Raw genomic sequence first — 133,127 nt, forward strand, 5'->3', positions numbered from 1 at the left:
CATCCAGCTGCTCCAAAGATTATGGCTTAATGTATTACCAAATTATGTCTGTCAGTCTCAGAGCACAGACAGATCTTCCTCAATAATTGGCTAACAAATCCAGAAGAATTCAAGGACAGCTGGAATCACAGTGCCTTTACTGCAGGGAAGTCAAAGCCTATTTTTCTCATCCTTTTTCATCTTCAAAAATCATCCTTTGTGGTTTTAGAAGATGACTGGATAACATAGCCTATTGCAACACTTTTCTTTGTTGTTAACTACAGTTATTATTACACAAGAACATAAATTTCTAAAAGAGTTATAAATTTGAATATAAAGAGTAATGTATGCTGAAAGGGAACATGTACGTGAGAAATAAGAAAATAAAGAGAAGTGCACTTCAGATAAACATGGCATCCAGTGCCTGAGTTTAAATGTAGTCAAATGATTCTGTGTGTTTGATAGGAGATCCTGTTGCTACAGAAATAATTTGCATTCTATCATTATGTACTGCACAGAGACTGAAACAATTTTTCATACTTATAATGGAGAACAGAATATAAATAATACATTTAAAATGCAAGAAAAAAATTATTTAACCACAGTAACATAATAAGCTTTAGCATACTCAACAATTTTGTTAACATTCATTTTGAATATTTGTTATATATCTGTGAACCACTACAGCCTAAATAATCAAAATAAAAAAGGGAAGGTAATCTTTTGTATGTTTATCTCATTACTGTGCATAACTACATTATTCTTCTGGATAGCAAATATATTCCTGTAGAATAATACTGATGTGACTCCATTTCCAGCTCTATGAGGAGCCATCCAAACTTAACAAAAAAATCCCCTAACTCTATTGCATTTTAGTTTAAAATTTAAAAGCTATTTCCAGTAGGTTTTAATTGAAATATCAGGAAAACAGTGATTTTTCTTGCAGCAAAAAGCTAAGACCTGATTCTGCTACAATGACACAGAAGAGAAATCTGTTCTTGGCTTCATGGTGAGAAAAATGGGCTTTGTAATCTGAGATTTGGGACATTTTTAGACCATTCTTCTGAGATCTAGCTAGATTTCTATTAAAGCTAATGCAGAGACCCCTGCGGCATTCAGCAGGAATTGGATCAGGCTCTCAGTGGTACAGTCTGTTCTATTTATAACTTGCTCACTGCCGCTGGTGTTCGTGGCAGACAGGCTCCCCACCCCAAGGAGCTGGGAGAGCTGATGGATCTTTGCAGATGGAAGGCAACTTGAAATAATTGCCAGTGCAAAATGTGTGTGTGGAATTGTGTGAAACAACCTGCAGCTTTGTGCTGCTTTTGAAGGGCCGCTCTGTAGCTCTGACAGAGTGCTGGAATTGCACATCTCTAGATGTTTATCATTTTCTGTAATAATTACATGAGAAGTTACATGCATTGGGGTGTCCTGCCATGGAGATGCTCCTTACTGCATTTCTCTGAAGGACCTACGTCCTTCACTGCAGGGCTAAAATACATAGATTTAGAAAAAGATGTGATGGACAATTGAGTCAAGCTCAATGTCAAACACTAATTAAGTGTAGTTGGATGATTTTAGTTGTAGTTCAGTCTGCTTTTAAGTTTCTCCCAACACCATTTTGTGTAGATGTCATCAATTTGATTTCTACAATTTTTTCTCTGTTGCATCCTACATCCTTCTGTCACTCACTATGGACCATCCATGTTATTTAAACCCTTTACATTATTTACAGGAACATTATTTCTCTACTTGCCTACATATAAGTGTTCTATCCAGTATTTCATTCAGACGGAAAATTTGTGTTGGTTTTAAAAAGAGTTGAATAGAATCCTATTGGAATTCTACTAGAAGGAAATTAATTTCTTCTCATGTGGGATATCAGTGTCTTGACTTCTGTGCATTTACTTGCTATTGAGACTCTTTGCTTCCTTATGCTAACAGCGCTGTGAGGATGGCTTAGAAACTGGTATTTCTTGTGTTTTCAGTATTTCTACATTAGTAGTAGGTCCAGCACGTAGAAATACCAGTGGAATTCAGTGACCTTTCATCAATAATCCCTCTGGAAAAAGACAATATAATATGATTGAGTCTTCTTAGAGTTGAAGGCATTATGAATATCTTCCTAGTAATTAAAATATTTTATTTTAATTTCTTAGGTTTTGTAACTTCTGGTCACTTTAAAGTTGAACTTGTCTTGCATAGCAACAAAATAAATTCTGGCCTTTATTTTTGTTGGTTTGTTTTTCAGCTTGAACTCTGCTTCTTTCGTGGTATCTAAGCATTTGCAAATGAGTCATATTTTCCTATATCTTCAGTACATAAACATGTGAATGAACACAGTAATGAACGTGGATGAGCACAGCAATGATTTAATGCAGAGACTCTTGCCTTGCATTTATTCCTCGCTTACATGACCATGAAGCTACATTCTCTTATAAGAAACCAGTGGATTTGATGATAGTGAGTGAATGAAGGGATAGTCTTGGGCTGAGCCACTGAGGAAGAAGAGCAGTGGGTTTATCAGAAATCTGAATGCTGTGGCAAAAATTGTGGAGGAAAATTAGCATTTGGGGGGCAGCTGATACTTCATGGGTTAATGATTTATCCACAGTAACTCATGAAGGCATTAATGGAGAGGACTGGACAGCAATCATGTGAGTCTTGGTGATAAGAAATGGCCAGATGTTGTCCTGGTCCACCTGATGAAAAAGATTTGCAGGAAAGAAACTTGGATCAAAAGAAAATTCCTTATGCCCCCCTGCATCCATAGGAGATGGTTCTGTTTCTGGAGTTCTTCCACTGTGTCCAGCCTGGTCATGGGGAAAAGCAGAGCCCACATGGCATGAAGGGGACTGTATATATCATTTCCTTGAAAAAGTAAGCAGCATCTGCCTCAAGCTGTGATGGCCTATAAATATTGATTAACACATCTGTGTAACTGATACCAATATTCCTTTACACTGCAGTAAATGTGTCAGTTCTAGACAGGATTTGCTGTAATGAACTCTGCTTATAATGGACATTTTTTAGTAATTAAATTCACATTGACAGTACATGTATCATTATTCACATACTTAGAAATTCCTGCAGTGCAGTGCAGTTATGTGGTACTGAAACATAAGTGCCCATCTACTATGCATTTAAATTTAGAGTTAGGAAATATTACAAATGTTACACAAAAAACCCTATTAACAAACTTCTGTGGTTAAATATTATGGTTAAGATACCACTCACGAAATCTCAAGTTGAACTTATCCTGTTGGTGATAGGATCGGATTCTTCAATGAAGTTCAGTGGGGTTTAGCCAAGGCTGCTTTTTCTGGTGCTTTTTCTGGTGCTTTTTCTGGTGTTTTCTTTCCCTGCCTATCCAAACTTTCTGTGGGTTGAGGAGCCTTTTCTGCTACTCCTGCCTTTCCAGCAGTCTTCTTTGCTGCTTTTTGGTTGCTTTTTGTATCCTTTCCTGTTTCCACAGCGGGCACTTCATTTGGATCAGGTGTCTCTTCTGTAGCAGTAATTTCTTCTGTGTGTGGCTTAATAAAATCTGATTTAGGAGAAGTAATAAAATTTCTGAGTGATCCTAAGTAACAATATTTACTGTGCTCAGCAACATTTCTTTCACATTGGTTACGACCTTATCATGTTCTTTTCCTCTTTCCCTACCCATATAAAGAGGTTCAGTATCACACACAATATTACTACTTATTATGGAACCAAAACCAGGCCCAAGTCTTTATGTCTCTAATTAGAACTATTTAGAGGTAGATACTGGAAAACATTTCCAGGTACAGAAATAATTGTTTCCTGCTTAAGTCACCTAATTTACAGGACTGCTCAGAAAAGCCTACCATACCAGTAAGGCAAGAGAGGAAGGAAATGCTGTAAAATATTTGTTCTTTCCTTGGGAACAAAAAAGTGAGGGGAAATAAAAGTATAAAAATGTTCTGTCAGAAATTATATAACATGTATACATCCTGTATACAAAGAAAAAATACTTAGGCAAAAATATGTAAAACAAATGTTCTGATATTGTCAGAACTGAAGACTGATTTGGAGCTAAAATGGTGTATATGGGAGAGATGAAATTGTGAAGAATAAATCCCTGTCCAAATAGCAATTCTACAGGTAGATTCTAAAAGAACAGTAAAATACTATACAAATAATACATGAGAATGCTGAATCACCAGAGAGTTTTTAATTTTCTACCCTTCCAATAAATAAGACAAAAATCGGTCACTTATAACTCCAACTTTACCATTCAATATGGACAAAAAATGGGGAGAGAATAATTGACTAATCCCAAGTAGTGGCTAAACAGTCAGGGTTTTCTAAAAGACTTAGGCATTTAGGGTCCCTGAATCAGCAAGGCCTTATTTTTGGTGAAATATTAAACATCTAGCTGCTGAATTGAGTCTCACTTTGGAAAATAACACCATCTGTGTATGTATACATGCTTACAAAGTCTTTCCTCTGCATCCAGAAATTTAGAAGTATTCATTATGACTTTTAAATCTTCCATCAGCCAGGTTAGTCAAGGTGACAACTTGCAGTGGAAGTAGAAAAGGTGGTTTGAAAATATTGATTTAAATCTCTTTCACTTAGGCCTAACCTGGTAATTCATACTTTGCATCTGTTGTTGATTAAGAGCATCTGTACTGTAAACTTGATTGATTGTGACCTATGAAATATTGATTGGCATAGACAATTAACTCTGTAACAATTTAACAATTTTTTCATTAAAACAGAAGACTCCAACAGTGAAGGCACTCTTACCTTTCTTTCCCCCTTCCTTCTGTTTGCTTGCTGACATTGCTTTTTTCTTTTTAGATACAGTTTTATTATTTTGATTGTGTCCTTGGGCTGTGTCAGTCTGTCCTGACACAGGCATCACAATCACCTGAAGCAAAGCAAGAACAAAACGTGCACGAGCGAGACATGTGGATGCATCACAGATTCAGCCTGAAATCCCCATAACTGAATCCCTGGAAGTGATCCCTTTTGAAGCAACTAATTACTCTAACTTTCAGGGACACATACATCTGCCAAAGAAAAGTAGAATCCAGCCTGTTACCTGACCCATTTGTATTCCCTGGCTGTTCTGACAAAAGGAGGGAGGCAGGAAAACAGAATTTTGAAAATAAAGTAGTAGAAATAAACTCTTGTCAAAATGCAATTGTTATTAAAAATATTTCTGAGTAATAAACATCAGTTATTGCAAAGAGCAGGTAATATTCTTGTTTGCACTCTGGAGGATGGAAGAACTGTGACTCTGTTGTTTGTATGTTGTATGTCATGGGACAAAGATGGAGTGACCTGCATATCATCCTTGAATTGGCTTCATGTCCTACTAAGCAAAATTGTAACATTATTTTGCATTAGCCCTTCAAACTCAGGAAGCTTACTCTATCTCAAATTACAGATCTTATTGTGATTATATCTTGAAATTTAAAAATTAGTCCTTGTTGCTGTTTTGCTGGTTTACTCAGCTGCTGTGACTAGATAATCTGAATTTTTTTTGGTAACAGATATTGATTTTTCTATCTTACAAAATACTTACATCTCACCCTTAAATCACAATTCATGCCCAGGTGCATTGAAAAGCATTGGACTACTCCTGTGAGAGGATTTGCAAAAATACCTTGTTGACTTAAGGTGTGAAGCAGTGAAGGTCTGGACAGAGAGGTGTGAAGAGATGCCATTGTGGTTTTGTTGCAAACAGCGAAGTGAAGATTAACAGGGATCTAAAGGGAAGCTGGAGGTAATTACAGTGGTGCAAGCATTAAGACACTATCATACTGTGCACAACTACATGAGCTGTGGCTAATAAAACAAGACACAGTGAAACAAGCTTGTGATTGAAGGAAAGAAGTGAAATCAGTTTATTTGTGAACATAGAGCAGAGTTCATACACTTTTACAGACACACACACACGTATTATTATCCTGGCCTCCTAAGCCTTATTTTCATTTATGTTACAGTACTGTTACCCTGTTTGGGCAGATTAAACAATATTTAGGGCTGTAAATGACACCCATATTAAGGCCTCACTAAATTAACACAGCAATACAAAGGGGCCTTAACACAGACAAAAGCCAGCACTCATTTCTCTGTGATCTAACACGTTCCATTTATGCTGCTTTACCAAAGCTGGAACAAATCCTAACTCTGCTGCTCAAGTTCGCTCCGATCTTTTTGATCTTTCCATCTACCTCATTAGTTGCTTCCACTGAAACAATTCTTGACCCTTTCCTTCCAGATGCTCCAGGAAAAGGATGAAATGGCGAGCATGTGTTTACAGACAGCATGCACTTGGCCTTGCTTAAAATGCTACAATTAGTTTCTGTGAAGTTAGCATTAAGAAAACATTCAGGAAAGGCCCTGATTTCCCTGGCATAAGTAAGTGTATTAGAAGCAAATGTGAAGTGAATGGAAAAATCCAAGGCTGCCTGCTAAAGCAGAAAGCCATTTACACACATGGATTATATCAGCCTAACATCCAAAATCTCCTCTGTACTTCTCTCTTCTAGACTTAAATTCACGCTTTCATTTTGTCCTACTGCTTTTTCTCTTGCTCAGACTCTCTCTCCTCCTCAGGGATGTACACACTTACAGTGACGTCGCTCGTCTCTGTGCCGTACTTGTTCTTCACCACAATGCTGTATTTCCCAGAGTCTTGTGTGGACACAGTAGAAATGGAAAAGCTGACATTTTTTCCAGATTCAAACCTCAGGATGCAATTGGCATCTGATACAAATGACTTTTCATTCTTCAGCCATGAGACCTCTGGGGTGGGGTCTCCCCAGACAGTGCAAGAAAGATTGAGTGCCTACAGAAAAAGTACAAAGGAATTGAGTCAGTAAATATTTGCTGTGTTTTTTGATGCCCGACTCTCCAAATATTCCAGCTTCCCATTTAGCTTCCTGCTTTTAGTAAAGGGATTCACACTATCATCAGTAATCAATAATTTATGTCACTCTTCTCTATCATAAAGAAGGAACTCAGTTAATTCAAGAATGCCATTAAAACCTTTCAATATTTTATGGACCTTCTTCTCGACTCTCATAATCATTAGTAAGGGTTCCTCCATGCATATTTTTTAATATAAAATTGGATATTATCTGCATTTGTGTGTTAGACATGAAATGAGATTTTAATGAACTGTCAGATGATTTGTTCACATTAAACTCACCACATATATATATATATCTCCCATAGGTAAAGAAAGTGTGGCTGCCTTTATAGATAACTAAGAACAAAGTGGGTCTGGAATATTTTGTTTAATTTGGGATCCTTTTAAACTGTGCCCTGACAGCTCTTCTAACAGACTTGAAGTGTTTTATGCACTTCTGTTAAACTATTTTTAACTGAAATCAAGACAGGCTTTACTCATTCTTTAGTGTTCATGTAAGTATTTCCCTTGGATGTTAATATTGTTCCTAAGGACTGAATTCAGTCCCATCAGCCTGTAGGAAGTATCTTCACTGTTGGAGAATCATCTTGTTGGAGAGGTCACTGGCAGCTTCTTGTACCTTCAGCAGGCTGCTGAGTCTCTTGGGCACACTCTGTACAGGCCTCCCTTTTTTCTTGTCAGCTAATTCAATTTTGGGAGATATTGATACATGTAAATGAGCCCCTCCTCCAGTCACAGTGCTATGGCAGTCTTCTCAAAAATATTTGCAAAAGTGAGTATAATGTAGAGACTCAAATGTGAAAAAAGTTCACGTGGCAATTCAATGGTACATAGGCCTTTCTCTGGAGCTTTATTTAGGAAGGAATTTATTTCTATATATGCCATTTAAAAGGGAATCTAACTGGACTGGAAATTGAAGAACTTTTACTGCAAAGAAAAGTCTTCAGTGCTTCATTAGGAATGGACCAAGTGATAATTAAGGAGTAGACAAGATTTCACTTGACTGGAATCAAGTATCTCTTCCAACCTTCCCTCCAACTCAGTGCTTCTTATCAAGTAGTGTGGTAGTGGAAGATGGGACAGAAGAGAAATGACTAGAAGGCTGTTGAAATGAATGGATAGAAAAATTGACACCTCTATAAAAGTGAGAAGTGTTGATATCTCTGAGAACAAAATAAAAATACCCACATGCCCAACCTGAGGACCAAAATGAGAGAGAAAGGGAAGGGGAAATCTTTCCTATATCAGCAACATGCAATTCTTGGTACTGAAGGAGGGCAGGTTGCAAGTGAGAGGTGGTTATGGCATGGTGGAAATGGCCTCTATCTGATTTCCTGCAGCACCTACAGCTGGTGACCACGTGGGGCTGTTGACTCCCTTCTCTCGTAGCCCACTGGTGTGAATGTGGTTTTGGTTGCCATATCAGTCCATCTTTTTAAAAAACAAGTGGGAAATGAGGTTTTATGTTTCCCTCTCTTCCATATCACTCTGGATACAAACATGCCCTCAGCCTGGCAATGCATATGGACCCCTTCAGGTGCTCAATATTTCATTATTGTCTTCTGATTCTCAGGCAAGCAAGAGCTCAGCACCAAGTGGCTCCAGCTGCCACTCCACCACAGTGCTAATGAGCTGATGTCCATGTCCACACAGCTCCATTAGTGGCATCATTCAAAGCTGGGGTGTTTGAAGTGCTGTCATACTCCATAATTCAAAGAGATTCAAGCAGCAGTGATGATTCTTTTCTTCTTCTAAATCATTCCTTAAAACAGCTACATTTTCCTTAACCTCACATCACTAGCTCCTGTTTGATATGAGTGATTCTCTTAATGTTCCCAACTCCTTCTGTTTATTTTCCAGCTACTAATGTGCAGAGATGTGTCTTATAATATAGATGGTGAGATCTTGATTTTCTGGAAGGTAATTCCATACCCAAGGAGAAACAATTGCTCACTGTGACTGCACCTATCTGTTTCAGATTTCTGCTCTTTGGGCAAGAGATTGTCTTTGCTTGTGTATATATTTATTACTCACTGAACCCCTTGATTTTAATACTGTGTTCAACCTGATATAATTTTGTTTTAAAAAGTGTCTTTCATACTCCTGGGCCCAGGGCACTGAGGCATGTCCACTTGAAGCAACCAGCAGCTGCAAGTCCAGAGCCTTTGTACCCCTCACTACCTCTTCTGCCTTTTCCTGCAGGTTAGCATGGGTAGGGTAGTAGAGGTGGCAGAGAGAAGTGTGTGTGTGTTTCTTTGTAATTGAATCTTCTTTCACATTAGCACAGCATCACAGTTGTGGATGGTTTGGGGAGTGGATTGAAGCAGCTCAGTTAAGGAAATCTGCTCCCTACCTCCAGCCTGTCTGTGAGGATCTACACCCCTGGCAGAAGGGTAGAAAGAAGAGTGAGTTGGTGGGAAGAAGGATGTTACATGTTGCTTCTATGTCTGAAAGTGCCTCTCAGAATCCTAAGCCTCTTCACTCATTTGCAGGCCTTCATTAAAACAGCCACTTAGGTTAAGTTGCATAGCTGGACACAAAACTTAGGCTAGCATTCTCTGTCAGGTCAGATTCCTCCCTAATGTGAGCTGACACTTAGCCTTTTCCAATTATACCACACTGCTGAGGAGCATTTATGTCTATCAGTGGAAGCCTCTTAGGCCATCTGGAATGCTATTTGATTAACACTTGGTAAACACTGGTTCATTCCCTCTCACCCATACCCTTCAGCTCACATGTAAAAAGCTAATAAATGGCATCACAGTCACAATGTTAAGTTTAAATTTGAGGTATGCATGTGCTTGGAAGTTCAGTCTCGTGATACTAATCTGTTCATATAAGTCTGTGGTTGTGGTGGCACTAGACTTCACAATCAAAGCTTGCCAGACTTCTGCTACCTCATTTGCTGTTGTACAAAATCCTCAATGATTGTGCAATTTGTATGAGTTACACAACAGAGAATTGCATTCTTCTCTCTCCAGCATATATGCAAACAACAGCCAGATGAGTCAACACCACCCAAACCAGCTCTGTTTTCCCTGATCACTCTCTGTCCTTCTCAAAACCGTCCTCTACTGAATCAAGAAACGTAAGGTCAAGGATATTTGTCTCCGTTTCTGGGAGTATTTCAGCCATGTATTCAAACGTTACAAATGTCCTTGCTGTCAAGGACAACATGTGTCTGGGTAAGATTTTGCAACTCATTTTTACAAACTCCTTTTATAAACACTGCACATTTTGTGTCAATGAACTCATACACAATTTCATATCAACACTCTTTTGTCTGAAAGGTTAAAACTGGTAAAGGTTTACACCCATGTTTACACCCTGCCAAAGCATCATGAGAATCTCTCCTCCAAGCGCTGATTAGCTGAGAATCTGCTAATTCATTCTGTTCCTTTGTGTCTTCTGTCTACAGTTACAATGTTCACATGAGTGCTTCTTACTTTACAGCGCTTCTCAAACTGCTATATCTGTTAAAGAATTTTATTTTGTAATGTCAACATACTTGATTTTCCCAGAACTGCTGCAGTGTACTATCTTGTTGGCTATATCTCACGTTGTTAAGCTGTTCAGAATAAGATTTTAGATTCTTAACACTTCTGCTGAGCTTGTAATCAAATTCTTTTAACCCAGCTGACCTACTGACAGATAAAGCCAGAAATACCAGGGAGCTGCCTTACTGTCATTGTCACATTACAGGTTTTCAGTGACATTCACATGCCCTCTTTCACTGTTTGAACACACTGTGAAGAGGAACTGGCTGGTGACAGAGCAGCAGGAAGTGAAGAGCAGGCACTTCTTGGTCTCAGTACTATTAAACAGCAAGCTGTAGAAGCAGTGTGCTGGGAAAAAGTTGTGAGACTGAGAATTCAGTTTCTGGGTCATCTGTTCTTTGCTCAAGCATCAATGTTCCTCTGGGAGTGCCTTACCATAATCTTTCAGCTAAACTCTCCTAATATAATCCCGTATAACACCAGTGACTTATTTTGACTTCCCTCTCCTTTACCCTGAGGAAATAGACAATTTTTTCACCTATTGGCTGGATGAGAATTGAGTTATTTTGGTTTACTACTTTTACACCATTTAAAACCCAGCTTCTACAGGTGGCCAGCCTCTACTGGCCACATTGCAAAGAACTTAATGGTAGAAGGCATAGAATGACTGGCTTCCATGTGAAAAAAGAGTTAAACTTTCCTGATACAGGGGAAAAAAATCTAACTGTGAAACCTGTGCGTGAATTTTTAAAGAGCTGGTTATATAAGGAGTTTTAGTCCCAATTCACATTGTCATCTCACTTTTATCTATTTCTTAAGAAAAGACACTGCCCTGAATACATAAACCCATCTGTGCAAGTCCATTGAATTATGTACAGAAGGCAGGGGATGAATAAATAATGTAGCAGATTTTAAAGATGGCATCTCAAAAAGAAAAGGTGAATGTATTGCCATCATTGAAAGGTGTTCAAGCTGTTGGGATGTTGTGTAAAGCTTCAGTTAATTTACTGTACCTTGCCCTCCTGGATGGTGACAACATCGGGCAAACCTCCAAGTACCCGTGCACGATCTGGAAATAAAGAAGATTAATTTTCTTTAGTGTCTCAAAATCAAGTGTGTGCCGAATCCTATTTCTCTTCTAGTTCTTTCCTTTTGTCTTATTTATGTACAACTTGTCTCTGATATCTGTGCTAGCAGAGAACTATCCAGCATTTTTAGCACACCATTTGGACTTTAAAATATGTTGAATTCACAGCAAAAGATGTGTTAATAGTTGGTGTCAATCACTTTCACAGACGAATTAAAGTGCACGTGCAGTGTCCTGCCGACTTTGAGATCAGTTGAGTTTTAATTCTGAGTGCACAAAAATGATTTACACTCTTGAGATCTGGTGCTCAAAATTTTTACTGCAGTAAACTAAAAACGTTGGGTATCCAAAGGGAAATTAATGATGCCTGGTAAAGTGCTTGGAGATTGGCTTTTAATCTAGATACAAAGACAGACTTCAGTCTCAGTGTCAAAAATGAAGTTCCACCACTTGTGTGTAGCTGTGTGTAAATGAGACTGGTAACTGATTGATCTAGCTTTAAACTCAAGAGCCCCACAGTAGTGTTAGACAAATACAAATAAGCCAATCGCATGCAGGCTTCAGTGCACTTCTCCTGGAATACGGATTTTGTTCGTTGCATGTCTGGGTGGAGCCTGGCGGAGGAAGGAAATGACTGTACAGAATGTTCCCCTCTGGTGTGCTCTGTAAAAGATGTGCTCTGGAGCCCAGAGATAACAGCCTTGGGGGAGCAGGAAAGGCACTGTGCTGTGACAGTTAACAGTGCCTTGTGGGCAGCCCAGGGGCAGGAATGAAAGGCAGGGCAATCTCTGACCCCTTTGGGGGGGGGTCACTGTTCCTATCCAAGCCCCGCTCTATCTCTCTATGCATTTTTCTCAAATAATTTTTCAAATTCTAGTTCTGCCCTCATTTTTATGCAGGTCTGAAAGTAATTTGAAATTAATTTGAACAGTTCATTTTTTCATGGCTTCTTCTGTAAGTAGGGAGGGTAATGAGTTAAATAATTCAAGTTGAAGGCTAATAACTTACTCCTTAAGTAGTTAATACATACTTCTGTTTTAGTTGCTCTGGTGGAATGGACACACAGGCAAAAGTGTGAGGAGATTCTAAGCAATTCAAAAGCTACTGTTGCTTTCTTACCCATTTCTGTAAGTAATGCTGAGCCATTTGACATTTTAGAGCATTCAAAACTAGCCAAATTATTTTCTCAATCTTTGAAAACAAAGAGACTTTTGTGCAGAGAACATGCATGAGAGATCCTAGCAATAAAGTTTATTTTTAGAGAAGGCTAACTGATACTGAGAACAGGAGCTTGGATGAGAAAAATCAACCTAACCCATAAGAATAATATGATTAGCTGCAAAGTGCACCAATGTTAAATCAACAAAGGGTCATTTACTTCTCCTTGGTGTAAGGACAAACTCGTTTTAGGATGAGCACATGCATATAAACATGCCTACATGCCCTCTCTTTCCCAACACACAACCTTCCTGGAGAGGAAGACAAGCTTCATAAACCTTTTCTTGCAATCATTGTCAAAGAAGGCCTACTTACTTTTCTCTGCAATCGCAGCTTGCCTGGAGTTGAAAGAAACAAAGGGAGAGTCCAATTTCAGTTAGGGTTTACTTAGAGTGATTGAAAAATAGATTATCTTTTTAACTGCTTTTAATCCATTAAGGAAAATCTCTCTCATAGCTTGGCAATAGAGCTTTTTCTTTGCTACCTGACTGTTATATAAGAGTTGCATCAAAGAAGTCACATGCCAAACTCCTACGGGCTTCTGTATGACTAGAACTTGTTTCATAAGATAAAGTTATCTCCAGCACAAAACAAACAAATACTGTTATTATTTTATGGCTGCCATTACTGTATTTAGATGGCATAATACTTACTTTAATCTCTGGAACTCAGCAAAGGCTTCATCGAAGGCTTTGTAAAGAGGAAAAAAGTACATTTAGAGAGAAATAATCTCACAGGTTGAAACTTAAAATTAATAAATAAAATTAAAATGTAGATGTAATAAATTTAAAATGTAAAATTTAAAATGCATGCATGTGTACTGTACAAACACTAAAATGCTGAATGGTTTGACTGATAAAGGCCATCTGGTATATGGCAGGTATTATATGTACATATGAATGCATAAACACACTTTTTTCTTCTAGAAGTCAAGCTTTAAGACAGAGGGCAAGAAAGTAGTAGCTGAAGTAATTTCTCAGAAGAGAGAAAGAAATGCACAATGCATCACCTAAATGAGGGGTTATGGCAGCGACCCTCCAAACTCTTTATATTGTACATCCCTATATAAAATTATTTTGAGCATGCACTCCCTATATATAAATTTATTTATAGATTATGTAGATGTATACAAGTGAAGTACACTGGGTCATCTTGCACACCCACTTCAGTGACCACTGGGTTATGGAATACAAGAGAGATGATTTTCCAAGGATTTTTCCCATCTGCTTGAAGCTTGATGGGTACGAGCAAAGAGAACAACAAATTGCTGTCTCCTTTGAAAATTCAGGCTAAGCTGCCATCATGGGGGAGGTCAATCTCTCCTGCTTTGAAAGGGAAGAAGAAATGTCTTTTCCTAGAAAGTGGAGTAGAGTACAGAAGGAGCAGCATGGAGATGATTAAAATGTTATCACCCTTACACAGAACTTGCAAACAAAAAGTGAAGCTTTAGGGATGGGAACAGCTGGGAATGGAAAGAGCAGTTTGGAAGGAGTTAATCTGTTCTCTAGGATCTGAGAGGTCTCTCAGAGTAAAAGCTTCCAACAGTCAATCCAAATTTTTCCCCTAACAGTCCTTCCTCATGCTGATGAGAGGTCTTGGCATCTCGGAAGAATAAGGAGTTTTATTACACCCATCAAAGAAATAGAGTAGGAAAGTATCAGAACAAACTCGTCCCTCACTTCCTCCTGGAAATATTCCTTGGAAGAGAGACACACAGAAGGCATTCAGTGCTACAATTCATATTTAAAACTGCCAATTAATGCCAGCAACACAAGGGATTTTGTAAAATAGCTCTGCAACTGGGCTGGCATCTCAGTAGGCAGACTGTAAGTGGGTATTTGGATTAGGAAAAAGCGGTTTTTATTTTATTACTTGAGAGCAGAGGTTGGGGAAAACAAATGGTGTGGTCTGGGGAGAACAAATCACATAATCACTGAATAAGCTGAGTTGGAAGGAACCCACAAGGATCATCAAGTCCAGCTCCCAGTCCCACACAGCACCATCCCCTAGAGCTACATTGTGTGCCTGAGAGTATTGTCCAAAAACATTTCTTGACTCTGTCAGGCTTGTTGACACAGTCCCTACAAAAAATGCCAGACTGGTGGGTGCCCACACAGACCCCAAAGGGTGACAGGTCTGTGGCAAGATGCTGCTGTAGATGCTGCCACACTGCCACAGCACACTGCCCACACGGGGATGATGTTAGCAGAGGGGATGGCCTACCTTGTCCAGAAAGATCCACTGTCTTTTTGTGCGTTGTGTTGCCATCAAAGAGTTCCATTATGTATCTGCCTTTGTCCTGGGGAGTCGGCTCATTGATCTGCAACCAGATCTGCTCCCCGGTGACACCAGTCCTCATCCGGTCCGTGAACTTAATCTGGGTATCACTGAAAGCACAAAACAATGTTACCTTTTGGTTTTACTGCAGGATAAAAAGGGTTTGCTCATGCTGAGCCACTGAGCATGCCTGGAGTTACTAAATGATTTCCAAGACACCATGGTATGCCACCGTATTCTGAAACCTTTGAAGTCAAACCCTTGCTACAGTTGTGAGCTAGAATTGGTGTGACAGCCTTTCCCTGTTCAATGTCCAGCTGTCCTCAGAGCTTGCAGAAGAATTATGCATCTCAGTCTGCAACCTGAGCCATAGAAAAGCTGTACCAGTCTAAAAACCAGATCTCTGAAGGGTAGCCCAGGCATCCAGAAATGTTGCTGTTCTCTTATTAGCATTTATTTCTGCTTGGGCAAAACAAAAGTATACAGGGCTGTATCAACAAAAAACCCTCCAGTTTTGTCAGAAATGGTGTTTGCCCAGTTTGAATGATTTCTGATGCTGTACTATGTTTGGAATTTAAACACACTTTGACATAAGCATATATTCTTCCATTAAAAGAACAGAAAACAAAAGAAAAAACAAACCAAACACCCCCCTCCCTCACCCCCCAAAATAAATTTCTTAGCTTTCTAGCCAAGCAGTTAATTTCCCTGGATGAGTCAAAAGATATTTGCCAAATAAGCTACTCATTTCCTTGTTATCTTTAAATTGATAACTTTGAATGCACTGGAGGGGAAAAAAAAATTTCTAGATTAATTTGACATGCTTCAAGATGAAACAAGTTTCTAAAAATGAAATGGAGAAAAGAGAGAAAGAGAGAGGGGGGAAAACCCCACAATACTTCATATTCTCTTGCCCTTAGTTGAAATACTTGGGACTTTGGATGATACCAGGTCAGAATGAGTGCCAAGAAACAAGAAGGCCTCCAATAGTTTTCATTTCTCTGACAGGGTGCTGGTTAACATCAGTGTCAATAATTACAGCAAGCCTGGTACAGCATATCCTGGGTGTTCTGTGCCTCATTTACATGAGTTTTATTGAGAGATCAGTAATTCAGATTCCATCACACAGAGTAACAACTACCATGTCCACAGGAAGTGAAACAGCAAGAATAGTAATAATAGATTTGAAGTGATCTAAGTTGTTTACTTCTCTTATTTACTCCTCTGGGTTTTCCATAGCAAGCTGTTTGTGCAGGCTGAGAACTCAAAGCTGTATCATAGATTTGGATGTGCAACTCCCATTAATGTTATGGGAAGCTGGGCATTCAAATTCTTTTTTGAAATCTCAGTTCTTCTGTCTGTCTTGGTTACGTTTGTAGTGCTTGCAGGAGGGGTTGTCTGGATTTTACCGCCCCAGGCACATGCTGGAATTTGCTTTGCCTCCTAAAAACGAAGCCATGCATTAAGAGGATATGCCTGCTTGTCCCAGTTCCACTGAATTGTGGCTTCTAGACAAGCAGACCTCCAGGGCAGGTATCTCTGAACCCGTGGTGCTGGCCTCTTTTGAAGCCTGATGGTTTTTTGGGCTATATTTGCATCACTCCATAAAACTGAGTCAGGGAAAGATGCAGCTCCCACTGGGGAGGTGGGAAGTGCTCTGAAGCAGCACCATCCTGCTGGCATCCTGTGGCATGGGACTGTCTTTCATGAGAGAAACAACAGAAGGGCCTGGAACCAGCACACCTGACTCTCACACTGATTACATTCACAGGAATATGAATACATTCATATTCCTGTGAATGTAATTGACTGAAACAAACTCATATGAGAGAAGGACTCATGAGAGAGGAGGGTAAAACCTGGGCCTCATCTCTCTTGCAAATCCAGGTTCTTTCTGGATCTATGAAATCAAAATTGCACTGGGTTTTGCAAAGTCCTTGTGTACTTACTTGTGCACCCAGCCTACTCTCAAATCTTCTACATAATAAGTAACATAGGAGTACAGTCGGATACCCTCAGCTGTGCTCTGGATTTTCAGGTCTGTTGCAGATAAAGCTGAAAGAAGAGCACATGGTTTTATGCAGCCATACAGCCATTCATTGAGTGCCACAATGAGTCATTCATTTGAAAAAAGAATTAAGTGCTTACCAATCCTTCTGCATACTTCATTCATCAGATCTGCAAAAGCTGTGGAAATAAAATCCAGAGACTAAGACTCTGTGTCTGCAGTTCAAGCACAGTCAACAGTAAGGACAAGTACTGGCTCTGATATATTCTCCCAGAAGGTTTGAAAAACCAGTCTTTGAAAAAGCTACCTTTTCAAGCACATTAGAAATCTGAGTAATGCAGAAATGTAGCCTGTTATTTTACAGTTTCCAGGCTTTATTTAAGTGCAGTCTTGATGAATACTGCTGCAGCTGAACAAGATGATATTTTTTTTTTTTTTTTTTTTTTTGTAAATGATGCTGTTCAGCTGGAATGCTAACCCATTTATATACATTCTAATGGATAGGAGTGGAATGTTAAGAACATAGTAATCACAGTAAGTGGAAAGGCCTTTTTGCATGTATGCAATTGACAAAATATAATAAAAATATTTTTAAATTATCTAGTTATGTAACTTTTTCTATTCTTGTAGGTTTATTGATAGCCCCCTGAGGAAATCTGTTGTAATTTTGCTTAGTGGTAATCACTGTATGCTCCCAAAATTATACAGAATCCAGATGCAATAAGCTGTATTCAAATGTTATTTGAACTGAAAAATCTCAGTTTTTCTAATCAGATGGTGTTGTATGCATGAGAAACAAAGCCACAGGAAGGCAACACATGCAGATGCCTGTATTACCCTGAACCCACTTCAGCCCTGGTATCTGCTGGTGTGGCTGAGCACAGCCAGACTCTGACCTGTGTCCTTGAGCGTCAGCTCACTGGAGTCCTTTCCTCTGTCGTCCTTCAGAATGACTTCATATGTGCCAGCATCTTTCTTAGAAAACTGCAATATTGTAATGATAAAACCAGTTTTCAGAACAGGTACTGTAGAAAAATACAGATTTTACTTGTGAACGCAGCAGATATCCTGTCCCTGTCCCCAGCAGGTACCCGGTGCCTGAGGTTGTCCCCGTGCCTCCCAGCTGCCCTCCTCCTGCCTGGGGTGCTGGGATGGGCTTTGGCAGGAGGTCCTGGTGTGCAGGACTTTGTCCTGCCCCAGATCTGCTGCAAGGCTGGGTATGAACCAGACCCCTCTGGTGACTCTGAAAGCCTGAGTGACAAGCACTTTCCAAATGCTATTCAGAATGGAAATGTGGTCTCAATCTGTTGCTAAATTGACATGCAAAGGAAGTGACAAGCTTATTATCTCTTCTGTCATCATTTCCTGAAAATCTGAACAAGCAGTTACAGACAGACATTTGCTTTAGTGAAAACACAGACACCTTGTGAGCTTTTCCATTTTTAAAACCCACTTCCTTTTTCAATTGTTCTGCTGGAGTACCAGATTAGATCATATAACTCATGTGAACTCAGCTGAAGGCTAGTGAAGACAGTCACTCACCTCTGATATCAGCAGAGTACACACACCATCCTTGAAGTCATGTTCTTCATCTACCATTATCTCCCTGTCATCTTTGTACCACACAATGTGTGTTTCCTTCTTAATATTAGCCACCTAAAATGGATGAAAACCACACTGCAATTATTCACTTCACCTGAGCAGGGGAGCTCAGTGTTGTAATTTGGGTTAGCTTGTTCCATGGGTTAGTGTGTTCAGGTCTCTCACAGAAGAACAGCAAGATTTACAACCTGATAGCAGTGAGTTACTGCAGGCCTCCATTTTAAAATGAGGGAGGCAAGAGGGAAAACAATAGGGATGCAAACAGAGAAAAAGGAGACTAGGGAATGAGTTGATCCTGCCCAGGGAATTTCAACATGCATAAACAGGCCAAAAATGAATTAGTCCCTGGATTTACAAAGACTTGTCATTCTTTTTCAGCTGCCTGTCTCTGAGTGGGTGGCTGATGGACCTGAAGAAAGAAATTCAAGCTATTTTCCAACATATTTTGTTACATGCAATTAGCTGTTGCCTCGGCAGGGTTTACCTTCAGAGGCTCTGTCACTGCCCAACATGCAGCTGGGAGTAAAAAAGGAAAGGGCATCTCTTTAGTCCCTTCCCAACATCTAGGTAGTGGTAGGCCAGTGTGGTGTACTCTGAATATTGTACTCAGGGTTTTCCTTTCCCCTTACCTTACATTTCAACATCACATTACACTCATCAGTAACTTCCCATCCCAGTTTATCCACGAAATGAGGACCTGTTTGAAATTACAGGAATGTTTTTAAAGGTCTCATCAATGGTATTCATAATGCAAAATGAAAGACAGATGTGTTTTACTTGACAAGAATTCCGTTATATTTTAATGTGGTTTTATTTTTCCTATTTCTGCTTCAGAAGTACCCACTTAGCACAACAAAACCCATGTATTTCAAATGAACATATATAACTATAAACAAATTCTTAACAGACTAACACATATGTGATACTTATAAGTATTTGTATTATCACCTTGTTTCCTGTGCCACTCTTTTCTCTGGAAATCTGCTTCATCCTGTAGCTTCTTGAATACTAGGAATTAAAACCAGTAAGAAATACAAGGTTAAACTTCATGTGCCATTTGTACAATGCTGAATGTCACTGCAACAGTTCAGTCTAACTCTGTCCCTTGGATGTCAGTGAGAATCTGGCCATAGGATCAGGTTTTTACTGGACATTCCAGGATGTCAGAAGCTGATTATGGCTAACTCAACTTCCCCAGCTGCTTGCAGTCATCAGGAGTTTTATGTGTCCTGCCTGATGATGTGCAATCGTGCAGCTCCTGGTAGGAAGGCAAATGAGAGGCAGCAGAGTCAGCAGCTGCTTGAGCTCTAACAGGTGCAGCTGCTTGTTCCCAGCTGAATGGACTTTTTATATGGGAAATGTTCATTCCACCCATAGGAGAGCAAACCACAACATGCTGCAGTATTTTACATTTCTGTAACAATTCCCGTTTCTCCCATCACTTTAAAAATTTCAGTTCACATACATGCCCTGTCCTGTAGGAGGCAGGCAAAATTGTGACATAAAAAAACTGGAAGATCTGTTGGTGTTGAAAACAGTGAAAAGCCAGCCCACTGCATAATACAGATCAGCCTACCATCACCAATGAGGACCAGACTAGATTGATTGGTTGCTTTTCCATCCTGCAGCTGGAACGTGTAAGTGCCTTCATCCTTCTCCTCAAGCTTGTCCATAATCATTTCAACAAGGCCAGTATTCTTGTCCACCTTCATTTTGTATTTCTGCAGGAGTGGAAAGTAAAGCAACAATTAATATATGTCAGAGACAGAAAATATTTGTGAAGTGTTATAATGGTCTCTTTAGGAGAAACTTTGTTTTCATTTGGATTCCTACTTCTTCAGGTTCCCATTTGTACAGATCACCATCCTATTGTAGACTCACTGTCTCTAGCTCCAGCTCCAAATGTACAACCAAATAAATAAATCTGTTTATTTACTGATGCTGTACAAGCACATGTCATGCCTGTTGCACAGTGAGTACTATAATCTTTTTCATTAGAAAGGTTTAGATTTGCATCTCTTCAGAATAATGCTTTCTTTGAGGGTGATTATACTGTACAAGGTTGTGTCTGGAATGCTCCATCTCTGCCTTCTATCTGATATCAGTGTTGCAACAAAATCATGCCATGTCCCATCTTTGGGTGTAACAAGTTCTGCAGCTGGAAACAAACACTTGGGAATTTTTCTGTGATGTAATAAATTCCTTCAAACCACAAAGACAGGTGAGAATAAGAGCATTCTAGGGCTATAGATGAAGGAGGTAGGAGGAGTCTGGGCAATTGCAGTGACTCCCTGAAATCACAGTTAATAGAACAGGTGGTATTCACAAAAGTGGCAGGAAGGCAAATAACTTCCCTTTACAAAATGCACCCAGTAGAATTCATCTGGACCTCAGAACTATGGATAAAATCTTTCTAATCATGTTTTCCATGACATATGCTATTTCTCATGAAAATTCATCAGAGTGGAACATAGTTGGAAGTATACTGAAGACAAGAAACACTAATCCTCATTGATACTCATGAAAATGCAAACACATGTAAGCAGTGAAAAGCCTTACCTCTCCATTGAAAATCTCCTTATCATTAAACACAAAATTGGCCTTTGCATTGCCAGACAGTTTTTCAGCTTGCAGCCAGAATCTCACTTCTCCTTTTTCCAAGATTTCCACTGCCAACTCAGAGATAAGTGGGACAGCTACAATGAAGAAAGAAAGGAATGATGCCTATTTTGCCTATAACAACTATTGTCTGCAACAACCAGAAAGCCACTTAGTCCTCCCATACTCAAATACTGTATGCAAGGTAACTAGCTCATAACAGCTCTTCACATAGACAGAATGCCTCTGCACCCACATATACCTAGAATGACAGATGAGATATAGTCTTTTGATCCTTCAATCACAAGGTCTGACCAAACTAAAAGTGTTCAAGATTTGATTGATGCTCCATTCTAAAACAAGGCTATTTCAAATGCAAACTGCAAGTATCTGTGCAGCATTATGTGAGTCTGTATGCTGCAGACCCATGTTTAATAAGTTGTCTTATAATATTACTGTAAGACAGTGAACTGACTCAGACGGAAAAAAAATAAAACAAAACACAAAAAATCTCCAAGCACAAAGCCGGATCAGAAAGTCAGCTGCTGAGCTGTAGGTTGGGAGATTTTTGAAAACACTCTGATCCTCTGCTGAGTGGAACCTCTATCTCCAGAATTCACCAAATATCCCAACACATCTTCAGTCTCCCCAGTACATTTTGTTTTCTTATGAGTAACTGAAACCCCCACATATAAACCAAGTGTGTCAACAGAGAAAGAAAAAATGTAAAAATCATGTACTATACCACTCTTTTTTGGTTAGTTAGTTCCTGTTAGTAACAGTCCTCAGCTTGCTTTCACTTTAACTTTTCTTTAAGACACCATAATCAGCAACATTAAGCATGAGGAGTTAGACTCTGCAATTGGGGCATTTTGCTCATCTCACTGACTTCTGTCATGTTATCTGTCTTGGTGGATGTGCAGATTCTCAGTAAAAATCATACTCTCAGCATTATGTGTGCTGCTGTGTGTGAACTCTCCCCCAGGCTCCACTTTCTCAGCAGTGTAAAGTCTGTGTTGCTAGGGTGTAGCAGCTGAGGACAGTGCACAAACACGTTGCAAAACACATGATGATACAGTCATCATGTGTGTGAAGGCACTCCTCCCAGGGCAGGCTGGTTTCTTTAGCTCAGTGTGTGCAGAGCCTCAGCTGCAGCAGGACAGGACTGGGACCAAAGCAAGCCTGGTTTCTCTCATCCTGCTATTTGCTCCGTTCTAAATGACTGGGGTGCCTTCTGGAGCACAGCTGCCACCCCACCCCACTGCCAAACAGACTTAGGGGGTGAGGACCCCTCAGCTCTTCCTTTGTCACACTCACTCCTTCTCCCTCCTACACCCACACCCGCGTGTGTGCTCTCAGTGCCTGAGTGGCACAGGGTCTGCCTCTGATAAAAACAAAGCTCCTGGGCGGTGAGGCAACAATCACCAGGAAACAGAGAATTATGGAAAAGGCACATGCTTAACCAGAGAGGGAAAAGCCTGGAGCCTGAAAGGGCAGCATTGCCATGAGGGAGTGGGGCAAAGACAACCCCATGGAAGTGTGTCCCTGCTGTGCGAATGGTCCATGTGAGCCTTCCTCACCCAGCACATCACTGTGTGTGTAAGAAACAGAAGGAATCTCAGGGCTTGCATAATTTCTTAAAACAAAGCAACTGAAATGCTGAAGGAAGCAAGTGGGAGTGTGAATAGACTTCAGGCTGCACTGCTTTTGTCTCACTGTCAGCTCTACAGAAATTTTAAACCCCCACTTGGCTTGCCTGTTATTAACTAAGAATATCTTAGTCTAACATGGAAGAGAGAGAAGTATCTCGGCAGCTATTAAATAAATGGCTGAAAGGATGCAAAAGGATTCTTTTTTGGAGAAAAGTCTGATCACTTCTCAGCCTAAAGGAACTGGGCAAATTTGCCTTAAAGTCTGCCATGAGCAGAAGTCTTATTTAAAATATTTCCATAAGCACTGATGGCTATTTTAGGCATTTTCCAGTGGTTTTACATCCTATTTGTACAGCATTACAAATTACTGGCAGCACTTGACAGGCAGCCCTTGGGCAGTTGCTGAATGGAGGAGTTGGAAGAGTTTCTTTTTGCCTTGTACCAACACACTGCCGTACTCATACGTGGCTGTGCTCTGTAAGGCTCTTATTCAAGCAATCCATTTTCCCATGGAGTTACTGGCTGCATGTGTTTCTAAGCAGAAGTTCCATTAATTGCTGCTCAGAAGCACAAACAGCTGAATCTCAAGCCCTGGTTGTAATATATATTTTCCTTGAAGTGTACACAAGGGCCCAGAGTGGCCAAAGCATATGAGACAAGTTTCCTCCTTAAGGATACTTTCTGCAGTGATCTCCCTTTTCTGCCTGTGCCTTCTGGGAGCTCATGCACAGCTATATCTGTGCTGTTACCTGACACAGTGCAAAAAAAATTGATCTGATCTATGTCCTGAGGCAATATTTTGTGACACTGGTAGTGAACACAAAGCATGGAAGTGGCCTTAAGAAGGGAAGAGTCAGGGCAAGTAAGGTCATGAGACAGCAGCAAGGTTTTGTGATGACCGACTTTTAGTGTGAAAATATAATTAGGAGAAGATGATTGGGAGGAGCAGGAGTAAACAAGGGTTTGGTTGGGCTGTCATTAAGCTATCAAAAGGTGATACAGTATGTTGAGAAGAGTAGAGCCAATGAGAAAAAGACGAAGAAGGAAATGAGAGAGATGATGTAGGCAAAAAGGCCATTTCTGTAGCCAAGGATTGGCTGGGCTGAGAGATGCAATGTGGGCTGAGTTGGAAGAAGTGCCAGCAGTGCATGCACTAAGCTGAAGATTTTAAAATGCAGGCAAGAGTTTTAGTGCCTGGAATGAATAAGAAGAGAATATAGTGGGAGATGAGACCAGGTTTAGGTCTCATCTTGTTGTGTGCTTTAAGATTCATTATGTAATCCAGTATTATTTCTCCCCCCTTTATTCAAGTAATATTCCAATAAAAATAACCAAATCGTGCTATTACCAGGGTATCATAAATGTCTGTGGAAATGACAAAAATATCATCCCAAGTGTAGAAAGCATGTTCAAATTTTGTCAAATGTTCCAGGAAAGAGGGAGAGAATGAATTTCAGCAGGAAAATTCTGTATATATAGATCGTTACAGCTGAATTTACTACACTTGCCAAATTTGTTAACCTTAAATTTAATGTATGTTAACTTCGGTTGGAGTAAAATTAGAGAATCTTTCAAATTCTGGTTTTCAAATCAGGTCAAGCATGCTGAATAAGTATTAAAGCCTGTTCTGCAGAAGAAGCAAAGCCAGTATGATAGTTATTTTCCAGCTGTTGTACAGACTTATTTTATAGACCAATAACCTGCAATAGTTTGGGAAGAACATCAATAATATACAAATGTACTGAAAGAGGGAGAGAAAAAAAAGAATTTTAATTTTTTCAATGCCAATCCACTTTCACTTGAAATTACTGTAGCAACCTCCTTACCTGATGGTGGCAGGAGGTTTGTAACCATAGACTCACAGAATGGTTTGGGCTGGAAGGGAGCTCCAAAGGTCAGCTAGTCCAAGCCCCCTGCTATGAGCAGGGACATCCTGAACTAGATCAGGCTTGTGATACGCCACTGCATGCAAAGCTCTCCCCTACAGACACGACTGATTCACTTACTTGGGAACTGCCGTTCATGGCTCAGAGCAAGCAGGCGTTTCATTTCTGCAAAGGACATAAAAAAGAAGTAATATGAGGTGTGTGAATGCCTTTTGGATCTGAGAGACACAGCAGCAGGGAATAACAGATGTGAAAGCAAACTAGGAATGCTAAGTAGGCATTGTGTCTACCTTCCTCATCAATTGTGTAGCTTGATGAAACTCCATCAGTGTCTGTGACAATGCAAGAGTAAATTCCCAAATCATCTTCTCCAAGATTCTTAAAGGAAAGTTTAGACCTATAAGGGGGGAAAAAACCCATTATCATGAAAAGATAGAATACATCTGAACCAAACCCCTCCTTTCTGTCTATATTACCAGATATGAATAGCCTTGTGTTAGCTTTTGCTTTGACTGAACAGACAAATGTTTGGCTCTGTCAGCTATAAATCAAAGCCCTACCATGTGTGGTACAAATGGTGATGGCACCAAAACAAAAAAAGCATGTTGTCAAGGCTTTGATGATCCTGGAAGGATACTGTAGATGCAGTATTGTGACTGTGGTGGGCCACTGTTTCTTTCAATATGGCTTCTAGGAGAGCACACAGGCCCTCCATGGGCTGAACCTGTGCATCCTCCTTGTCTTCCTCTGGGAAAAGCCTGAAGAGACAGAGTATGCTTGGAGATGTTATATAAGTTACCAAATCAGGCCATGGTGATGCTGACATAAGAAAGCCTTGTTTACTGCAGCAGTTCCAAAGATTACAGCTGCGTTACAGGGCAAAAGCATTTTAAAGAAGCCAGATAATTTTATTATTTGGAGATTTAAAATAATAGGAATAATAATAATCATTGTCATCATCATCTGTCTTGACTGAGAGGTTATAAGGTGACAGGGCTCAGATTTTCTCTCCCCATGCCTAAAAATCACTAAAGTGCCTACAGAGGAGGTCTGACTCATTCAATGCAAGCTACAGTTTTCAAATGGTCTGGGTATGAATTTACTGAAGAACAGCATTCTCAGGAAGTAACCATCAAGTAACAGAGGCAGTTTTAACTCTTCCTGAGGTCATACATTAAAAGGATGGATTTCTGTGACAGTCTAGATCTCAAATACAAGACTATTGCTACCCCTGAGGGTCTTACTTTCCGCCTTTGGTATCGATGTTCAGTCGAGGATCATCCTCAATTGGTTCATAATTCTTGGACCAAATGAACTTAGAGTCTGGAGACATCTGATCACATTCAAAGTTCAAGGAAATGACTCCATTGTCATCTACATCCACCACCACTTCCTTGGTTCCTTAAAGAGCAGAACAAGGCAATTCCAGTTTCTCAGAGAATTCAGCAAATAAATTTCTATAGATATCATTCAGAGAGTGGATTAAGCAGATCTTTGCCATTTTCTCAGCTGGAACATAAATTGCTGCACTCACTGATATTCCTTGATTTACAAGAATAGTTCTTTTGATAGTCTTTGATTTACAAGAATAGTTCTTTTTCTAATCCACAGGTTAAAACACATCATAAATAATCTGATTTACTTGCGTGAATCTAATCATACACATGAGTTGCAGTATTTGCCATAAAAAAGCCTGAAAGGGGTAAAGAAATCAAGACTCTAAATCCACTAAATGTCTGAGCTATTAAATAGCAATATTTTCCATGGTAAGCAGTGATTAGAATTTTCATTATGCAGCATGGATTTCCTATTCTCTAATAGGGTAAGTGCTATACAGGGAATAACATGCAAATGTGAGCATTTGAAGAGGTGAAGAAGAGGAAGCAGTCAAGTTGTCCCAGCAGCACACATTTGTGACTGAGGCCCATTTTTGGTGACACTGGCTTCGCTCAGGGAGGTTGGTTTAATTGCTGTGCTTGGCACCCAGCCCTGCTGCCGTCTGCACCATTAATCCTGGGCCCACAAAGGGAGTGAATATTTGCAATTAGCTGCTTAAGTCACCCACCCAGTCTTGCCAGAGCCTTCAGTCATTGAGCTGGATAGGGTGACCCAGTTTGTACTTTGAAAGGCCTTGGGGGTGAATCCTGGGTCAGCAACCTGAAGGCATCTCAATTCTGCTCCCTCACACCCCAGGGGAGCTGAGGGTATTTCGTCTGGGATTTGGGCAACCCAGTGAACTTGTCATCTGTGGCATTAATGTTCATTTCAACAACTTGTCTGAGAATGTCAGGGAGAGCATGTGCACTGAGAGGGGCTGGAGGACATCCAGCCTTCTTTTCTGAATAGCTCTGAGCTGGATCTCGCATCTGAATAGGGCACTCATGTCCTGTTACTCGGGCTAAGACAATTCTGGGCTGCCCAGAATACTAATGACACACTTTCTTCACAAAGTATTGTACTTCAAAGACAAGAGCCTTATTCCTGACACTGAGATTGAATGCTTTATTTTCAGCATAATTCTTAGTGACCCTCAAGCATAGTAGGAGATTTCTGTGTTTCATCGTCCCAAAACTATACGTCTTTTCCAGCACTGCAAGCAGCTCCTGTCATGACAATCTGATTACAGATAGCTTTCTTAGTCTTCACACTTTGCCATAAGCATTTAATGAAAGACGAGATTAATATTCCCATTTTGGTACTGTTATGTACCAACCCTTGCAGCAGTGAAGCACATTAAGTACCATTATATGATAAATGAAGTCTGAGACCTACAAATATTTTACTAGGCAAGAATATATTTGCAATTTTTTGTTATAATTCAATTTATTACATGCAAAATTCATCACTAGAAATTTCATTAGTGTTTAGCTTCTTCTAGGTCATTAGCCCATTAATCTTTTGATGGCACTTTATGCGACATGGAAAGAATTACAGCCATAAGGATAATTTGAACAATAGAATCTTTTACATTCATTTCAAAGCATTTTCATTGTGGTAACAATGTATAGCATTTATTTTCAGAAGTGATGATGGAATTTACCTCTAATATTTCTATGAGTAAAAAAATGTCTAAATTACAGACCACATTTGAAGAACTCACTCCACCTATCCTGCAAAGTGGAGCCAAAGAAGCTGCCACAGTACTAACAGTCCTAATTTCCCTCCTCTAGAGAGCTTGGTGGTTTCAACATATCATCCAGAGCTTCTGTTAGAGTCACAGTAAGAAATAAAATACTTACATGCCATATCACATCTCCATAACAGAACATAAAGCTGACATCTTCCAGACACGAGAGGTAATGGCATCATTTTGAATACAGCCAGAGAAGTTGAATGGGACAGTTTCCTCATTTTCTGAGGTTCAGGCCCTTCTCAAGTGGCTGATGGAAGCTCATAATCTAATTTTGCTTTGTATCAACATAAACAAGGACTAAGGGCAGCAATACAAGAGTTGCAGTCTGCTCTTAGATTTTTCTTGTTTCCTGTGAGATCCACATATGCTGAAGTGCTTTTGTCAAAACCCGAAATTACAGATCAAAAGTAGTCTGGATTGGTGGCATTAGTTGTATTAGTATTAGTATTAGTTTACATGGTTGGGATTCCTAATTTAATTTTAGAAGATAACTGTACAGATTAAACATGGTTTTCAATTAAAAGGAAGTGGATGCAAAGTATTGAATAATTATATTTACACATTTCTTTGGATAAAGACAGCTGGCACCTTTTGTATGAAAGTAGGTATTTTCATTCAGGATATTATTTGCTTGCATTATTTGATTAGAAATCTCAGCTGTCTTGTAATTTTATACATTCACCAAAAGTAGCATTCCAGCAGGAACTTTCTAGAGAGACCTGACAATATTATATGTCTCCATCCAAGATGGTAATAGAGGCATGATTAATAGTGCAGCACCAAAATATTTGTGGTCATTTTAAAAAAAATTGTGTGATTTTTCTCGACAGTTTTGTGGTTAGAGTGAGAAAAGGTGTAAGCCTGCTAAGGAGGCTGTTTTATGAAATAATTGTTTTAAATAAGTTTTTGTCTTTTCTTAATACCTCTAAGAAGCTTAGTTTGGTGGATTCTGTATCAGCAGATCTCAGCTCAAAATATGGGTCAAGTAGATTTGTACACGTAACTACTTTTCAGTTTCCCTGAGTGTTCACTGGGCTAAATCCTCATTTTCTGGTGATCCCTCAGATGTCATACCTATGAACTCTCCTTCTCTAATGGTGAGGTCTGTAAACCAAATGTTCTGCTCAAGTTCACATCTTTTGAGTGAACACTGTACAATTTTTTTGGCCTTTTTGGTCATCTTCACAAGAGTCTGTTTGTATTTTTTCTCAGTTGTAGTAACATGGTCAATCCTTTATTTAGGACACTTGAAGAGTGTTAACACCACAATGTTTTATCAGAAGTATGATGCACAGATATTAACCCTCAATGAAAATGGATTAGCAAAGCCAAAAGTTTAGTCTTAATAGTGGCTTAATTCTCTTATTAGAAGTGGCTGCTGTTTATAGCTGTTTTCAGGAATAAATTTTTAAGGTTTGCCTTACTCCCCTTGCAGGTGATAGAAAGAGCCCTGGTGCTTCAGCAGCTTATAGATCTGAAATTATGTTTCCTATATTTTTCAAAGATCCTGTTTCAAACCCTTCTTATTCATACAATTACTTACCTTCTTTTTGTCCTTGTATCCCAATCTTACATGCTTTCAACTGACCATCTACTCCTTCCAGTCTCTTTTTCCCATCCCAGCTCCCTAGTCTGAGCTTTCCAGTTCTTTTACACCCCCAGCTTCAGACCTCCTTTTACAGGCTTTTTTGACTTACAGCCTCATGGAGGTCTAACTCAATACTTGTTAGAATTTTTGCTGTCCTGGTCATAAGGATTGGGCATGTATGAGAGCTGAGCAAAAGGATGTAAAAATTAACCTAGGGGTCAGAAACTGGGAAAGGATCCCAGGGAAATGCAGTCTGCAAGTGTAGTAAGGGAATTGTCAGAGGAGAAGAGGGTGTATGATGAATCAAGGTTGAGTTGTACCCCTGTACCTTCTTACCTCATACTAACCTCATACTAGATTTGTTTAAAATGACTGGGATTTCATTTTTGCACTTTGTAGGACCCTGCACTTCTACAATAGTCTATAGATGAGGAAGCCACAAGTCCATGCTTGGGTTTTCTGCTGGGGGCTTGGTGACAAAAAAGTGTTGTCTCTGACCAGTCACCTCTGTTACTTGTACAGCTAAATAAAGCCCAGAGGGTTCCTGAAGTTCCAGGTGCCTTTGGAGATGCTGCCTTTGCACTGGTTCCTGTGTTTCTTGCTGATCTTACAGGCACAGTGGAGCCTGCCTTCACTGGATTCCTCCAACAAAGAACTGCACTACTGAAAGTGATCTTCAAAATTACTTCACTGTGCTTTTAAAGCCTTTATTTTAAAGACCAAGAGGAAAAAAAAACATGTTTTCTTTTATCCTTTCCACATTACATAAGAAAAGGAGAATGATAAAGCATAAAAAACTGGTTTAACACAGGAAAGGCAAAATTTACATCTGTAATATTGTTTTGTTGAGCTGGTCTTACTTGGTCCTCTACTTATGCACCTATCTGTAGAGACTTGCAAATCTTACAACTTTACTGCATCTTTATATTCCTGAACCTGTAGTTACGATAAGAAAATCTGTTCTGACCTTAAAACATACCAGACAATGAACTCAAGATATGGCCCTCAACTCATATCTTACTTCATAAAAAAGCTTGACCTGAGAAGGATCAGATTCCTGGCATGTAGCCTGCAGGTAAACACATTGCACAAACAGGAACCTGTGTAAATATGATGACAAGGAGGAAGTCTTTCTAACGAACCTGGTCGTGTTTCTGCTATGACAGCATCTGTGACATCTGATGGCTTCCCAACGCCAGCCTGGTTTGCTGCCCGCACACGGAACACGTAGCTCACACCTTGTGTCAGGCCACCAATCTGGAGGAACCAAATACATACAGTGGTGTGTTGCAAAACACTGATTTTAATTTCACACTTATTAAGATCAGTCTGGGTATTTGACAATTCTATTTCCTTTCTTGTTTTGTTTCTTTTCCAGTTTTTTTTTTTTAAATATTCAGCTCCAGAGTGACATGACTAATCTGTGTGACTTGCTCCTTCCTTGTGTGCATAGTTAATGTTCAGGCAGCGTCATTGCTGTCATTGATTTCTTAGCAAAAGGAGGACTGGTTTTGGAACAGGATGTTTTTAACTCATGTACATTGACCTCTGAAACATCATCGTCTTTTACTGCACATAAATGCTGGCTTTGAAAAATTAAATTATCAGGGTAATAAGTGCCAGCCACACCTATTTAGAAACAAGAAGGAATTTAATAGTACAGAGTTAATTGCAGTGACTGGAGGAATTATACTGAAATTATGTCACCTGGGGATACTCCTATAAAACATATATGAAAGGATCACACTTTAAAATTACTTGTCTTTCAAATATTCTGAAAAGTATAAAAATAGCAAACCTACTTCAGGCTTATCTCTAGAACTGTGATACTGCTGATCACTTATTTCAAAGTCATTCCACAAAATTATGTATCATGTGTCCTACTGAGTAAGTGGAGCCATGATCAGCGCAGGATGATGCAGTCAAAACTGACTTCCCCAAGGTTATGCTGCTATGCCAGTATTTGAATCTTCAGCAATTTACCTTCAAGTATTTCTTTTGAAGGGGCTTCTCATTGACACTTCTCCAGCGTTCCTCCTTTGCGTCAGTTTCCTTCATATCAACATAATAACCAACTACGGGAGTACGACCAGAATAAACTGGTTCCTTCCACAGTAACACCAGAGAGTCTTTCCTAACTTCTGTGCATTTGACATCATGGGGTGGCCCTGAAATGTAAAAGTTGGAGTGTGGTGTCAAAATAAATCCCAAAGGGACCAGTGCATAAGACTCCAGAACCAAAACCAGACAGAACCCAGAACAGTACACAGAACTTATATAACATTTAGCTCCTCTGTATCATACCTAGACCCAATGTACAAAATACAGCCCATGCCAATTAAAAAGACTAACCCAAAACACAATCTAATTGGTTGAGATTGGTATCTTGATCAAATATTCATGAGCTTACAAAATGGACAAATAATCCCCAAACTCTGGGAAATAAGTTAATGATTCAGCTAATGCTGCTTCAAGGACTGGTCTAAAGTCCACTGAAGTCAGCGGAGGTTGTTTTCATTAATTTCAGTGAATGCTAAAAGGTCAGGGATCTGGCCTTGTAGTGATTTACATTTAGACAAGGGTTACAAGGTCCCATTCTTCTTTGCCTTGTACCTTAGACAGGTATTTATGTCTAGTACTTAAACTAGAAAGCAAAGTGCCAGGCACAGTAGAGGAACAAAGAAGGAAAGATAAAGAAAACTAAAGAAGCTGCTTGTAAAATGCTACTAATTAAATAGGGATTATCACTGTAATGGTATGAAATCAAACTGTTGGCAATTCAAGCCTGGCCATGAACTTCAGTGTCCCACAGACTCCCCTGCAAAATGCCTGCATTACATAATGAGACCCAGAGCACCCCGGGCTGTGTCCCACTCGGGATCCTACCAGGCACAGCAATGGTCCACTCTTCACACTTGAAGGACTTGCTTGGTTTGGAGGGTGCCCCAACCCCCGCCAGGTTAGCAGCAGCCACCTGGAACTGGTACACCATGTTTTCCTTCAGGTTTTCGATCTGCAGGATCAATGAGATGGTACTTATTAACTTTGGATTAGGACTTCAAAAGAAAGTCACAATAATAATTGTTGAAAACATGAGCATGCTTTGAAGTGTGCCTGAAGATGGAAGCATTATTGACATCTTAACATGATAATTATCTTGGCTTTTCCTCTTATCAGTGATGGAGCACACATGAGTGATCTTAGCATACTCAAATTGCAACCCTCTTTTCCTATTGATAGGCACTTTGGTAGGCAGGGAGGAAACGAGGCATTGTTCAACAATCATCTTAGTCTGTCTCGTGGTATGGACCAAGTTCACTTAAGGCAAGAGTTGGCCTCACAGTGGGGTGAAACTCAGTCCTGGCATTGCTTTTCATTTCTAAAGCAGCTCAACGAGGTTGTCTCTAAATTGGGTCAAGAACTGATCACAAAAACCAGCTGGCACAGAGCTGGTTTTAGCACTAGCAAGCACTGGGATATGTCCACCAAACCAGTAGGAATTCCATTTATTGTGAGGGCCTACTTACAAAATATCAGACTATGTCAGTGAATTTACAGATGACAAATGGTTCCAGACTAACAAATAAGTGTACAAACAATTTTGTAGAGAAGTTTAATAAGACTAAATAAATTTACCATCCTGGAATTCAAACCCTCTGAACAGTTATTTGTACACTGAATCATAATTCATCCCAACCCATCTTTGACATTTGATTTGAAAGCACTGCCTGCTCCCCCAGCAACAACTGGACTTAACCTCTTACCCTGTATGCCCTGTCAGCAACAGCCTTAATGTTGGCCTCCTTCCATTTCCCAGGAACTCCATCCACCACTTCCCTATAGTTCAGGTAGTAGCCGGTGATCTCAGTTCCACCAATGGCTTCGGGTTGTTTCCATCCCAGCACCATCGAGTCACGGACGCTCTCGAGCACCACGATGTCGTAGGGTGGGGATGGAGCAGCTGTTGTGGTGTCAATAACACGTGAGTAGGAGGCAGAATCTCAGGCTTGCTTTCACTTACCGTGTTCAGGCGGCTCGTGCCTTGCATTTCCTAATTAGGACAATATTTATGTGCTCAAGGGAAGCTTCTGGAGCTGGAATAAGAAATGCAGGATGAAAGCTTCCACAAACCAAATGCAGAGTCCAAACTGCATAGGAATTAGTTTTTAGGATCTCCTGTTTTTGAAAGGCAGGCTAATACACAGCAAAAGAATGTGTTGCGATTGCAGCTCTGATGCAAGTGATCAGGACTCACTTTACTCTGTGAAAAATGAGGAACTAAAACTAGCATTGCAGGAAAAGAAAAAAAATTGGAGATGCAATGATTTGTTTTGTTTTGTGGAAAGCAAACCCCTTTTCACAACACAATATTCATTGTAGTTTCCTTAAAAAAAAAATAGTCTCACATTCCTTCCTCTCAAGAATTGCCTTTATGTGTTTCTTTTTTTCTTTTAAATTTATATACTGCGCAAATTTTATCATTGCACCCATCATGTGGTCTTACCTTAATGGGAGGCAGAGTGATCATAGGCACTGCAGTATGACCAGAAAAGGAACATGTCTGTTACTGGAACTTACATTAAAAAATATGTGGCATAGTCCTTCTTCTTAGATTTTTCTTAAACAATACAGAAATAATTCACTTCATTCCAAACCGCTTTCTTATATTTCTCCTGTATCTAGAAGGAAAATGCTTGCCCACATCCATTATGTAACATATCAGTGAAAAGCCTTACTTGTGCCCCTGAAGTCATACTTTGGATGGAAAACCCACATCATGTATGTTTCCTTTTGTGTGTAATGTTTTGCATTGGTGTCAGCTAGGCCCAGGTGTCTCACTTCAGAGGCCTAGGGAGGAGTTTTGTTCCCTAGCCAGGTATCAGGAGTCAAACGATATTTAAGCCCCGCATATCTTGGGCAAAATGGGTGTTTAGGCACTGAAATTTAAAACATGATTTTGTGCACATGTCTATACATTCCTCCTTATGTATCACTATTAGTCAGAGATAGAACACAACATTCATTAGCACAATGTGTCAGCAGGTAAGATGTAGCTTAGGCTAAAATCCACAAAGAATCTTCATATTTCCTAACAGAAGACAGAATTTCATGCTTACCATCATAAACAGATTTTGTTTCCTTCCTACATATACAACCCAGAGAACCAGATAACCAGATTCCTAACAAATTACTGAAATGATTTACAAATAATATATCACCTTGGATACATTAATATGCAGTCAAACAAGCCATTAAGTTACTAACCAAATTGATTTGTTTCACTTTCATTAACCACTAAGTTTGTAAAGTGATCTCCAATACCATTACATGAATAATGATCTTAATGGAGAGTTGAGGACAGAATTAATAGGTCTGATAGAAGATGCATCACTGTAGATCACGTCCACTTGTGGCACAGTTGAACAGAAGTTACATCAGTCTGAAGTGGACCAACCAAAGCAGCAAAATTGATTTATTTCATTAATTCTCACCTGTATCTTTCTTCTTTGTAAATTTTTCCACTGTCAAAAGATCCCCTGGTCGAGACTTACTTGCCTGCTTAGCAGCAACTTTTTGTGGCACAGATGTGACAGCGTCCTTAACCACTCCTCTCGTGTTACTGTCTCCTGTACTCCCCAGTTTGCCACAGCTACTGGGCAGTGTCTCTCTATTAAATTTAGCATTGCATTTTAGCAAAGCATCTGTGTCAAAGATAGGCTGGGAGGCCTCATGCATGCCTTCTCAGCTGGTAGTGCGGTCTGTTAGTCCAGCAGCTTTACCACTCAGTTCAGGACACACACCATGAAGCAATCCTCCCCCTATAATTGCCAGAAAACAGCAAAGATATTTGGATTTAGAACACATTCCTTTTTCTTCATTTAGGCAACAGACTTAAGAAATGCATGCAATGAACAATACAGCTGAAGTATGACAAGTCATTGTGTTTATGCACAAAATGTTAAGCTTGAATTTGAGAAAATTTGAAATGCATAGAATACCTCTCAGCCTGTTCATAAATAATGCATTTTTAAATAATATCTGGTATTCAGAGCAGAAAAAAAATTGTAAAGTTAATAGTATTACTTTACTTCAGTTATTTTAGTTTTAGATCTTCCAGGTCACGTTTCTGTTCCTATGAGGATGATCTCACAAAATTGCCCTAGGCCACATGTCTCTGCTCTAAGGTTGAGAGGTATGCAGCTTCAATACAAATGAGAGTGAGGGTGCTGCAGACATACAATTCATTCTAGTCCAGTGATCTCATTAATCTTTATGGATTAGTTCAGGCAGTGGCAAACAGAAACAATCCATCAGCAAAGGGAGAACACACAGGGTTATAGGTTTACAGACAACACATTGCACTATTAGGTTTAGTCATGGAAACAAATTTCTTAGGAACTGACTGTATGGTGTGGATTAGAGGTGATATACCAGATTACAGAATCAGTGACATTCCCATTTTCCAGGATACCTATTAAGTGAACTTGGCAGCGCTCTCATACAGTGATTCAAAAGAAACACCTGAAGAAAACTGGATGGTGAAGGTGAACAGTCTACAAGAGGGCAGTGAGTGTGAAACCATGTCTGTGAGACTATAGGATCTATGGGTAAATTATTATTTGTGGACAACTTTGTGAAACAAAGCAATTAATTAGTCACTAATAATTGCTGAGAACATATTTACTTAATTAATAACCATTGAAAGGGGTAATGGAAAATAACTTACCAATGGCTGCTTTCACCTCTATAGGCTCTGATTCCTGTGAAAATTCACTGAGTCCTGCTGCATTAACAGCTCTGACTCTGAAAATGTACTTCTCACCAGTGCTGAGCCCATGGCAAATGAATCTGAAACAAACCAGTCAAGGAATACTTAGAAAATATTATAGAGAAAAGTTTTAAGGGGGAAAAGAAAGCATTTCTTCCATGATATTTATTCTGGTTTCTAAAAACCAAGGACAAACCATGACCCCAGTTACTAATATGAAGGTCAGAGGATGCAGAATCTGAGCACCTCATTCACAAAACAAAGTCTAAACTCATCTCTTTTAAGATAAGCTATTTCAACACTCTTTCCTTCTTTGAGACTACACCAGTTTCTGTGCTACCACAAGGTCTATCTTACTTCTACCTGTGTATTAAATCTATACTTCCTAGTAGAAAAAATGTCAAAAGCTGCACAGGTAAGGTCTATATTTGCTTCTTGTGGAATATTTTCATGACACAAGTAAAAGACACATGTAGCACAGGTTCCCATAAATTCCTCCAATCATAAATGAAAAATTGCAGAGTTCAAAAAAATTACAGGGCATTGTATAGGAGATAAATTATTTTTGTTCTTCACTTTCTTGCTTCAATACATCACAATAATCCAAGTCAGAGAAATTCTTTTATTTGAAGACATTTACTTGATCATCTAACTCTCACATAAACAAAACACTCATAAATTTTCTCTGGCATCTCTGAAACCACAAAATTTCTGAAGACAGGAATCATTTATTTAGGAATAGACTGTGGTATGGAAATTAATTTTTTTTGTTTAAAACCCCATTTATTTTTCACAGGTATTTTAAGTGTATTTTATTCCATGTTCCTTTGATTTTGTTCTACTTTATAATGTAGTAATAATTGCACTACCAATGCTGATCTCATGAAATGGCATATGAAGCAACTACAATGTGGACAACAAAATCAAAGTTTTACTTTGGAGTAAGGAAAAAAAAAACCTGAATCAAAATTTTCAAAGTGGAATTTTCCCTACCCATTCTATCAGACTTTTCCAAATAATTTGCTTTCACCAGGATGTGTGCAGAATTTCAAAAGATCAAAATATACTGCATGAGGCAGGCTATGAACTACAGAGAATGCTTTAAGATTGGCCTAACCAGAAAAACCAAGAGTTGACAGACAGCCTGTGCCTGCATCATATATCACACTGATTAAAAATGCAGTGATAGAAACCTATGCAGTGTACTTGTATCACAGTATATAGTAACTCAAAGCAATATTTTTATTTCTACAGTGGTGAAAGGTCACATATATTTTAAAACAAGCAGAGAGGACGAAACTTCACCCACTTTCAATATAACTGTGATATAACTCATAGAAATAGATATGAAAGGGTGTAATAATGGCACACATAAATATAAATACAATATAAATGCGCTAAAGAATATAAAGGACATTGTTGTGTCTGTGTTCAATCAAGTGAAGTTTTAGGTACTTTTGATATGCTAAGCATTTACAATGCCCTTCTAAACAGCAAAGCTGGTCCAGGAGTATTTAGCTGAGTTTGACTTACTGTAATAAGGGTTGTCATGGATAGCAAGTACAAAGAAGCAGAATCAGTCATAACAAGCAGGCACTACTTCTGTATTGGCATCAATCCCCTTGAGGAAAAAGTTCTGCACTTACTGTTTCAGACTCTGAAGATTACATACTTATTCAAACAAAACCAAACCTGATTTATCTCAGGAACTAACTCAACTCAGGAAGTTTTAAGTCTTGATTTTTTTTTTCTGACTGGAGACCAAGCTTCATATTGGTAAGAAATGTGGGTTTGTACCCAATATTTAAGAGTGTTAATTAATTTCTTGATGATTACAAGTAAAAGAGCAGTCAGAAAGTAATATTTTTACTGGGATGTTTAGTCCACATGTCCTCCTGACAGTCCAGATACACAGCCCAGAAATGTTTAGAGCAGTCTTCCAAAATAAACCACTTTGCTTCCAAACATTATGCAGCTTAGCTCTCCACATTTGTAACTTCAGACATTCCTCAATGTCCTGCTTTTCATCAAGCTGCTAGGCTACAATAGCTAGAAGTAGCAAGCTGTTTCTCTTTTCTTCATTAGCAATGTCCATATTTCTTCTCTCTTGACTAATTGTTTCTAATATAAGGTTGATTATAATTTCTCTTTGGATAAAACTCACTATACTTTTACAACTTAGGAGCTTCACATGCAAGAGGGATTCCAGCCTGCTGCCTACCACAGAGAGATTAGCTCTACTATTACTAATGGCTGGAAAGCACACATATCCAGTAAATCAGACATTGGTGGCCATAACTTCCATGGTTTGAGGTTAATTACCTTGTGCCTTTCACTGGATTGTTGTTACATGGTTCCCAACGACCAGATCCTTCCACACTTGACTCAATGTAGTACCCAACCAGCTCCTTGGCATCTGGAGGCTCTGTCCAAGTGACAACAACTGAAGTATCTGTATTCCTAGTTGGCATAATTCGGCCAGGAGCTTTGGGAATATCTGTGGGAGAGAAGCAGAAATAAATTAGTGGCCTGCCAGTTAAAACTCATAAATAAAATAAGCATGAAATTCTATTCTTGATTATACTAGCATGACCAGTACAGATTTAATCTTCAAAAAACTGCTCTGATTTAAATTCAGTAATCTGTCAGGACAGGACAAGACAGGATCAGAAGGCTCAAGTCTTTGGTGGTGGGGTTCCTCACTTCTGTATTGCCTAGGATTCAGTGTATTTCCTTAAAATCATGTCTAGTTTATCCCCTTGTGATGAATATCTACACCAGACATGTGATTTGGAGCTTTCTAAAAGAGAAAATGTGCTAGGTGCACATTGAAGATCTTGTGCAGCCCACAGGATAAGCCAGAAACCAAGGCTTCTGTTAAGCAGCAAAGGGTATCTATAGTGTTTTTTAAGAAGACACGTCTTGCTCTCCTTAAAAAATGTATTCCATGGGCATCCTAATGCTCTGAGAAGTCAATATGAAGTGAAAAGAGATCATTTGGAACTGGATTGAAATCCTCATTGCTGTTTGGAAACAAATTGATGATGTAGGTGCAGCTACTGATGACTTTCTGTATTGAACATCTTGGCTTCTCTTCCAGAGAAAATAGTCTCTGCTTTCAATGTAAGTATTAAATTTTTCACTTTTGTTTAATTTGGCAAACAAGGAAGGTTAGACTCTGCTGATGTCTGGGCTTATTTTCAAAAGAGACTCTAAGTAAAACAAAACATTTTTGTACTTCCTTGAGTTTTCATTTTCTTTTGCTATTTGCAGTCTTTGCAGTTCTTGGCATCGTTGTTCGCAGCTTAATTTCCTTGCCTTGCATCTGTCATTTGACTACAGTAAAGGTTGAACAACCCAAACAAAAATTATTTTAGCTAAAGGGAATAAATCACTGACTGCTTTTCATACACTTGAATTATTTTCTGGGCAGCTACCTGCTTGCAGACAAAACAATTACATCACAAACTGGAAAGCTACCATGGAGGTAATTTAATACACTCAACCACAGCTTACCGAGTTTGTCATCCACTACAGTGGCTTCAGTTGCTTCTGAGGGTTCACCAATCCCAGCTGAATTGCAGCAGCGAACTCGGAAGCAGTAGGATTTGCCTTCAGACAAATCAAAAACTGCAAAGCGAGGGGACTTCACAGGGATCTCAGTGTTCACCCTCTGCCAGTCCTCTGTGCCAGCAACACACTGCAGTCAAACCCAGAAACCACGTTTAGAACAGAAGCATCTGAAGGCTGGGCATCTCACACAACAACGCTTTCTCCCTGGACCACCAAATTCATGTCTGCTATGGAGAACAGGGAGACACATCCCTTCTTTGGGGCTTTCCACAGAATGAGCATATTTCAAAGCTGATTAATCTGCCAGATGTTCACTTTCTCCAGAAAACATACACGAAAGTTTACTGGTTTTAATATACCAGAGCTAAACCCTGTCCACTGCAAAGAAGTGATGTTATTAACTGCACCCAGTCTGGATCACTCTCAAAATGAGTTCTGCAGATATTAAGCATCATGCTAAGAGCAAAACCCTAACATTACCTCTTTGCTTCTAGATGCTCTTGTGGCACTCTTGGTGGTTTTGGGGTGTCTTTCAGAATTAATAATGATTTGACCCTCATTTTCCAGAAAAAAAATAATTTTTGCAAATTATTTGTGAATTATTTTTACTTCCGTGGCTAGATCATGATCACTTATACCACTAATATTAGTGATTAATTTTTTGCTTTGATTTACATTAAGTATAATTTCAAGTAAATGGTTCTGGTTTCTGAGGGATTCAAATTCTCATCTGACTATGTGACATTAGTGCTGAGTACTCAGCATGCAATTGATTATTAAAAAGCTTTCTTACAAAATTCATATATTCACCCTCTCCAAGGCTGTTGCTAAGTGAAACTCGTTTATTTAGACCAGATTTTGTATGAGAGATGGAAAACACATAATGGGAAGATATTTATGTCTCCCTTGATGACACCTCTAGACTGATAGGAAAAAACATTGATAAAAAAGTTTATGAGCCAAGAGATGCTAGAAGGAACGGTGATGGTGTGAAGAATTTTCTAGGCTAGCAGCCATGTGAAAACACCTCAGGAAAGCAGGTGAAATTAAAACTGATTCTGAAAAATTAATTAAAAATTAAAACTGAAATTGAAACTGATTTTGTTCAAGTAGATCAGAACAGAAATTTTGTGGTCTTTGCTGAGTTGGTGGAGCAAATGTAACGCTAATGGAGAGGATAAACATGAAAAGGCAGCTGGAATAGAAAGTGCTGATTACAAGAAACTCTTGCAAAATGCTTCCATCCAAAATGTTAACAATCTGTCCTGCCAGACAAGCTTCATTTATACAAATTTTATTTATTTATATATATATAATATATATACACTATCATATGTGTATATAATATATATTTATGATATATATACATAAAAATAAATATGCATTATATATATATAGGCATGTGACTTTGCTCTGTGTTTTCACATTATAGAAGGAGTTTTTTTCTCTCTGCTCCAGGTAGGTCAATGACACAATTCAAGAAGAATATTACTGGGTGTGACACATTCTTAATCTATGTTCCTATTTCCCATTTTTCTTTTATTCCTAGTCTATCTTAATCTATAGTCGACAGTTATCTTGATGAACTTCTTATCCTTGCCCTAATTTGCAAATCTCAGAAATGAGAGTTAACCAAAGGTGCAGAAGAGATGACAAAACAAATGTAAACTACTGTAAACAAATGTAAACATCATAACAGCATGATCCTGATTTTGCCCAATTTTACCTTTTCCACAAAGTACATGATACCCTCATGGCCCCGCTGTCCAGGAGGTTTCCAGCTAAGCACCACATAGTTCTTGGTGGCCTCAATAACTTGGAGGTCTGTGGGGGGACCAGGAACAACACCCTCTGAAGGACAGGGAAGAATAGGAAAGGGAAGTTGGATTTAGTTCTTCTGGTTTTGTCTCAGAATTAGCATCATAACTAAAAATCGGACTATCAATATACCTTAGCACTTAATTTTTTTTAAATGTAAAAATCTTTTAAATATTAAATAAATTTAAAGTCTCTAAAAGTCTTTTAAATATTGTGTTTAAATTTCCTTTTTTTAATTCTAGGCATGATTTTGTTAGGTCCTGAAGAATGAAACTTCACCTCAAAAACAAAGTTGTTGAGTTATTCAAGGTCAAGTGACTCTCAGAACAACAAACTTTGGGTGTGTGCCAAAGTCCACTGAACTCACTCAGAGCTTTCCTAATTACTGAACCAGCTTCACATTAGACATTTGTAGGCAAAAGGGCTGTGTTTACCTGCAGGTTCTTCCTCAGTCACAATAATCTGTCCTGTCCAAGGAGCAGAGGGATGACCTAAAACAAATGCCAGAGATAACACAATGAGAACAATGAGAAAACCGACTCTTTCTTGGTTCAAAACTAACAATTGCAAGATCCCCATGAGCTCCATTTTTGGTTAATGCCGTGGCTGTTGCTCATGTACCAAGCTAGTTACCCAAGCTAGCTTACCAGCTTGAATATTGAGAGCAGCTCAGCATTTAGCATAGCTAGAAAATCCACTGAAACATCTATTCCTTCCTGAAATGTCACTGAAGTCTCCTAGGTGACAAGCAGAGGTATTTGGTTCACTCAGCTCATAATTTTCAGAGAATTAGTTTCAGCTTTATTTTCCATCCTCTATTCCTTTGGTTTAACAGTTCACTTATTAAAGGAACAGCCAGATTCCTGCAGGCTGCATCTTGTCTCTTTTTTAACCACTTTCTCTCATATTACCAGCTTGTAAATCATGGATCACAGTCACAAACAGTAACAGCTCAGCCTGACTCAGCATGTCCACTTGATAAATTTGGGTGTCTCTCTGAGCAGCCAATATGTTATCACACTATTGCAGTTATGCAGCTCTCAACCAGGTCAGTGCACTTTCAGAGATAATTTTTGCAGACACTGTTCTCTGCCTCCACGTTGTTCACCTTACATTGGCTGATCTGATTTGGAGATGAAAGAAGAGAAGAAGCAGGTGGGGAGAAAAATTATGAGGGATGAGAGGAGAAGATACAGCAGGAATAGGCCACCAAACCCAGACTTCATCTGCTGTGACAGCTTCCATGCTGCCCATTGAGAAGAAGAGCCCCCTCTGCCCTCCCCAGGCAGGGTTTCACATGTCTGCCTGAGTGCAATGTTTCCTGGCAGTGCCAAGTCTCTTTCCTCTGGCCTTTTGTTTTATCTTGGATGGAAACCTAGATCATCTGGCTGCAGCACTACACAGAGTAGCTCATACAAGCTATGGGAGCACTCTAGCTTTGTGTACAATGCTACCTTCACATTGGACCATTTTAAATTGCAAAACTTCAGAAACATGTAGAAATAGATTTTGAATAGAAGTAGAAATTCATTTTAGGCATATGATTGTGCCATATGCATAGATGGCTGTGTTTGGAAGGAAAATGTCTGAGACATTGTGAGGCCACAGGAGAAATATCCTTGACTTGTAAAGCTAACCTTGAAGCAGAGAGCCTGGAATCTGTTGGGCTTTCCTGGTGTCATTCTGATGTTATTGCAAGACTTGGATTGTCACACAAGAACAGCACTGGCCACCCTTGTCTGGGGCTCAGAGAGAGACTATTCACAGGATCTGTTCAGCTGTTTTGTTGGCTAAACAAAAGCAAGTCTTTAGGCAATTAAACTCTCCTGTGCCTTTCCCCGCCCCTTCCTGCAAGTTTGGAGCATAGCACTGCAGTCAGCCAAAGTCATTTCAGCAGATAGAACACTTAGTGCAAAAAGCACTGAGATGATTTCTTCTTGGCAAAGCTGGCTCCAAAGGATATTTTGGCTTTGCATTGCTCCCTCTGGTGGGACTTTGAAGGCTTATGAGTTGATAGTCTTAATTTATTTTTTTTAATGAGTTGAGACTTCTTAAACCTCTCATGCAACCTGTAAAAAGCACATCTTACTTCTAAGCCTGGCTCTGTCAGCAGGATCCAGAGCAGCCACAGGCTCTGACACCCGGGACGGCAGGCTGACTCCAGCCTTGTTCACAGCTCGGACTCGGAAAATATAGGAACGGCCTTCGATCAGACCAGTGACAGGAAAACGAGCAAACTTCACGGGATTCTCATTGCACTGGGTCCAGTGGGAGGTGCCAACCTCACACCTGAAAAACACAGACAACAAGAGCACTGCTGGGAAGGGAAGGACATGAACTCAGGGCTCCCCCATGACTTTGCAGCTTCACCATCTGTTCTTGCTCATTGCCTGGTCCGTACCAGCTCCTCAGCAGAATTATTTACTGGTGACATCAAAGCAGCTGCACCAGGGCATCAGGCTGAAACACCAGCTGGGCATGCACTAAATCCCTCACAGCTGCACCCCTTCTTTCCTGAACTGAAAAAGGGATAAGAGCAGACTCACTTCTCTGTTTAAACCCTCCAAAGTATGCTTAGGGAGTGTCAGCTTTGGCTCACATGCAGGGACAGGAAATGTGCATCCCTTGCAGCTGCCAGAAGGACACTGCTTCATCCTCCCTGCACAATGCTGCACTGTACATCCCACAAGATGCTGGGCTTCATGGGGTGCAGAGACCCCCACTGTGAGTTCTGGGACCAGCCCAGCACTGAGATAGCTGTGAATGGGGTTAAAGTGGGGCACTCAGTCAGGCCCTGCTGCAGAGACCAGACCACTGGGGCTGCCAAGGGAGTGTGCTGGCTACAGACCCTACAGTGACAGGACCCAGTGTCGTGCTGCTGGTCCCACACCTGTGAAGCCTCACACACATCAGGAAGATGGTTTATGGCAGAAGGAAGATATGAGAGTAGCCACTTCACTGAGGGGGGCAGGAGAAGCCTGTGGTGATGGCTTCCCTGTATCCAGCAACATGGTCAACAGAAACATGACCTTTCAGCTTGGAAGAGACTATCTGGTAAGATATCTGCCAAAGAGAAGGGTACAGCTCCTACCCAGATTTCTTGGTACATACAAGAATCTCTCCTGAGAATTGTTACCATCCCACTCAGGGTAGTTTTGTGGTTCTTATGTCTGCTTGGAGTGAGGGATGCCCAAGCTTTGCTTCTACCATCAGCAGACCAGTCCTGCTGGCTCATCCACAAGGCAGTTAGGGGCTACCCTGCCTGAATATCTGGGTCCTTAAATACCTTTAGTGGGATCCAACACTGGACAGAAGTAACACAACTTTGGATTTGGGAGCAAATGCAGAATAAACAAGGTGAGCACAACAGAAAAAGCAAAATGCCATTTCTCTTGCACTTACTCTCAGTGCTAACATCCCTCAATAGCCTAGTTTTAAAATGAGATATTATTGTTCAGAATCTAGTCCTGGTTTTTGTTTAGAATTTTTCAAAGAATGTTTAAGAGCCATAGCTTAGATCTAGCACAACATTTTTACAGCAGTGACGGGCACTCAAAAATTATCAAAACAGTAAAGTTATATGTGAATGTTAAATGCATTTCACAGAGCAATTCCCTCTTTTTACTGAGATATACTTTATGTATATATATATATAAAAATGTTTGAGTGTTTTTTATATGCATTTGAATAAGCCCAGAGGAACCTCATATGAGGGACTCTATTACTGAAATTCAAACAAATATTACCAGCACTGAAATTCACTGCAGGTCTCAAAATACTGACCTAATTTCTAAAATCACAGGCTTCTAGGATCCTGCCACCTCCATGTGTAACATGTGGGGGCTTCATATTTTTAAAAATAATTTCCATGAAGCTTGTGAATCTAAGAGCTGGAATAACAACAGCATTTGGGAAAGAAATCCAAGTCCCTTTGAGATAATATTTTGCTTTCTGGTGCATAGTAACTATTAGGAGAAAGGCAAGAGAGCCCTGGTACTGCAGGATCCACAGCTGCCTGATGCAGAAGAACTACCCAACACTACAAAATCCTGAAGCCTCTCATTCCTCAGAGGAAGAAGTGAAGGCTGAGCTGTGCAGATCTGGCAAAATCCTTTCTATGCAATTAAATGAAGCAAGATGTGATTATTTCCAAGAAAGTTAGATCAGGGCCAGCCAATGAAAACAAAAAAAAATCAGTTTTTTTCTGGCCAGCAATAAGAATGAAAATAATAAACTACTTGTTTTAACTCATGTTTTTCAATGTGCATTTAGTTTTTTGAGTTGGAATGAGCAGCAATATGAATTCTCCAGTCCAGCACAGCCACTGACCTGTCAATGAAATATCCAAGGATGGGGTTTCCTCCATCGACAGCAGGTTGCTTCCAGGAGACAATGACATAATCTTTGTTGGCATCTAGGCACTGCACATCTAGTGGTGCACCAGGGGCTCCAGGGATTTCAGCATCAGCATCTATGATGATGGAGAAATATGTTTGCAAATGTGAACCACAGTTCTTTCACAATTATTAATCTTTAAGGATTAAATTGTGTTCCCAATGACTTTTAAAAAATATTTTCTTTTATATTGCAAGTGTTTTTCTAGGTTTTGGCTTCCCTTTGTAACATTTACAAATGTTACAGCATACTACAAATGTAATTCACCTAGACATTTTAAATCAAATTAGTACCATGTATTCTGATTAGGGAGCTGCAAGAGACACTGTTGAACTAAAAACTTGGCAGCCAGGTAATAGCTGAATTAAAAGTATTCATGCATTGGATATAACAATACTGAATTAAATATCTCCACTAATAGTCCTTCATTGTTTGATTTTGGTTGGCTGTGAAGAGCAAAGGTACCAAAACCTTTTGAAGTTTAATTATATTGCACATACGTTATCACTGTGGAATAGAATCTTCATAAGGATAAGTGTATTGTTCCTTTCAAGTGTTTACCACAAATCTGGGACTGCTGGTGTCACAGGGCCTTGACTCCTGCATCAGCTTCTGAACATGTCTTATCTGAAGCTTTGAAAAATAGAGCACAATGCTGGGCACTGGGGAATTTTTACTGTTTACAAAGAGTCTGATTTGTGAGACGGTGCAATCTTCATGTAGAGAAAAATAACCTTTGCAGCAAGATTCTGAGAAAGACTTTCAAATAAGAGATGTTGTTTCTCTGCAGAATAACATCAGTTTGTACATTTGAGAGCTACTTCAAAAGAAGACCTAAGAGTTATATACCTGAATAAAAAATTTTGCTAATAAATACTATTCATACAATCCATATAAATCTGAGTTCTCAAAAAGGTTTAATGTTTCAAGGCATTACAGGTCTTTGGTTTACAGTATACAGTAATCCAGATTTTTTATGATTTTGACTTTTATGAAAAAATGCCTTATTAGAGAATTTAATATTATTCATTAAGTAAAACACCAGTCTTCCTAAAAAAAAGAAAATCTCAGAAACATTTTGCAAAGTCTTCTCTTATAGGCAGAGTAAAATCACATGGAGCTTTTGAAGCTGTGCCAAAGTTGCTGTGTCCAGGTTCTAATTACAGATAACTTGATGCATTTTTTAAAATGGTGACATACAGACTAAACCATCCAGTTAACATCACAGAATACTAAGAACATTAATAGCAATAGCAAAATGTCTTCAGTGACCTCTTTATGACATGTTTTAATTGCCTGTATTTACCGCTGGACAGAATGTGAGACAACAGTTTCTTTCCAAGACAGACTGGGAAGCAGCTGGGAGAACCAGCACTGCTGATCAGCCTCTAGGAGGCTAGGATTTCATCCCTCATGGCTTGCTGACAAATGATGACCTGCAGCCATGGCAGAGGAGCCACACATGCTCTGGAAGCCCATCTGAACGTGTAACATTATGAGCCTCCCTTCCATTGATACGCTGATTTCTCTGTGTGACACAAAAAGACAACTGCTCCAGCTTAAATACCAGAGCTGCCATTTAAATGAAAGTTGGCAATGAGGAATGCAGTAGCCAACCAAGATTGTGGGGACCATCTAAACAGGAATGCAGAATATAATGAATGTAGATAGAATTTGGTAAACACACCCATTGGCTAGGAAGATAGTCTGCTGAAAGGGGTAGTGGGTTCAGTCAGGTCACACCTGTGTTACCAGAAGATATAATAGGATTGAGGGTGATCATTTATTTATATGGCAGCACAATGTAAAACAAATAAAGAAGGACAAGTCCTATTTCTTGTCACAGAAGCTCATTTCAATAGGCTCTTCCTTCAGGTGATCAAATTGTCTGCTTCAGTTGTATTTTCTGGGCAGGTTGTCATCTCACACAGTTCTGCTGGACTTGGCAACAAGGAGCCATTCTGGGCATGGTCTCAGAGCCAAGAATTTCCAGAGCCTTTTGAATTAGCATTACACACTTCAGCTGCTTTTAGCAGCTGGGACAGATATAGAATCAGCACACAACATGATAGTCATGGCTCCTTTTAAAGAAATTATTCTCAATGGATACTCAATGAAGTTTTTGATTGGTGCAAGCAAACAACATTCACAAAAATTACATTTTAATTCTACTCTTCACTGCATTACTTCAGAGAATCACACAGTGGTTGAGATTGGCAGACAGGTCCAGGTACTGTCTAATTGAGCCCCTGGCTCAAAGCAGTGTCAGCCAGAGCTGGTTGCCTAGGGCCATGTCAAATCAGGTTTTGGGTGTCTTCAAGGATCAGGACTGCACAGCTTGTCTGGGTAACCTGTTCCAGTGTCTTTACTCCCCTCCATCAGGTACACATGGATAAACTCCTCTCATGATCCCTCTTTTCCAGGCTGAACAGTCACAGCTTTCTCAGCCTTTCCTCATAGGAAAGATGCTCCAAGCCATAAATCACCTTCACATCCCTTCAGTGGCCTCACTTCAGGGAGCCCATGTCTCTTTTGTATGGGGGATCTCAGAACTGCATCTAGCATCCTAGATGAGCCCCACCAGTGCTGAGCAGATGGCAAGGATCCCCTCCTCAGCCTGCTGGCAATGCTTTTCCTAATGCAACCCAGGATGCCACTGTCTTTGTGACAAGGGCACATGTTCACCCTGGTCCACCAGGATCCTTCCTGAAAAGCACCTCTGCAGACAGACACCAGCCTATTCTGCTGCATGAGATTGTGCTTCTGCAGCTGCAGATCTTTGCATGTCCATTCCACTGTATTTTTTCCTGCAGTATGCATTAGAGAGAACCCCTCCAACTGAGCAGAAAATCTTGATAAAAATAGTGCAGTTTAGCTGGCAGTGGGGGATGGTTACAAAAAATCATTTGTAAATTATTATGTGCATTTTTCCTCCTTATGACTGATGTTCAGCACTCTGAACATAGCACCCTAAATTTCCTCCTCAGAATGTCAATGGAGTTTAGAAGTCTTCAGGCAGATGACACCAAAGCCTGACACATGCATGGATTTTTTTCCAGAGATAACGACTGGAATGTAAATTGCTAGAATCTATCAATAGGAAATAATTATTCTATTGTGATGAGGGGTGAGAAGGGGCAGAGGGGAAAGTACCTCAAATATCTGATTTTGCCAACATGTTTTCCTCAGCTCTGTAGTGGGTTCTGTGCACAAGAGAGTGTCTTACCTCGAACAAAGACATAACCACTGTACTCTTCATAGTACTCTCCCATCGCCACTCGGAGCGTGTACAGACCCTCATCTTCCTTGTTTGCATGAGTCAGCGTCAGAGAAGCTCGCTCCCCACTCCACTGCATCTGGACCCATTTGGATGGTGTAATAAGAACACCTAGGAATCAGAGAACTTCATAATGAGCACCAGCAGGATCTACTGAGCAACAGATTCTGAATACAGAGAACATATTGGGATAGATTGGAAATACGAAGGAGACCACTCCTATTACACAACATTCTGTCCTTGAAAACAGTCATAAATAACATCTAATTCTGCCCTTATGACAACTTTGTCTTTGATTTCAAAGCATTACTTCAGAAAGCAATAGTTTTTTATATTTTATCTGCTGTTACAGAACACTGTGCAGCTACATAAAAAAAATATCTTGGCTTATAAACAAATAAATAGTAAAAGCTATATGAGCTCTAAAAATAGGCCACATAGATGTTGGCTCTGATAAAAATGCTTCCAATTTAGATTTTTTTAAGAAATAAAAAATCCCTAGAAGACATTTTCACAGTGATTTGTTAGTTTTCTGTGGTTTCACATCAAAATGCTAAATTATGAAACAATTCTAGTTGAAAAAGAGAAAATATTATCATTGGAAAACCTGAGAAAGTGATGACCAAATCATAACATTGACACAAGACGAAATAAGTAAAGATTTACATGAAAGAAGTTTCTATTTCTTCTTGTCAAACATTCTCACCATTTCTGTACCACTCAATGTCTGGTTTGAAGCGCTTGATATCAGGATTGATGACAACTGTGCAGCCCAGACTCATTGTTTCGCCTTCTCTCCCAAAGGCTACATCAAACTTGTCGACAAAGCTGATTTCAAACCTGGAAGCATAGCCATGAGGGGTAACAGCAACTGTACAAGAGAAAAAAAAGTATCTGGTTTTCTTTCCTTCTGTGACAAGAGTAGGAAGAAAAATTACTCAGTGATTATGAATACAGTCACAGGAAAAGTTCAAGGTATAAATAGGAACAATATGTATATTAAGTCATCATCTTCAGAGGCAATTGCAGCATTGGATAATCCAAGTTCTTTCTATCACAGAGAATCGACTATTTCTTCATTTGTACAGTTCTAGTTCACACAGCTATTTCATTTTAGCAGGGAGAGGCTTCTGTAGAATTTAATTTCAGAATTTTCAAAATTTCTAATCCGGTGTTTAATGGTAAGGTTTGTTTTATAACTTAAAAATATTTCTATTTGTGATCAATTATTTGTTCAGGTCAAATTGATCTTTAGCTTTATGGTTCTTCTCTTTCCCCATTTTAACTCCTTGCATTCACGTGTTCACTCAGCTTTTGTTTTTGTAAGCTAATAAGCTTTTGTGGGGGCTACTGCAAACATAAAAGGGCAGCCCTTCTTTCTTGTTTCTATTCTTGTTCCTGAATTTATCTTTTTGGATGCTGTGTGTCCTGAGTGGTGCAGTTTTTCAGACAGAACATCCTAAGAGCCTTTCACTTGTACTGTACATACACGACAGAGGTGCTTCCATGTTTGTTTTGAAAACAGCTCAGCTGATAAAAAATAAGGTCACACTTTACTTTTACTCAACTAGCCTACACTGATAACTTTCCCTCTTCCTGTGATCAGTGAATATATGCAAATTGTGATCTTTCTTTCCCATAAAGAAGTGAGAGATCCCAAATTTTATTTGAAATATGTGGAAGTCTCATCTGTCAAACATTTCATGGGATTCCTAGGGCACCTTACCCATATGGCATATGTGGGTGGATTGTCTTATCATCATGAAATCATGGATGCCATATTGTTAAAATGTGAGGTTCTCAGGTAAAACAAACTACAGTTTTTACCTTGATACATCCCAAAATAGTCTAATTGGGTTCTGGATATTTAATCTTTTCTATGCATTTTCTGTTAATTTTCATAGCTTATGAAACCACATAAGCAGCAGATAATTAAGCCTACCTACTCTGTGTAGGCACATGCTTCCTCATGCCATGTTTTACATATTGCAAAAGAAGAAGTGGTTCTCTTTTTGATAGATTCTACTTCATGGTGAAGTGCAATTTCAACAGGATATTTCTTATATAATCCAACAGACCTAGAAGGCAATGCCATTTCCCCCCACTTATGAGGCTAACACCATCCCAAATTGTAGAGCTCCTTGTAAATCAGACCTGCTTCTTTTTAAAATAATATTACTAAGTATTCTGCTTAGTCATGATGTCACAACTATAAATGGAAGTGTCAAAGAAACATATTGTGACTTACATGGAGAGAGGGAAAGATTTCTACCATGCAAAAGACTTGCATCAATTTCTCCTTTGTACCCTACACAGAAAAAGACAAAATGGTCACTACCACCAAGAGGTAAAGGCTCTGTGAGCCACAAAACCAAAACTGGCAATGTGCATCTTAATAAAAAAAAAACCTTAAAGGAAATATTTTGCAACCTACTCTTTACCACGAGGGAAGCATAAACTGAAACTTCTCCTTTAACATTCATAGCAGAGGCATGATATTGGGCAGTGTCATCAAATTCACATCTGAAAAGATAAAAATGATTAGGCAGAGCATGCAATCGCTCCTTGGCATAGCCTCTCTGGAGTTTTAGATTAAGAAAACCCTCAGAAATCTGGGTAAAATCTATAAAATAAAAGCTTGGGAGACAGACACACTAGACACTGGATTGATTGTAGCCAATAGGTTTTTCTCAATGTTGAACCCCAGTGTTTGAAATAAATGTCTCTTTTCTTTATTCTCAATTTGAAATTGAGAATACAGCATAAGTAGGAAAAATTATCTGATAATATTCATTGTTAATTTACTGTCCTCTATTAAGAGATGCCTAATATGGAACTTGTAGGAATTGTAGGTTTCATAAAATATTTTCAAAGGGCACCTTCCATTAAAAAAATTGTCAAATCCAGGTTGTTGTTGATTAGGACTTATGTTTTCAATATTCTTAATGCAAAGTGAATGCAAAAATTTCCCACTTGGAAGATGAGTACTGTTAAAGATCTTTCTTGTATAAAAGTGAGGACATCTCAGTTCTGTTCCTCATTTCAGTAAGAATTGTGAACTTTGCTATATTTGAAAAATAGTTAATTCACATATTTTTACATGTTTAATTGTACTCATCAAGCAGACAGATGGAAAAAGTAATCATAGATGTCCCACTTTTCTGACTCTGCCATAAACAGAATATCCAGATAAATAATCTATATAAATAACTCAGGTAAATTGCATGTCCTCTACTGAGGTAAACCACAACTGCTTCAACATTTAGAAGACAGCATTCACCACAGTAGATATCTCTGATATTACCTGACTTGATATCTCTTACATCCCCAAGAGGTATGTTCACATTTTGCAGCTCTCATTCTATAGCAACATTTCAGGTAAAGTTGTTTGTTAAATTATTTAATATTTCCTTACTCTGTAATCTCCAGGGAGTGCAGCCCATACCGACTTTGAATGATATACTTGCCAGGGTGAGCCTGTACATCAATGGGCACATTATTCTTGTACCTATGGAAAAGCAAAGAAGCACTATGTCACAGAGACAAGTCATTTTATACTTTAAAAGGTCAACTGCTTGGTATTTAAAGTAGAACATCAGTAGAGCATCATCATTTCTCCTTGATAAACTGTAGTCTAATTCCCTGGGAAGACATGACATATCTTTGGAAGTGTAACCTTTCTCTCTTTTTCTTTGACCTGCCCAAGGTAGATTTTATTCTCAAGTTAAAAGAAGAAAATAGTCTTGAGTGGGATGAAAATCAGCTCATATTACCATGAACTTCATGTTGCCACTTGTAAAAGAAAGGAGGAGTTACATGAGCAACATCTTAGAGTTTTGTAAATGGCAAATAATTTTGTAGCCTCCTTACTTACTTCCTCTCATAAATATTTTGTTTGGTTTGCATGTTTGACCTACTTTTAAAACCTCTATATACACAAAAAATGTCAGGTAGAAAGTTAACTTTTTTGTTTACTTCCAACTCAACAGGGTTAGACTGGAATAAACTAGGAGTGTTTTCTGGCACAGGTCTTTCTTTGGGTAGGAAAGGTTTACTGTTCAAAATTCCCAGTTGTCCCAGTTTGAAGGAATGAATGAACCAGTGCTTATCATTGGTGAGCTGGTACTGCTAATTTCAGAATTTATGCAAACACCTTGAGACTCATAGTGGAAGAACAGTGGTGCATGATAAATTCTTTCTCTTCAATTGCTGCATACAATGTCACTCATTCTGGATAATACACAGTCTAACCAAGTAAATGTTTGTCTGAATCCTCTCTAAAGCAGGCACTGGAAATATGGAAAAAGCTGGCAATATAAGTCTAATAAATAAATTGCACTCTGAATTGTATTCAGTACATTTGGCACTGATTTGAGGTCCATAAAGAAAATATGCTTCCCAAGAGAGTGTCATACTTTGCATAGCTTTCTCTCTTCTTCATAAGGTGTATTATATAAACAAAATGAAATTATAAAGGATGATAGATAAAAGCATCTTTTACTCTGATGTAGCTTAAATAAATCTTTATTCTCACAACAGATAGCCAGACAAAAATGTTTGCTTTTTCATTTCAGATTTTATATTTTAAACCTTTCATGATTTTTAGTCAGGAAAGGGAACTGGTCTGGTGTCAGTGGCTTGCCCCACTTCACCAAACAAATCAGTAATTAACAATTATATTTTCACCAAGAATATTATCAGTTGAATATGTCTCAAGATGAAGCTATATCCACAATAAGTCTGAAAACTGTCTTTCAGCACCATCAGTGTTGTACAATAAAGAATATTTCCCTGACTACAAATATTTGGGCATAGTAATACACTGAGAGTTTTCCAAGTGCTTAAGTGAGTAAGGACCATAAACCCTAATGCTTTTTATCCTCATCTTCCTCTCAACAAAATGTCTATGGAAAGGGACACAGTGCAGGGCAGTACTCTCTATTCTGCACATCAATCATTTGCAGAGATGTCTGACCTCATTACTCTATTATCCTGGCTTAGGCAATGAATAATACATGAACCCAGCAAGAGTAATACATTCCCCACCACTCTTCACCTCATCTGTGAGCTGGTGCCCCCCAGACTGAACTGCCTGGGAACATCAGGGCATCTTTATATTACTTCTAGTGTGTAAAATATTTTAGAAAATAGAATAATGCCATCAGTTCTTAATATTTTCCAGGGCATATGAAACTGTGTAAAGAGGACTTAGCTCCACAGTATCCTTATATTTTCTCCAAAGGGCTGGGCAACTCTTGGATCCTGTGGCAGCCAAATTGTTTGGGGTAGCATGGGGTGCTGTGCAGAAACAACCTTTAACTGGGTCATGCCAAGAAGACTTTCACTTCTTTTGTCTTCATTATCAGGTTAGTAAAAAGTAATTGATTCAATTTTTGTTTATTTATATTCAACTACAGAAAGAATAGGACTCCTGTTAGAAGGACCACTTGTTATTTCTGGAAATGCAAATTCCAGAGCAGCCAAGTCATTAGCTAATGTGGGACTGCAACCTCTCACTGTCATTAGGCACTGATAATTTATGCTTTCTGCTACTGGTTTCAAATGTCCTGGGTTTTCCATATGCTTTTTTTTCCAGGGGAGTCAGAGCAGCTGCATCAGGCAGGTTTTCTTTAGAGTAAGTCCATAAAGCTTTAAAGTTTTCCAGGCACAGCATGAAAAGGTCTTCATTGCTTATAGAAAGAATGACTGTTTGCAGTATTCTACTGACATTTTGTTAGAAAGGCTGAATGAAAGCTGACAGATCCAGGTCAGCACTGTTCTATATCTTACAGCAAAGACACCAGCTGAAAAGGATGTGATCTCTTTTTCTTTTTTTTATTTTCCATGAGTAGCCTGTGGCAAAATGAAATCCCTTTGGAATTCAGATGTACAGTAAAATGATGTATCAACTTCCACCATCCACATTTAGCACTTAGATGAAAGGCTGGTTCACAGCCAGAGCAAAGACAGACAGCTGAAGGCTCAGTTTAACCATGTCAGGTTTTGGGGATAAGGTGAATCTCAACCAAAGTGAAAATGACCCAGCTCTTGAATTCTTGGGTAGGATTCAGGTTACAGAGCTGGGTTACAGCCATGAGCATAGCTGACCATTGCTTATATCCAGCTGAGACCAGAGCTGAAGGGCTTGTCTGGAATCCTCTCCAGGTGGAATGTGAACACAGGGCACTTGTAACTATCACAGGATGGGAAAAGTGTGCCTGTGCAGAGCCTGGCTGTCAGAGTCCCAGGAGAGAGATCAGTGACTTTGTGGACTCAGCTCTGGCCTATTAACATACCTCTTAATAGCAATTTTTAAAAAGCCCTGAGATTAAGGGTTTTAAGACCTAAATAAATGTAGAGTCCCTTACACAATTCAAGTAGCAAGTTGCAAGATATGATTATTACATAACATTATTATATAGTAGATGTTTCCCTTCCAACTCAGCATATCCTGTGATTCTGTACAATCTTCCAATACTTCCAAAGTTTTCATTTTATTTGGATGGTTCCAGATCTACCTGAAGTCACTGACTCCAAACACTGACAATGTGTCTGCTATGAACACATCATCATTACTGATATTTCACAGCATCATCAGGGGATTTCTATTTCATGGAGATTCAGCACTATAACTGCTCAGCTGCCAAAAAGTTTGCCCTTAACCAAAGCCAGCTTTAATGCTTCAGGGACGTTAGTGTCATTTGTAGAACTAAACTCAAGTATTTGGAAAACATTATCAAAGATATTATGATAAACTAAACTGCTATTTTTCCCTAATCATCAACAGAAGGAATATATTTGATGTCTTTACCAAATAAAAAAAAAGTCTATTTATTCCTTGTGCTGTTACACAAATATTTTAAATATTATCCTATTAGTTAATTTACTATAATAATTATGTAATTATTTGTGTTGTTATTATTATTACTTCATTTTAATATTTTGCTCTTTTTCTGTACAATGTGACTTGAAAGGTGTTTGACAAGCCTGTCATCAGTACCTGATTTTTTTTTAAATTTAACTTATATCTTTTCAGAAAAATGACTACATTTACTGAGATAACTTCAGATTCTGGTTAAGTGGTGACTTTCAGTGCCAGGTACAAAATCTTACCATGTAACACGAGGTTCTGGCCAGCCAGCCACAGAACAATTAAATCTCACATTTTCCTTTTCCCAGATGGTGTGGGAACGGGGCTCAATGATAAACTCAGGAGCATGTAAGAGTTTATCTTGATTCAACTTTCTATGGAATGCCTGAGTCTCTTCTAGCTGGAAAAGAAACATTTTATTATACACTTGATTAGAGCAGCAGTTAGAAGTGCAAATTATTAATACCAAACCAAACAAAAAAAAAAACCCAAAAAAACAAAACAAAACAAAAAAAAAAAAAAAAACCAAAAAAAAAGAAAAAAAAAAGAAAAAAAAGAAAAAAAGGCAAAAAAAACCCCTGCAATTTTTATTTAAGCATTCAAACACACTTAATGTGTTTATCTCACCTGGACACAGAAAATAAAGTTTTCATTTTCCAGAAGTTCTCCTTTCAAAATAACTAGATTTGATTTTAAAGGGTTTTTCCTCTCAAAACTATTCTAACTAAAATAATATTCCACATTTAATTACTTATTATTTTAAATAGACTGGAAGGTGAAATAGGCCTGAAACTCAGATGTCTTCTGTACTTGTGCTGTAATGCACAAGATCTAGGCTCTAAAGGCTAGATCAAGGACCCTAGGCTCTAGACGTAAAGATCTAGGCTCTCTATGCCTAGATCATCTCTGACAGAACTACTTCCAAACCTTTCCTCCTGACAGGATCTTTCATCCTGCTAAGCTAACTGGTTCAACTGCTTGACTATCCACAGAGCTGGAAAAAACTCCTAATATGGTATAAATCTTGCTTTCTGCAAAAATAATTATTTCTTTTCTGCCCTAACTTTCAAATATATGGAGAATTCCAGGTCCCTGTATTCAGATTATTAAAAGAGGACTTTTATAAACAGGGCAATACCAATTTTCCTTACAATGGTTTCTCAGTACTGTACAGGTTCAAGAGATTTCCATTGAAAATACTTGGGTTAATTACTACCATTATTGTGATTGCCCATGGATTAAATCAGAGCACTGGTGTGCTAGGCACTTTACAAACACCGAACAAAAAATGGACTAATTTTCTTTTCCAGCTTAAGTATTAATTTCTAATCTTTTACCGTTTTCTTCATGGCCACACGTTCAGCAGACTCCCGGATCGCCACTTTCCTTGACTTTTTTTCATGATGTTCCTCTTCAGAAGTTGTCTTGGCCACCTTGCTGACACTAACTCCTTCCCCTGTGGCAAAAAGGTTCCTCTTGGCAACATATGCAGCACTTTCTTTAATTCTCTCTTCTTCAGTGTCTGTAATACCACTGATATTCACTTGTCTGAAAGAATTTTTAGAAAGCAGAGTCCCATTGGAAAATGCTGAGACCATGTTCCATTTCTACTTGCTACCAAATCAGCCACTACGGTGGCCTTCTGCTACAACACTCTCATATGTATTCAAAGCAGAAACATGGAAGGGATTCTGCAGAAAGACTGAATATTTTACTGTCCAAAGTCATGGCCATGTTCAGGGCCTCTCCCTCTAAATATGCCATACACATTTTCAGTTTAAACATTATCCTGCTGTGGCTTTTTATCTCCATCACTATAAAGAAGAGTGTAAGGCATAACCACAGATATTCAAGGTATTAACTTACAGGTGCAGTGTTTGTAACAGCACTGCCTAAGGGGAAAGAGATAATTGTAGCTGTATAACAATCAATATCCTCATTCATGAATTGTTAAAAACCCCCCATCCCACCCTATATAACTGTGAACGAAAAGGTTCTCTTTGTTCACAGAAAATTCCATCCTATATTGATATATATGCTGTATAATTTATATATGCTGTATAAATTCCATTCTATATTATCTTTCAGGAAGATAACCATGGATTTTCTTGCAGCCTCCTCTTCAGGCTCTGTACAGAGGTGAAACACAAAGAGCTCCCAGTGGGTGCAATCCTGTTTCCACACTCACATGTGGATGTACTTTTGAAACCATATTGGTCTGGCACTGCCAGGACATTACAGCTGCTGTAGTGGTGCATGCACAATGAGAGTTCCTTGACTTAAGAAGAAGCATCAATATCCTCCTGCTAAATTTAGTTACTTTAAGGGAACATTAGATAGCACACTGAAAACAAACTCTGTTTAAGTTCTCATTAAGTGTCATCTTGCAAGCACTATAGAAACATCACCTATCACCTCTGTTTCTAGAGTGCACTCAAGCATAGCCTCTCTTTTATCATGAAACACTACTACAAAGCAAAAAAGAGAAGGAAGAATTTTTTAAGATAGCCAATATTATGCATCTGACAGCACATCTCAATACTAAAAAAAAAATTGAATTTAAGCTCAGAATTAAGTGTCCAGCCCCTTACATATGAAGTCAATTGCATGAGATGCAAGACAGTCAAGCAGTGGAATGCTGTCAACTTAATTACATTAAACAACTGCTGAAAGGACGAAAAATCTTACTTAACAGCATAGAGCTTTGACCACCCTCAAACTCAGCTTGCTCTGTTTTAGTTGCTTTAAGAGGGTGATCCATAAGAAATCAGTGGAATGACAGATGCCCTCCACTTAGACCATCAGTTGTCCCCACAAATATGACCTGAAGCTGCAGATATATGGAAGAGATTTTTTAAAACAATTTTGAAAAAATCAGTATAATGAATATGAATATAGCTTCCTACATTCATTTTAAATTAATACATGGCACTTTTCTTCAAAGGCAAACTGATACTATTCCCTCTTTAATTACATTAGTTAAGATCTCAGCAACTTCACAGTGTGGACTGGTTCCTCAAGACATTAAGCATCTTTTGGGAGCTGATGAATATCCTCTGACTAAAATAGAACTCATCCTAGTCATCTGCAGTTGTAATCCCCAGATGCTTTTGATCAACAGTATTAAATATTTAGCTTTTCTAATAATTTCTCCATGTTATAATCTTCCCAGATCAAAGAGAAACATGACAAATGACAAATGCACGAAACCAGCGAACTGTACCATTTAAGAGCAGATTTTACAGTCAAGTCTTAAGGGTTTCAGTCGAAAATAATTTTCAAACAGATCCAACCAAATGGCACAGGCAAAATATAATTTTAAGGGCATCTGCCATCTACATTCCTTTGGCATAGGCTTATTAGTGATTGCAAATAGTTCATGAGCCACATTGAGCAACTTCAGCACTTCTGGCATTACATCAAGCTCTGGGTATTTTACTGTCTAAAATACTGTCTGCCTGTCCACAATTTTCTCTTGCAAGGATTAGCCCAGGTGTTTAAAAGGTGTTTGAAAGGATCAGTCGCTAAGAATCAGTTGAATCTGAGCAAATTATTTTTTTCTACAGCAGAACCTGAGGGTTCTGAAGTAGAACCAAATAATGGAAATGGTGACACATTGCTGAAGGTCACCCAGCTCCAACAAACCCCAGAGATGACCTTTATAAAGAACTATTCCTTTTAACAGCTCTCTGCCCATGGGAAACAACACATCAATTTCACTGGGGAATTTGGGAATGACATATAGCATGCACATGCTTCAATCGGCTTCAGCTGTTATCTTTCAAACAAAAATAAATATCTGAGAGGAATGTGGCATGCAACTTCCACAGTCGTGGCATGTGGTCATGAGCAGGATGCCAACAGTGAAAAGCCTAAACCAGATACCATTTCTCAACAGTCATCATATGCTCTTTTTAACTAATTTTTAAATTTGTTTTTTCAAAAGTCCCAAAACAAAATTTAAAATTTTTGGGTCATTACAGTGGCAGAAAAGCACACACAGCTTTCTGAATTGCCATAAGCAAAAAGTAAGATTGACATCAAGAAAAAAAAAATAATGATGTAAGAATTTGACGGTACCTTTTAATGAAGGAGCCCAAACAGGATCCCAAAATATTTTACAGACACAAATAAATGAAGCTACATACTGTCACATTGAGTTAGATATTACTGTATGCATTACAAAATAAAATAAATGAAATTATTTCTTAATATTTGTTAAGGTGTTAACATATTGTGCTAAGATCACAGAGGCCTATAAAAAAGCTAAGTACTAATCAACAGTTGTGGTTTTTGATTATTGCCCAATACTATAAATTTTACTTGTGTAGACTCAACATACAATAAAAAGGAAAGATATTTGTGCTTGAGGGCATGGGAGACAGATGATGGTGAGCTGCAAATCTACTACATAAGTATAAACACTGGCTGAGAGGCAAAAGTAGTGAGAAGCCTTGAGAATATGTTATCTCAAGTTTTGCGTGAGACTGTCACATTTTTATGTGTTTCTATCACAAAAGATACAGATGAAACTCCAAAGCAATTTTTAAAAAAGGCAGCAGTGTGTTTTTTAATGTTGGTTGGATCAAAGAGCAGTGAAACCAACACAGGAATGTACAAAGGGTGAGAAAAAATTACTCTGAGACAGTGGGAGGGAGTTAATAAAAAACAAAGCTACTGTTCTCATCACAAAAGCATCACAAATGCTCAAAAGGCCAGAGCAATAACATCCTCCATGGACAAGCTGGAACTCAGTTCACGTGAAACCACAAGTTTGGATATAAAGCAGAACTGCCTTTGGGTGGTGGTGAAGCAGTAGACAGAGTAGCACTGGCTCCCAGGACAACCTGGATGTGTCCCCTGAAAAATACTGTGCTGCAGAGGAAAGACAGGTTGAAGGGAGGTTTCTCTTCAACCGCAGGTGGGCAAGAAAATTTTTTCCTGGCCTCTAACCAGGAGCAAGTTTTCCACACTACACCCCAGTATGTATTAATCTGAACAAGTGACTATGCTGGAACTGCTGGAGACTCCTACTAAAATCACTATGCCATACCCCAAAAAGGGCAGGGGAGCCTCTTTGCTGCTGTTGGTTCTGGCTTCCACATAAAGTTCACATTCAGCTTTACTGAGAACACTGCTGCAGTAAGATGTATTACATCAGTAGTAACCATGCAATAAATACCACCAACACGTGAGATCAGGATGAATCATTACAATGGATTTGAGAAAGCATTTGGTTTTATTCCAGGTTTTCCCTGTGCCAGGACAAGATATTAGCACGTTGTTTCATTGTTTCTATGTTTAATGCTTGGTAAGAGAGATTTGATTACAGAACAAATCTTCAAACCAAAAGAATAAGCTGAATAATGTGGACAACATGCTTGCCAGGTTCCCAATAGGCAGAGTTCTAATTATATTTTCATTTCATAGAAAGTGGTCCTGACAATGTGTCCAAAACAAAGTCCAGACACGTAGGTTCATTTGTCCTGGCTCTGGATGGACAATGTCCAATTTTCTGCCAGTCAGTTGACTTCTCTTTTTCTTTTTATCACTCATACGAAGTGCAAATTATCACCATAAGATCCATGAGTGTAAAGACAGATTAATGGATTTGGTATTTTATAATTTGTCAATAAAACATCAGAAATAGGATACCAAACAAAATGAAAATGAACATACCTTCCTGTGAATATGGGCACTGAGTAGTCTAAGGCTTCGTTCTCTTTGTTCTCTGATATCAAACTCTGTTTTGCCCTCTTTGCTTTGGGACTCATCTTATAGGATTGATCTTCTATCATTGAGTTGGAATTTTTCAGTCTGAAATAAAAATTATATTGTTAAAATCAGGAAAAGAGCTGCTAAGAAGCACTCAAAAATACAATTGAGTGTACTGTTTTGTAATCAAGCATTTATAATTTGAATAGCCATAGTTTCAGAGTTATTAAACACATAAGTGTACTTTTGACAATCCCACCATTACAAACACACCACTTATGCCCCTTGATATTAAATCTGAATAGATGGAGTAAGCAATACACCTAGTAGCAATGTACTTTTAATAGCTTTAGGGTTGGGACTTGGGAAGATTGCTCAAGTCTCTCTACAGAAATTGTAGGGCACTGCACTGCTCAGAAAGCAGTGTTGCCATTCCCACTGCTCTCCCACACCACTCCAATGGGAAGAGAAGAGTTGAGTGAAGTAGCACCATTTAACATAGCACAGATAAATGGAGGATGACTGAAAAGGAGGAAGAGCTTCCCCCCCTGCCCCATCCTCACCAGCCTGGGAGGGATTCTGAAAAGCATGAAGCATATTTGGGGCAATCACTTTGGGTTAATTTTGAACATAGTTACAAATTGTGTAAACAAAGCTTGAAACACCAGGTCCTCCTTTGCCAAAGCACCACATATCTAACTGCCATATCTATGGAATATGCTAATTATTTGTCAGCCTTTAATAAATCCCCAAAGTGTCTATTCACCTGTCTTGCAACATCACCACAGAAAATCACATGTGGGTCCCCTTCTGGTCAGGGGGTTTTCTACACAGTCTGAGCTCCCTGCTTACATGTGCAGATACAGGAGCAGAATGATGGTTTCTCAGCAAGGCTCGTTAGCCCTGCCATGTGCCTCTGTCAGGGATAACCTGCTTCCCACACCCTGGATACCTTACACTGGTGTCTCCACACAGCATGCTGGACACATATATCAAAACCCATGCTAACACTGGGCCCCTGGGAATGTTTCACATGCATAATGTAATATGATATTATGTCCTTGGGCTAATGTTTTCCTTAGGCTGTATCCCTGCAAAAGTATCACCACCAACACAAGAAGAGTGCTTAGTTTCCAAAATACGTGCTAGTAATCTATCCACTGAGACTGTGTGTGCGATGACAAGGATCACTTTCATTCTCCCATCTTTCCTTCCTTCATTTCTTTGTGTCCATCCCTTTGCCCAGACTGAGTTCTCTCCCTACCCAGCTCCTGTCAAATCAGTCTCCCATTCTCTTGCTCTCTGTCTTAATGTTAATTCCTCTGTGCTGCCCAGGTGACACCATCACCAAGCCTGCAGCACTTCTGCTGAGAGACACTCAGTACAGGGGGTAGAAGCAACCATGCACTTCTCCTTCCTTCCTCCTCTCCCTGTAACCTGGTTTCCACACAAAAGGAGGCACAGCTCATGAGGGACTGTGGCACACACCACAGGACTGGGGCCAAGGGTTTTCCATGTCAGGCACCACTGGCTCTGCTCAGGCACAGACCACACCTACAGGAGAGAGATGCTATGGGCTCTGAGTTTTGACACCAGGCACTGCCCAGGACAGCCAGAGATGGAGAACAAGAGAGCAGATCCGGCTTTAGGGACAGAAATCCAAGCAGAAAACACTCGGGAACAGTCCAGGCAGAGTAAAATAAAAAACTAAGAGAGAGACATATTGAAAGGGGGTGTGCAATGGCCTTACTCCTGGGCTGGACAATGATGTGGTGCAATCACTACAGCAAACCACAAATGCACTGGGAGAACTCATCAAATAAGGGATAAGAAACATCAAAGGCAAACTATTTTCATTACTTTTCTTAATTGAACTAGAGTCTGCAAGGAGCTACAGATCTTTACTTAGCAGGTGACTTTTATTCCTGTCCTATTTAAAAATGGGTCAAACCTGGAATTTTGACTCTGACAGCCATTAGATTTCCTCAGAGCTTTAGGCTGAAGCTGTTAGGAGGCCACTTCATTCCTAGCTGTTTCTAGATCATGAAGGATCACACTACCAATTGAACTTCAATTAAAATATCTAGAAGTTTTTATTTTCATAAATGTAGTTGAAATGTGGTGAAAATTTCAGCTCAGGCATTTACAGCACTGTTAAATCCAGACAAACACATTATTCCTAAAGGAGAGTTTGGCCTTGCAGTCAGTTTATTTTTCATTTAAGGTCCAAATTACACATTCATTCAGGGAATTAATGGGAAGCATATATAGCAGTTCCCATCACTCCCTGCTAGGCATTTTGTTGATATCTTTCCTGCGTAGCAGTGGGGGTTTCCTATCTTTCATTTATATATCTCTAAAACTATTTGAAAAAGCAAGAATAAATTGCTACAGGTTTTGTTTATTTGGAGGCTATTTTTCACTCAAATCTTCCAAGTGTTTGAAGTTGAATATCTCACTTTCATGACCATACCAGAGCACCCAGCTGATGTTTTCAGAGGGATACCTAGAGTCACTCCAAAATGTTCTTTAGAATCACACTGCATAAACCAAGAGATTAGAAGAATAAATTTGAAGCAGCAGAAAATGTTTCTCCTTTCTAAATTCTGGCAGAGCTAGATGGAGGCTAGGAGAAACATATTCAAATGGAGCTCTTTGCTTGAGAGAATAGGTTAAACACTATTCTGTTATGAGGCTTATTCCTTGTTTTCCTGTGTTCTTAGTACTTCTTCCTGCATAACACAAAACCAAAATCCTGCCTAAAACCATTATTTAGGTGGCCCAAAGGAGGACTCTGTTTCTTGAACTAGATTCTAAAATCTTGCCCTTTATTTTAAAACGTTCCAACCTTTTACCTGATATGTGGAACAGAATCTCCCGAGAGGAGCAAGAGCAGGGTATCAGTGCTCTCTAGTTTCATAGGGAGGAACAGTACCATGACCTTTTAACATCTTTCAGCCTCATCTGATATGCCCAGCTAGCATATGTATATTTTTTCCCCAGGTCAGATATTATCTGTACAGGTTTATCAAGGTTGGTGACCTAAGCCTACTGTCCTTACTTCAGGGTGGATTCCAGCATGTTAAAATGTCAATAATTTTCCTGGTTTTTCATTAGAGTTGTAAAAAACACAGGCATTGTTCTGTAGAGATGTAAGAAACAGACGCTATTAACTTTTCCCTCTAGCCTAAAGAGGAGCTAAAGAAAACATTGTGCAGGGCATCTGCAAGTCCCAAACATATTTTTTGCTCTGTCTTGATGTCTTATCCTCAGACAGAGAATATGTTGGCACTGCCTTTGTTTCTGTGCCTGAAGGGACAGAAACACACTGCCCAAAGAAAGTCTGCACCCAGTGGATGTAGAAATGCATTCTGGAAGAAGACCACAACACCCTATTCTTTAGTCATGTCATTCATGCATGAAAAGGCACATATAAGCTCTTTCACACCTCTAAAAAACCATGTATCTTGTCCTAAGCAGAAAGTGGTATACACAATGGTTGCACCAGCTGTACCTGCTGGAAAAGCTCCATTAGCTACAAAGCCTTGTCCAGTCTCTCTTTTTAGCAGCTGTTTTTTTCCTAATATGCAGTATTTTAAGTTACTGTAAATAGGAGATAGAGGATTGGCAAACCCAGTTATAGGAAAGGAAAAAGAAATTATTTTCAGCAAAGAACTCTTTAAATTCAGCCTCTAAAAATGAGAAATATGCTCTGGTGACTTTTAAGTTGCTGACAGGTTTGTCACAAGCCCAGGCAATATTGCTGGCAATATTCCCTGACACAGCTTCCACAACAATTTCATTTGAAGGGGAATTGTTTCCACATAGCAGGTCTCATTAAAACAATTTCCATGCTTGAGTATGACATCTGGAATCCAGCTTCTTAACCCTCACCTATAATAAACCAAAGGATGAGCAATGCCAGGATCATGGTCTTCTAATGTTTCTGGAAGTGTACTATTTACTCAGCCTTTCCAGATCCTGGTTACAGTGTTGTTCAGGAGAGCATTAGCTCGCACTGGCAGCCCAATTAAAGGCAAGTTGGAAAGGCATTTTTCCTCTCTTTGCTTGGTACACCTGAATTACACCATGTCCTCTTTGCTGTTTTGCCTGACCTGCAAAATACATGCAAATGCCTGAGCCACACCAGGAACTTGTGTTTTCCCTCTAAGCAGGTGTCTGGCCCTTGTGGTGGCAGATAATCTGTCTGTGACACAATGGGATTATTGATGCTGCTAGACAGGAGACAATGCTGCCAGACACATGGAAAAGCAGTGAAAGTTTGAGCAAAGGCAAATCACTGAGCTTCCACAAAAAAGAGTTAAACGAGTTTAATCCAGCAGCCCTGTTTGACAGCCCTGTAGTTCTATAAGCAGCTTTGGCAGATCTGACTCAAATCTTCCCAGGAGCACACAGAGGATGGAGCACTGCTGTGGAAGAAGGAGCCAGGTTTCCCACAGGAGCCAACCTGCCCATGCTGGCAGCCCCCAAGGGCTGGATGGGGAAGAGGATGGGTGGCCACAACGTCAGCTTGTGGGAGACATACACCCCTCACCTGAACAGAGCCTCAAGGGAAGCAGTTCTGTCACTTTTCCTGCCTCTGCTGAAGTGCTTGGCTGGAGACAGCCCCACGAGCTGGTGGGGAGGGCTGGGTGTGAAGAGGCAAGCTCTCCATGGTGAGATGCCCTTTCTTCTGGGAGCCCAGAGGTTTGCTCCTTTGGCCAACTGCAACCAGCAGAGCTGCAAGCTTCCATACTTGCTCTTGATTTTCCCAGTTTTCATTTTGCTCCCTGTACACCCTAAAGCTGTTGTGGTGTGAAGAGGACTTGAAATGTGGGGGACAGGCCACTTGCACAGGGAAAATTTTTCATCATCCTGAAAAATCAAGCTGTGGCTCCTTCAAACTGCCTGTGTTCACCCCCTGGGAATGTTTTCCACTCAAGTGAGGCTTCAATGTCACAGAACTGGGTCCAGGTCAAGGTCTTGCAGGTTACCTAGTTCCTAGTCCTTCTCCACTGTTTTCCCCATGATAAATTCCTCACATAGCACTAACTGCATGTCAACACCAATGCTTCATGAAATCTTTCCTGTACTGTGACTACAAAAAAGGATGAGACCTAAATTTTGCAATAACTATAAGTTTACCAAAAGCTACTTCAGATTAAAAAAAATAAGTAACCTCAATAAAAACTTAATATTTGAGTTTTCCTGTTGGGATTAATGGTGTTTATCTGCAAAACTATATCCATTACGCATAAATCTATATTTGATGCTAACATTCACTGATATGCAATCAACAATTCTTGGCTGAAAAATTTTGTCTGCATTTGGATTTGTGTGTCCATTCTGGTTTCAAGCAAACACTCTACTGTTCAGGTCATTTAGATACAGCATTTCAATTCAACGTTTTCTACTTCTAGAGAATTGAAAGAATTTGAAGTCTCTTTTTTTTTTTTTTCCTACACCATTCTTTTCATATGGATGAAAACAGAAAGTCTTTGATTTTCCTAATTTATTTAACACTTGTTGTCTCCACATTACCCCTTGAAGTATTTTGGCATATTGGGAAAGACAGTACCAATTTGGCAAGAATTTCTTCAAATTTGAACTACATTTAATTGTAGAACTGCAGTATTTTTTCCACTTTGCCTCTTGCAAATTGCAGAAATAGGGGCTGCAAAAAAGAAATATCAACATAGAGGCTATATTAACCATAAACCCAAGTTAAATACTGGGATTTTCATTCAGAAACATTGTCTCCTGTGTTAATTAAGTTTTGTGTAAGACAGCTTGGAATCTCATGTATCTAATCTCCAGAGTCCTTATTTTAGGCAGCAGCAATGAATTTTCTCCAATACAATAACAGGATCACAGAAATAAAGAAGTTGCAGCTGAGACATTCTTATCTGTGAACTATCTATTGGCAAGTCTTGTAATACAGAGTATTATATAGGCAAATATGCTACTTTAAACCAAAAACTTTTATCTCAAGCAAAACCTCAGCAAATGTTTTAAATTCTCTCTCAACTAAGCAATTTCATTTCCTTCAATATTATACTGTTGACATTAGAGTTATTCTTAATGACAACACAGAGGTTTCAGAAGAAACTTGTGTGACAGCTGAAGTGTTTGCAAGCAGGACTCAGAAACAGGTTTTTTTAACAATCATTTTTTATAACTTGAAGTTCTTTTTTTATGGGAACCTTTTCTTCAAGAAGAAGGAAGCTTTGGGTTAGCGTCAGCAACAGAGTGCAGGCACAGCTGCATTGCTGCAGAAATTTGGGACATCTTCCCTTACCCAGCACCCTTTGGAAGCATAACCCTCAGTCCCAGCACCTCCAGTTTTCTTCCCTTCACCAGCAGACTATAAGTGAGATTCTCACTGCTTTCTCAGTGGTAAATTATCTGAACAAGTAAAAGTGTTTCAACAGCAAGCCTGGATATGACCCACTCTAAGACAGTCAGCTGCAGAATCATAAAATCATTACAACCTCTAAGATCATCAGGTTCAACCAGTAACCCAGCATGGCCAAGCACACCCTTAAACCATGTCCTTAAAGTGTGTGTATCCACGCATTTTTTGAACACTTCCAAGAATGATGATTCCACCATTTGCCTGGTCAGCCTATTCCAATACCTGACTACCCTTTCAGTGAAGACATATTTCCTAATATCCAATCTAAACCTCCTCTAGTGCAACTTGCAGCCATTTCCTCTCATCCTGTCTCGTTACCTGGCAGATGAGACCAAGCCCTGCGTGGTTACCTTCTCAGACAGCTGTAGGGAGTGATAAGGCCTCCCCTGAGTGTCCCTTTCTCCCAGCAAAATAACTGTATTTCCCTCAGCTGCTCCTCATAAGACTTCTGCTCCAGAACCTTCATCAGCTTTGTTGCCCCTCTTTGGACAGGTCCCAGCAGCTCAATGTCTTTCTTGCAGTAAGGAGTTAAGTTCAGTCATTCACCTTGACTGTAACAGCCTGAGGATCAAATTCCTGAACAAACTCTGGCAAATGGAGATTGGACCCTGAGTTTCCTGAAAGCCAAGATTTCAGTGAAGGCTGAAATCACAAGGTGCTGTTTACTGTGGTACATGTAGTCCTTCTTTCATTGGTTTTGGCCAAGATTTCACCATCATCCACAACCCTGGGAGCATATTCAGTTTTCAAAATTTAAATTTTCTGCTGGACAAGTTTTGATCAGCTCTGCTAATGATACTCTTAATTTTATATTAATATAACAGCAAGCAGATGTTTTGAGCTGTAATTTGTTGATTGTTTCCTCTATTGCTCTATTGCTAACAGCTGCTCTAATCTTACTTTAATACTTCTCTAATTTCTGTAAATCTCTGAGATATATGCATACAAATAATATGAGGCTATTATAGCAAAAATATTATGCTAATGTAATTGCTTGAGCAATATTTATTACCTTAAATTTTAAAAAAAGCTATACAAGCTGAGCATAACTACTCTTCTCTTGTAAGATGGGACACTTCAGGTTTGGAAACAGTATGCCTCAACCAATATACTGTGTGAAAATTACAGTTTCTTGAATCACTCAGCACAAAAGGAAAACTATTAGGCCAAAGAAGAATTAATCATACATGGTCACATCAACTCAAACTTGCATGAAGAGCTTTGAGTTCTTGTACTACTCCAACCTCCAGCCAGATAAGAGACAGCCTCAATCCAAAGCTATCACAACTCTTCACATTAAGTTCAGCTGTATTAATGTGGCTAAACAACTTGGAAGGAGAAGTAGCTCCTAAGCAATTTAGAGTCAGCACTCAGCTACATCAGCATTGCCAGTGCTATTCTTATGACAGTCCAAGCATCACACATAGATTAGTTCAACAAGCTAAGCTGACCACGGTCCTTCCCATTGCCTAAGCCAAGGGGAAACACTGGATCAGGAAAATACATTAATATCAAGTTATAGAGAAACTTTATGTGGAGGAGGAGGAGAGTTTTGCCATTGTTTTCAATGGGAAGCGGTTGGACATTTTTCTACCAGGATGCTGTTTCGAAGGCAGATTATCTTACCCAAAGCTGTAGGCTTCAGATCCCAGCCTGTAGGCTGCAGCCAGCTTGTTGATGGACTCAGATGCATGGCTGTAGGCAGCTGAGCTGGTGCTGAGGGACTCCGAGTCAAGGCTGTAGGCAGCAGACCTCTTGCTTTGCGCGGCAGAGCTGTCGTAGGCTGTGGACCCGTGGCTGTAGGCTGCCGACTCGAGGTCGTAGGCCAAAGAGCCATGGCTGTAGGCTGCTGAGGAGTCAAGGCTGAAGCCAGCTGCAGATGAGTGGCGATAGGCCGCGGAGCCCCTGGCGTAAGCTGCGGATCCTTGAGCATACACAGCAGATTTGCTCTTTGTCTCCTTTTGGTACTGGCTCACAGTGGACGACAGCGCTTTGTGGCGGTACGCACGGTCATAGTGCTCGTGGTGTCTTTGGTAGAACGGTAAAGACATCATGGGTGCCTTCGGATTTTGGGTTCCACTGCACTTTTCTGAGTGTAAATAAACAGGATAATGTCTGAAAAAGAACAGGTCAAACATAAGGACTACCGTCAAGGAAACTCCTGAGTTATCATACAAATAATACCCAACTTCACACAAATTAACGCTGAACTTGAAAAATCAACTGCAAGGATTTTAGACTTATATTTTTATGATGTGATTTAGACTTTCAGACAGGTTCATATTCAGGTTTCAAGATGCTCACATGTCACCCAGAAACCTTTGCAGTCTTGCGTCTGTTCATTTGTAGTTGGTTCCCTGCTACTGCAAACTGCTCAAGTTTTATGTGCTCACTTATTACTGCAAACTAATGAAACTCTGTGTGCCTGGCTTCTTCAGAGACAGTATAAATAATTTTGTTCAATTACAATAGAGATAATAAAGTAATAAATTACTTTTAAAGGCATGAGCAAATGCCTTTATAAAAACAAAGCTATAAAAGCTGAAACAAAAATATATGAACATTTCATTTATTTTTGTAATCCAATTTTCAGATTGAATTTAATCTTCCATTTATTATTACAACAGTGAATAAAAACACTAAGATTGAGAAAGAAGTCAGTTTTTTCTCTAAATGTGCACTGCAGTGATTGTTTTGTACGTGATACCAGGGTTCAATTTAAAAGGGCTTATTGTGCATTATACTTTTACAGTTGAATCAGGGATCCAGTCTGCATGCAATGGGTAAAATAATATCATGCTCCACAGTGCAAATCCTTTTCTTTTAACCTAAAACATCATGTTCAAGATTGCCAAGACCCTTCCTCCAGATAATAGGTCCATTTAACTTTAGTTTGCATATCATCAGTTGATTATCTTGTAGTCACTTGTAGTGCAAATTTTGATCAGGTGACAAGCAGTTCCCCTCTCAAAATGGGATGAAAGTTGAGTGCAGAAAGTATTTCCCTTGTTTGTTTGTTTGTTTTAAAACCAGCAGTTCCGTCATTATTTTGCTTTTTAATTTTGCTGTCGTTAGAACTGACTTTTTCTACTTTAACATGCAAGCTCGCCTCAAATAATCCATATGATAACCTTTCTTTCTCTTTCTTTTAGGCTCACATGGCTACTAGAATTGTCTCTGAAAAGGTCCCTGATTAGTAAGGCGACCTTTTGTAGCTCATAGAAATGAGCTACAATGAAGAAATGTTAGCAAGGATTTAAATAGGATCCAAAAACAAGAGTGAGAGGCGTTTGTTATTCTTTTGGGGTTTTTTTTAGTATCGATCACAAGAGTAGGAAAATTGTTCTTCTTCATGATTTCTTCATATTAATGAAAAACTATTTAATGTTTGGACTAACAGAACTGGAAGACAATCATGACTTCATGAAAGTCTAGATATCCAATTTGGGTTGTCCTGCGCAGGGTCAGGAGTTTGTCTTTGATGATCCTTGTGGGTCCCTTCCAACTCAGAATATTCTGTGATTTTGTGATTTTTTCCCCTGGTCTTTATGCCCCCTAGACTTTAGTCCTTGGTTTTTTCTTTAGTATTTGGTTCTGACAGCAAGTCAACAAATTTCAAACTATTCTCTTTGACAACTGCAGAGGTATTTGCCCTAACCAAGGCAACTTATGAAAAAGAAACCCAGAAACAACCAGAAACCAAACCCAAACCCAACAAAAACCAGAAACAAAGAGGAAAATTTTCTTCTATTTCAGGGATCTCACAAGGGAAATGCTCCTTGTATGATAACTTGATTATTTAGTTGCAGGAAGTCAACAAGGAAGAAATTTATTCAGAAACTTTTTATGTAAAAGAAGTTGCTGATATCCTGACCACAGCATAACTGTGACTGCAAGAAGACCAGATTATACATTTATTTATTTTTACCTGAGGAAGAAGGATAAATGGGAAAGAGTGTTAGGCCATTGTTCTCTTTGTCAAAAATTTATGTTCCTTTTTAACCCTCTTATTCCTAATGCTGGCTATTTTTTCATGTCAGTCTAAAATAATGCAATTATTGCAGTCTAAAATAATGCAATTATTAGAAAAAAGAATGTCTAGCATTATTTTTTCTAATACCTGTCAGTATTTTGTGTTGTTACTTATTTAATTTTGTTAGCCACCAGTAGTGTGTAGTTCCTCTGTATTTCCCTAGTTTCAGAAGACTTTTTTCTTAATTTTCCTCATTGTCTCCCTCTTCTACCTCTGCAGAGCTGGGTTTGGACTTGCAAATCATTGTGATCATTGCCTAGGAAGGTTAAGGCATACAGAAGAATATTGTCTTGCATACTGAAAGGGAAGGAACATGAGAACATCCTGTTTTCCTTCTGCAGAGTACTATGGTTTGTCTTCACCAGCTTTATTTGAAGTGTTGGCTGGCTTCACCATTCATACAAGAGCCACAATGCCAGCAGGCATTCAGCTCAGGCATTCTCACAGCCTTCCAGGCTTCAAAGTATGGAAGGCGATCCACAAGTATGAAGCACACTGCATGTGTTGCCCATTAAGAAGTTAAACGAAGCATTTCATTTACAGTTTATCAAACCAGAAGAACAAATTAAAATGTACAAAGGAAACATTTTTCTTCCAAACATGACAGGTCTGGATCTTGCTGTTCTCAGGAGTAAAAGTCTGTGATAGGAGTAAGGACTGTGATAGCAAGGCAGGCACTGAGCACTAAGTCAGCTCTCCTGGTTCAAATCAAAGACCAGCACTGACTCACATCATGTAAAGGGAAACTCCTTTTTAGGTATTTTATCACACCATGAGTTATGTTTTATATTTCCTCTGAAACATCACGGATTGCTCACAGGCCAGGATAAGCTGGTTACATTAGTCTAATCAGATACAGTAGGGCAGTGCTATGGGAGATGACAAGTAACTCAGAAACTTCCAAGGACTTTGCTCCTATCTGGAGCACTGCCTGATTATCAGATTGATTCCCGTCTCTTAAGTTTTATCTATGCTGCCTGCACCCACTTAGTCTGTGTGCACCAACCAGCCCCCTTCAGTGTGAGGGCAACACTCCTCAAGATCAGTGTAGCACTTCAGAGCTTGGCCTAAAAATATTAGTGGCCATAGTTAGATGAATTCACAGTTTTTGGAGCTATATTTTAGCAGCTGTTGAACTGAGTATTTAAAATTACTACTGAGCAGACAGACAGTTGTGTACTTGTCCATAGTTCATAGCTACACGTTAAAGGAGATGATTCTGCTGCCATTACCTCTTGTGCTGTGTATCAGTCTGTGTAGTTCTTTAAATATCTGCTCCATCAATCAATGAAAATAGTGAAATAGATTTTAAAAAAGAAACTGTTGTAAGCAGAGAAAAGATAACATCCTATGCAACAAGAAAATATTTATGTTATTTAAGCATTCTCTAAGCCCACAGGAGAGTACATGACAAACTCCTCCTATATCTCAGTAACCCAGGCTTCATTTGAGAGTACTGTGACAATATGCAAAGATAGCTGAGTGAAAATAAAAGAGCCCCTGCACTACTTTCTTTTGTTTCACAGCTGAACATTCAGATGTCTCCAATTCACATCCACAAATCCCTCAACTGCTGAGCTATGAAGAATAAAGGGAGCTACAATCGGCTTGGCATTACAGATTCAGATTAAAAATAATTGAACACATAAAACCTTCCGGCATTAAAAAAACCACTTACCAGGATCCAAATGAATGGCAGCAAATGGAAGAGCTCCCAAGTGGATGAATAGCACAAAAACACAGCAACAATGAAGCCAGCAAAGAAAGAGGTAGTTAGGACGAGGGGTAAGGACTGGACTTCAAGGTCCAGAACAAAAATAATGCCTGCAGTCAGTGGAATGTCAGAGCCCCAGTCCAGACCTTTTATGGCCAGGGGGATGCTATAAATATAGCATGGAAGAGGGAGAGAGACAGAGACAGATACCGATACCCTGTACTATCTCTGTGCAAAGACATGATGACGGCAGCCTCAAACTAAAGGAGATACGGAGTTCTCCCTTTAAAATATCCTCACTAAAATCTACATAAAATCAGCATTCCAATTAAAAATTATTTCTAGGATTTTTTTCCCCTAGTTAAATCAGATTTAGGAAGAGAGAAAAAAAAATTGCATCATGAACCAGAAACTAGGAAAGACCAATCCCTATGTTGACCTTTGCTATGGTACAAGAATTTGAACATTTTATTGATTCCTTTTTTTAATGACAAGCCACAGCACATGTAAAATAAATATTTCAGCTTAATGACAGACAATCTATCAAGGCTCTCTAAAGCCATATGGGTTACATATCAACAGAAGTGTATTTTCTTTGTTCTGTTGACACAGTTACTTTTTTATCTTCTTCTTTAAGATAAAATGCTAAATTAAGAACATGACCTCATGAGGCATTTAAGTAGATATAAACAATGCAGCTGTAAAATCCAACTTTTTGTTTCTAAATTCAACAGTATTACCTCTAGGAATAATTAAATGGGCTTGTCTTCTTTCATTTTGGTCCCAGCATTCTGGCATAAAAATGAGTAATCAGTGTGGCTGAATATTGCATCAGAACAAGCTCTGTTGTAATCTAGATCTCATCTGAGATCTAATAGGTGGAATGCAGTATGATCTCATTGTAAATACAATGTACCTCTGCACTGTAAATTTAGCTTTCAATAAAAGCGATTAGTGCATTTTATTTTGTTAATTTGCATCGACAGAAATATTAACCTTCACAGTTCTGCTATAGCTTCTTTTCACACTTGACATGCAACACAACCAAGAACTTTCCAGATTCTCCTGCTCTGCTAGCACTATACCCCTTATGGGTGTAACTACCAGAAAAAGGTCTGGACAAGGCTAGAGGATCCCAGGCTTTTCTCTGCAATAGTTCATCAACATCTTCACCTCACCACCTTGATTCTACACTAAATCCCTTCATTGTCCCCACTAGTCACTTGTTCCCTGGGGAGCCACTGCCTCCTTTCTGGTGCTCCACCATGCAGTAAGTTCAGAAGCCTCCTCACCTCCCACACCAGGAGCTGCTCAGGCGCACCACACGTTTGGGCTTTTGGTTTTTGCTCATGAGGACAGAAACTATGGCCAACAAAAAGTTGTGCAGTCATAGAAACTGTATTGTGGCTCAGGAAACTGGCCAAATCTGGAACAGGCAGAATGAAAAACAGGCACCTTAATACAAGCTTTTCTTCCCCCAGAATGCAGTCCACTGTTCTATAGGTTCTGGGCTATAATGTATATTTTTAGTTATAGTAGATGGAGTCTCAGTGGACTGACTCCTGGATTGCATTACAAACTCCTGATCCACTCCTTCGCCATGGGTCATTTGCACTGACGTCGTAAAAGTCTTAATGACAGGCAAATTGCTTTTTAAGAAGACAGGAAGATGTAGAGAAATGAAAACAATTAAACATCACATTTCTCTGCTTTAATTGCAAGACAATCTGTGTAGCTCACACATGGGGGATAAAAATCTGAACAACATTTTCAGTGTTTTTGTAAAGCATAATGGCACCATGAAGTTCAATACAGTTTTCAATATCTGTACTGCCTCCGTTCATTCTGTAAATAGAATGGCAAATACAAAGTGTAACAGCAAAATATTATTTTGCCCCTTAAATTTACACAATTTCAGGTCTAGCTTTATTATGACATAATATCCACAGCTAATTTCAAATCACTGAACTCCTATTTGAATATCAAAGTACATATTTTAAATCACTTGGAGCTGGACAAGCCTCAGAATCCCTGCAACACTCTGTATCCACATGTATTTAGTCACATTGGGCTTGGGAGAGACACCCTTAGGGAATATTAGTTATGTCTTCTCCTAATTAGAGCTACATAGTGTTGAAGATCAGTTTGTTTTTCTGGATGGGAAAGCTAGAATATTAATTTAGAACCTGACATGACAGAACAAAAAGCTTTCCAGACTGTCCACTGAAGATTTGAGAGCTACAGCATCCTGTAGCTGGGGCCATAAGTCAAATGACACAGCATCATGGTACATCTCTTTCATTTGAGTATAATCTCAAATAAATCTACCAAAACAATTTTTGGAGAACAGAGGCTTTGAGCATGTGTGTTGTCTTCTGGAGTTTGCTTTCAAGCTTGGGTCCAGTTTTCTGAATTGATTTTTATCAAGAAAAAAGAACACTTCAGGAATATGTGCTATTGTCCATTATACTCCAACTAGCCATCTTCATAACCCACTCCAGGGGAGGGAGGTCTGTGTTCCCTGCCTTCACCCATAAGAAGGTATTAATATATAAAAGGTTTCTGTTGATTCTCTGCATCACCCAGATCATATATTTAACAAGGAGTCAACCTTTTAACAGAAGGGTCTGGGTGCAGCCTACAACAGCTTTAGTGTCTGGCCTCACATCTGAAGAACCAAAGACCACTGTCTCCTTGATACAGACAGAAATTTTTCCAAAAGCCTCAAGCTATTGACTGTTGGTGCCTAGATCAATTTTTCATCATACAGAAATATTTGCCTTACCATTATTATCAACATTTATTCTACAGTGTCTCTCTGGAACTGGAAATGTCGCATAAAAATGTTGCTGAGAGCATTTATTTTCCTTTGTAACATTATAAAGGTTTCTGTCCATAATAAAACCTTACCCCAAGAGCGTTTACCCCAAGGGTAAAACCTTACCCTGGAGCTATTCCAAAGGAAAATTCTTTTAATTTTTTTAAATAAGTGCTTTTGGCACTTAGGTTTTTTTTAATCCATAGTATCTCCTGTCATTTTAAATTCCATATCAAAACAGATGGTTGTCAAATGTCATCCCGCATTTTATCATTCTTTCCTAAACATCACAGATTTTTCTATATCTTTGTTCCAATAATGATGGATAGTTTCTAATATCATTGCTGTGTTTAGCTTTGTACCTTGGAAAGGCTGGCCAGAACACTTTGACACATGACTGCTGAAGGACCAGAGTAGTACCTGGTAACTGTTATCTGCAACTGCAGATAACTCAAACCCAGGAAACTTGACTGAGGTACAATATCTGAGCTGCAGCTTTTAGAAGCAGGTAATATGCTTCAACATATGAGTTAAATAGTTTAGGCAGGATATTGGCCAAACAGAGATGCCCAATGTCTGTGACTGGGGCAGTGGGATGAGCACTGGCTGTCAGGTCCTGATAGAGGCTGTGAGGAGCTCCAGTGGCCCCTGGGGAGCACTAAAAACAGTGACTCTGCAGTGATCGTCACTCCCTTTTCTGTTATCCACAGACCATGTAACTGAACTATGTCATTACAAAGAAAACAATCTGTAGATATCATCCTAGTGAAGTGCAAGCTACTATTGCAATAATACAATTGCCTCAGGTATTACAATAATCATTTCCACAATCACTCAGGCACAGCTAACACAAATGTACAGTGTTAAGTAGTACACAAGAACATCTTCCATTTTTTGTTCTCACATTAATTGATTTAATACTTTTAAATCAATCAAATGTTTCTTTTAAAAGAAAGGATAGTGGCTGTGTCTTAATAGAAGAAACAAAAAATGTTTGTAGCTCTTTAGCCATCACCCTTGGAAATTATGTCTAATATAAAAATTAGGCTCAAACAATTAGAACAAAGTTTTGAGGAAAATTTGCACCAGAAATTCCTACATTGCTTTATTCAACACCTCCTGCAGGACAGACCTTCATATTTCAAACGTCAATCATGAGTAAGAAAGTCTTCCAGAAATTTGGGGTGAATGCAAAAAGACCTGGTGAATACAAAGAGGTGAACATTAGACTGTTTAGTATTTAAAGAAAATAAAGAGGTACACTGAAGAACAGAAGGAACTGATATTAGGATCTCATGGGTGAGATCTCATGCAAGTCAGAGATAATTCTGGTGATTATTTCCCAGGTGTGATTTAACTTTAAATGAAGTAGCTCAAACATCAACAGTGTAGGCTGTAGCACCAAATGATTATGAGACAATTGCCAAACCCACCAGGACATTTCACAAATATTCAGAGAGTTGATCAAATTATTTTAATAGTTTTTTTCAGTAACTTAAAATACCTGCTATAGCTGGTGACTTCAGACTCCAGTGCAGTCATATTCCACAAGGCAGCAGTATGTTTAACTCTGAACTTGATTAATTCTGATTTTATCTAATGGGCCTATACTCGGTTTCTCCATCCATGCTGTAAGACAAGTTTTTTTCGTTTCTAAACAATTTTAAGTTTGGAGACTCAACAAAAGGGACTGGCATGAACTAAAATAAGATGCTTCAAAGACTGGAGGGCAAGATCAATTTTCTGTCTGATCATGGTCAGTATTGGATAGTTCAGGAAAACAAGCAAGAAATCAAAGTGGACAGGTTTTCAATATCCTTTCCGGGGGATGTTTCACCTTAACATTTGTAGCTTACCTAGTTCATGATCTTATGGCTTAAAAGACTTATAGGAGAAGTTGCAGTGGCTTAACAGAGCCCTTTATTAAAAAAAAAAATTAAAAAACAATTAAATAGCTGTTTACAGTAAAATTCTAGAATTCAGTATAATGCTAGTCCTACAGATGAGAGCTCAGCCTTTACTGACTTTCTGAAAATCAACTTGGATTTGATTATTTTATAAACTGTTGAATGTTTCTAGTTGCCCATCTGTCTTTTTTTCTTGCTATAGCTTGTTCCTGGCTTTCTAACAGAAACTGTCAATGTCTTGTTAGCACATCCCTGCCTCTTCCACTGAACATCCCCTCAGCTGGACACACCTGCAAAGTAGCAGCAGCCTTCTCCCCTCAGTGACTGGAAGGAAGTAGAGGATTCCTGCCTCATTTCTCATGACTGCCATTGACAACCCAGCATCTTTATACCCAAAGAAATCCTCATAATTCAGTGTAAGGTTAAACAAGAGCAACAAAATATGAATCCTAAACTTGCAAATCCATCTCCTCCAGGTCATTTAGCCACAATGAATTTTTGAATTTGAATACTGTGCTCCTCCAAGATACTGTGCCTATGTATTCCACCAGTGAAAAGCAATGACTTCTGGGTGAGTGATTTACATCTCTTTTCAGTACTTCCACTAAGAAAACTGCAGGGATGTTGAGAGGAGCACATATACCAAATGGGCACCAGGTGTGCCCAAAACCCCACTGGCTGCTGGGGCTCCCAAGGAAAAGCAGCTGTGGGTTCACTGCCACAGTGAGAAGTCTCTGTGACTGCAGGTAGTGGAACTAGAAAGAAGTACCAAGGGCAACTTACAGGGCAGGGAAGGGTCAGGTTGGGGGGGACTATCAGCTATTAAAATATCCTCCTCTGCCTACTCAAGCAGCTGGCTCAGACAACAGAGCATTATTTTTTTCCCCTGATAACAGGTATAACAGGGAGATTTATCCAGGAGAGATTTCATTAACTAAATCCAAGGTTAATGATGGTGTAGCTCTGACAATTTAAAGCTCAGCAAAGGACTCTTCCACCTGCTATTTACTGAGCTAATCAGTTTGGGGTGAGTTTTTCAGCCAGCCCTGATCTTGGCACTATATAGCTAGTCCAAATGAGCTAGTTAATTTAAATCTCCTCCAGAAATAGCTCTATACAATGTCTGTGTGGGCATTACATTAATTATTTTTTTCAGCTCAAGAGCTTGAGGTCATTGAGGCTCTGTTATAAACCCAGATGATGCTCTAAAATAATGGGCATAACGAGAAAGCCCAGCCTCCTAATGAAAACACTTACTTATGAAACACATATGGCACTATTAAGTCAAGGTTGTGCTTATGCAGCCTTATTTCTGTCCCTGTGTCTGATTATTTCTCTTGTGTTTGTATTTCTACCACTTCTCGCAGTAAAGAGCATGACCACATCACTTTGATGTGGAGGCACATTGATCACCTGCTCTCTCGCTCCTATGCTATTTTTAAAAACTCTCTTCTTGCTTAGTTCTCATCAACAAATTTTCAATTCAAAACACCACACCGCATGCTGATGTTGCTCTCCAGTTTCTCTATTTGAGAAAAAAAATACATGGAAAAAATACCCATGATATTTGGCCTGTCTTATGTGGTCATATACATATAAAGTTAATATTCTCTGCTCTATGAGGCTTGGAGTGCTGCATCCAGCTCTGAGGCCCCAAACATAAGAAGGACATGGACATGTGGCTCAGAGCAAGGCCACAAAGATGATGAGAGGTCAGGAGCACCTCTCCTATGAAGACAGACTGAGAGCTGGGGAGGTTCAGCCTGGAGAAGAGAAGGCTCTGGGGAGACCTTAGAGCAGCCTTCCAGTACCTAAAGGGATTCTACAACTCAGCTGTAGAGGAATTTTTTACCAGGGCTTGTAGCGGCAGGACAAGGGGGAATGGCTTTAAAGTGAAAGAGGTCAAGTTTAAATTGGGAATTAGGAAGAAATTCTTCACTGTGAGGGTGGAGAGACACCAGAACACATTGCTTAGGGAAATTGTGGCTGCCCCATTCCTTGGAGTGCTCAAGGCCAGGTTGGATGGGACTTTGAGTAACCTGGTCTAGTGGAAAGCTGTCCCTGCCCATGGCAGGGGTGTTGGAATGAGATGATCTGTAAGGTCCCTTCCAGCCCAACCATTCTATGATTCTATCCCAGGAGCTCAGTTTCTGAGACCTTTCATGAGAACTTAAAGGCCAAGATATGACATAACATGGCAGAAACAAGTGACATAGGGACCATTTTGGTGTGCAAAGCAGAGGCTGTAGCACTGCTGAGTGTACAGCCCAGCCTGTTCTGCATACTCAGCTTCTCATCTACAGTATTTTTCATTTGGCACTTGATTGAATCATTTGAAATAGATGTTGAAAACAAATCATTGCCCAGTTGACCTAAAAATCCTTCTGTTAAAAATCCTTGTACTGTTTCACACCAGCTACTTTGAATCTCTTCCACGCTTTGTCACTACTTGATCTCTGTTTAAACTGCACAAAGATTTTCTACGCACTTGTAAATTTGACAGGCATATGTAACAGAAATTTATTCAGAATATGCAAATCAAGTGGGGAAAACATTCTCTTGCTCTCTTTTTTCTCCTGACTCTGGTGATGATTGCTGCTGCATTGCATAAATCATAGCAGAGCTGTGGGAGCTGGAGAGCTACAAGATTCAAGCTTCTCGTCCAAAGTAATTTGTCAAAAATCTTCCATATGCTGATGTGCTTTCAAAGGAATTAAGATATTGTATTCATATCTTCCAGTTGCTTTATATTTTAAGCATTAGTTTATTTAACTGTTACTTATAACCTTGGATTTTTCATCAGATCTAATTTTTTTGTGTCACAACTTTTCTATGCAGTACCTGTCATGGCCATCTCAGCTGAACTGTCTTTCCTTATATGTTTTAAATTGGATCCCTTTCTGTTTGAAAGAAGAGCTGTTTGATGGGTTTTTTAGCAATGAGATTCATATTTAAACAAAAAAGTTCTTGATTTTGCCCCATAACAAATTATTTTCTTACCATATTGAGAAAAAGGCAGGGAGATTGCAAATAAAAATTAAATTTATTTTAAACAAATAGTACTTTCTTCAAAGCCATCAAAGATCAGTCTAACAGACAAAGAATTTCATGTGGAATCTTAACAGAAACCCATCTTCAATATAATGGTTTGCAAAAGGAAAAACTGCTTTTCTTCATGCCCGTGGGTCCTGTTCTTGCAGCCACTGGCTCTTCTGAAGTATTAAGTAAATGTGAACTGGAAAAGCCCTGCTGGAGGCTCTCATAGATCAGTAATTGTCAAGCATGGAAAGTAGGTTGAGACAAAAATATCCTCCAAATGAAAAAAAAAAAAAAAAACCAAACCAAAAACCTTGAGAGTGCGATTAATTTCCAGTTCTTTTCTGGTTTCCAAGGAAAGCCTTCACCCAATGTTTGTGGCAAAACACCCCCATTTTGCTGGCCAGATTGGTAATTTGGTACTGCCCCCTTTATAAACCATAGGAATCTGGGAGATTTTCCCAGTCTGTAACCACCACAGCTGCATGGTACCCACGGCATAAGAATCAGAAGGTTTTGGTTCATCTCTCTTCTCTTTTACATAACTTTTGGTCTTGTTATTCTGTGTTCTTCCATTCATTTTTTTTCTCTTTTTCTTCTCTTGTCCAAGAGTGTTTTGCTCTTCAAAGGAACAAAGCACTGATTTCTAAATTTTCTTTACACCATGGGGAATTACTATTTCAAACAGTGCAGCACCAGCAGAACTTCTAAATCCAGCTGTACTTCAATTGTGATTTATAGTCACATTTCTTTCCAATGAGTTTGCATTGTGTGCAGCAGTATAAGGCCAACCTTTTCAGCCACTCTGGTTGGTATGTCTGAAGTAAAATAAAAGAGAGATTATTAATTTAATTAGTTTGCATTTATGCGCTTGGAACAATTTTCAGTTGCCAAGAAATTCATTATTGATCTTAAGCAGAAAAAATCCCTCTAGGAAAATGATTAAGCAATTAAGCCTCTACATAAGTGAAAGACTTCTGAAACTGGCTATATATTTTCACTGATAGGATTGCTGGTGACAGAGAACAAGTGTCCCGTCATTTTACTGTCATCACTCTATTTGCAATTATTTCTGTCTAAATAGCCTTTCATTTGTGGAAATTTGCATACTGTTTTACATTTCCATTTTCATACTGCTAGTCCAGCTAACAATTTCTAGTAATTACTATCAACAGACAGTACAGCACAACTAAAAGGCAATTTGGATCTATAATGAGAATCACAAAAATCACAAAATAATTAAGGTTGTAAGGGACATAGGTGGTCTCTTGTTGACCCTCTAATTGAAAGCAGGGCCAACTGTGAGACTGTTCACAGCTTTGTTGAGTTGGGTCTTCAAAACCTCCAGTGATGGAGAGTGCACAACCTCCCTGGGCAACCTGTGCTGGCCCTTGCCTTGTTTAACTGCTGAGAGACAGGAGTATCATCCATACATCCTCACAAACCTGGGGGCTCTCCTCCAGAATCCTACTTTGATTTTTCACTTTTCTTTTTAAAAAACTGTGACATGTTTGTGGCTCTACAATCTAGTGTTTAAACTCCTCCAGATACTCCAATGCCCACAGGCTGTCTGTCAGCACTCGGAAAGTTGTGGAAGAGTAACAGCAGACCATTTGGAGATCTGATGACAGATTTGTTTTTAAAATCTCTGCAGTTTAAGCAGTGCAGTTTCAGCTGTATTCTACTATTCCCTTTATTGTTTCAGAACTGTTAGCATCGGACCCAGCCCTGGAGTCAGCAGTTTATCAATGACACAAAGCAAAATTTTTTTGCTCCATTGCACAAGTTTCAAGTGTCTAACTGTGGTTGCAAAGCTTTCCTTCAATTCAAGGGCTGATTTTTCACAGTGACAGGCTCTAAAGAAGATTTAAAAGGTATTTTGACATTGCAACCCACTTGCTCAATTTTCCATCTCCCATCCTTATATTCCTATATCCTGCTTCTCAAACTTTGTCTTACCCAGGAACATTAGGGCAGAGGTCATCAATGGGCTGGCAGCCTTGAAGGAACGCAGCTGGTGAAAGCTGCTGAGGGGAACAGGTTTCCCTGCAGTCACTTGTGGGCTGTCACCAAAGAGGGGGTTTTTCCTAAGAAGTCAAACCTTGACATCTGGATGATCTCTGGACATACCTCATGGAAGGGTTAGTGCTACATCACTGCTAGATTGTCATGAGGGCTTACAGAGATACAAACATTTGATATGATCACAAGTATGATGTCCAGAAACAGGGCTAAGTCTTTAGCTGCATGTCCAGATAAAGGATGTGGGGTCTCAGAAGAAGCAAATTATCTTTCCAAAGGTTCTGAAAGAGCTGCATATGAAGCTGAAGTGGTTTCAAAAGTTAAATAACCCACATGAAAGGAGATGATCTTTTTCACAGTGGACAGTGGAAAGGAAAAGCCACTGATAGCACTCGACAATGTTAGAGACAGGCAATCTGTATTTGCCTTATGCAACACTGAAAGCACTGAGCTGGACAGATATTGCACATTGTGAAAATGCAGAGCTGTTGCAAAACCGGGCATTTTATAATTTCTATCTGTTCACTAAAATTGCTGAAGAACATTAATTTTCTGAGCACTACATCTCTGAATTATGTGTATAACTAATGGATCATGGTTCAGTATTCTGAATGTGAGCTCAGACTAGCTAATCAACCACATGGTTATTTGCATAGATCAGTGAAAACTGCTGAAAGCAATATTGATATTCACAATCTCTTGCAAACATGGTAATGCTTTATTTGTTTTTAGTTTTTCTTTTAGGTGTCAGATACAAGCATAATATTATTTCACTGAAAATAATTTTAGAGTAATGAGCTGAAACCAGCTGTACAATTCACAAAGCTCTCTAGTTTCAATCCCTTCTCAGCACAAGTTCTTAAAACAAGTTTGTAATAACAATTTGATTTTGCAATTCAAATAATTTTACTTAGGAAAAGCAATTGCCTCGGAAAAACACATTTGAGAATCCCAAAATAATTCAAGGAAGAAAGACTTGCATATCAGGGCATTACTGTTCTAGATGTAGTACTCAGGGTGTTTAGGAACTGCACTCACTGGGTGACCTGCACATACACTTAATTAACAGCTACCTTTTAATTATAGCAGGCTTAAAGTTCATGGGAAGCTAAAGGTTCATTCATGATTGTTCCAACTTGGGCAAGCAGATGGAGGGCTAACAAATCTGAGTAGTCTTAAGGAATGGTCTGGCATGTGCATCAGTCCGAGCACAGGAGAGGTTATACTCTCACTTGTCTTTTATTACTCTGTGATCCCTGGCTTTTCAGTCTGCCCATGGAGGTGGAGCAACAAGGGAATACAACGTAAGAACCGAATATGTGCAAGACTGGCCCGAGAATATAGTTCTGGGAATGTGTTTCAGACTCCAGTCATCTAAGTCAAATTTCCAAACACTAAAATCCTGATGCATAATTGCCTTTGCATTTTCTTTTGTAACTGGCTCATACTTTCCCTGTAGTACAATGAATAGAGACCTGTTTCCAAAACACACTTGCAAACTATTTGGTATTTAAAGTTTTTGAGTCATGATCACTTTGCTGCTGCATGCCTATGTCTTGGTTTGAAAATTATTTCTCTCAGACTTTGCTCAGTAGGGCAGGTACCACCCCTATGAAGCGCCAGTATTGACTTTGCTGTCTAAGGAAGATGTTGCAACCTAATTTTCTGCAATAACTGGAAAGTTACTGCCCTCAAGCTTTGCCCAGGTTTCTCCTGCTCACCTTGTAAATGTAGCAGCCATTTGAAACCTGCTTGGGATCTGGCATTAATAACTCCACACTTCTGTCACAGAATGTCTTTAGTTCTAGTATCCTCAAACACAAATAATCCCATGATTAACATTAGCTGCTCCTGTTCAAAAAGACACAGTGATACCAGCATCTTGAGCTTTATCTTTCCAGGGGTCTTAGAATTGTTCTGGAAAATGTATTATAAAATCCTTGTCAACATGTGCTCTTACTAGCTGGTCTCACTGTTGCTGGTAAGAAGCTGACAGTGGAGCAGAAAAGTCTCTCTTGTCCAGGTATTCTCTGCTTCTGAACTGCTTGTAGTCACGGTTCCTGCAGCATCCATCCTCTGTGTGTTAAACTGGGCTAGATGATTTATTCAGAAAACTACACACAGAGGTCTGCAGTCCTTAGGGGCGGGCACACACAGCACAGGATCCTAAAATGCCTGCCAGCATAATGGCAGTACAATCTCTTTATCACAAGAGGTGCTGCTCTGCATGGCCCATGACACTGCTAACACCAACAGATGTGATTCCTAATCTTCAGCAAGACAAAAACAGTGCCAGGGAGATAGCCTCTAGAATTATCTTCTCTGCAGACACCCACACTTTGGATTAATTAGAAACATTCCTATAGATAAGACCATAATCTTTGTAGGAATACTTAGAACAGAGATACAGACCCACAACATTCAGTTACCAGACAAAGTTAAAAGCATGTGGAGCCTGGAGTTCATGTGATTCACCGTCTTAAAAAGCTGATACCAACCCACGGACTAAATGTGCACAGCAAATTATATAAGGTATATCTTTGTTTACTATTTATAGCCACATGCAAAACCAGAGGTGAAGCATTTGTTTACTAGATGGTCTTATTTTCTATGAGATGGTCCAAATGGAGCCCGTCTGATGTCCATTTATCACCTCCTGGCAGTTTTTTGAAGTCTAGCCACACTTCCGTTGCGAAAAAACCATTTATTTAAACATCACTTTTCCTCTGGCCAAAGCCCAAAGAAAATTGAAGTCAGCTACCTGGGAGAGATCAACCTGAACAGTTGAAGCATATTTTCACATTCTGTCATTTTATGAATTAAAGTTTTAGTATACTTAGCTTGCAGGTGCTGAACTTCTTCAAAGCTCCAGATTCCAGTGGAATTTTGTGAAAAATCCTTGTGATTTCCACAGTGGGAGGAAATGGCAAAAAACTGGGGCCAGAAACACATAATTTTTAAGTATTTTAACTAGTATTTTATTGTATATTTTTACATATGATGGAGAAACAATTTTCATCAAACCAGCCAGAAACACCTTGAAACTTTTAATACATGTATTTGTCATTACTTCTGCAAGTCTAAAGGGTAATTAAAAGAAAATACACTATGGAAATTTTTTCAGCTGATATCTGATTTCTCTCATTTTGCTTGTATAATGTTAGCTTATTAAGTATATACCACAGTACTTGACATGTCCCATGAATGAAAAAGTCCTGTGCTTCAGGTTTTGGAGGGGAAGGGTGTGTGCTGCTCCGACATCCATGGTGGGCAGACAGCTGAATCCTCAGCCATGGTCTGGGAGTGTGTTTTAGTACAATCCTGAAAAAATGTATTACTGGTTTCCTGAAGAAGGGCTGATTTCCTGCTTACTCATCTGTAAATTCTTACTGTTTCATTAGAGGCTGTTACAGTGGCTGGCAGGGTAAATAGAGGGAATCTGTCCCTTCCTTCTGCTCATGCCAGCAGGGACTCAGGACCAAGTGCAGCTGCATGATGACTGCTGGAGGCTTAAAAACAGCTGCTGATCAGCTCCAGGAATTCCTGGTGGAGCAGTTAGGACTTTCTTTTGCTTTGGGGTTGCTTACAAAGAGAGGAAGAAGCCTGGTTGCTGGAAAAGCTCAAGTGAGCAGGGCCAGTCAATTTCCAATTTCCCCTATCTTTTGCACTCAGCTAATTTTCGCTGTTACCACAAAGCTGTGGGTCAAATTATAGTTTTGGGTGGAGCATTTGGAAAATTATTTTCCTCTCCCTTATTCCCAGATAAAGAAGTTGAATCAAGTTACATATGCCATTTCATATTACTGTCTGGTTTCTGATCTCAAGGCTGCTTTAATGTGCAAAATGGCCAGAGTCTTAACACTTTTCTTTTAAAAGTGAGATTTCATTTTAAAAAAACATAAAGTCTTTCTCTGTAAACAAGGGTTTTTGAGATGCCTTCCTGGCTCATCAACAGAATACAATCATATATCCTTCCCTAGCTAGCAAAAGGGAGTCAATGGAGTACTGGGTGACTGAGACCAGTTAGATAATGCTCATTTAATGGGAGAGGCATGAAGATAGGAAAAATTCCAAATATTTGATTTTAAAAGCATTTATGCCTTTCATTGATATTTTGCAGTCCTCATTACTTTTCCTCTCATAAACAAAGGAGCAAACATGTTCTAAACATTGAAATCAAAATTAACATGTTCCTGTGGGATATCCAGGTATACTTGAACCAGGAAGCATGGCAAGGGAAGGAAGGTGTATCAGAGCTTTGTGAAGCTCAGTTTAATTTCTTGTGTTAATTAACTCATTTTTCCATTGCCATTTGTTTTTTCACTGCTGTCCTGAGCTCATTTCATCAATTCTCACCAAAAAGGGCTCATAAACTAGGAGTTCTATACTGCCTTTCAGGTTTGAAGGAAACTGCATTTAAATATGCTTTTCTCTTCCAGCTCTTGGCCTACTTTAGAATATTTGTTTTCATACACTTTTTAAGCACTTGTATATTTTTATTTAATTATATTTATTCAAAAATTCCTTCTAAATTCAGCCTAGATCCAGAGGAAGATTTTCAAGCCTTGCTCAAGTGGTAGGTCAGCTCTGGCTCTTCACACTCACACAGAATGTTTCTCTGCTGCAAACAAGGAGAGAACAATTTTGTTATACAAATGGAAAACATATTTGCCATAGGTGTTGTTGATCACTATGATGCTGTATCTATTACTGCATTTGTAACTGTGATTGGAACAGAATGCTTTCTGTCTTAGAAAAATAATATCTGAGTTTTCCATAAAATGGATGCTCTGCTTCAATGCTGTTAATTGTTTTTTCCCGGTCATTGGAAACTTTAGAGAAGTGTCCCCAAGCTCTGGTTGCTTCAGAAGCTTTCCTGTGAGCTGGGTGTATTACGGCTGTTAAAACTTTATGAAACCTGACATTGCAGTTTTACATGTGATGAAACCCTGAGCAGTCTCTCTGGTTTTGGTACGTGTAAAACTGCAATGTCAGGTTTCATAAAGTTTTAACAGCCGTGATACGCCCAGCTCACAGGAAAGCTTCTGAAGCAACCAGAGCTTGGGGACACTTCTCTAAAGTTTCCAATGACCGGGAAAAAACAATTAACAGCATTGAAGCAGAGCAAAGAGGGGCAGCTATAACAAGGCAAGCCCTCACTTTGCAAAATACCAAGAAATTTCCCATGGTAGAGGCAGGCAGATGCTTGCTACAGGCAATGCTCTGTGGCCCTCAGCACAGGAAAGGCAAGGGGCAGACACTGGGGCAGATCCAGAGGTCCCCAGAAAATGATCTGAGGACTGGAGCACCCCTTCTTTGAAGACAGGCTGAGAGAGTTGGAACTGTTCAGCAGGGGGAAGGCTCTGAGGACAATTTATAGCGGCCTTCCAGCTCCTAGAGGGGGAAGAAAGAGCTGGAGAGGAACTTTTACATGGGCACGTGGTGATAGGACAAGGGGAGATGGCTTCAAACTGAAAGAGGGCAGATAATAAGAAGATATTAGATATTAGGATAAATTCTTTCCTGTGGGGGTGGTGAGGCACTGGAACAGGTTGCCCAGAGAATTTGTGGATGCTCCATCCCTGCCAGGGATCAAAGCCAGGCTGTACTAGGGTTTGAGCAGGAGGTGCCCCTGCCCATGGCAAGAGCGTTGGAACTAGATGATTAACTTTCAAGGTGCCTTCCAACACAAATCATCCTACAATTCAGTAATTCTATTCTATGATTTGCGGAACTCAAAAGTGCCCCAAGCGTCACCGCAAAGCTCGCGGCGCTTATCGGGTCTTTCCCCTTCCTTCCGCAGCCCGCAGCAGCACTTAGCCCCACACCGAATTGATGTCACTTCACAGTGTCCCCCCTCTCCTGTCCGTGGCCACAGCGGAGCCGGGCTGTCTCTCGGGTCTACCCAAATGCGGAGCTCCCCTTGCTGGTGACAGCCGGAACGGGACCGGCTCCAGGCTCCGAGCGCTGAGCAGCGACACAAGCGTGTCCAGGTCAAGGTGGGAACCCGAAATCGAGGTCAGTGAATCATCCTCAGTGTCCCCAGAACCTGTGAGCAGGAGGCTGCCGGGCTCTGTGCGGGTGCAAGTAACAGCGCCTCTTCTTTACAGGCACATGGTCAGGTTAGTGAAGCACGGGGACAAATTCCCACCCCAGGAATGCCTTACAAAGGGCACCCCCAAGACCATGATGTGGTACCCACTTTCCACATGCCGAAAATAATAAACTGGAAATGCACTGTTTAATTACTTTGGTAATCATTTCACTTCTTGGAAAAACAAATAATTTTTGATTATTTGAAAAGTATTAGATTAATTGCTAAATATTACTTATGGTTAGAGTAGGTAAATCATTTATTTGAGTATGGTGCTTTGCTTTTATTCTTTGAATACCCTAGGTCCCAGTGAGTTGTCTGGGGATTTGCATGACACATGAACTTAATTAAAGTATGGAGTTCACTAAAGGATCCTTCTCCCAGTAAAAAGCATCCTCACAGAGGAGACACGCCGATGAAGAGGTGTGACATCATGGCTCTTTATATCCCCATGGCCAGGATTTTGGTGGCTGCAGACTCTTCTTGGTAAATTGATCATTTTAGGCTGCCCCTGCCAGCCTGAATTACTTTATTAGCACTTCCACTGAGGGAAATTGTATTCAATGTATATGGGAAATAATCTACACACAGAGAGTAAAATGCTGAGACTGAGAAGGTCTGAAGCAGTGCATAGAACACAGCAGTGGAGAGACTTAGAATGACAGAGCATGAAAAGACATGGAAGATGCAAAAGAGGCCAGGAGAGCCCAGGATGGCTGATCCTTCCTTAGACACACCACCACAGAGCTGGGCAGAATGCCTGCCAGGCAAGAGAGGAGCCTGGTAGCTCCATTAATACTTTATTTATTGTAGTGAGACTATGCACACAAACAAAGGAGTCACCGACCCAGAAGTCACTAATCTCAGAAGGATTACCCTAAATCTAGGTATAGTCAAGACTGAGTTTAGAAGCAGCCTTGCAATACTTCTTTCTTTAGGGACCTCTGAGGAAGCAGCAGGTAAATCACTTAAGGCAGGTTCTAGAATTACTTAGATGTGCCAAGATTGGAAGCTCATAGTGCAAACTTCCAAATCCTGTTGGAAGTAGACTCCACAACTACCTAACTTACTGACAATCCCTTTACATTCCCAAACCTCATCTTTAGCATTTATTCTAGTCTAGCTCACCTGTGTTTCAGTTTCACCATCTCTAAAGTGAACCCATGGCACTTTTATACAGTAGAAAGAGGTTGAATGAGAAGAATGCTACAAATAAATAATGTAATTTTTTGCAACTGGTTAATTATCTTTTTCTGGAAACAGGACTGCTCTTCATGAGCCAGTATTACTGCAGTATTTCTTAAACATTCCTGAAATCTCCTGAGTCAGTTTCTCCCTACTTCTCAAAATAAAAGCGTGCTCATCTTTTCCCACCAAGAAATTATTCAGAAAAAAAAATTGTAAAAGGTTAATCAACTATGGTGATTTAGAGTGCAGGCCAAAGTCCTCTGCAGTTAGTCAATATATTAAGTGTTACTCATTATGTTAAATATTAAACCCAACAGCTGCTCATATCCAGGACTGTCCATACACAGATCCCAAGTATGAAGGATTATTCTGACAGGTCTTCCTACATATTTCTTACTGACATTTTAGACTTTGCTTGTTATTTCTGTTTTTCCAATTTCACATAAGCTAAAATACTAGTTTAGTACAGGTCAAAAAAATGAACACTGAGTTAGCATTGTACCAATTTTTGAAGGAAAACATTAGAAAATCATTGTCATTGTATTTATTTAATTGTTGAATAAAAATACCTTTAAATAGACAAATATTCTGATTTCTGCTCATATCAAGGCTAACTTGGATAAATCACACATCAATTTTGCCACTGACTCCAGCTGTGGAAGCCATGGACTCTAGAAACACCAGAAACAAAGATGTTCTTTGTACACAGCATGAGGAATGACCCACTTCTGGATGAAGAGAGGAAAGTCTGTCTCAGCTTCCATGCTGGAGCTACTCTGCAGCAGGAACTCACATCTCCAGGGTCAGGAGCTGCCTGTTATGACACAACAGGCTCATCCCAAGCAGGCAGCCTGCAGCATCCTGCCAGTGCCCAGGGAAAGGTGGGATATGTGACAGCAACCATCACAATTCCCTATAGGTAAAAAATACTGCCAGCAGCAGCAGGGACAGGGAAAACTGCAAGAGGCTTATTTTGACTCTGCCAGGTGCTGGGCACAAAAGGTGTTTCCTGAGAGTTGTGCTCTCTGCCAGGGGAGCCCATGGTGAGGCCACACCTCCTGGACACTCAGTTAATTTCATTTCCCTCAAAAAAGTTAGAAATATGGGTAATCTCTTACTGCTTTCACAGACTATATGACTTCGTATACAGCTGCAAAATCTGTAAAAATTAAGTAGAACCAGATGCAAGATATTATAAATTAGGCCACGTAGGCAGTGGTTGTGACATCTATTTGTTATATGATGCTGTTTGTATCTTTGACCTGTGGTCACCATTTTTTGGGTGATGTTTCTGTTTGTCCCATATTCCTCTTTATTTCAGCTTAAAACCAGTATTATTTACTAGGAAAAGGTTCTTCTTCCAGAGGATGGTTGGGCACAGGAACAGTCTCCCCAGGGAAGTGACAGAACTCAAGGAGTGTTGGAATAATGCTTCCAGGCACAAGGGGTGACCCTTGGGATGTCCTTGCAGGGCCAGGAGCTGGACTTTTATGACCCCTGTAGGTCCCTTCCAAGTCAGGATAATCTGTGATCTTCTGTGAATCTTCTAGACACAGCAGCAGCAGCTGCTGAGCATGCAGGGCAGTGCCATACCATGTGTTGGGCTGTCCAGAGCTGCAAAGATAATCAAGGGACTAGAGCACCTCTCCTAAGAGGAAAGGCTGAGGGAGTTGGGCCTGTTCAGCCTCAAGATGACTGAGAGGGGACCTTTTAATGTAAATGTGCAAAATGAAACCCTGGAGATGAGAGCTCTTTTTCAGAGTGGTAAATTGCTAGTTGATGAAGTTGATAGGGTCTTAATTTGAAGTGTTGGTCTGTTGTTGAATATTGAAAGTTAGAGTTCTAGGACTTGCCTGTAGTTGCTGCCGTTAAGTGTTACTATTTTACCCTGTATTTGGATTCCTTTCTGTCCCCTGCTCCTAGAAGGACTTGCACCCGGACTGAATTTAAATAAGAAGCTGTTGGTACTAAATGAACCCTCTCAAAAACAACAAACTAGCACATATACTATGATTGTTAACCCAGCAGAACCACACGAAATCACCCACCATTGACAGAGCTGGATTCTGTCCTGTCACCATAACTTTAATAGTACTCAGTTTGGATGACATCCCTAAACTACGAGCCAGCATCAGCTCTCACTCTCCCGAGAGACAAAGCTGCACTCCTTCTTCTCAGCGTCCTCCTGTGGGAGCAGCGGCGGTGTGCGCGACCCCTCGGGTTCCCCACCCAGAGCTGTTTTTAATAAAGGCCTTTTTAAAAGAGCAGGTCTCCTGACTCTATTTATCTCATAAGAATTTGAAGGGAGGGTCAAAAGGATGGAGCCAGGCTCTTCTGGGTGGTGCCAAGGAGTCAGATGCCTGGGAAGTGCCACCTGAACATGAGGAGGAACTTCTCTAGTGCGTGGGTGACCACACACTGAAACAGGCAGCCCAGACAGGGTTTGGCATCTCCCTCACTGGGGATGTTCAAGAACCGTATGGATACAATCCTGTGCCACGTGCTTGAGCGGAGAGGCTGCACCAGATGGCGGTCTCTGCATCCCTCCCGGCCTGCCCACTCCATGGCTCTGCAGCACTGGGTTCCCGGCTCCCCCTCACACCCCACAGAACCCCCGGCCAGCCCAGAGCCGGAGCGGAGCGGGGCGGGGCGGGGCGGGGCGGGGCGGGGCCGAGCCGGGCCGGGCGGGGCGGGGCGAGCGGCACGACCCCGCCCACCGGCGCGACCAGGAAACTCCCGCCGTTGCCTTACAAGGGCAGGCGCGCGACTGCCTCCGCCTCTCGCCCGTGGAATGTGGTGACCACACTGCGCTGCACCAACGCGTCCCGGAGGAGGGGGGAGAACGCACACACAGGATAGAGGGGCTGAGCTCGTGGCTCTGGCTTTCTCCTTCAAGGAAGGCAGAGCATCCAGGCTAAAAACACGAAACACGCGGGTCCTCTTCCCGACACGACTCGTGGCGCCCGACCGCCGAAGCGATGAGCCAAGCCGCCACCTTCCCCTCCTGCGCAGATGGTCTCGCCCAAAGCTTCCTTCCTGCCCGGCAGGGCGGCGGCCGCTCCGCTCTCCGGAAGTGTCGCTCCAGCCGCTCCCCGCCGGTGCCGTGTCCCGCCGCCAGGTGAGTCGGGGGGCTCCGCCCGCTGCCCGCGGGTCTGCGCCAGCCGCCGGTGAGGGGTGGGCGGCGCCGGCCCGGGGGTCGCTTGCGGCGTCGCCTCCCGCAGCTCTCCTCGGGCCTCGGCTCGGTGATGCTGCTCTTGACGGGGATGGGGATCCGCCCTGCAGGCTGGAGCTGGGAGAGACCCCGGCTCCGGGGGTCGCGGGGCCCGGAGCTCCCTGTGCATCGTTTCAGGGAACTGGTGTTAAAAGGGGCTTGTCTCCCTGTCGGAAGGGCTCGGCTGCCTCCCGGCCACATCGAGCCCTCTGCGGGTGTTTCCTCGGCTTTGTGGGAGCATGGGAGGGGCAGGGCTGGGAGCTGCTGCGGTCGGGAGAGGCTGGGGTAGTGGGCCTGGGTCTGTCCCTTCCTGCTCTAGAATAACCAAAGCCGCACAGGGGACTGCGTGCAGTGGTTCCCCGGCTCTCAGAATCAATTAGGTTAGAAAAGATCTCTGAAATCATCGAGTCCAGCTGTGACCGACCACCATGGAACTGGAGCTGAGTGCCACGTCCGGTCTTCATCGAACACCTCCAGGGATGGTGATTCCACCACCTCCCTGGGCAGCCCATTCCAATGTCTAATCACCCTTTCTGTGAAGGAGTTCTTCCTAATGTCCAACCTAAACCTGGCACAGATTCAGACTGTCCTCTCATCCTGTCGCTTAGTGAATGGGAGAATAGGCCGATCCCCATTTGGCTACACCCTACTTTCAGGTGTTTATGTAGAGAGTGGTAAGGTCACCTCTGAGCCTTGTTTTCTCTTTTGCAGACAGGCTGTGTTGACTCACTGGCGCTGGATTTTGAGGCAAGTGTGACTCCTGTACAAGGGTTTTGGGAAGCTTATTAGTGAGAAGTGTGCTAAAGTGGCTTTTAAGACTGGGTGGCACAGCGCAGGGTTTGGTTTTTGCTAGTTTGCTTTCGTAAAGTGTAATCTGCTCTTTATTGAGCCGTGACACAGATCTGCTGGAGAGCACTTTGCTCTTATCTCTTCCTGTTGCCACCCAGATTTTGATGGATGTGTGACTGTATGTGATGCTGCAATTGAGTATGTGGACAGAATTTGGGATTTAGCTTTGAGGCTGACTTTTGAGTTTGATGTTCTGTCTTAGTTCATGTAGAGACTTTCTTGGCTATGGTTTTGGGGCTTTATTGTATTGTAGTTTGGTTTTTTTCAGTAATAGATTTTGCAGCTATTACAATAGTCACAATTTTGAAACATGGGAGTGTTTTCTAAAGCATAGCTTTTGGTCACTGCCTCTGAGCAGGTCCAGCTTGCACCATTGTTAGTGGCTGTAAATTTTCACAGCTTTTACTGAGTGGCTCAAAATTTTTAGTTGCTTGGGTTCTTTTTTCCTCAAGGGTTTATCACTTTCCCAGAGGAAGGGACCACAAGATGATTCTCTGTGCTTCTGTGGTTTGATATCCACTGTGGCTGAACAAATGGCAATATAGGCAGCACAAAGCAGCACAGTGCTGCTACTACCTATTTATTGTTTTTTTAATATGTGAAAATCTTCCTAAAGAAAGGTTGCATTTTAAAAAATACCTTATGATGTGTCTCACAGGTAATGTCTTACATTTGAAGTTTCTTGGACAGCTTCCAAAACAGGGCCCAGACCATTCAGTGCAGCACAGTATTAAACAACAGGGACTAAACCAGCATGTCATGACTTGCACTATCTAATGCAAAGTATTCCCACTTTTTATCTACTGAAATTCTATTTCCAGCTTATACTGACCCCATTTCAACTACAAAAGTGTTGGCTTAGGCATGGGTCTTTTCATTGGATAACACAAAATACAAACACTTCTGGAACTTTTAAATCATAAATTGTTCTCTTTGGCTAACTGGATTGATGCCTTTGGTTTTCTGAACATGTTCCAAAAAGTACCACCCTCTTTTCTAACAGACATTCCTGGAGCTGAGGCCAGTGTTTCAGGCATAGCTGCAGCAAACCTGTGCTGAAGGGCACTGCAGTCCTGTGAGATCTGATGTTTCTCTGTAGCTGGGCTGGCAGCTCTTTTGGACTGGAGGAGTTCCCAAGTCTGGTTCAGAGAAACTTAGACAATAGTAATGCAAGCATTGGCACTTTCTTCGGTTTTTCTAGTAATATATACTCTGACAGGTCAATCTTCTCAACAGAATTAAAAAGAATGTGCTGACAGCCTGCTTTTTTGCCTCCTCTTGCTTAGGATTGAATTGTAGTGAGAGAATTGCATGTAGTGGCTTGCTGGGAGCACTGCCTTTGCAGCACTTATGCCTTTTTACTGATCCTAAAATTACAAGCCAGACACAATTAGGTGATAAAAAGGGATTACCATTATAAGGATCCTTATGGTGCACAACATGCAGAATGAAAAAGTGGAAAAAGCGCTGAAGGTGCGTACTGTAACAAGTGGATACAATTTTATAGGTTCAGCAAATTAGCATCACTGACAAGAATCCCCAATTAGAGACAGAGGTGATGAGATAATTTGCCCCTGGTTCTCCCCTTTTCTGAACACCCCCCAACCCCCCTTTAGATATGAACTGAACTTTATGAAATGTTAGGAAGCTGTTTTGACCTGGGATCCAAAAGAATGTAACCTCAAGGCCTTAGAGCTGCTGGGGCATGTATTTTGTCTTTCTAGTAGAGTAGGTAAATGCTAGCTATCAATACAATAACAGGCTACAGAGCTGCAAATATAGATGTAAAGAATATGGAGATATATAAAAGTAAAAAGGTAAAAATTAATTTGGTTGGCATCAGCACATGCAGAGTAAACTTTTTTGTTTACTTTGAATGAGCCATCTCCTGAAAACTGTTATTTCAGAGAAGAGGAATTAAAAGATGCTGTTTGGCTCTATTTTGAGTAGTGGAACTTCTAATCAATAACCCAGAGTTAAATGCTAGCTTGCCTGGGTTTTTTTTTTACAGGGGTAAGAAAACCACCAAAGTTATGCACAACCCTTGGCTGCAGCTTGAAAGCAAACTACCTTTGTGGTCAGCTGTCTGCATAAGTATCTGGAAGTCAAGAGTTGAGGTTTATTTGTTGCAGTGTTGTGGAGGCCAGACATCTCGGGTAGCTGGTGGTTAGTGAGGGCACTGGAGAGAGGGAACGTCTGCGTTGCTGAGCGATGCGCAGTTGCATTTCAGGGGCTATTTTTAGTTCGGGACATAATGGTTTGTTTTGTACGTCAGAAGAACGTTGTGGATGCACGTAGGATTTAAAAGTGTGGAATTAGCAGGGGACATCAGTAGCTGTCTGTGTGGACAGACTGAGAAGGAGGTAACCATGGAATTTCCTTTTATGATCCAGATGCTTGGTACACCCTGTCAGGTATCTAATACAAAGCAAGGTAAAATGTCTTTCCTTTTAGTTAAAAAAAAACCCCAAAAATAACTGCTTTGTGTCTGCATATTGAGTTGATTTGCTTAATTTTACTCCCTTTTTATTTAAGGATGGATCCCAGTTAGTGACTTCAGTCTTGCTTTTCAGGACTCTAACAGAAATATTCTATCTTTGAGAAAACTATTTGAGAAACAGTTAGAACTGTGCTATGTCTCCAATTAGCACTGCTGTTCTGACCAGATGATTTGTTTCTAAGTTATAAAATTAATACTTAGTGTAGATTTCAGAATATTGATATTTTTGCAATTACAAGTGAAGCTTAAATTTTCTTCTTTCAGGAGACACTTGCTACAGGTGCTTTCTGTAAAATTCAGAGTCAAGGATGGAAGGAATTTGGTTTGCATAACACTTTGAGCATTATGAGGGATTTTAGCAGTACAGATTACACTTTAGTTGTAGCTAATGCAAGCAGAGATTATGAGACTTTTGGAAACAACATTTAAAAGGGTCTAACTTTGATCCAAAAGCAGTCTTGAGGACTTTGTGTTTGCCTTTCATGAATGACTCAGCTTTTCCAGTTTGTGCTGTCATACATTTAGTTGGAACACTACATGTATCTTTCCAGATAAAGAGATGCAGTTAATTTAAAAGCCTCACTTGTAGCCTGAATGTAATAGTGTTATAATATATAATAATCTACCATGTTTATTTCTTCATATGACAGCTTCAATGGAAACAATAACATTAGTATACCTGTGATATGTGAAAATTTATAAAAACATAAATGTTTCTAAGGGTTGCCTTTCAATTAATTCTAAAAAGAGTGTGTTGGCATTTGCATGTGTTGTGTAGTAGTTCCACTGTGTAAGGGAATAGCACTGTAGAACTTTTGAGCTACATCGGTGCTCTCTCTCTCTCTCTCAACGGTAGCTAGTCTAACAAAATGCTATTTAGAGCCTAAAATACATTTTTTTTCCTCCAAAATGTTACTTTAGCATACTGTCTGATCTATTTAACCACTGTGCTAGTTTAGCAGCACATATCCTTCTGTGTCAACAGTGGCTCCCAAATTTCTGCATATGTAGTTGTATTAATTTGTGGAAGATGCAGGTGGAGTATTGAATCAGCAACACAAGCACTGTGTGAGTTTCAAGAGCTATGATTTGATTTGGGCTTTTTGATATAGCCTCCTATTGGCCTACTGTGCTGGTCCCACAATCCTCAAAGGCTTTATGCTTTTGCAGCAAGTGCAGTATGAAGGAAAATGGAGCAGGAGATATTGAAATAAATGTGTACTTCAGGGTATATGCCCATAACATGAAGCCTGATGTTCCTCTACCCCAGGGACTTGCAACGTGATTTAATAAGGCTAAATCTTGGATATATTTCTGTCTCCTTAGAACCAACAGCCACCATGTCTAGCAAAAGAGCAAAGACGAAGACCACCAAGAAGCGCCCTCAGCGCGCCACTTCCAATGTGTTTGCCATGTTCGATCAGTCGCAGATCCAGGAATTCAAGGAGGCCTTCAACATGATCGACCAGAACAGGGATGGCTTCATTGACAAAGAGGACCTGCACGACATGCTCGCCTCCCTAGGTAATGGCCCTTCCTTCTGTTCATGCTTGCCACGCAAATTTGTGCTGCAAAAATCAAAATACTGAGTTTGGGATATGAGAGGTGTCTCAGTTTGTATTAACACTACTGACATTACTTGTTCAGTTTGAAAGCTAAACTGAGTATGAATCCCTTTATTTGTAGGAAAGAATCCAACAGATGAATACCTGGATGCCATGATGAATGAGGCTCCAGGCCCCATCAACTTCACCATGTTCCTCACCATGTTTGGTGAGAAGTTGAATGGCACAGACCCAGAGGATGTAATCAGGAATGCTTTTGCTTGCTTTGATGAAGAAGCAACAGGTACGTGGGTGAAACAACAGTGCACATGTACTACTTCTGCTTACTTCTGTAACAACAAATACTTGTGTTCATAGAATTGGTGTTCAGTTTTTTAACTCTGAAAATTTTAATTTCTGCAAACTGAAAATCATGACTGTATCCTCATGTGCTAAATTTTGCCTTTTCAGTCTCTGTAGAAATTTCAAATTTCTGGCAGTTCATTCTGGTCAAGACAGAAGAAAGTATAAAAGATGTTGATCGGGAACCAGGGTCTTAATTTATTCCTAACTTAAAATTCACCTTTGGGGCTGCTTTTATAAGGGGAAACACTGTTTTCAAAGCTGTTGTTCTTTTATGGAGAGCTTTTCTGTCAGCAGCTTGTATCCACCTTCCCTCTTGTTAAGGTGCACAAAAGGAGAAGAAAATGAATGCAAGAAAATTCTTGTGTTACTCACAGGAGTGATGATAAAAGCAATCACAAGTTAGACAAGCCTACTTGTTTAATAAACCACGCCGAGAATTTATTCTTTACAAGATATACCAATCTGGTAAATCTTAGTTTTACCAGTGATTTAAGATCAATTTGAAATGTTGTAAACTTTCCCATGTTTCATGCACTTATTGAATGTTAATAGTCAAGTTCCATGACTTTCTTTTTTTGTGGTATTTCAATAAGAAGTCTCAAGGTAAACTGATCCCCTTTGTGATTTTTAAAATACCGAGTTAGAAGGTTCTTGGTACTGTTGGGAGTGTAGCCCTGCTGTTGGGAAGAATGTCCAATACGAATGCTGATAAATTTTTATATTCTATAGAACACCACAGGTAAAGCATATAATGGTCTTTATTTGAAGTAGTGAGACCTTTCAAACTAAGATGCCTGATTTGATTGAATCCTTGTAATTATTTGGCAATTTTAGTGATAGGGTTTAATGGTATTGTTTTCATTTGGCAGACGAAGACTGTAGGTATCTCTATCTGAGGGAAAGAACTCAAAGAAAGAAATTGTCATGCACGTATTAGCAGATAAATGTAAAAACTCCTCTTCTGTCCTCCTACACTGTGCTCCAGGGTTCATCCAGGAGGACTACCTGCGGGAGCTGCTGACCACCATGGGAGACAGGTTCACGGATGAGGAGGTGGATGAGCTGTACAGAGAGGCCCCCATCGACAAAAAGGGCAACTTCAACTACATTGAGTTCACGCGCATCCTCAAACATGGAGCCAAGGACAAGGACGACTGAGCAAGTCCCTGGATACCTGCACATTATCTCTACATTTATGTTTATTTTTAATGGTTTCTTCCTGATAGAACTTGTTGCATGCATTTAGCTCCAAAGCTTTTGTCTTTTTCAATATATTTATCTATTCCAGGCCATTTAGGCACATTTGCACCTGTAATCAGACTGGAAGCAGGGAAAATATTTTGAGGGAAAGGCTACAGGAAAAACATTCCCTGGAGTTGATAGTCCAGGAAAATAATCTCAACATTTCTGGTTTTGCTGGATTTTTACATTTTTGTAATAAATGCCATTTTGAAATAAAGATTGCTATATAGATAAAATACCTCAAAATCTTTTGTGAAGAATGAAATTTCTATTACACATTTACAAATGCAGGTGCATTCATTGTATTTTTCTTGCAGTTGCAAGTCAAGCTGGAAAACTCATTTTCCTGATGTTTTGTTCAGTGTCACAGAGTTCTGAAATGCTCCTAGCAGCATCTGCTGGCATCTTTAAAAATGCATCTGCAGAAGTCTTTCATCTCAGGTTTTTGAAGCGGGATCTGACTACTGTGTAAGTAGTTAACCAAATAAATAGTTAGGGAAGACTGTTACAATTGCCTCATGGCCAGTAGAGAACATTTGATTCTTGAGCAGATACCATGCCCAGCTTTTGCTTCCTTTTAATATTGATGGGTTTTCTAGCAGTACTTTCATGTCAAAGTGTGCATTCTTTGCTAAGTAAGGGGGAATTAGGCATATTTTTTCCCTTCTGCTGAAGGAAGCTTGAGCAAAAGAGTCTGTGCTGGCACTAATAAACAGCAATACATGGCCAGAAAACTTACACAAATCTTTATTTTTCTACAGCTAATTCATTTGCTTGTGAGAATGTGACCAAGTCATTCTGAGAATTAACTTGGTAAAACCTATAGGTGCTGAAGTTGTTCTCACTTTTTAAAGTATCATACATACTCCTCAGATGTATTAGCAAGATGGCTTTTAACCAAGCAGTCAGTCACTCAGAACTGGTTGTGCTGACGTTGTCTCAAACACAAAGAAAAGAGGAGGATTTTTCTGTTAGTTCTTAGCATGACCATGCTTTTCTGTGTGCCTCATTCTCTTGGCTACTGCAAGTTAGAAAGCAGGAGGAGAATTTATTTTGCCTATGTATTTATCAATTAAAACAATGACCTCTCATCCAGAAAGCTTGCCCTCAGCAATATCACATTATTTAAGACCCCAAGGAGCAGGAACTCAGCACAAGGGATTGTAAAGGCTCTGACAGCTTATCCTGTAAGGTGGGTTTGTCTCATTTCATGTGTGATACCATGAAGGCTTGGTTACTTAATCTTGCTTGTGTTCCCATATGGCAACTCTGGAAGATATTCTGGCTTCAGGTTTGTAAATAACTTGACAAAGTATACTCAGCTGGCATAGTTGGACTATATTTTATTTTTTTATTCCAGGGTCATTTTTTCCACTTACAGGCTTAATTAAAATTGAGTTTTCAACCATTCTTTTCCCAGTTTTGTGTTTTATCTGCTAACAAACTTAGCCTCAGTTTTTCTCCTACCCACATTATATTCTACATGGCTTTAGGTTGTCACAGCTGCTTCATTTATTGAAAGTTTGTTTTTTAACTGCCTTGGTGGTCTTCAGTAATGGCTGCTGAGTTATTTCTCCATGTGCCACCTGCAAGGTTCTAGGAAGTAGTTTACAAGTATGCATGGAAGTTTTCACCAGCAGTGCCCTTGTGACAAAGATGAGAGAGTGGGGATTTAGGAAGCTGTCTTGTTGAAACGTTACCATGTAATGTTAGGCTGGAGAACAAGTTAGGCTGTCACTTTTTTAGACTGATCTTGTCACTGCTGCAATTCAGTACTGTGTGCATACATGCCTGCTGGAAGGACAGATGTAAGATATTTTTTCCCTTTGAGTGTCTAAATGGCATTTAGATTCAGAGAGCAGTTTACTTTTGTTAGGAACCCTGGGTCCCTAAAACTTTCTTTTCCTGATCCTGTTTTCTCTGTACATGTTAGGTGCTGGTATGTTATACTGAGAAAGCAGCAGGTGTACCAGCTGGATTTTTCTTGCTCGAAGTAGCAATTTTAAAATCATAAGTATGAACTACATAAAAGAGAACCTAGTATCCTCCTTGAGAGAAAATTGTCCACTTCAAAAATATTGGGTACTGCTGCTTTTGTTTTCTGAAATGTGGGGTGTAGCCGTTTTGTCCCTTGCATGCTCCCTCTGAGTAGAGGGTGAGACAGAACTGTGCAGAGGTGAAGATACCTGCTCAGGAAGATGTGTTACTGAGAAAGAATATCCAAGGGCGTGTGAGTATAATAATAACCTCCCAAGTTCCAGTTTCCCTGTTTCTTTATATTGTAGGAGACCAGTTAACCTGTAAGTGGATGCAAACCCCTTAACTGCTGAGAGGCTCCAAGGCCAGCAGCCCCAGCCAAGAGACCATATAAGAGCATCAGATGCATTTTGTAGCTAGGCAGGGAGGAATGTGACAGCTGAGGTTGCGTGCCGAGGGCCATGGGGATGTGTCATCAATAATTCACTTCCAAAAATAAAAATAACTTTGGTCACTGAAACAGCTTAAAATTCTGATGACTTAGCCTTAGCATTTTGCAGCCAAAATCTTGGAACCTAATCTTTTCTCCCTCGGGGTTCATATATAACAGTCTCCAAGCTCCACACCAGATCAAGCTTATGATGAAAAATTATTTTCATAGGCTCATGCACACATTTAATAGTCTTACATCTGCAGTGATCTATAATGCCCTGGGAAGCACTACTGAAAGGCAGTGATTTATCTTACATGACCCACTTACCCTGTTCTAAGGCTACAAACACAGAGGTCCAAATGAAGCCAAAGAGCTACTGAGGCAGCATGAGAAACCTCCAAAGAGGACCATGTTTGTGTTGAGTGCTGTCAGGGAATGTTTGCCTGCTACCTTTTCATCGTTACTATGTTGTTGGAGATAAAGGTAATGTGCGGTATTTTACACTTGTTGCTGTTCTTCATTTAAGCAAATAAACTCATCCTTGCGGCACAGTGATCAGCTGACTGAAGCATTTCACAACATGAAGGCAGCTTGTTACCCTAGCTCAGCAGCTCGGGGATGTCACAGGGGTGCTGTCCCTGCACTCCAGAGCACGGATCTGTTTCACTGCTGACCTAAGGACTATCTTTGGATCGCTTGTTTCTAGGATCGCTGTGGTATCTGGAGGAGTGAATGCAGCACAGCGGCCCCATCCTGGCACAGGGCACCAGTGACAGCATGCCTTTCTGTCCTGATACCTGCATTCGATCCAAAAGCTGGAAAATATCTCAAATCTTGTCATCACATATTTCTCGTGGCCTTTTCTAGTCTGGATGTTACTAACCTACTATTTGGGATGCTCCTGGGGAATTTCAAACAACAACAAATGCAAAGATATTCCGACAATGTAAATCCAAATAACGGGTGAGTAACAAAGTGTAGTCAGGAACATTTTAGATACCAGCAGTTAATCCTCCCTTGGTACTGCTTATGCATCCATGCTCCTATTTTGGCTTCTTACTTAATTTTGCAAAACCCTAGTGTCATTTTTAGATAACTTTCTCCTTTGGAAAAATGATTTAGGATTACAGTACCTCAGAAACAGTATTGCAGAAACTAGGAACAATACAAAGGGAAAAAGAACTCAGTAAATGCCTCTTAAAATGCAGCTTAAAATTAAGTTACCATGAAAAACTGAAAAGTAATTCATGGGGGGGAAAACCCTCCACACAGCTCTGTTTTTTTTGGTTTTTTTTGTGCTCTGAGCAGCAACTCCACAGAGATCACTGTTTTCCCAAACTTTTGATATACTAGATAGAAAACTTTCCATCTCAAAAAAAAAAAACAAACTAAAAAGGTGGCAGCACGTGGCTCCTTTTCCTATTTTTCTCTGGAGCTCATGGGTAAAAACACTGCCAAGGAATGTTTTCAGACCAGCAGTGTGATATTCCCTAGAGGCCATACATAATAGGCCCTGCATCACGGGACTTAAGGGGTCAGGCAGTTCATATCAATGTAATAAATCCAAGGGCAGATGTTTACATGCCTCCACTTATCAGGAGAGTGGGAAATCAAACTGGCCTCCTGGAAAATCCCAACTGTTTGCTGCATGCAGACTCTTCTGCCATGCAGCATTAGGCAGGTCGAGACTGACTTTGCTGCTCTCACTGTCTGCTTGTTTAGGTTTAGGTATAAATCATTTTACTGTTCTTGTAAATTGCTTCATTTTGTAAGGTTTACTTAATTTTTAAACCTCACTTTGACTATTTTAGGGTATCGCTGAGTACAACCTCACTAAATATTGAAATAGGCTTTGGTTTGTTTTTTAACTATGAATAGTCCTTGGGAGTTAAAAGACAGCGTTTCACAATAATTTCCAGCCTGTGCCAAGCATATTCAAGTGAGTGGGTGTAAATTGAGGCCTGTAAGACTTGTCTTAGTATGTGCTAAAATAGAGCTGGCATCAGACATGAGTTGCTTGAACCTTGACTTAGCTTTGTATCTAAAAGACACTGGGGATTTTCCCTCTTTTGAGTTCTTCCTCAATTGTGAGCTAACCATCTCTAATGCAAAAGGTAGTGGCAAGAAATTCCCACCCCATAAGAAGTATGTTGATTTTGAAATTGCTCCACCAGCCAACCAGACTTGCACAGGCATCACCTGATAAGAAAACTGATAACGGCTTACTTCTCATGTGAAACACCTGACTAAATATGCCGCTTCTTGTTTTCTGTGTATGTTTTAAAAGACTATTTTAGACCTATGGCCAAGCGTTGAGCACATTTAATTTTCTTCCATATTTGTACATACACATTGGCAGACAGGTACAAACTCTAACACACAAGGAGAGAGCACATATGCACATCCTTAGGTTTAGCAGAGTTAATTACAGTTGTTTTAAAGATGGGAGGCCTTCAGCTCTCCTTACTAAGAATACCTAATGCTTATTTTTGCCTTTCAGTTCTCCACTTTATGGAATCACAGTTTCTGGCAACACTCCTCATTAAAACTCATGCAAGAAGAGCTGAAAACCCCACAAAGACTTGGCTAGAATTGTTGCAACTTACCAATTGTTGCAACAAGATAAAAAACAAGGGATGGACATACAGCACTAGAGGCAGAACAGTGATTTTGATGATAGAGAACAGGGAACAAAACCCCAGCCAAACAGCCAAAGATGTACTTTTCAACATTCAGTTGGGTTTTTAACTTGTGTTCTTTGGGTATAAATGACTTGGGATCTGGGAATGCAAGGAGTACTGTGTCTGCTGAGTAAAGTCCCTCAATATTTTGTCAAACACATGTAAGTGCCCATTCATATAATCACTGAGATGCAGTTTTAAAAAAATATATTGAAGTTTGTTTTCTCCTTTCTTATATGTTTACAACATTTCATAGACTGACTGCATTTTAATTATGTTCTATTAAGTATCTCTGCTTTATCCTTTGACCTGCCCTATCATTGTCATACCATGCTCTAGAGAACTCATGTTCTTGCCTCTTCCTCAGCCATGTAACACTGGAAGTCACTAGAAAGTCAAAACTGTGCTATTTTTAATTTTAAGTATGGAGAAAGAATATGTGTTTCTTCTACAGGCACCACTACATTCTCTGAGAGCCTTTATTTTTCATGCTTCAGCATTTACCACCTGGGAAAGCAGTAACCATTTTTATTCATGAGGTCATTGAATGAAAACAGAAAATAACCTGCAATCTGAGGCCCCCCAAGAGACTCAAGTGAAGACACATTTCAGAATCTCTTCTTTAACTCATGACTCCTCAAATGTTTTTTCCCTTGGATCACAGCACTGGAGTTATTTTTGGAGAAATTCCAGAAAACTTTGTGACTCTCACAGCATCTTAAAAAGAGTGACTGTGACTCTGACTGTCACTGCACAGCACTTGGTATAGCTACACAGAGGCAACAGATGCCAGCTGGAATCAGGGATGAAGGGATGGAAAGGCAGAGGGATGAGCCAAAATACCAGGTGAAGCAACTGGCAGAAAAATGCTTTTGTTAAATGATAGTTTAGACCTAGAACTTAGATGGATTTGTTTAACTTTGACTCTGCTGTCAATACTTAATCTCCGTAATAAACATTTGTAATATGCGCAGAAAAAAATCTCCTAACTGCAAAACCTTCCACTCCACTTTCAAACAATTTTAATTCTTAATGTGGAAATCACACACCTGCTTTTCCATCTAGTCTCTCTTTTCAGACCCTTCTGTTTCTTATGCATATCCTCAGTCTTACTTCTATGACAACCAAGGGTGTGGAATGGCTTCTGTACAAGAAAAAACTACCCAAGTGGGACTCCCTGCTACAGCTGATACAAGAACTTTCTAGAAGCAAAAGTAACACAAAAGAAGTGGACACACAATTCAGCCTTAATATTTCTTCCAATACAAATTCTAGAGCACAGAGTAAACATTGCAATAGGTACGTTCCAGGTTAGTAAGGTGCAGTTTTTCATGTAAAAAATAGCAGCCTTGCAAGGGGTTCCAAAACCACCAGCAAAGCATATTGTGGATGCTAGACTTACATCAAGTCAAGGATCACATATTAGGCAAGTTCATGAAAGAAGCTAATTGTGGGTTACTCAATATCACATCTGGCTCAGGATAGCTTATCCCTCAGTGAACTAAAAATAGCAGATATTGGGAGAGCACTCTGGGAAGGTATCATAGGCTACCCTGATTCTTATACTTCCCTAAGTACCTGCATATGGCCACTGTTGCTGCCCTCCCCTAAAGAACTGGCTAAAAACACCCTGTATGCTCTCTCTCTCCTCAAAAAACCCCACAAGTAAAGAGATTTCTTTTTTCCAAAAAAAAGTATGATTCCAAGTTTTGGGTAAAAAAATCCAAAACAATAGAACTCTCCAGTGACCTGGTAGGGAAGACCTCATAGCAGCTATTATTTCTTGAGGGCATCCAAGAAAACAGTGGGTCCATCCTGGTGGTGCTCCAGCCTAAAACTGGAAAAAGCAACTGCTGGGCTTCCCCATCCCCAGTCTCAAGACTGTTTTTGCTCCCTGCCTTCCACATCCAGAATCCACATCTCTTTGCAGCTGGGGTGCACGGGTCTAGGCAGGCTTTGACAGCGAGCCAGTGCCGCCATTCCTGTCACATTCAGTAGATTCCTAAAGAAACGTCATATGACACAAACTGATTCTGCTTCACCAAGCAACCAAGTTAATGACAAATATTTGCACTGTCACTGTAACTCAGCAAAGGTGGGGAAACTGAATCATAGAATTGTTAAAAGTTGGAAATTACCTCGAAGTTCAACTGTTAACAGAAAGAATTCAATGAAAGGAGGGAAAAGGTTTACAGTAAATTGCTCACTGTCTGTAGCAGCCTTAAAACTGAAGTATGAAACATAATTTTGAAGGTTTTTGACAATTCAAAGAAAATAAGCATTTCAATGGCACAAAATCATTGAGTATTTTAGACAGAAAGGATAGGAACAATTAACTAATTTTGCTTAAAATGTTTTTTTCTTAAACAAGACTGACATAAATGAGAAAGAAGGCAGTAATGAAGGAAAGAAGTAGAAAGAAGAAAAACAAGAGTTAAGAGCTCAGCATTTTTTAAAACCATCTTTTCAGAAAGGATAATTTCTGTTCTGAATGTTTGATGCACAGCCCTTGGGAAGCACCACACTCACAAAAAAGAGCATCCTTACTTTTTCTCCTTTTCAACATTTATGTCAACAAGTTAAAAAAAATATCCTCCAAATATTATAAAAGGCAAAACAAATCTTTCTTTTCCCTTTAAATTTCTTTATTGCTATGTTGAATGCTGTAATCAAGTCAAATTAAACCATTTCTAAAAGCATTACTAAGATTTATATCAAACAGAAAATGGTCTGCCTGTAGGAACTGCTTCTCATTCCACCATGATGCAACAAATTGGAGACAAAAGCTTTAAGAGAACCACACTGACATGCAATTTTGTCATTAAGAACTGATCTCACACTAGGCAAAAAATCTCAGTGTACCTATCCCCACATCTGCAGAAGTTATACATGGTGACAGGTATCATGTAACACCCTTTTAATAGCATGAAAAACAATACAAGATAGAGTAGCATGTTTGCAGTAGTGGTTCAATTTAAAGTAACTGATGAAAGAAGTTTAAATTAAGAGATCAGATAACTTTTCATAATTAAATTTCAACACACTGTTCAGTTGTTCAACATTATCAAGAAGCATTTTATTAACTCTGTTAACATCTTCATATTTCTACTGCCTTTCTGCCCACTTATACTTTGCATGTAATTATCTTGAAACTTTGTGCCACGTCTAGTAAGCAGAGAATTTTTTACCCAAAGTTTTTTCCATTAATAGACTTTCAATTTAGCAAAGTTTAGTCTTAGTTCTATTGCACTTTGAGGCAAACTTTAGAAGAGTGATATTAAAATTAATTGGGGAAGTATAACAAGCTAATTAGGCCAAATTCTCAGTCCTCATAAAATAACTTCTGATTTGAGCAGAGAGCAGGGAAAGAAAGTTGGTCCTCTTGGCAATTAAAATGTCTCCCTTCAAATTTGAGACTGCAGCTTCTAGATTACATAGTAGATTACATGTTTATTTCAGTAGCTCCAGTGGCTAAATGTAGTTCATTTACATTTATAAATACAATTAATAATTTCAGAAAAAGCTTGTATGTCTATTTTTTCCTTTCAGAATGATCAAGGTTGGAAGAGACCTTCAAGATCATCTAGTCCAACCATCAACCCAGCATCACCATAGTCCCCAAGTGCCACATCCAGACACTTCTTGAACACTTCCAGAGATGGCGACTCCACCACCCTCCTCGGGCAACTTCCTCCAATGCCTGGCCAGTGCCTTTCCCCCTAAGGAATTCTTGTTTCCCAAGACACAGACTGCACACCAACAAAGCCGGCAGCAGGGAGGAGGGGGATGCACAGAATGATGATCTGGCAGTGCAGCTTTCCCATCTGACTACTTCAGCACCTTTCTGTGCACTAAACAACAGTTTTCTTGAAGTCCCAAGCTATTTATGTGGGACTCCAGCAAGCAACATGGGAACAAGCATTCCCTCTGGAAAATTTAAAAAATGTACAAGTGGGCTGAAAGTGAGCTGCTTCTGAAGCAATTTCAGACACCATCCCCCTACGCTAAAAACAGCTTGTACCTTTATCTGAGATCCTACATCAAATGATGAATGGAAAAATATGTGTCATCCTTTTTCGTTAAGAAAATATATGCAAAAATAAATCCTCCAAGTGGCCTTACAATGTATGGCTGCGGGAGGCATTAAGCTCGCTCCTGAGGGAGCACCCACTTAGAAGACTTTAAGATGCAGTCTGGAATTTTTCTGATCCCTCGAGCGAAACACGAGGAAGACTGAAGGTAAGGATAACACCTCACACCTGCTGACCCGATCCGGGCAGGACGCCCCCGGGGGACGAGGAGGCTTCGCTCACCTCCCGGCTGTGGCTCCGCCGTGTGAACCTGGGCACGCCGCGGCCCCAGCAGCACGGAGCGACGCTCCACCTTCAGCGTGCGGAGCTTTTGTGTACACAAAGGAAAATCCCCCCGGGAAGCTCCCGCTGCCCGCAGAAGCCCTCCGGAGCTCCGTCCCCACAGGCTGCCTCCCTCCCCACAGGCTGTCTCCACCCTCCCCTGCAGGCGGCGCCCGGGGCCCAGCGCCGGCGGCGGCCGCTTCCCCCGGGATACTCCAACGCGGCCGAGGCGGGGGGCGCAGGGAAGCGGCCGCGGGGCCGTGCCGAGCCGGCCGCCGCCCAGGGAAGCCGGGATGGGCTGCGATCCGTAAGGAAAACCCCTGGCTGCTGTATCGCTGCCCTTCCGCCGCCTCTCCCGGCGCTCGTCCCCACCCGCGGCCCGGCAGGGCGATGGTTTCTCCAGGAAGCGCTGGAGCGTCCGCCGGCGCCAGAGCCGCTTCCTGCTTTCCGTGTCTGCTCCGTACCCGGTCCCCGCAGCTGCCGCTGAGGTGAGGGTCTTTTCAAGACTAAAATTCAAATTCTAAAAATTACTCTTTTCCTGGTTTATTAGTCTGTCTTTCCTTTATCCATATTTTTTGCTTCTCTGTTTCCCTTCTTGAAAATACTGGGGAAATACGTTCTGATGAGAGGAAATAAGAGTGCGTTAGAGGCGCGCTGTAACATTAAACCGTAAAACTTTTTCCGTTTTTAAATCCTAACTCTAATCTTACTGCATTTACTGTATTTCTTCCTCTCCCTAGTGTCCAAAAGTCGACATGTCTAGCAAAAAGGCAAAGACGAAGACCACCAAGAAGCGCCCTCAGCGCGCCACTTCCAATGTGTTTGCCATGTTCGATCAGTCGCAGATCCAGGAATTCAAGGAGGCCTTCAACATGATCGACCAGAACAGGGATGGCTTCATTGACAAAGAGGACCTGCACGACATGCTCGCCTCCCTTGGTAATGGCCCTTTCTTCTGTTCATGCTTGCCACGCAAATTTGTGCTGCAAAAATCAAAATACTGAGTTTGGGAAATGTGAGGTGTGGTGTCTCAGCTTGTGTTAACACTCGGTTTGTATTGAGATTGCTTGTTCAGTTTGAAAGCTAAACTGAGTACGAATCCCTTTATTTGTAGGAAAGAACCCAACGGATGAATACCTGGATGCCATGATGAATGAGGCTCCAGGCCCCATCAACTTCACCATGTTCCTCACCATGTTTGGTGAGAAGTTGAATGGCACAGACCCAGAGGATGTAATCAGGAATGCTTTTGCTTGCTTTGATGAAGAAGCAACAGGTACGTGGGTGCAGCTCGGCTGCTTGGCAGGGGTACGGCTGGGTTTTTATGTGTGTTATTTAGGTTTCTGAACAGTATGCTGATTTTGCACCCTTATAAATTAAATATGATATGGTAATCCTAGATGGCATATTCTGTTAAATGAATTAATGAGAGTAAAATCTGTCTGGCTTTTCTGTGTCAGTACTGAGGACTAGGAGGACTGTTCTTCTGTAAGGCTTTGAACAAGGGTGCTTTAATTGGGCAGTCTGTATGTTCCTCAAAGTGTAAAACAAGATGTATTTGCTCTAAGATGAGGAACTCAAATCACTAATGTGTGATTTTTTATGGTGTTAAAAGGTAATAATAGGAAATCTGTCATACAACTGAGTTTGTCCCCCTCTGCAGTAGGTCTGAAATGTGTCTAAATTCTTCAGGTGTTTAATATTTCAAGACAGGCTGTCCAGACTTCATAAAGTCTTACAAACCCTCTCTGGCTGAGCATTCTTTATGGCTCTGAGGACAAATGTCATGCCCTCACCATGCAGCTCAGTTTGCTTTCAGATTGCAGGAAGGTCTGCAGTCTTAGTGGTCTGAAGATAAAAACTGGGTGGGGTGTAGAAGGCAGAAATGACAGCTTGGACTGATGTGGAAAGCAAGATAAAGGGAAAGAGTAAAACACAGAACTCAGTTTTACTGTATTGGACTTCCAAGGTTGTGCCTGTAATCCTGAGGTTAGAGTTTATGCTTTTATGAATTTATTCACCTAGGCCGACATTCCTGAGAAGTGTGTAGTAACTGGGGATGAACCCATAAGGCAATTCAGTGGGATTATCAGTGGCTTGATATGTTGTGAACTTGTCTTACTAGCTCACACTGAAGTTATGTAAGCTCTGTACTAGAAATGACACTGCACCTACACCTTTCCTCACAACTGCCCACCGCAATATTTTAATCTAACCAGCTGATCTGTGCTCTGCACCTTTTGAAGGATATCCTTCCGTTTCAACAGCTATTTTCAGCCTGTGTATTTTTAGCACCTTTTGCTTTTTCAAAGTGCATCGCCTTCCTGCTGAGGTGTAGGTAAACAGGCTTTCAGTTGGTAAGGCCTTTTCAAATGCTAATCGACTTCCTCCCTCTCAAGGGAAATCTCTTTGCCATTTCCTAGAGAAGGAAGTTTGTTAGTAGGTTGATTATTTTCTCTCCACAGGTAGTCTCACTCACTGTGCTAGGGGTTTTTTTGTGTGCACCAAAACAAGAGCCTTTGAATTACAATATAAAGAAAATGGTTGTGCTACCAGTTCTTTGGAACATAAACTTCTGTGTCTATGTAACCAATAAGTTACTAGTTTAGGCACCCAGATACTGATAAGATTGATTTTAATATCTCTCAGCTCTGTGTGGTAAATGTTTTAGTCTAGTCCTACAATAATTTGAGGATAGTAGTTTGTTCTACAGTCTGTTTTGTGTCTTATGCCACCCTCAAATTTTAACCAGGAGACATGTCAGATAGTTGCACTGTTTTATTGAGTTTTGATTCATAACAGTCAATGAAGTCTTCACAACAGCATGTGATGTGTTTGTAGAACCTATTTCATGTTAATCCTTTATTAATTTTATCCTCTTATTTGGCTTCTGATCAGTTTGTTCCTTTCAAAAATGTACAAGAGCATTTCCAGCTACATCAAACTCTTTTATACTCTTTTACTCTTTTTCTCATTTCATGGTCTCCACTTGTGTGTTTGTTATTGGCCTGATTTTCTAGCTCTACATCAGTGTAGGTCATTTGAAAGGGAGTAATACAAATCAGATCCTATAGATGAGGATAAGGTAGTCATACTTGTTATGTTTTACTTACATTTCCTGTATTGCCAGCCCAGTTGGATATGTCACTTCAGTTTTACTATCATGTGTATTGCTGTGGAATTGATATAAAAGTTGTGTCTGTCTGCATTTGGAGTATTTTTTATCTGGTCTTTGATCCTGCATTGTCATCTGCTGTGTGCTGCTTGCAACAGGCTGAATCTTAAGTTTTGTTTCATTTATTTGTTACTCCCCATCTATGCTGAAGCTGTGTGGGAGGGACAGGAGCGCTGTTTGCTTTACAATTTGTTGCTGATAAAACGTGTGGCTTATTCCTGGTCTGGCAGCCCAGTTCAGTGTTTAAACAACTACCTATTCAGACAGGAGCAATTAAGTCCTTGAGGCTAAACGTGCAGCACCAAAGGCCTTGCATTCTTTGAATACTAATCCTTATGTCATCTCTCATCACTGCCTGGTCTCTGTAGGACAGAGAAAGAGTCTCATCTGTTTGGCTGCCTTTTCCCTCCTCTTTATGCCCATCTTCAAAGACAGAACTCCAAGGTTTGACCCGTTTAGGATGGGCCTGGCTAACTGAACAGTCTCCCTGTTTCTGAAGTAGGAGATTGCTGCTAGCCTTCTTCGTTTGCAGTCAGTATCCAAGGGCTGGTCTGCACTGGGATGTGGTGCTGTTTTCATTAGCATATGTTGAAACACATTTTTTTTCCCCTTCCCCCAGCATATACCACCCCCGTGCTAATTTGTCATGCTCATTGACTGCTTTTTGGTCCCCTGATTCCCTCTTTGGTTTTGTCTCTTTAATGAACTCTGTTTGCTTAACTTATGCAACTCTCTTTCCAAAGCAGCACTTTTCTTATCACATTCTAATTGAATCTACATTAGTTGATGTGGGTGTCTACATATGATTTCCAGCTGTTCCACAGAGTTTACTTTCTTACTCTTCTTTTTGGAGCCTACTTCTACCTCGTCTGTTCTGTTACTGACATTTCTCCAACTAAAGTTCAATAACCAATTTCCTTCTCAAATGAAGCGACTGTTGTGCTGCTAAAGGTATGGCTGGTCGTATATCAGCATTTAGCAGTTTCTGCATTCTACTGTCTACCCTTTGTTATGCATGGTTCTTTTTTCATCTCTAAATTTTCCTGGAATTACTTGGCAACTGGTGGTTCTGCCCATCTCTTGAAACAGAATTAGCAGAAGATACCTAGAAACTGCTCCTTTTTATATCTTTGTTAACTTCCTCAAAAATCTTCTGCTCTTTTAGCACATAATAAATAATACATCCTATTCTTTTTTTTTTTTTTAACTGGGTTTTCTACCTTTAGCTCTCCACCATAAACATTCTTCCTGCCTCCTGAGCTAACTTGCTCAGTCCTGTCTGAAAGTCCCTTCTGTTAGAAACTACTTCCCTGGACACTTGCCAGGAGTTCACTGTATCCACATAAACTGCCTCCAGCAACAGCGTTGTGCAGCACTGAAGAGCCAGAGTGGTTGTTTAGTCCCCAGGGGAAACTAGTTTATAGAGGATGTTCAACTATATCTAATTAAGGCAAGAAAAATATAGTCCATTTAAGAGAATTGCTTGTATAATGAAAACTAGCAGTCACAGGAACTTGTTTTTCCACTTTGAGCCGTTGAAGATCAGTAGATGGAAATAAATGTTATTTTACCACAGCAGGTCAGGCCCTGTCTTCAAAAATCTGTATGAGATGCGTTAAACTTCCTTTCCCTTTGCACTCAAGGAATTTCTTTAGAATTCAGTCAAGGAAATTTGCTGGGGCTCTGTGCAAATGCAGATGTAATATAGGAGTGCTGCACTGGTTAATTGCCTGCCCATGCGCACATCTGTGCTGCTGCTTCTGGAGACCCAGCTGAGAGGCCCGGCCTCCGTTTTGTGTTTCTCTCTGCGTGTCTCACTCCAGGGTTCATCCAGGAGGACTACCTGCGGGAGCTGCTGACCACCATGGGAGACAGGTTCACGGATGAGGAGGTGGATGAGCTGTACAGAGAGGCCCCCATCGACAAGAAGGGCAACTTCAACTACATTGAGTTCACGCGCATCCTCAAACATGGAGCCAAGGACAAGGACGACTGAGCAAGTCCCTGGATACCTGCAGATAGCACCTTTAATTTTTAATTATTTTTTTTTCTTCTCACTTAATTTTATTTCTCAGGATCTGTTCTCTCCTTTTTTTTCTGGTTTTCTGGGACCATTGCATACATTTTTAGCACTGCAGCTTCTTCCTCTGTGGATCTTAAGGCTGCTCAGGCACACCTGCACCTTTGTAATAAGACTGGAAAGTGGCAGGGAGAGAGAGAACAGCTTATAGTGATAGATGTTGAAGGACAAAAATCAGAGAATGTAGAGGCCCAGGTAAAAATGTCAGTGCTACTCATCCTGGCTAGATTAATTTTACATTTTTAATCATAATTTTTCAAATAAATCACTGTCTACTAAGTGCAAAATTAAAATTTTCATGCTAGAAGTATAATGTTTCTGTAATGATACTGTAAATATTTTTGCAGCTGTATGCAGTCATGTTGTTACCTATTTTTGCCTTAAAAATGATACATAATTCACTTAAGCATACTGATGTTTTGTACTTTAGCAACTGAGTATTTCACCTGCTACTGTGAGCGTACACATGAAGAAGAAATTCCTATCCTTCAAATGTTAGTGTATTGTAAATTAATCATTTCTGTCAGAGACTTGCACATTAAACATTTTAAATCTTATGTAGTTGAGCATGTATTTTACCACCTCAGTCCCTCCATTTCTCAACATTGAGTACTATATTATACCACTTTTAAAAAACTTATAATGTAAATCCTAGTGTCTTTTTTAAAACAAGATATCATATATGGGTAGAGTTGCTTGAGTAATACTTCTTACCAGATCTGTGGGCTGCTGATACTGAATTAATGACATTTCATTGCAACCATTTATTTCTTTCTTTTTCTTTCTGTTTTTTTCAAAGCACAGTAGGAAGAGGGCTGGATGAAGAAGGAAGGTGTGCTGTCTCTGTCCTTTTCATTTTCTGTCTGAAAATATGATTCTTTGTTTTTAAATGAAACAATATACACTGTATTTTTAAGACCTCCTGCTGTAAGTGGTGTTTTGGACGTGTGAGACTTGAGACATTCCATTTTGTTCCATTTCTCATAGTTGTATCCTCTATAGTTTTTGTGGTATGGAAGGCATGGCAGATTTGCTACAGTGTTCTGAAGCAATTTTGCCATAATCGGAATGCTTGTGGTCCTGCGGTTTTTGTGTCTTGAGAGAAAGGATGATCAGAGCTGCTTCTGACACTTCCAGGAATTACATTGTTGATCCCTTCAGAATTTATGTTACAAAATTAAGAAAAATCATTTGGCTGAGAGCATTTTGCTGTTTCTTGGTATGCTGCTGTTGGAAAGTGAACTTTCAAGAAATGCCACCAGAAGACGGTGAAGAAAGTTTTGAAGCTCCTGCTCTACCTCAGCCCCGGGGAGGTGTGGGAGGTATGCACGCAGGGATGGCCTGATCCCTCTGACTGTGGGCCTGTGCGACCACATGGAAAAGCAGAGAGGGAAAAAAGAAGCTGAACAGAATCAGCAGAATCAGCAGAAACCCAAACACTTCACAAATGTTTTCCCAGAGAAGCACTTCCCTTCGGAGGGGGCAGAGGTTAAAAACTGGAGCAGGAACTTCTGTAAACTATCGGTGAAATCAGTAAGGATTTTGATGCTTCTGCCATGCCGGGAGCCACCAGCAGGTGGCAGCACAGCTCTCGGCACGGGCGCCGCTGGGACGGGCGAGCGCCTCCCGCCCCAAATGTTTGCTGCATTCGTTTGGGGTTTTGGTTTATTTTTTGTTTTGGGGGAGATTTTTAGTCCCGAAAAGCTCGTTTGGTGCATCGTGCATAGGGGGAAGATATGCTCCGTTCCCACAGAAGTCCTGTTCCTGCCACAGCAAAGGTTAATGGTGCCAGGATTTTTCACATTGCAGCTCTTGCACAAGTTGAATTTTTGGTCCTTTAATCAAATTAGTTCATTACAGAAGAGAGTAAAACGAGGCCTCTGCAAGCCGTTGGTACAGGCCTACAAACACACATGTGGTGTATGTTTGGCAAAGATTGGGTTTCAAAAGGACTCATGGCCTTCCTTGTAACTCAAACCAGAGACACTGCTCTTGCATTTCACTTCTCAGTACCTCAGTGAGGGCTCTTCCTCTTTTGTTCAGATTACCTTTGAAAAAAACTACCCCAAATTCAAAAGTATATGTTTGCATAACTTTGTTTACATGCAAAAGACTTAAACCTGTGATATAAACTAAACTGCTGGGGCTCAGAGTGAGGCAGCTGGTATTTACCTACAGCAATAAATGCCAATTGTTAAACCCCAGTGCTTGCTTACGGGCCAGGGCTGTGTTGCTGTATAGCAACACCTATATGCCATTTGGCCTTGTGATGACGAATTGTAGTTCATTAATACTATTGTTCTAAGCCTTGCCTTCGGCAGAATCCTGGTTCTACTCTCTTGACTTTACTGGCGTTTAATGTTCTCATAAAAACATGTCAGAGAGAATGACAAAAATGGATTTTTGGTGTGTAACTCAGAGGCCTGGGATTTGTCTTGCAAAGAAATTTCAAACCCCTGCTTGGATGCAGAGGGTGCCTTAAAGTCTGTGTGTGTCTGGAACAAGTAACACTGGTTTTACAGACTAATTGCAGTCCCTAGTCCTGGCAAAATCATTCTCAGTAAGAGCCACAGAATTTTCAAGTGTTCTCACTGAAGTGGGTCAGCAGAACATGAAGGCGTTTGTCGTGGGATGTCTTTCTCCTTTTATTTTTGTTATTAATTCAGCTGTTTTGTAGATAGGTCACTTGAGTGGAGGGCGGGAACAATGTGGCCTTGAATCCTCTCAGCTAGAAGAGAGAATTAAAAGTAGGTCTGCAACATTCAGGCTGAATGTTAAACCACTGAACAATTGAATAAGGGAGGGTGGAACCATCACAAGCAGCTGTGTTTCTTATTGTGCCTTCTTTTTTCTTTTTTTCTTTTTTTCTTTTTTTTTGGCAAATGAAGGAGCTTAGGCAGTGATCTCAGGAGAAGGAATAAAAGAGATCCATTCTACCTCGAGAGGACTCTTTCCTGCTCTTCAAGGTGAAGTTCCCAAAAGCCATGACTCACAAGTGGGGCTGGGATGCTTGTTTCCTGTGGTTGCAGAGGCAACTGAGCTGAACCCTAAATGAGTTTTAGCTTATAAACCGTTTCCTCTCCAGGACTGTTTGTGAGAAGCAGAGCCTCGCCAGGGAACTGTCTCACACATCCTGTATCTGGCTTAACACCCCCCACAAACTCCTGCCAGTGGAGGTAATAACTGGTAAAGGTTCTCACTGGCTGTGCTCTGTTTGAATGCCGTGCTTTGTAAGCTGCTGTGGCTCAGCACCTGATTACCCTTGAGCAACTCTGCTTCTCCGTATTGGGGCAGACAGCTGTGCTGTCCCTACATGTGAATTACAGCCCCAGCTCCTGTGGAAAGGGCAGTGGCGACTCCTTAGCTCCTGTTCAGTATTTCATGCTGGTGAGACTCAGCAGATCCTTACTCAATACCCTTGTTTTAACAGTTCCTAATTTTAGCACCTCGCTCCCGTGTCTGGGCAGACGGCAGCATCTGTCAGTGCGGCAGGCACCGCTCACTGTGGGGAGCAGCAGTGGTGTCAGAATTCTTCATTTAGATACCAAGCAGCCGGAATTTAACACAGCACCGTCCAAATGTCAAATAGAATGGTGCTTGTTCTAAAAACCGCCGAGGTCTGGAGAGAATTCCTGTCACCAGGGTGGTGGTGTCTAAATCCGAAGCACTCGGTCTGACCTTTGTGGACGGTTTCCTAGCGGCGGGCAGGGCTCGTTCTGCTATTCAAATAACCCCAGCTCACTGCTGACTCATCTCTGGTTCCACTGGGCACATCCCAGGGCTTAAATACAAAAATTGTTTCAGTAGCGCTCTTGAGCGGTGAAAGGCAAACCTGACCAGAGTTCCTATGTGATCATCGTGAGATTAGGGGTGTCATGTAAACAGCATAATTAAAAACATTAAAAAGTGTTCATATGACTTTAATAGGGATGCATACTAGTCCCAGCAGGCTCCTTTCACTGAGTAGGTAAGACTTGCAAATTAAAGATACTTGCAGCTGGAAACTTCCTCTTCAAATAACTGCAGGTCACTGTGACATTGGAAATGGTTGCAAAAAGCTACAGCGAGACCACAATCATGGCACGCTGCCCCCTCCCACACACATGCACAAGATTTCCTGGGAAATTTGCTCAGCTCCATGCCCCACAACCCTAGCAAGCTTCAAAGCTACAGGGCTGGAGTTAGTTAAAAGGAGAGTTGACAAGACTCATGTTAGTAAGATAAGCTTATGAACTTTGTGATTCATTTTTGGAAGATAATTAAATGGAACAAAATTACTTGCAGTTAGTACTTGCCTGTTTATTCTTTCACTAATTCAGGGGATATGGTATTGTATCTTTATTAGAACCTGAGATATATGTTGGGCAAAACACAAGTTATAACACTATTACTGCTATGCTGTTAGCAAAGACGGAACTTGGTCATGAATCTTAATCCTCCCACTTTATCTGCCCTTTTTATCTGCTAATTTTAAAAAATAATCAAAAGGTAGCCATGCAATTTTCAATTGTCAGAAGACAGCATTTCTTTCAGACTTGGAATTTTTTGTAACCTAATTGAGCACAACCTTATAATTTAACCAGTAATAACTAGTTTTTCTGCTATAGAAAGTCCAGGTATGCAAATTGTTGTTATTGATGTTTTTTTTAGCATATCCATCTATTCCGTGGCCACTTTGCCCTGGTGGGGCACAGAACAGCAGCACTGTTACAAATGTATTTGGGGGTGCTCTACTATATGCAGACCTAAGAGGAGGTAGGAGTCATCAAACTTGTACAAAATTATGAGTAAGGAAGACTGCAAAAATGCAGAACTCTGATTCATTTGCTGAAGATGACATGGGGCTATCTGAGCCCCAAAGAGGAGGATGGATTGTTGCCATGAAGTGCTAGTTACAACAGTGTGATAAGCAGAAAACCTACCTGATAACAGCTGCAGCTGAATTTGGAAGCAAATTGCAATGTGGATGGGACAGTAATCAGAAGAGAGTGATGACACTTGTTGAAAATATTTGGTTCTACTCTGTTCCTGTTGCAAAGAATGCAGCCTGCTGTCCCTGAAATTTTCTGTCCCAAGCTCTGGACACAGATTTTGGGTATCTGAGTAGCCATCTAAACGAATGAAGAATAAAATACCAGAAAGAAGATAGGGGGCAAGGCACTCAAGCATTTCCTGATGCAGCTGATCAGAGATATGACTCTCTAGTTGAGCTTCCAGTAGTCAGACTTCTCCAGAGGCTGGACACCAGTGCCCAGCCAACAATTTATGTAGCCCCATGCTTTGGCAGCTGACAGCTTTTCCAGAGTTCTGTTTTCTATTTGATGTTTGATTCCTCCCCTCCCATCCTTTGTGCAAGCACTTAAATGCCTTCCACATGTCAGGGGCCTGCATCTACCCTCCCTGTTGCAAGCCTTACACATGCTGAAGGGTTAAGACCTTCAAGCAAGAAAGGCATTCCCTTCCCAGTTTTGTGTACCACACCTTGGGCCTCACTTTGAGATAACATTCAAAGCAGCTAATAAGTTGTAAGGCAGGGTTTGCAAATTTTGATGAGCAAAACTTCACCTCCAGGATTAAAGAGTATTTCTGTGGCAGCTTTTAAAATGCGGGCAAGTATCTAAATGGGATGGCAGTACCTCAGACATTTCAGGCTCTGGGGTAAAAGTGTAGATGAGACTCTTGTGCACATCTCTGGATGCACAACACATGACAAAACTGTCCTCTGAGGGCAGTGGGTGAGGCTCTGGGAAGAGGAGAGTGGGAAGAGGAGACTTTTGGCTGATGCTCTTACTAGTGATGCCTGGAAGATCTTGCCCTATGCCAGGTTTTCAGGGTTGCTAATTATGCCTCTTCCACTTTTGATCTCAAGAATTGCTATGTAAGAGCAAGTATCAAGCAAAAGGGTGCTGGCTGCTTGTTTTCACACTATTTTCCCAACTCGAAGTGTTATTTACACCTCTGTGATTGACTGAATTATTTCTACCTAGGACGGATTTTGTGTTGACACACACCCTTTGCAGGAATGTTTTTGTTACCTACCGGTGGTTTGTTAAGTGACTATAAAAGCAAGGAAAGCATTTAGGAGATGCTGCTATTATGAAGAAGTTAGGGTGTGTTTATTTTAGTTATTTCTTCTCCTTCCAGTTCCTCCATGCCTCCCTTAAGCCTATTAACAGACAATGCTTCTACAGGCAAAGTATACTGAATTCAGTGAGGTTCACCTTAAAATTTTGCCATTTCAGCAAAATTGTTCAAGTTTCCAATATTTACCTTTACATACCAATACATGTTTCTGGTTCATGTCTTAATTCTGCTGTTCTTTGCTTTGGGGCTGGTTGGGGGGCATGGGGGGGTGGTGGTTGGTTTTTTTTTTTTTATTTTTAAGGTACAATTGCTTAAGTTTTAGTCTCTAATCACTGTTACTTTAATGACTTGCATATACAGTTCACCCCATTTTGTCTCTGATGCAGTTGAAATTTTCATTTTGAGACTTTCCCTGCATTTCTCTGCTGTATGCTGCTGATGTCAGACACCTGTGACATCTGGGCATGTTCTTACATGGTCCACAAAAGTTCATTCCCAGTTTTTGTTCCCAAAAGCTATGGAGAAAAGCACTGTATGAAATCTGTTTAGAACAGAAGTTGGTGGAGAGTAGGAGGTGAAAAGTTTTATCCCTGGAAATACAAGCAATGTGGCATGAAGGTATTTGTAATATGGGTTCCTTTTAAAGAAACTTTGCCACTTAGTTGACTGAAAACATTAAAATGGTGTTTCCCTAAGTAATTAACTTTCAACACAGAAAATTAAATTGCCTAAGATTACTGCACAGCTATCTGAACAATACTTCCAGTGTCTTGTTGCTTTTATTGCTTTGTTGCCCCTGGCATTTTGTGTGTAATCATCCAGACACCATGAAACATATTGATTAAATAATTTGGGGCACTTTGCACAGTACAGTCTTGTTTTATATAACCTTATGCAATAAGTTACTACTCTAGCCAAGTACTAAGTAAGAGCAGAGTTAGGAGAGAAACTTTGGGCAATGCCAGTCTGTCCTGTCATCCATTGGCAGAAGTAGTTTGGACTCCTGAAACAAGCTGCATCTTTACTGACAGTCTCCTGAGTTGACTTTAGTAGATATTTTTATATAAGGCTGAGCGTATTTCCTCTTAATACACTGAAAAAAACTGTTTGAAGAGCATCTTCTGTGCCAATGCTCCCAGAGCTCCAGAGAGGTGAGCAGTTCTCTGTGTTTATACAGTGTCATGCACAATAGGGACTGATGTGCGAGTGGGAAAATTAAATGTCTTATGGCATTTCCATGATGAAAGTAATAAGCACTTGTCCAATATGTGTGACAAAAGCTATGTTTAGAGACCACTGGGCCTTCTCTAACTCATTGGAACATCAGTTTCACCTCTAGCTTGGCTAGGCTGATTTAGCAGCTTTCTGCTAGAAAGGTTCTAGATAACAAGTGGCAACCAAAATATTTCAAGGCTGCCTTATCCTCTCTTATCCTACAGTCTCATGACAAAAGGAGACAATTGTACCCTGTTTGCTAACTAGATGTTGTACTTTAATCTTGCATTTTGACTTATGTTGTCATGAAATTGCTCATCATCATTCTGTGATGCTTTCCCAGACCCTCCACACAACTCTGGCCTGCATTCCATGGGCACGGTACCACAGAAGGGCAAACACAAGCACTGGCACCTGCCAATAGCTGCTGTTCAAATAGAAGTTGTCCCTTTTGCCAGCCAGTGAAACATCAGAACGCCAGGCCACTACATAAATGCTATTATACGTCATCTGGGCACCATATGGTGTGCGTGCTCTGAGTGGAGCTGAGCCACAGCCCTCCAAGCAGGTGGGTGAGAGACCTGGCTTCAGCCTCAGGAGCTTTCTGCTTCAGCAGCAGTAGGGCTTCCACACTGGTGTGCTCTAAAGACAGCCTCTCATAAAGTACCAGAAGGCTTCTGTTCCCCTGTAGAGGTGCTGAAGTTTCTGCTGACCCTTCTGGGCATGGGTGAATACACTCCCTTCCAGCTCTGCACCCTGGGGTATCTGCAGCATTGATGCCTTCTCACAGAACTCATCTTCTACTCTGATAACTGAAAATGTGGCTTAAATCATCATCATCTCATCTCATCTCATCTCATCTCATCTCATCTCATCTCATCTCATGCAGCTTTTATTACATCTTGCAAAAGAAGCCCACTGTGCATTGGAGTTTTGCTGTGGCACCATGAATGGACAGAACTGGCACATGTGCATAGCTGGAGGTGACTGGGTTAAATGTGTCAGCAGGCTGAGCCCCTCCATGGAGGGAAAGAGGAAATGAGGCCTGAACCAATTCCTAGAGCAGCACAAATTAGTGAGCTACTACTAAAAGCCCTCAGAGAGGTTCCCAGAAAACTTCACACTTAACCCAGCTAATTGTACCTGCAGGTGGCTACAACATGAGTCACAAAGGTGAAAGTAGTGCTGAAGCCTCAGCAAGACTGATTTTATAAGCCCAGGAACTAGCTCAACTACTAATCCACTATTTTATTTACCTTACTGCCAAGACACCCGCAGTCCCTGCACTAACAGCTAGCCAGAGTGGAGCATCCCATTGCCATTTGAAACACTGGGACTGGGACAAGCTGTGTTGGCCAAACCTTAGCCTACATCCGTACGAGTAAAGCCAGTATGTGTACAAGTTTGACAGGGAAATTTGGCTCTGTGTCTGCAACTCACTTTTTAACAAGTGAAGATCTGTTTCCATCCCAAAGTGTTTGAAAGGTACTTCTGTTTTTCAGAACATGAGATAATTACAGTAACAAATTACTTCATCATCTACCAATAATGTCTTGTAAGCATGGATACATAGGTTTTGCAAAGAAACTTAAAACTTTGAAGTTTTTTAGTGAACTTAGCCTTCAAACTCTCAACAGAGTGAACTGTACTTTCCTTGTCCTAACTGCTTACATGTCTGATTGTCCGGAGTGGTCTTTAAATTTTTTTTTTTTTCTAGAGGACTCACAACATATCTAATTCACTGGGCTTAGCTGAACAGCTTGATTGTTGTTTCCAACCTCAAACCGCATTAGTTCTACAATGTGATTATGTCTTTGGGCCTAACTTGTGTCCTGCTCCTTCAGAGCCTGCATCCAGCTGAATGTGTTTAGCAAGGGTGGACAGCATGGAGTTAAGCACAAGCACAGCGGCATCTCACACAAAATCACAACTGATGAAATTCACACCTTTTGCATTTCAGCTCAGGAGCTAGGGGTTGCATATGGCAAGTTGAGACTTGACTGCAATTTCCTTTTGAGCCTGAGAAGGCTCAAGGATCTTATAGCAGGAGCTCTTACAATGAGAGCTTTTTCTACCGTTCCTTGTGAAGCTGGACTTTTTAGAGAGGGTGGAATTCATTGAGAACAAGGAAAAGACAGAAAGAGACAGCATATGTGCTTGGCTCTGAAACTCAAAAGTTTCTGGGGAACTTGGGCTCCTTCGTTGTAAAGCTGAGACTGAACTCTCTGGCGATAATGACTCAAAACATTTCCCATTTGTGGAGATGCCCGAGTGCTCTGTTGAAATGGAGGAGGTGAGCTTTTGTGTGTGTAATGGCTAACCTCTGATCTGATAAGGCACAGGGTGAAAGATGTGTGCTACGAAAGGGATCCTGTGGAGATGATGGTGCCTCTTGTCATGGTAAGCTGTCCTCCCTTGCACAAACACTGGGTTGTGGGGCTCCCCATTCCCCAGGGACATTCATGTGTGGCCTGAGGGTGTTCATCTCTGCTGATGGCCCATAATGGGCCATAATTGACTCAATTGCCTGGTGTGATGGGCAACTGTGCTGTCTTAGAAAGTGTGAAGGACTCCCAAAGTGTCCTTTATACATCATCCAGGTGAAACTACCCACCCGAGAGAAGTGCCTGGGCATTATCTGAACAGGAAAATAAACCCAACAGAGGCTCTGTTCTGTGGATTTCCCCAGGACTGTCCCCACCACCTGATGGATCCTCTGCAGCCATCACTTTGACCAAGACTGAGATCATCACTCATGGAAATTACAACAACCAAATCTTTTTGACAGGCCTATGGTGGTGGTGAACTGCAGATGGAAACTTCATAACGCTTCATTAGTCATTATGGCAGTTCCTAACAGAGGGTCTGAGTTACTCAGGATTATTGCATTTTAAATACATCCTGCTTCAGGGAATACATCACTCTTGTTTGTGGAGGCCTGGTGTACAAATAGATGTTTTGATGGGATGCGATCCAAAGGGACCTTGACAGGCTTGAAAGGTGGGTCCACATGAACCTCATGAAGTTCAACAAGGCCAAATGCAAGGTCCTGCTCTTGGGTCAATTCCAGGCACAAATACAGACAGGAAACCAAGTGGAATGAGAGCAGTCCTAAGCAGAAAGACTTGGAGGTGTTGGCTGACATGCCCTTGTAGCCCAGAAAGCCAACTTTGTGAGAGCTCCATCAAAAGCAGCATGGCCATCAGGTCGAGGGAGGTGATTCTCTCCCTCTATTCTGCTCTTGTGTGACTACACCTGGAGTACTGCATCCAGCTCTGGGTCGTCAGCACAGGAAACATTTGGACCTGTGTGGCCCTGTTTTCTAAGCCTTCTGATGTTTACATTCTTGTAATGAACTTTCTCACACACTTTTATGTAAATAACTATTGGTTTACATTCTTTTCTAGAAGAAGAGAAATTTGATGGACTGTCAGTTTGTCCAGTGTCATTGGAGAGGTGGCACTTTCATCCTCCAATCCACTGTTACTTGTAAAAGTGAAATGTTGAAATCAGAAAATAAACTTCCCTTCTTTTTACCTTGGAAGTTCCAGCATGTGTATTGTTTTATTTTGTGTCCTATAGCGACAAATCTGTTGGAGCAGGTCCAGAGGAAGACAGTGAAGGTGATCAGAAGGCTGGAACACCTCCTGTGAGAACAGGCTGATAGAGCTGGTGCTACTCTGCCTGGAGAAGAGAAGGCTCTGGGGAGATCTTACAGCATCTTCCAGGATCCAGAGGGGGTCTGCAACAGGGTCTTTTTACAAGGGAATGTAGTGATAGGACAAGGGGGAGCAGATTGAAACTGAAGGGAGAGTAGGTTTAGATATTAAGTAGAAATCCTTTACTGTTAGGATGGTGACACACTGGAACACGTTGCCCAGAGAAGGCCCATCCCTGGAAGTGTTCAGGTTGGATGAGGCTCTGAGCAATCTAGAGAATGGTGTTCTTGCCCATGGTAGGGAGGTTGGAACTAGATGATCTTTAAGGTTTCTTCCAACCCAGACCAGTCTATGATTTTCTAACTGGGGAAGCAAATTTGCATCAAAAAATTCCCCCACTGGGGCAGGGTCACAAGGCAAATCTGGACCTGCAATTCCTGGTAAAACTCCAGCAAATACAGCTCTTACAAGTTCTCTGTCTTGACCTGCTCCCTCTTCAAACAGTCCTTAAACATTCAACAGGAAGATGGCCAAAGTCCTATACAGCAGGCACAGCCCAGGCCTATGACACATGGAAAGTTGTGGATGAGCTCCTCACACTCCTAGAATGGCCTTCAGTGCCAAAACACTTGAAGCAATGCTTTAATCCCAATTTAGAGGATTAGCATTTGTCAAACCTAAATGACTGTAAAAAACTGGGGGAGAGAGGGCGGTACCTAGGAGAATACCAAATCTGTGTTACACATTGTGTCAGCTTCCTACCTGACCTCACCCTCAGAAACAATTATTGTCTCTTTTTTAACAGTCTTGTCCCTCTCAGGAGAGCTGTTGTGTCACAGCCCAAGCATACCAACACACAGGACTCCATAACTTTAAGTAATGCAGCATTTCCATGCATGGCTTTTCCCCGCCCTCAACTCCCCAGCCAGAGTGTCTCTGGCACAGCAGTAATTTCCAGCTGCGATACTCAGGGTTTGTAATGTTGCAATAGGCTGTGTAGGTCCTCTGTCAATGTTTTCACAGTGTACTATGGGAGAATTCATCTGTCCCACCCCAGGCCCTGGCAGAAATAGCATGGGTATGGCAAGTCATGAAAGTGAATTGGCTCTGGCTTGCATTTGTGGTTCCATTGGTGGCGAGACATTAATCCAGTGGTTCACTCTCCAGTGTATAAGTTATGCAACAAGCCTGCTTGTCTGCAATTCTCCTTCTTTTGAATTGTCTAGAATCAGTAAATTGAGTCTATTTTGCACTCCAGATAGATCCATGCTCAGCTGTCTGAACCAGGCAGCCCGTTCCATATCTGCTGCATCCCAATACATCCTGCATTTAGCTTTGGGGCTGTGCAAGTCAGCACATTCCCCTTCCCCTGGCACATTTCTGCACAAGTCTGCCTCTGCTCAGCTTTCTAAGCCAATTTCAGCAATGTCAGCCTGTGGCTTTCTAGGCCCAGTTTCTATCTAAGCTCTGTGAACCCACAGACCTGCACAAGACAATCTGTTCACAGCTCCTGATCCAGCCCAAGCAGTGAGAATATACCCAGCTGAAATTCTTTTTGGTGCAAGCTGTTGAAGAATCATTGAACTGTTACTGTTGGAAGAGACCTCAAAGATCCTCCAATCCAATTGCTAACCCAGGCACTGTCACATTCAGAAATAAACCATGTCCCCAAGTACTGTGCTCACACGTTTTTGAACACTTCCAGGGATGGTGATTCCACCACTTCCTTGGGCAGCCTATTCTAATGCCTAACTACCCTTTCAGTGAAGAATTTTTCCCTAATATCCAATCTAAGCCTTCCCTGGTGCAACTTGAGGCTATGCCTGTCACAGACATATTTAATGAAAAATCCTTTTGCTAGGATTTTCTCTCCTGAGAAGCTGAGAGGCCTCAGAAACAAAATGTAAACAAGAATTATCTGCTGCTGTGGAATGCAACAGGTGCATCTTTGATTGGTCCATGTTGGTTGTTTTTAATTAATGGCCAATCACAATCCGACTGTCTCAGACTCTCTGATCAGTCACAAGATTTTATTATCATTCCTTTCCTTTCCTTGCTAGCCTTCTGATGAAATCCTTTCTTCTATTATTTTAGTATAGTTTTAGTATATAATTTTTCTTTTAATATAATATATATAATAAAATAATAAATCAGCCTTCTGAAACATGGAGTTAAGATTCCCATCTCTTCCCTTGTCCTGGGACCCCTGCAAACCCCACCACATATACCCTCTTGCCCTAGGTTATTACCTTGGAGAAAAGGCTGACCCCCACCTGGCTACAACCTCCTTTCAGGCAGTTGTAGAGAGCAATGAAGTCACCCCTGAGCCTCTTTTCATGATTGCAGAGGAGAAAGAATTAGGACCAAACATCACAGTCTGATATGACATCTCTGGGCTGCCATGGAATAGGGGTTATGGTACTAAAAGGGAATCACTGTGGACTAGCAAGGAAGATGTCCTCATAACTAGCACAAAAGCAATAATCAGTACACAAGGCAGTACCAAGTTCAAGAACACACAAAAACTATCAAAAGCAAGCATTAGTAATAGGCTATTAATTACCCACTGTGAAATAATATCCAGAAGTTAAAATTAGTTTCAACTGCATTTTGTGAAAACCCTAGAAAGATGAAACAAAGGTGCTTTCATGATTTGCTTGCTGAAAAGGCAGCTTTTGAGAGTCAGCAGGAAGCAGTTGGACTGTCAACATGAAAGGAGCAATTGATCAGAGGAAAGTGCAGAGGGGTTCCCACTACAGAGCAAGCTGAGGAATTCTGTGCAATGGGCAATAATAGTGATGATGGAGAGCCCAGACCAAATGTTATAGGAGGGGTTCTTAAGTGACAGGAAGGCATAAGGGTTTTCTGGGATGAGCAGAAGGAGGCAAAATAGTAGAAGTTGAGGAGAAGGGGTTGAAGGAAAGAGAGAATTTATTACAATTCTCAAAATTCTTTGCATGTGGATCAGGGAAAAGGCCAAATGGGGAAGAGGAGCTGAGTAGAAGATAGAAGTTACTGGTATTGGAAAGAGAGCTGGAATTATTAGTGTCTTCTGATAGCTGTGGATGACAGAAATTAGTGGGCTGCTGAGAGCAGCAGAGTAATGTGGCATTAGTATATGTGACAAATGAGGAAGGTTATTATCTTCACATTTTCTACTTGAGGATCCCAAATTACTTTATGCTGCAATACCTGGAGCCTTGGAGAAAGTCTGTGGTCTTGAAAGGAGCTACCAATCAGCCAAATATAACTGTTCAGGTCCATAATGGCTGTATGGCTAGCAAGGGACTGAGCAGATGGTAAAACCTGGCTGAAATAGGAACATTATATTCAGAAAGGCACTGACTGGCCACCTTCTGAGAGTGAGATGATGGAAAAACTTCCAGAACACAGGAACATCAGGGAGCTGAGCCCATGAGTGGTTTTGGGAGACAACCAAGAGAACCATTCCCAGCAAGGGCAAGAACAAAACTGACTGTATTGGAGTGTAATCAAACTGAGGCAAAAAAACCCACAAAGGAAAATTCAGATTAAATCACAGGTAATTTCTTCTGAATTGCTTTATTGAAAAGTTTACTTAGCATTTCATGTGGAAATCAAGAGTTTACATTTATTACACTCCTCTGTGGTTTTAACAATGTAACCCCAGAACTCTGTCAGCCATTTTAAAGAAAAAATAGGAAACTTCCTGGAAGCCAGAAGTTCTGCTATCCATATGGCTGGCACAACCCATTCAGATGTGTATACAACAAACATGCACAAAAAAGAAAATGAAAATAACACCTTCAAGTTAAAATTTTATTGTCTTCAGTGCCCTGCTGCTTTTTCTACTTAGAAAACAGGTGTACAGATCAAGTCCCCTCTTTTCCCTCTAATGAGTACTATACTTGTGTGCTGCCCCTGGGAGAGAGGATGAAGCCAAGGAGAGCTAAAGGCAAAGGTGTGTGGGGAAATAAGGCATTATCAACTGAAGGGTGCCAGCAGATAAGAAGAGGAAGGGAGGAGCAGCTCATGGAGCTCATAGTTTGGCAGGGCTGCACAGGGCACAGGTCCAGGGGAGGGACCAGGTAAGCACACATGGGCTGTGGCCAGGACAGCTGGGTTGGGAAGTAGCCACAAACTCCTGCAACTGGTGAGAGAAAGTGACAGACTCCCCTGGCAGGGATGGCACTCCCCTGTTTTTAATTTCTTCTCACTTTGCCTCTTCAATTTTTTGAAGCAGTATGTCATCATTACTCACGCCCCATTCATTCTTACCCTGGAAGTGACTCTACACACTTCAGCTCAGATGTTAACTGTTTGGACAAATGTGTCACACAGAACACTGAAAGGTAAAATTGTGACCTGAAAGAGGCGGGATAAGTATTTTGTACATCAAAGAGTTTCCTGTGTATAAGTTTTATTGAGGAAGGCTGTGTGGCAACATCATGACAGGACTAAGACCAGGCCCTTGGGTGCTGGCTAGCACTGTTTGTTATCCTGCTTGGGCTTTCAGAGGAAGAGAGTCCAGTGCCACCACTGAGGTCCTAAAGCAGCTTTTCACAAAATAAACAACCAAGTCCATTGCAGTAGTTCTGAGGTGGCACCCAGACCTGGATCAGGAGCTGCCTGTCAGCATCTGTGCCCAGAGGACTTGGCACAGTGGGGCTTCAACAGAATCCCTCCTCCTTCCTGAATGGCTGACAATATTGGACCATGGGCTCTGCTGACTCCCTGTTCCCTTCTGCATTCTGAATAAGAATAGGGATCATCCTCAGAGAAAATTAGTTATGTAGGCTGCTATTGCTGCCCTTCAGAGAAGGGAAACAAGCTAAGAAGCCACAAAGAAGCTAAAATTAAAACTCAGGAGTTTCTGGCTGCGTTCCTTCCCTCTGGAGCTTGGATCACTCATTCTGATTAGGAAGAAAAACATTTAATATACATTGAAATATTTTTGGCAAGAAGAGGGGAAAAAATATGCTATATGATGGATATGGTTTTAATTACACTTTGAAAGTTTGGCTGAGTGGAACAGTAGCAGCAAAATAGTTTGCTGTTTAAGCTATTCCCCTCATAAACTACAAATAAGGCTTTTCTCTTTAGCTAAATATTAAGATGACATTTCACTACAAGTTAAATCAACTCCCAAAGTTGCTCTCTCTTTACTATGAAAACTTTTGACTTGCACATGAAAACAATGATGGGTAAAACTAACCTCGATCCTCATGGATCCTCTCCTCCTGTTTATTCAGATGTCAGCCCAGTATTTTTTCCTTTCCTCATTACAACCACCACTTTAATGCAGGAGCTCTTTAAAGGTGACTGATAAATGTGAACAGAGACAGAAAAGGTATTTTTCCAAGGAATTATTGCACAGCACTAGCACTGCAGCAAGCACTCAGTGTTATAATGTGTGCTGCAAATTATTTGCAGATTTCCATTTTAAATTCCAATTTTATGTACTTGAGATGTCCCATTTGTGTTCTGAGTCTAAAGAAGAAATATTTCTCTACCTTTTGTTTAAAAATTATTTATATCTCAAAACTGGAAGTATTTTGTTGCTGTCAGAGTTCCTGCTGTTCTTTAATCTATGGATGTTGTGGATAACAAGCTGGACAGAACTCTAGAATGCCATTTATTCTCGTGAAGGTCTCTGCATTTTAGAAAAAGAACTGGCAAAATGAGGATCCAAATGGGGACTTGGACTGTTCCCATTTGGTCAGGATATGAGCAGTTTTCCCTTTTTATTTTCATTCTCACCCTGGGGGTTGGGTTTCTTAGTCACTCTTTTATACATGCAGCATGAAAAACATGTTACTTACCAAATCACTCTGACTCACTAAGTCCTGCCAGTTCAGGGCCTCATCTATTATACATCTGACCAATCTCACTGGAGTCCTATTTCATGGCATAGCTAAAAGCTCCTCTTTCATTACAAGTCACGACCATGGCAACAATCCAGTTGCATGATTTGGCAGACTGGATCACCTGATAAAATTAACATGATCTTATAGCTATGAGTACATATTTGCATCTCCAAAGCAGAGAAAATAATGTACAAAGTAAATATTAATGTTGCTGGATGCATTGTACAGCAAAGCCCAAAGTACTGAACACAGAATTTGCTTTACCTTTCCACAGACATCTAGTTTAAAAACTTGGAGTACCAAGGTAATCTTTACTATATCCACCATTCCTGAGCAAAACTTTAATATATTACATTGCCATTCTACTAAACTAGAATTCTGAACCTAGGCAAATACTTCTTCTATAACCTTTATTCAAAAGATTTATTTTCCATCAAAATCCCATTGGTGGTGGGCAGCTAATTATCTTTCTAAGGAGCTTAGGGTTCTTTAATAAATCCAAAGATTTTTTTTTTCACATAGAATTGAAACAGTCATATCAAACCTGGTACTTGGAAAACATACTCGATTAAACAGGAATCTTTTGTGAGTGCCACTTTCATGGAATCATAGGACCATGGAATGTTTTGGGAGGATTGGGACTTTTGAAGGTAGAACCATAGAATTGTCAAGTTTGGAAAAGACCTTTAAGACCATCAAGTCCAACCATCAACCTAGTACCATCATAATGTTCATCATTAAATAAAGTCCTCAAATGTCACAACCACACATTTTTACATACATCAGGGATGGTGACTCTATCGCTTCCCTGGGCAGGCTGTTCCAGTGCTTTA

At 40.4% G+C, this 133,127-nt stretch overlaps 3 protein-coding genes across 5 annotated transcripts; 2 read left to right on the top strand and 1 right to left on the bottom strand.

Annotated features, from left to right (window-relative positions):
- Nucleotides 1–5,759: 5,759 nt before the first annotated feature.
- Nucleotides 5,760–74,070, bottom strand: MYOM1 (myomesin 1). The gene is made up of 37 exons (XM_054285436.1): nt 73,980–74,070; nt 69,895–70,383; nt 61,818–61,955; nt 57,476–57,686; nt 56,381–56,538; nt 52,683–52,775; nt 51,702–51,790; nt 51,516–51,575; nt 49,974–50,138; nt 49,217–49,378; nt 45,925–46,066; nt 43,685–43,884; nt 42,030–42,086; nt 41,504–41,628; nt 39,721–39,904; nt 38,527–38,701; nt 36,163–36,284; nt 33,200–33,396; nt 32,322–32,448; nt 31,419–31,603; nt 30,578–30,692; nt 25,959–26,115; nt 25,005–25,111; nt 24,835–24,879; nt 21,138–21,274; nt 20,155–20,299; nt 19,527–19,586; nt 19,208–19,275; nt 18,519–18,632; nt 17,873–17,960; nt 17,117–17,155; nt 16,918–17,023; nt 14,915–15,078; nt 13,345–13,381; nt 13,007–13,029; nt 11,400–11,455; nt 5,760–6,805 (listed from the first exon to the last, which is right to left on the bottom strand). The coding sequence occupies exons 2-37, from the start codon at nt 70,320–70,322 to the stop codon at nt 6,533–6,535; spliced, it is 4,752 nt and encodes a 1,583-aa protein (XP_054141411.1). The 5' UTR covers nt 70,323–70,383; nt 73,980–74,070; the 3' UTR covers nt 5,760–6,532.
- Nucleotides 74,071–94,114: 20,044 nt separating this feature from the next.
- Nucleotides 94,115–101,038, top strand: LOC128942591 (myosin regulatory light chain 2, smooth muscle minor isoform). Of its 3 annotated transcripts, none has more exons than XM_054285147.1 (5): nt 94,126–94,198; nt 95,003–95,038; nt 98,967–99,164; nt 99,327–99,488; nt 100,536–101,038. In XM_054285147.1, the coding sequence occupies exons 3-5, from the start codon at nt 98,981–98,983 to the stop codon at nt 100,706–100,708; spliced, it is 519 nt and encodes a 172-aa protein (XP_054141122.1). In that variant the 5' UTR covers nt 94,126–94,198; nt 95,003–95,038; nt 98,967–98,980; the 3' UTR covers nt 100,709–101,038. The 3 variants fall into 3 exon arrangements, with proteins under 3 accessions (XP_054141123.1, XP_054141122.1, XP_054141124.1); XM_054285149.1 differs by having other exon boundaries at nt 94,183–94,198; nt 95,007–95,038; XM_054285148.1 differs by lacking the exon at nt 95,003–95,038 and having other exon boundaries at nt 94,115–94,198.
- Nucleotides 101,039–110,614: 9,576 nt separating this feature from the next.
- Nucleotides 110,615–116,047, top strand: LOC128942583 (myosin regulatory light chain 2, smooth muscle minor isoform-like). Its single transcript, XM_054285138.1, has 4 exons — nt 110,615–110,723; nt 110,976–111,174; nt 111,350–111,511; nt 115,234–116,047. Exons 2-4 carry the CDS (start codon nt 110,991–110,993, stop codon nt 115,404–115,406), a joined length of 519 nt encoding a protein of 172 aa, XP_054141113.1. The 5' UTR covers nt 110,615–110,723; nt 110,976–110,990; the 3' UTR covers nt 115,407–116,047.
- Nucleotides 116,048–133,127: the final 17,080 nt, after the last annotated feature.

The sequence above is a fragment of the Melozone crissalis genome, unplaced genomic scaffold (assembly GCF_028551555.1).
Source record: "Melozone crissalis strain CALT ecotype California unplaced genomic scaffold, PUWL_Pcris_2 ptg000042l_1, whole genome shotgun sequence".
In the NCBI taxonomy this organism is placed as follows: domain Eukaryota; kingdom Metazoa; phylum Chordata; class Aves; order Passeriformes; family Passerellidae; genus Melozone; species Melozone crissalis.

Coding starts and splice junctions, on each gene's coding strand:
- MYOM1 (XM_054285436.1), bottom strand. CDS start 70,322: ATGATGTCTTTACCGTTCTACCAAAGACACCACGAGCACTATGACCGT. Junction 51,791..52,682: donor CACTCCCTGGAGATTACAGA/GTAAGGAAATAT, acceptor TTATCTTTTCAG/ATGTGAATTTGATGACACTG. Junction 17,961..18,518: donor GTACTCTGCTGATATCAGAG/GTGAGTGACTGT, acceptor ACAATATTGCAG/TTTTCTAAGAAAGATGCTGG.
- LOC128942591 (XM_054285148.1), top strand. CDS start 98,981: ATGTCTAGCAAAAGAGCAAAGACGAAGACCACCAAGAAGCGCCCTCAG. Junction 99,165..99,326: donor CGACATGCTCGCCTCCCTAG/GTAATGGCCCTT, acceptor CTTTATTTGTAG/GAAAGAATCCAACAGATGAA. Junction 99,489..100,535: donor CTTTGATGAAGAAGCAACAG/GTACGTGGGTGA, acceptor ACTGTGCTCCAG/GGTTCATCCAGGAGGACTAC.
- LOC128942583 (XM_054285138.1), top strand. CDS start 110,991: ATGTCTAGCAAAAAGGCAAAGACGAAGACCACCAAGAAGCGCCCTCAG. Junction 111,175..111,349: donor CGACATGCTCGCCTCCCTTG/GTAATGGCCCTT, acceptor CTTTATTTGTAG/GAAAGAACCCAACGGATGAA. Junction 111,512..115,233: donor CTTTGATGAAGAAGCAACAG/GTACGTGGGTGC, acceptor GTCTCACTCCAG/GGTTCATCCAGGAGGACTAC.